This window comes from Denticeps clupeoides, chromosome 18, assembly GCF_900700375.1.
Source record: "Denticeps clupeoides chromosome 18, fDenClu1.1, whole genome shotgun sequence".
NCBI classification, from domain to species: Eukaryota; Metazoa; Chordata; class Actinopteri; order Clupeiformes; family Denticipitidae; genus Denticeps; species Denticeps clupeoides.
In genome coordinates this window covers 15319525-15433751 of record NC_041724.1, presented here as the reverse complement: position 1 = coordinate 15433751, position 114227 = coordinate 15319525, and the positions used below count along the sequence as shown (strand labels likewise).

General features: G+C 42.6%; 11 protein-coding genes across 24 annotated transcripts; 7 read left to right on the top strand and 4 right to left on the bottom strand.

The window, feature by feature from the left end:
- The first annotated feature begins 5905 nt into the window (after positions 1-5905).
- cdx4 (caudal type homeobox 4) lies at positions 5906-8060 on the top strand. The gene is made up of 3 exons (XM_028960925.1): positions 5906-6341; positions 7594-7739; positions 7830-8060. Exons 1-3 carry the CDS (start codon positions 5906-5908, stop codon positions 8058-8060), a joined length of 813 nt encoding a protein of 270 aa, XP_028816758.1.
- A 741-nt stretch (positions 8061-8801) lies between these two features.
- On the top strand, positions 8802-13392 carry chic1 (cysteine-rich hydrophobic domain 1). Its single transcript, XM_028960200.1, has 6 exons — positions 8802-8959; positions 9474-9528; positions 10342-10497; positions 10762-10818; positions 11294-11353; positions 12047-13392. Exons 1-6 carry the CDS (start codon positions 8817-8819, stop codon positions 12095-12097), a joined length of 522 nt encoding a protein of 173 aa, XP_028816033.1. The 5' UTR covers positions 8802-8816; the 3' UTR covers positions 12098-13392.
- Positions 13393-14121: 729 nt separating this feature from the next.
- On the bottom strand, positions 14122-29018 carry lnx2b (ligand of numb-protein X 2b). 3 transcript variants are annotated; one of them, XM_028960972.1, is made up of 10 exons: positions 28934-29018; positions 25768-26364; positions 22817-23004; positions 21325-21527; positions 19046-19453; positions 18562-18693; positions 15913-16087; positions 15585-15831; positions 15313-15471; positions 14122-15235 (listed from the first exon to the last, which is right to left on the bottom strand). In XM_028960972.1, exons 2-10 carry the CDS (start codon positions 26160-26162, stop codon positions 15100-15102), a joined length of 2043 nt encoding a protein of 680 aa, XP_028816805.1. In that variant the 5' UTR covers positions 26163-26364; positions 28934-29018; the 3' UTR covers positions 14122-15099. The 3 variants fall into 3 exon arrangements, with proteins under 3 accessions (XP_028816805.1, XP_028816803.1, XP_028816804.1); XM_028960970.1 differs by having other exon boundaries at positions 28799-29010; XM_028960971.1 differs by lacking the exon at positions 28934-29018 and adding an exon at positions 26834-27120.
- An 8379-nt stretch (positions 29019-37397) lies between these two features.
- On the top strand, positions 37398-42297 carry slc25a43 (solute carrier family 25 member 43). The gene is made up of 5 exons (XM_028960164.1): positions 37398-37807; positions 38682-38923; positions 39135-39307; positions 41027-41161; positions 41426-42297. Exons 1-5 carry the CDS (start codon positions 37533-37535, stop codon positions 41636-41638), a joined length of 1038 nt encoding a protein of 345 aa, XP_028815997.1. The 5' UTR covers positions 37398-37532; the 3' UTR covers positions 41639-42297.
- Positions 42298-43883: 1586 nt separating this feature from the next.
- Positions 43884-46246, top strand: slc25a5 (solute carrier family 25 member 5). The gene is made up of 4 exons (XM_028959954.1): positions 43884-44089; positions 45039-45525; positions 45611-45751; positions 45829-46246. Exons 1-4 carry the CDS (start codon positions 43979-43981, stop codon positions 45984-45986), a joined length of 897 nt encoding a protein of 298 aa, XP_028815787.1. The 5' UTR covers positions 43884-43978; the 3' UTR covers positions 45987-46246.
- Positions 46247-53921: 7675 nt separating this feature from the next.
- Positions 53922-63662, top strand: LOC114768178 (uncharacterized). Of its 2 annotated transcripts, XM_028960330.1 has the most exons (16): positions 53922-54235; positions 54801-54897; positions 55370-55583; positions 55675-55817; positions 58797-58944; positions 59016-59089; positions 59543-59733; positions 59832-59918; positions 60484-60603; positions 60703-60786; positions 60874-61113; positions 61822-62224; positions 62313-62373; positions 62452-62630; positions 62781-62878; positions 62985-63662. In XM_028960330.1, the coding sequence occupies exons 1-16, from the start codon at positions 54020-54022 to the stop codon at positions 63093-63095; spliced, it is 2466 nt and encodes an 821-aa protein (XP_028816163.1). In that variant the 5' UTR covers positions 53922-54019; the 3' UTR covers positions 63096-63662. The 2 variants fall into 2 exon arrangements, with proteins under 2 accessions (XP_028816163.1, XP_028816164.1); XM_028960331.1 differs by lacking the exon at positions 55370-55583 and having other exon boundaries at positions 54203-54235.
- Positions 63663-63817: 155 nt separating this feature from the next.
- Positions 63818-68463, top strand: ube2a (ubiquitin-conjugating enzyme E2A (RAD6 homolog)). The gene is made up of 6 exons (XM_028960381.1): positions 63818-64051; positions 64238-64318; positions 64875-64900; positions 65667-65756; positions 65918-66006; positions 67416-68463. The coding sequence occupies exons 1-6, from the start codon at positions 64008-64010 to the stop codon at positions 67542-67544; spliced, it is 459 nt and encodes a 152-aa protein (XP_028816214.1). The 5' UTR covers positions 63818-64007; the 3' UTR covers positions 67545-68463.
- A 214-nt stretch (positions 68464-68677) lies between these two features.
- nkrf (NFKB repressing factor) lies at positions 68678-74478 on the bottom strand. Of its 2 annotated transcripts, none has more exons than XM_028960380.1 (3): positions 74240-74478; positions 72023-72147; positions 68678-71389 (listed from the first exon to the last, which is right to left on the bottom strand). In XM_028960380.1, the coding sequence occupies exons 2-3, from the start codon at positions 72129-72131 to the stop codon at positions 69210-69212; spliced, it is 2289 nt and encodes a 762-aa protein (XP_028816213.1). In that variant the 5' UTR covers positions 72132-72147; positions 74240-74478; the 3' UTR covers positions 68678-69209. The 2 variants fall into 2 exon arrangements, with proteins under 2 accessions (XP_028816213.1, XP_028816212.1); XM_028960379.1 differs by having other exon boundaries at positions 74166-74285.
- Positions 74479-85592: 11114 nt separating this feature from the next.
- On the bottom strand, positions 85593-94563 carry matr3l1.1 (matrin 3-like 1.1). 5 transcript variants are annotated; one of them, XM_028960979.1, is made up of 19 exons: positions 94512-94563; positions 93305-94202; positions 93054-93115; positions 92943-92981; positions 92792-92871; positions 92635-92687; positions 92437-92553; positions 92168-92293; positions 91475-91591; positions 91200-91324; positions 90426-91104; positions 89480-89561; positions 89128-89144; positions 88353-88484; positions 88035-88159; positions 87273-87471; positions 86542-86647; positions 86129-86250; positions 85593-85926 (listed from the first exon to the last, which is right to left on the bottom strand). In XM_028960979.1, exons 2-19 carry the CDS (start codon positions 94082-94084, stop codon positions 85891-85893), a joined length of 2997 nt encoding a protein of 998 aa, XP_028816812.1. In that variant the 5' UTR covers positions 94085-94202; positions 94512-94563; the 3' UTR covers positions 85593-85890. The 5 variants fall into 5 exon arrangements, with proteins under 5 accessions (XP_028816812.1, XP_028816814.1, XP_028816813.1 ...); XM_028960981.1 differs by having other exon boundaries at positions 93305-94138; XM_028960980.1 differs by having other exon boundaries at positions 93305-94213; positions 94512-94533.
- Positions 94564-96542: 1979 nt separating this feature from the next.
- On the bottom strand, positions 96543-110886 carry LOC114768511 (matrin-3-like). Of its 6 annotated transcripts, XM_028960855.1 has the most exons (21): positions 110701-110886; positions 108344-109219; positions 105974-106035; positions 105842-105880; positions 105479-105582; positions 105161-105213; positions 104822-104938; positions 104553-104678; positions 103814-103972; positions 103605-103729; positions 103020-103497; positions 101816-101939; positions 101661-101683; positions 101437-101559; positions 100379-100507; positions 100184-100303; positions 99941-100071; positions 99581-99752; positions 97466-97619; positions 97246-97361; positions 96543-96816 (listed from the first exon to the last, which is right to left on the bottom strand). In XM_028960855.1, exons 2-21 carry the CDS (start codon positions 109088-109090, stop codon positions 96763-96765), a joined length of 3156 nt encoding a protein of 1051 aa, XP_028816688.1. In that variant the 5' UTR covers positions 109091-109219; positions 110701-110886; the 3' UTR covers positions 96543-96762. The 6 variants fall into 6 exon arrangements, with proteins under 6 accessions (XP_028816688.1, XP_028816685.1, XP_028816687.1 ...); XM_028960852.1 differs by having other exon boundaries at positions 100184-100507; XM_028960854.1 differs by having other exon boundaries at positions 100184-100507; positions 101825-101939.
- Positions 110887-111609: 723 nt separating this feature from the next.
- On the top strand, positions 111610-113373 carry med29 (mediator complex subunit 29). Its single transcript, XM_028960579.1, has 4 exons — positions 111610-111818; positions 112095-112153; positions 112246-112330; positions 113047-113373. Exons 1-4 carry the CDS (start codon positions 111648-111650, stop codon positions 113272-113274), a joined length of 543 nt encoding a protein of 180 aa, XP_028816412.1. The 5' UTR covers positions 111610-111647; the 3' UTR covers positions 113275-113373.
- Positions 113374-114227: the final 854 nt, after the last annotated feature.

Sequence of the window (114227 nt, the reverse complement as noted above, 5' to 3'; positions counted from 1 at the left end):
TGGCTCCAGCACATTATAAATGGGATCCTCGAAAGTGGAATTCCGTTAGCAACTCATGACTAAATAAATAAGTAATTACAGAGGGCGTAACTGGTAGCACATTTCAAGCTGCATAATTCCACCTGCTCCTGGGTTTCTGCCACTCTAAAATATAAAAAAAAAACAAAATTAAATTTAAGTGGGTAATTACTCATGCATTTCATGAAATTATGAATGGAAGTGAATGGAAATTTCAGTCTGCACAGATGTTTTAGTTATTAAAAGGTTATTAAAAGCAGATACTGTTACTTTTTGAAAAGTCAGCGTGGCTACAGCAAAAATGTGGATGGATATAGTCTTTTACACACATAACAAGCATAACACCGGACAATGGTTCCTGCTGGAAAAACATCCCGCTTTCCTCTAATTAAAGCCGCTTGGATGTAGGGAATTGTGTTCGTTTCGTGGCCCTAACAATTGGATGCATGGAGAACCCAGCCTATCCAAGGCAAACACGGCCCCCAGTGGCAGGATGCGTCCTTGATCATTTAAACAGGGGCCCCTGAAACCTGGCCAAAACACATTCTCTTTATCAGAAAGAAAACAATGCTGCCACAAAGTCTGTCATGTGAGGGGTTCAAGCCACCTCACCAGAGTACCAAGTGGCGCTATCACGTTTCCACCAACTCACCCACCCACCCGCATTTCCCCGCTCGGACCTGCGGACGATAAAAATAAAGAGTCAGTGGGTGGTGGTAGCATTTCCCCCTTTACTGAAGACAGCGCCGCAGGGCCAGGATGTTTGTCCCCAATGCATTTTTACCTGATGGCAAGGAAGCATCATAGACATTAACAGTAAAAATAAATCCCCCAGAGTGAGGTTTAGGTGTCCCAAAGCTCCAAAATAGTACGAGACACTGGACCAAAGACAACATAGCAGTCACAACAGGAGGCCGGCCACACACGTCTGAAACACACTTCAGTTTGGGGATCGGAGTCCTCCTTGCTAACCCACCTTGATTCATTAACAGGCCAAGAATTTGTGACAATAAATAATAAGTTTCATCATCAGAAATTTATTTTGACCAACTTTCGTTGTGACAGTTCAACTTAAAAACTGGGTTATAAGTGGAATCGTGTGTGTTAAATGCAGTGTGAAATGTGCATGTTTTCAATAGTAAATATTTACCTTTCAAAAATTAACCTGCAGTAAATCACAAGTTATTAAAAGTTCACTGACTCTGCTGAATAGACCATCTACGAACGGCTGCAAGGAGACTTATCCATTAATTTTCTTTAAAAGGGTTCATCATTTTAAATGAATGAAAAAATAAATCAGTTCATTTACCAACTCCTGTATGCCAGTTATTAATATCTCTCGAGCATTGATGTAGAAATACTGATTTAGTTTTTTGTCTGTATTGGAAGGCAAATTAAGTCATTAATCTCTTCAACCGTGTAAACGTTTGGTTTCAACTATAATGTGCATAAATTGAAATCCCTCAAGGGGTGGGTGCAGGAGCCGGGCCCAGATTGGTGCGATGTGTCAAGAAATGACTTTGGACAGATGCTGTACAGTGAGCTATAGTGTCCCATGTCTGCCTTACACCCTTGGTACAGTTAAAAGGGTTTGGTCTGCATATATATTTTCAGTGTGCAACGAATGTAGGGATACTTTATAATGCAAAGGTGGCTCCCCTGCATGTAGGTTTTAAAAATGTCTAATAACATGCCAAAAGTTTGGACACCTTCTCATTCAATGTGTTTTCTTTATTTTCATGAACATTAACGTTGGTAGATTCTCACTGAAGGCATCAAAACTATGAATGAACACATGAGTTATGTACTTAACAAAAAAAGGTGAAATAAGTGAAAACATGTTTTATATTCTAGTTTCTTTGCTCTGATTACTGCTTTGCACACTCTTGGCATTCTCTCGATGAGCTTCAAGAGGTCGTCACCTGAGATGGTTTTCCAACAGTCTTGAAGAAGTTCCCAGAGGTGTTTAGCACTTGTTGGCCCCTTTACCTTTACTTTGCGGTCCAGCTCCCCTCCAAACCATCTCGTTCGGGTTCAGGTCCCGTGACTGTAGAGACCAGGTCTCCACCTTTTGTTAAGTACAGGGTGGGCCATTTATATGGATACACCTTAATAAAATGTGGGGCAGTAGCGGTTAAGGAAGTGGCTCCATAGTAGCCGGGTGGTAGTAGCCTAGAGGGTATGAACTCACCTATGAACCAGAAGACCCAGGTTCAAACCCCACTTACTACCATTGTGTCCCTGAGCAAGACACTTAGTTGCTCCAGGGGGACTGTCCCTGTAACTACTGATTGTAAGTCGCTCTGGATAAGAGCGTCTGATAAATGCTGTAAATGTAAATGTAATCAGAAGGTTGCCGGTTTGAAACCCGATCCGCCAAGGTGCCACTGAGCAAAGCACCGTCCCCACACACTGCTCCTTGGGCGCCTGTCATGGCTGCCCACTGCTCACTCAGGGTGATGGGTTAAATGCAGAGGACAAATTTAACTGTGTGCACCGTGTGCTGTGCTGCTGTGTATCACAATGACAATCACTTCACTTCACAATGGTTGGTGACATTGAACACATTTTATAAGTGGTCAAAAACTTGTAGATAACTCATGAAAGAATAATGTTACGTTAAAACCAAGCACACCATTGTTTTTCTTGTGAAATTACCAATTAATTTAATGTGTCACATGACCCTCTTCCTATTGAAAAAACAATAGTTGGATCCAAGATGACCGACTTCAAAATGGCCACTATGGTCACCACCCATCTTGAAAAGTTTGCCCCCTCACATATACTAATGTGCCACAAACAGGACGTTAATATCACCAACCATTCCCATTTTATTAAGGTGTATCCATATAAATGGCCCACCCTGTACATAACTCCACATGTGTTCATTCATAGTTTTGATGCCTTCAGTGAGAATCTACCAACGTAAATGTTCATGAAAATAAAGAAAACACATTGAATGAGAAGGTGTCCAAACTTTTGGCCTGGACTGTATTTAGTTTTACTTATGTGCACTGAGGGAAATCGGAATCAAAGTGTGAAAGTAAAGTGATTGTCATTGTAAAACACTGCAGCACAGCTCACAGCGTCCTCTGCTTTTAACCATCACCACAGCCATGACAGGCGCCCGGTGAGTGTGTGGGGACGGTACTTTGCTCAGTGGCACCATGGCGGTTTAGGATTTGAAGCGGCAACTTTCTGATTACGGATCTGCTTGCTTACCTGCTAGGCCTCCACGTGAGTGACGGCTGTTAAGTTTGGTACACATTTCTGTGAATGGGAGAAGTGTGAGGACCACAGCACACACCACGCTCGCGTTTACCCTTACCTTTATACCCACACAGTGCTCAGATCCGATCACGGCTTTGCATTTGTTCCCATGCCTCTCAAACGTGTCCTCAGTCATGTACACATTTCCCAAAGGAAGAGTGCTGGTGAGCGGTTCAAATGAATTAGAAAGACTCCGCAAGTCACATGGTGCTCTGGGCAGTGTATGTGTACACTATTGACAGTGTCTGTACCTACTTACTTCCATTGTGTCCCTGAAGAAGACATTTAACCTTGAGTGTCTCCAGGGGGACTGTCCCTGTAACTACAGGTTGTAAGGTGCTCTGGATAAGGGCGTCTGATAAATGCTGTAAATATAAATATAAATATTCACGTGCATGATGAGCTGCTGCACATATTCAGCCTGCTAGGAAATTGCAAGGACGAATCAATGCAAGGCAGGTCAGCTTACCTGGTTACTGACGTGGTGCTGATAATGCCAAGTCGTGGGTTCGACCCCCGAACCGCCAAGGCACTACTGAGCAAAGCAAAGCACTAAGCAAAGCACCGTCCCCACACACTGCTCCCCGGGCACCTGTCATGGCTGCCCACTGCTCACTCAGGGTGATGGTATAAAGCAGAGGACACATTTTGTTGTGTCACCATGTGCTGTGCTGCAGTGTTTCACAATGACAATCACTTCACTTTAACTAAAGCAACGTTTCAAATTTCATCCTGAACCCGCAAACACAGGAAAGGCCGCACCTCCCGCCGTCCTCGCTGTAAAGGCGCATTTCAAGGAGGACGGCGCCACCTTGCGGGCGCACAGCTCAGCTGCCATCACCCTGGTCTCTCGGCGGGTGCACAGTTCCTGCACAGTTTTGATCCATATTATTATTATTTTTTTGTGAATTTCAGCGATAGATTATTTAATTGTTTAAATGACTGGTGCAGAAATGAATGCGCCCACTTTTGACAACCAATTACATGGTTGTCAAAATTATGCAGTTTAATTCAGTTCTTAGTCTCTTTAATTAATATTTAAACCAATCATACAATGTGACCATAATATATAGAATATGTTGTAATATCTACAATACATAAGTCCCGTTATTCTTAAATTCATGCAAAAGATTGCAGAAATAATTATACATGACATTTCCCTAATGGTCCATTTGTACTCCTTTAACACTCCGTACTCTTGTGTTTGTTGTTCAGTGGTCGATCTTCGTTTCTAATATTCAATGCCTACAATAAATTTACTCAGAATAAAATAATACTGCTTTTTGTCACACAAATACAGATTCTCGGAACAGAAGCCCATCAAGTGACATTTGTCCTCTTATGCCTAAATACCACAGTGCTTTATTTACCTGGTAATATTTAATAAAGACACCTCATTTGTAGCAAGTTTCGGGATTAGATGTATTGCGCGTGCGTGAAAAAATACCCCAGATGTCCAGCAGAGGGCGCGCGCATTCGGACCACACCCAGTCCTTCCGCTGGAACACCTGGCTTCTGTTACTATTACCTCCGGTAATAACAATAATGATGATGATAATAATAGTCTTTGCGTTACCTTTATTCATAATTGTTATTATGATTATTATACAGAGTGACATGGATTGATATTTTTTACCATTAATATTTCACCGAGGCCGGTTAGTTGATCACACCTCGCAAATTCTTGCTTCATAGCTGTTTGTAATTCGTAGCGGGAATGATTGTGTATGCATAACTAATGCAGTCTAATTTTCATAATAAAAATAAGATGAACCCTCATCTGACGAGCATCCAACAGAACTGTACCGAAAGGAAACCTGGAGGGGGTGGCGGGGACGCGCCCAATCTTCCAGGCCCGCGGTGACGCGCACTGCGTTCTGGGAGTGGAGGGGGGAAGGGGGGGTGGGGGGTCAACCGGAATTAGTCGTGAAGTGAGACCCGTCAAAGTGTTAAAGTGTGAAAAGTTCTCCCCCCACCCCTCCTGCCCCCGGAGGGAAAGCGGCACCGCAAGACGCGCCTGGGTACCGCGCCGAGGTGCCGTTCCCATATCAACAGGTTTCTCTTCATCTGGAAACGTCCCCCATTCGATCTTATCCTGGCAACAATTATTATGACTAATATTTCTAATATATTACCGTTATTCAAAAGTGACGGACAAATATGAATTAGTATGAGATATTTTGAGATACATATGAGATAATGAACATTAAAAGGTCCACTCGGAAGCGCCGTGGCGCGTAATGACGTGTCGCGGGCCGATGCGTAAAGGCGACGCTAGGGGAACCTGCTGGCGCTGGCCACGTTATTGGCCCCCTCATTTGAATGCAAATCTTGAAGGGTTTGAAGTCTCGTCTGACGTCAGGGAGGCCCGGGTTATACCCACCTTACCCGCCAGCACCTTGTCAACACGCTCACATCATGTGTGACTGAAGCACGACGAGGACATGGTCGCGTGACCGTCTTGGGGAGCTTCTTTGGACTACAGCAGAGACGGGACCCATCCGTGCCCGTTTCATTTTGGCTTCTTTTTTTTTTTTTTTGCTGACCCATCCACGCGGTTGCCATGTCGCCCTAACCAGCAGCTTTTGGGGAGTTCTATCTGTTCCGCATTCGAACCATGTATGTTGGATACCTTCTGGACAAAGAGAGCAACATGTATCACCAAGGACCTGTACGACGCACCGGCATCAACCTTCCTCCCCAGAACTTCGTGTCCACCCCACAGTACTCCGATTTCAGTGGATACCACCACGTCCCCAACATGGACACGCAGTCCGCCGGCAACTGGGGCGCGCCGTACGGGGCACCCCGGGAGGACTGGGGGGCGTACAGCCTGGGACCCCCTAACAGCATACCGGCGCCCATGAACAACCCCGCCAACGGACAGGTTCCCTACTGCTCGTCAGAGTACAACCCCACCATGCACGCTCCCGGCTCCGCCGTGCTGCCGGCGCCGCCCACGGAAAACCTGTCCGTGGCGCAGCTCTCCCCGGACCGGGAGCGGCGCAACTCTTTCCAGTGGATGAGCAAAACCGTCCAGTCGTCCTCAACAGGTTAGCCGGCCTTTTTTTAAATATATATTTTTTATTTAGTGAATCCGTGAACGTGTGTGACGCGCCCGATTCACGCGTGACGCGCCTGATTCCACGCGCACCGACAAGTTGCCTGGTAGTGGGGTGAAGATTTCACTTTATTCGTTCCACTGAAAACGAGGCGAAACGAATTTCGTTCCGTTCCCACGCACTGATATTCCAGATATTAATATATTTTTAAAAATACATCGGTAAAAATTGCAAATCGTAATAATGGTTACGCAGTTCGATGGGCGGCATTTGCGCGAAAGTTTTGACAGCGAAAAATATTAAAAAGAAAGTAGCAAATTCCGATAATATATGTAATAAATTGCCGGTTGACGGGGATGCTGTCTGGTGGGATATTTTGGACGCTGGATATTATCGAGGGAGGAAATTCGGAAAACCGGCCAGAAATAATGGTGAACCTGACAGTTTTTTGGTGGGTGTAAGATATTGTCTGCTCGGCGGCGAGGGGGACGCAGAAATGGCGCCAGGCTCGCTTGTGATGCAAATGCCGGGACCTGCTGTAAAAGTGGCTCCGCGTTTTGCCGGGTTATCTGTCGTGTTCAGGCGGCGGCCCTTTTTAACACCTCCGGTCACTTTGATATGCACCGGAGCGTCTTCCTCTGTCTCCATTCTGTGGGGAAGGTGCGGATTTTCACAGCTCCGGGGAGCGTCTCCTGTCTGCGGTTTGAAATATTGCTGACGAACAAATTAAACGTGAACGGCGCTTGGCGTTTCTGTCGAACGAATAATCGATTAACCAAAAAGTCAGCACACAATATTACACAATAATGTCGTAATTGGAAAAGATGGGACATTTCGTCCTAGTTGCAGCCCTGGCCTCGGGTAGGAAGAGATCTTGGATGCTTATCAGCTTGTAGCTCCTTTGTGAGACGTGTGTTGGCCCTTAACACATCAATGGCGTTTAGGTAATATCTTCAAGTGCCTTTGTTCTGCAGTTTGTTCAGAAAGTGACATCAAAGAAGATCAGAGGCTCAATTTGCACATCTGCCCACAAAGCGAGTCGCGACAAATCCACGCCACTTTCCTCGAGGTTACCGCAGACCTTTCCCACATATAAATATATTTCTCATTAGTGGTTTATAAGTAACGGAGTGTGCAATTTGCAAGAAGCACACCAGAAGAAAAAAAATGAAATGTTATATTTTCTTTTGGTTTTAAAAGTCTGCGTGCTGACGTCATTTTTTAATAATTTTTTTTATTTCAGGAAAAACGAGAACGAAGGACAAATACAGGGTGGTCTACACAGACCACCAGAGGCTCGAACTGGAGAAAGAGTTCCATTTTAATCGATACATCACGATCAGGAGAAAGGCCGAGTTGGCGATCAACCTGGGCCTTTCGGAGCGACAGGTAACCATCAGACCAACCACCATTTTCCACGCGAAAGCATTTCATGGAACGCGCGACTGAACGCTTCTCTCCTCACGTCTGCGTCCACAGGTGAAGATCTGGTTCCAGAACCGCAGAGCCAAGGAGAGGAAACTCATGAAAAAGAAACTGGGCCAGTCGGACGGCAGCGGCGGCTCGGTGCACAGCGACCCCGGGTCGGTCAGCCCGCTGCCCGTGCCCGGCTCCCTGAGCCCGGACCTGCACGGATCCCTGTACCCGTCCGCACCAATGAACACGTTGCCGACCATGAGGAACATACCACAGGTCACCGTCACGCTGTGAAAGCCGGACCCGCGTCACGCCACTTAACCGAGCACTCGGGGACACGGGACCCCGCATGTCCCCACGACCAGGAGACCACGCCGATTTACAGGAAAGGGACGATCGAGATCGACTGCACGGAGAACGCTGCAGGCTCTTCCAATGTTCGATTAATAGAATAGGATTTTTTTTTCAGAGTAAGAATGAAACTAAATGCAAAAAAAAAAATAAATAACTATACCCCTGGTCCAAAGCAAAGTATTCCTATGACTTGTTTGTGTGTGGTCAGTTCAAATATGAATATAATTTTTCTGTATGCGGTGAGTGTTATGTGTAAATACAGTGTTTCCTGGGGGGGGGGGCGGTACGCCTATAAACTGGCAATATTTGGGAGTATTGTTTTAACCCACCCTTAAACCGGAACAGGATGTAAAGGTTGAATTTGTATTGCTAACTAATGTAAATAAAATGTTTGTCTTTTTGCAAGTACCTTTAATATCTGCTTCTTTATCTGCTGACTTTTGGTGTGGATTAGGTAAATGCAAAATTTCGATTTGGCTTGTTTAGGAGAAATCAGGTAAAAAAAAAAAAAACGAATGTAATCTTCAACGTCTCATTGGATCATGTTCACTTTACGAAACGTTTTTATTAGGTTCGCACAACGTTTCCACCGAACCGCATCCGAATAAGAAAGCGTGTTTAATTAGCCCCGCTAGCGGGTCACGTGGGCGCGCGCGCGCAAGCTCGCGCAGGCGGCGTCGCCCCAGCGGTGACGTCATGAGCGTCCTTCTGCCCAACATGGCGGACTTTGATACCATTTACGAGTTGGAGGAGGAGGACGAGCGCGTCGCCAGCGAGGAGCACCTCGCCAGATACTGCCCCGAGCCCGTGGTGATGCGGGGAGCGGGACACATCACGGTGTAAGCGTCGCCGACCTGCACGCGTCGCCCGCGGCCGCGTCGTTCCGCTCGGTGCGTGTTGTTGTCGTTCGGCGCGGCAAAGCGCGACAATCCGAGACGAGACGCAGGCCGGGCCCGCCGGTACCGAGCGGTTCCTTGGCTGCCGGTCAGACGCGAAAAACTGTGATTTATCGTTTTATTGCCAGACGGACGTAAATCGCGCCCGATGGCCAGCTGACACGGGCAGACGTCCCAGTTCATCCAGAACGTCCCACGTGACACGAAATTACAACTGGTCCCCTTCCTTCATTTTAAAAAGCACATATTTAGGAGAAGTAATTATATCATCGGCCATAAGAGTTTATTGTTGTGTTATATGGAATAATCATTACCCGACCACAGCCTGAAGGCCGCCTGTACATGTCACCGCTTTATTTGTGTCGCCTTGTAATGGAGCTGGTGGGCGCTGCGGTGCTAGTGTGTGATTGTTCATTTTCTCACTTTTTCCTCTTTCTTCCTTGTTTTATTTCTGCAGCTTTGGTCTGAGCAACAAATTTGATACGGAATTTCCTTCTGTTCTCACAGGAAAGGTAACTAAGAACCTGTGTGTGTGTGTGTGTGTGTGCCATTGTTCTGTAAGAATTCCTAAATTGCCTCTTTGAAGACGCCTCCAGCTCGGCTCCGAGAAGCTCTGCCCGATGGTGCGTCTAAAGATGGCTGAATATGGCGAGGTGGGACTCTGTCAATGAGTAGCCGCCTGCCGGCCCCCGTCGGCCTGGGACTCCGGAGTTGGGTGGACGCTGCACCACGAGACACAAAAATGAAATAAAGAAAGCGAGGCTTCCTGGGTCGGACGCAGAAACACAAAAAGCCTGGAGGGGAAGAGCCGGCCGAGGGAAGTGCGGGGCAATAAAATGTAGCTCCAGTATTGTGACCCTGGGTGACATGTGATGAATGAGGTCACGATGATGATGATTGAAGGGTGCAGATTAAGCCTGCTGGTCTTTATTCCGAGGTCTTTCAGTGTTTGCAAAGAGACCTTTGCATCCTGTCATAAAAGATTACGACCCCGGTTTTATGGCATACATACCCAGAGAGAGGAATGAGCATCCATTCATGTTGTTTGGATGGTACAGCCACGGGCCGCGAGCTTATCTCTGTCTTTTTGTTCTTTTCTTCCTCCCTGGAGAACAGAATGAGGCTCCTTGGAACTGTACGGCTTAAGAGATCTGATTGTCTGATCGCGAAACATCTGCACGAGTATGTTTGTGTCACTTCTGTGTCACTTCTGTGCCGCTACAGCGCCGCATCCGGTCACGTGACACTTTTCCGCGGTCAGACCAATCAAAGACTGTGCGACTCCGTCCCGTGTGGATATGCATTCTTCTGAACGTGTGTTGCAGGTTGCTCCAGAGGAGTTCAAGACCAGCATGGGCCGAGTGAACGCGTGTCTGAAGAAGAACCTTCCGGTCAGTATTAAATGGCTGCTGTGCGGCTGCCTGTGCTGCTGCTGTACGGTGGGGTGCAGCCTCTGGCCCGTCATCTGTCTCAACAAGAGAGTGAGTCCACCCCTTCACCGAGCCGCACGTGCACATGCATACAGAATTGAACATTGAAAATCGCTGCAGAAGAGAAAATTTGGAAGAAAATTATTGCGTGTCGAAATTACAAGCGGCTTGAACAAGTCAAGTCCATAAATGTCTCTCGATCCTAAATTACCGGAAGGCTTTTATTGGCAACCGTTCGGCACGTTTCAGAGCGGTGGCCGTGATTTTCATGTGCACGTGTCACCCTTTAACCCTGCCCTGCCTGTCGCCCTGCAGACAAGAAGATCGATTCAGAAATTGTTAGAGTGGGAAAACAACCGTTTGTACCACAAGGTAAGAAAGAAAGAACATTTGTATTCACTGACACAATAAGTGAGAAATCTTGAGCCTGCACCAAAAAAAAAAAAAAAAAAACTTTACTGCGTACTGGACTGCAGTTGTTAACATAATGGCTGAACTTTGACCCTTTCAAGTGCCCATGTCCCTTGTAGCCATTTCTGTCTGGGCTATTGATGGACAGCTTTGAGGCTGAGCAGACCCCAGCGAGGCCAAAGAAAGTTCTTTTTCATGTTGTTTTGTCTCGGAGGCCATCGCTGAGAACCGGTAGCCACACATTGTGGAAACTACTTGGGGCAGTGGCCTCTGCTTGACCCCTCGAGACAGACCCAGTCCTAAGGCGCTGGGCAAAACCAAACCGCCGTTGCCCCTCAGACACTCTGTGTAGTTTTAACCCGTGACGTAGAGGTTGGTGTGGTGGCGGCGGCTGTGGTTAACGTCTGTCTCCCTGCTCCCCCTCCCCTCCCTGCAGCTGGGGCTGCATTGGAAACTCAGCAAGAGGAAATGCGAGAGCAGCAACATGATGGAATATGTGAGTCGGGGCCCGCATCTGCATCCACCCATCTTGACACTGTCTAAAAACCGACTGTGGTTCTCAGTGTTCTGATTGCAAAGACAGTGACCCACATTAAACCAAATTATTCAGATGTTGATCAGATTTTTTCTAAAACAGTCTCTGTTGTCTATTCAAACATGAGCATGCAACCAGTCTAGATTTTTGTACCAACTGCCACTTAATACAGAGTACTGATACCTAATAGTCACATTAATTGTGAGAATGGATATTTAATTCTTTATCTTCTATACCCAATTACTATCCAATATCAGAACATTTAATTGCTAAATTACCACAAGGTTCCAGAAAGTGTCTGGAATACCGTATTCACATGCTTCGGCACCATTGTACGGTGGTAACTGGGTGAACAATTCCAGTGGCACCTACTGAATAGAACTTGAATCTAAATACACACTGTATCAGAATGGGCTTTTGGTCAAAAATTAGTGCTGAAGGAAACCAAATGACGAATATTCACATTTTCTGAGATGCACTAGCATGAAGGATATTTGACCAGTCCAGAGTCAATTATTGACTGTGACCCTTAAGGCAGGTGTCACCAACACCCTTGAGGTCTAGAGGTCTTTTGTAATTGCTACATGGTGTCTTTTTATGTATAATTCTGCACTTGCCATATTTAACATGTCCCTGTCTTCTTTGTATCTGCAGGTAATTCTCATAGAATTCCTACCTAAATATCCAATTTTCCGGCCTGACTGAAGAGGCTTTTGGGAGATCCTGGTGATGGACCCCTCACTCCTGTCTTTAGTGCCTTGTATATATGTCGGACTGAGGGCCTTCACTGGTCTTAACCTCCTGTCTCCCCTCAAACTACCATGTACAGTAGAATTTGAAACTCTTGTCACTTTGTTTTAGAGCAGATTTTGCACACTTTTCGACCTGGTAGGAGCACTCCTTGTGTTGCACTTGAAAACATTTCTCTTTTGTTTCATATGGACAAAAAAAAAGAAAAAAAAATGGATACTGTTTATAAAAGTGCATTTACCCCAAAGAGCCATCAGTCCTCTCCACCTACCCGCTCATTACGTCTTTGGTAAGAACAGGACACCCCTCGGGTGTGTATTTGCCTTATGTTACATGACACAACCCTTTTTTCTAAACCAAGACCGTGTTCAGAACGACCCGTTTCGTGTACAGTTTTTGTCGTGGGGAAGGGTTGGTTTTCTTCTCTTATGGCTGAAACAAGCTAATGGGATCCGGATTGGGGGTTTAGACTTGCTCAGCGTACAGAGGGCTGCACTTTCAGAGGTTGTCCACGAGCTGGAGGGGTTATGTCATATATCTGTAAATATTATGTTTAGAATAAGCTGTACAGTGCAGTTATGCCATGTTTACACAATGTTTAGTTTTTGTTTATTTCCCTGTTTTACTGCCAATATGTGATTATACCATGAAATTACATTTCAGTTCACCTTTTCTAGTTTATATGGACCCTTGTATCTAGAAAGCCATACTTTTGATGTAAACGGTGCCAGAGTTTAGGGCTGAATATTGCACTTGGGCACTCAAGAGGTGTCTGGCCAATCAAATTTGAGAGTGTTTATCCTTACATTGATAAACACATGGATGCCAATCATGGTGGCCATTTCAATCAATACATTGTCAGTTTTTTTAATATGCATAATTATTTTGTTCAAAACCTCACAAATGGTTTCTGCTTCGCTTCTTTGAAGTGGAACCACCGTAGTGCAGATTCGATCCGTTTCCCTGTTTTGTATTGCTGTATTTGCCAGGGTCAGTGGTGTTTGTGTGCTGGGGACAGTGTGGTCGAGGGAATGTCCCTCATTGTGCTCACTGCCCTCACGCCTGCTGGCTCTGCTGCAGTAGAGTGCCTGTTGGAGCTGGATGGGAGCGCTGCAGAAGAGTTGGTGCTCGGGAAGACAGGTTTACTCGGTCTCCTCTCAATACTGGTCCTGTTACTCAAGTTCTTGTAAATGTCGGTTATTACCTAATCCTATGGAAAAAGGCTTAAATAAATTTTTTTGTTTTCATTTTGTCATTGTATTTGTCTTTTCTTCCGCAGGTCACTGCTTCAAGTAAATACTATAAATACATGAATAAATACTAGACTAAAGCCATTTTTAAAATACATTAATAGAATATTCATTAGTAGACCATAGTCACCATTGTTACATTATTTATCTACTAGTTTAACAAGGTGTTAATGGCCAGGTTGTTATTGGCACAGTTTAAAATACAAGATGCCTATTACTGTTAATAGCTGTCACTTAAGGAGTGAGAATTAGGAGATAACAGCACTGCAGTGAAAGCAAGCCCAACCACCACAGTATTAAACGTGATGAGTGCCTGACACCTCCAAGCTGATCGTTCTTGTCCGACTCATACTGTGCAGGTCAACAACCACTTGAAAGAGTCAAATCACTTCTGAGTGGCAGAAGTAACATGTGCTCAATGCCTGCTACAAAACATGCAAAAACAAAATAATATATATCAACATATCCTCACAACTGCATTATGTAACAATTTCATCTGAATTCACCGGGATTATTGTTAAGAGAACCTCGAGCTGTTGCTGTTCATTGACTCACAGTCCTCCAGAGGGCAGTATAATAAGACAAATGTCTTCTGTTGAGTCAAAAAGGATGACAAATAGGAGCGAACAAGGCCTACAGGATATTACACAGGCCCAGAGTTTGCAAGAAATTTGGAATAAAATAAATTTCAACTGCATGCACTGGTAACAATAGGACAGTAGGATGGGGAAATGTGGACCATAAAAGTACCTTTAATATTCCTTCAGGATTGAGGGTATTCTCAACAATTTTACATTAAAATCACAATGTCAACCCAAAAACTTTACAGCAATACACCAATTGACAGCCATCCTTCTAACCTCTAACATCCCTCCCTAGCGAGAGAGAGAGAGAGAGAGAGAGAGAGAAGGACAGACATTTAACGGAATGCATATTTGTTGCAGGAACATTTCTATAAGAAGTACATTTAAACAAGTGGGCAATTTACTCTACACGCTCTACATACAGGCCATGAAATTAATGGCATTTTGGTTTGATGACAATTAAGGCAGATGTGGATAAATTCATTCTTTGTTGATGCAAGGCAAGTTTATGATTATACATCGATAAACGCTTATCAGGTTGTCGATCAATAGTAATCAAAACAAAATAGTGCTAACCTAAAAGTGACTATACTACAGAAGTAGCATCAGGTGCATCACTTATTCAAGATGATTCAGACGAAAAAAGAAGAAAAAAAAGTTGATATCGATATGAAGTTGATACATCATAAAAATAAGCCAATTAAAAATTAAAGCTCCAGGTGAACAGCATAACATTTATGACCATGTTTAAAAGTAAAGGCTTTGGATTGAGCTAAATAAAATGAATTACTCACTGATATTACAGCATCATTAGCTTACTACTCTTTCATTCAGGCATGACATAGCATTATATCACCTATGATCATGTCCTTAACCCTGGTCATTGATTGTCAGTCCTCTTCCCTGATATCTGCTCTTGGCAGCAGTCATAGACTAATATGGGAAGCTCTACAGAAAGATCACAGGACAGAGCCAGTGTTAAAAAGGCTTTAAGTGAAGAAGCAAATGAAACTCTTCAGACATGCTACACTTCTGCACAGAAGTGAACACAGCAGTGGTTCCTCCTATTGGAGTTTGGTCCACGATAAATGTTGCTGATTGCAGTTTTAGGGCAGAATGAGTCCTAGACCAGGCTGCCAGGCCATGACACAACAGTCAAAGTGACCTTGTTCTTCTGCAACTTGAGCATGGGTATGAGGGAGGAGTTGTTCATCCCCACAGTGGTGGCACCGTTCACAGCCACAATCTCATCACCGCACCTGAAAATGGATCACAAGACAAAATTAAATGTTTAATTTTACAGATGATTGTGACCATTCGTAAAGGTCATACTTACTTGAGTCTCCCATCAAAGTGGGCGGGTGTTCCAGGCACTATAGTCTTGATAAAAAAAGGCTGATGGCCTCGACTCTCTTCGTAGCCCCCGACGATGCTGAAGCCCCAGCTTTCGTTGTTGGTCTTCAGCAGGACAACATCACGGCACCAGTGCATGTGGCTTGAACGTATTAGGAAAAAAATAATTTCATCTTCATTCTTTATCCATTCTAATATTACATTTGTATATATTTCTTGATCAGGTACACAAGACAGTTCCCAGCAACCCCTTACCTGGGGAGTCCCAGCCACCGTGTCCACAGGGGGGCCCAGTTAATGTCGTCCTCTCTGGCCTTCTCTTCAGAGTCCTGCTCATCCTTGCTGGCAGAGTCCCCCTCGTCGTCCTCGTCGTCCTCTGTGACGGTCTGGATGACGCGCAGGGCTACAGAACTCTGTGCCGCCTGCCCCTTCAGTGCAGAGACGGCCTCGTTGTAGGTCAGCTGGGTCAGGTCCACGCCATTGATGCTCAGCAGCACGTCTCCTGGATGACAGAATGAGAGAAATCGGTAGGATGGCCGCAGCAATTTAGTCCTTCAGCAAGAGCAGAATTCTGGCCACTGACCTCTCTTGATGGTGCCGTCTCGGTGCAAACAGCCAACCGGCTGCACACTGCTGATGTAGACAGGCAGCCGGCTGCGACAGTCCCTCCCTCCGGCGATGGTGATTCCAAGGGAGTGCCTCGGCTCCTTCTTCATGCTCACAGTCTTCTCCAGGCTGGAGAAACCACACGGAGGATCCTGCAAAACACAATGAGGTCGTCACCTCTAAAGTGGCGGCAGATGAACTTGCGAACTAGAACTGTTCTCTGAGGAAGAAAAGGAACCAGATTAACATCACAAATGATTACAGGGGAACAGTTAAAGATCTGAAAGCAGAGAGTGAAACACATCTCGATCAAACGTGCCAAAATCAGCAGCCGCCATTACAGAACGTCAGCAGCCCTCTTGAGTCCAGTCTCGCTTCAATGGAGGGGGTGGGGGTCTCTTTCCTCCACCGCAGGGGAGGCCCACCCCCTCCCAGGCAGAGTAAAGACTTGAGCCCGGCAGGGGAAAGCTAACTGTCACCGACTTTGATCCTGCACCACCCGAAACGCAACCAGCAGCCCACACAGAAAAACAAACACACACACACACACACACAGCACCAGAGACAGAGGAGAATGTGTGGCACCTGGCCACCTTTTGATCAGCAGTGATAGAAGCTCCCCCTCCCTTTCATCTTGCCCAAGTGAAGCTGAAACTGTGCCCCCGGAGGAAGTGACACAGCGCCCCGGTGTGACTCCGGAATGGTGTGAAAAGCACTTTTACAGTTTGAGTCCTCACATGCTCACTCTCCCTGAGTGGGACGCTGGAGGACACGGATATCTTAAAATATATTATAGTCTGCTGTGTACATTCTTAACATGAGATGTTAAGATTCTTAAAGTATAAAACTTTTACATTAGGGTGGTGGTAGCCTAGTATGTAGGTAAGGCAGGTTCACCATTTACACCAGACTTTACAACCAGTGGATCCATCTTGCTTCTGGTTCACCAGTTCCCAGAACACGAACTAATAGCTCAGTTTGTTTTGCAGAATCAAATATAAAAAGAATATAAAGTGAAGTGATTGTCATTGTGATGCACTGCAGCACAGCACACGGTGACACAACAAAATGTGTCTTATGCTTTTAACCCATCACCCTTGGTGAGCAGTGGGCAGCCATGACAGGCGCCGGGGAGCAGTGTGTGGGGACGGTTCGGATTCGAACCGGCAACCTTCTGATTACAGGGCCGCTTCCTTAACCGCTAGACCACCACTGCCCCAGAGGAAAGTAGCACAGGATGGTAAATGCTGCATGTGTGAATCGAGCTCTTTATGAAGACACTTAACCAGTTGCGCCTGGAAGACTGTTCATGTAACTATTGTGGCTTTGAATAACTAAGTGGTTTTGAATAAAATGCTAAATAAATGTAACGTAACCCCATACTGGCCAACTCATGTACAGTGGTGCAAAAAAGTATTTGACAGCCACCAATTGTGCAAGTTGTCTCTTTAAAAAGTTGAGAGGTCTGTAATTTTCATCATATACAACTTGAGACAGAATATAACACATTGTATGATTTAAAAAAAAAAAAAAAAAGAATTTATTTATATAATGGTGCAGTATAAGAAAAGTACAACAAATAAGTATTTGTTCAATAGCAAAATTTCACCTCAATACATTTTAATGTAACCTTGTTTGGCATAGAGAAACGTTTAAATGTTTCCAGAAGGACTTCACCAGTTTTGCTAAATCTGGTTTTTGGCCCATTCTTTCATGCATATCTGGCTAGGCCACTCCAGAACCTTGTAATGCTTTTTATGTAGCCACTCCTTTGTTGCCCAATCATTGTCATGTTTGGGATCATTGTCATGCTGGGAGATTCAGCCATGTTTAATCTTCAATGCTCTCACTGATGGAAGGAGGTTTTTGCCCAACATCTCAATGACCCCATTCATCCTTTTCTTAATACGAATCAGTCCTTCTGTCCCCTTTACAGAAAAGCAGTCCCAGGCTGACCACACAACACTCTCCCAATCGTCCTCTGGATCATCTAGATGGTCTCTGGCAAACTTTATACAGGCCTGTACACGAGGTGAGATCTTGCAGGGAGCCCCAGGTCGAGGGAGACAGTCAATGTTTTTATTTTCTATTTATTGCTCCAATAGTTGATCTCTTTTCACCAAGCTCACCTATTGTAGATTGTACACCTGCACAAGACTGGGATGAGTCAATCTTGTCACTGCTGTTCCATGGTGGAGTCTGACTGTTTGAAGGTGTGGACAGGTGACAACCAGTTCAAACAGGTGCCATTGATATGAGTGAAGGATAGAAGGGCTTCTTAAAGAAGAAGTAGCAGGACTGTGAGGGACAGGTGCTAAATACTTATTTTCTGCACCATAAACATGTAAATTCTTTAAAAACCATACAATGTGATTTCCTGGATTTTACCTATGTATACCTATGTTGAAAACTACAGACCTCTCTCATCTTTTTAAGTGAGACAACTTAGACAATCGGTGGCTGCCAAATGCTTTACATACCCCACTGTATGTTTAAAAGGAAAGTTCCTCTGGACCCAGATTTGTTCTGGGTTTACTTGTAATCTGTGAGTGTGAAAAGAAGATACCTCAGATGAAAACCATGTCTCAAGAGAGAGGAGACAAGGATAGATCAGATGTTCCTTTACCTTCAGGTAGGTGGAACAACGTCTGAAGTACTGGGGTTCGGGGACTCTCCGGGCTCCTCGACCCAAGCCATCACCACATTCTTCTGGCTCTGGGTACCTCATGACCACAAAGTTCACCCGCACTTCACTGGCCTGTAAAATAAAAACACACACAATACCCAATCAGAAGCACTCTGGAATTATACAAAACCACCATTAAAATGATTACATCCATTTTCTTTATGCACCTACTGTAGCAGTGAAGGGTCAGAGCCCAGAACTATGGATGCAGATAGCAACAGCCACGGACAGATAAAACAATCATTCAATGGTTAAATGTGAAAAATGCATGATTTAATGAGAACATTTTAGAGGAATGAAACAGGAATTTCTTGTATTTACTGGAAGAGAAATTTGACACCTGCAGTTTCATATTTCTAACGGTCACAATAATCCTAAATGACACTCATAGGGTGGGGCACAGTGTTCAGTCCCTGTGTAGTACCTGTATGATCTGTGCGGCGCTCTCTGGTGTTCCATGACGGAGGTCGTGACCGTTGATGGCCAACACTTTGTCATTGTTACGCAGCTTGCCGTCTTTGGCTGCCAGTCCACCGGCCAGTAGGTCCAGGATGAACACGCCCGGCTCTTCTGACTTACGAATCAGTTTAATGCCCAGTGGATCGGAGCGATCCCGCTTCACTAGTGTCACCTGTGTCACTGTGCCAGTGGCTGGGGGGATGGCATGAGGGCTGTGTGACGAAGGCGGACAGGTAGAGGAGGAGGAGTGAGGGTCAGGCCGTGGTTTGAAGCCCTTCTCCTGCATCACAGTGAGGCGCATGAGGGAACATGGCCGCTGCAAGACGCTGATGGCCCGACTATGGGGGATGGAAGTCAGGCTGACGTCATTCACCTAGACACACCCACACAAATGAACCTTTACTTTACAGCAACACACAACCCCCTTTTACCTTCAGGGGACAACTGTTTAAATGCCAAATATAGACTTGAGCAGAGTGTGACATGGTCACAAGCCAACCCTGTATTAAAGCAAATCGCAATAATCCTGCCATTCTAGGCTGGAGGAAACCGCACTGCACAACACATGAAGTAATGCACCAGACAACAACAGTTCCACTTTGGCACAGTTTCATGTGGAATTCAGTAGGGACGGTTGCATATCAAGATATGGATCTTTCAAATGCCTGGACCACACAGATCAATAATGAAAAACTCAATAACCACCCAACCCTAGAACTGAGCCACACTTTCACAGTTCTTTGTCCATGTGCTGAAATCCTGCTAAATATACAGTGTGCAATCATGTTTAGTGCAGGCCAGCCTAGAAAGTGAATACCTACTGCAGCCGAGCACACCGAATCCAATACTCTACACCCAGCCGGTGACGTAAAGGCTGGATATCGCCCTGTACCCTCAGGGGTCATCTTCCTTTAAAATGTCATTTGAGCACAGCACACAGTCACATCCTTTATGTAACTGCATTTGTGACATTTTGACAAACTAGGCACATGCGATATATTTATATAGGGATCTTCCATTTTTCATAGTTGGCATGCACATAAATGATAGTTAGTGTATTGTGTTAGTGAATTTGGGGTGTCATATTGCTGTGTGTTACTATATAATCGAGATGCAGCTCTCGGCGAAAAGTGACGCTGGCCAGCATTTCCTACACGCACCGTCTTATTCCCCAGCGGGTGGCGTATTTACAGGAAGATTAAAAATAGCCAGCGCTCCTTCTGATAATAGCTACGATGCACTGCCTTTGGGATTCGCCCTGCTCTGAAATCAATGGCATTGATTCAAGTATGCAGGGCGACGAGAAAGAGAGAGAGAGAGAGAGAGAGAGAGAGAGAGAGAAGCTGCATCTCCGCTACTTCTTCCTTCACAGACACACTGGCTCATGATAATGAAAAAAGACAGAACAACGTGCACAGTGATGTTTGTTCCGTGAGAGGACGTGGCGTAGCCCACAGGGCCCAGAGGCCTCTCATCTTAAATAAAATCCCCTCAGATCGAACGGGTCTGTGAGAGGATATCCATTCACTCTCGGCCCCAATTTCCTGAGAGGAATGTGAAGCCCCACCAGCATTCCGAGAGTGCCAGGGGGAAGAAATTATATACGTGAAGACGAACATGGCAGAACAATGGGCCATCAGTGTGGGAAACGGACACACTCCTCCATTTTGGTCAGAGCAGGTGGGGCTTTTCCAACTACAAAGCTTTTTTAATAATTATCCAGACAGGGCGCTAATTCATTGTGCTTAATAATTAGAAGAAAATCACATAAAATGTAGCAGATTCCTTGGCAGTGTTATATAAACATTTCAGAGATATGGAGATCAGTGTAAGCTCAGTGCGTTCTACTCTAGTAAAAGTACTGAGAATATCCTGAAAGAGAAAACTCAACATCTAACACACCCAGGCGCTGCTACTAATGCATGTTCAGGGGTCCTATGATTAATTTGCATATATGATTAATGAGCGTTAAACAGAATTAGCTACAGAAACATCAAAGCACATTTATATGATTTAATGAGTTTCTTGATCTTTAACACTGATGCTCATCACAGGACAGGCCGGCCCTTCCTCCATGTTCAGCAAATCTGAAATCGAAGGCTGAGCCTGGTAATCTGTTGATGGTGGACATGAGTGGAATATAAACACTGCAGTGCTTGGCTGTGGATGCAGTCAACAGGAATGGGGAGTTGGAGTCGGGAGAACATCAAACCCATACCTCCGTGGCTCTATGGAACATCTCACCTCAAGAATGTGGTCCCCAGGGGACAGTCTTCCATCCCGGCCGGCTAGAGAGTCGCGGATAATCTCCTGGATCACCACGTTGCCCAGTGGCGTGTCTTTCCCACCAACTATACGCAAACCCACGTCTTGCTCGGGGTCTTCTCGAAAAATATCAACGATGATTGCCTCGGCCACCAAACTGGACCTCAGGGGCGTTTCAGAAACTGTTGAAGTGAAAGTGATTGTCATTGTGAAACACAGCACAGCACACGGTGACTCAACAAAATGTGTCCTCTGCATTTAACCAATCACCCTTGGTGAACAGTGGGCAGCCATGACAGGCGCCCAGGGAGCAGTGTGTGGGGACGTTAAACACGTTAAAGAACAAACCAAAAAAAAAAACAAAAACCACAGCGGCTATGAACACATTATACCCATCATCTGGTTTTATGTGTTTACAGTCAACCGTGATTCAATCTTTTCCACATTAACAGCAGCAAGTCACAACCTCTCCCTCAAGTTAAGCTCTCAGCCATGATGTAATCCTTGCTGAGATAAAGGTCGGCCGTCTGGGTTGCCGGGTAACCGTAGTATTATTATTAACTCAGAGCTCAGGAAATACAATGATTAATCGGCTCCTGGGCACTTTATGTCTTCACACAGGCATGACTGCAGACAGACTTTTTTTTTTTTTTTGCTTTAAGCAGAGTATTGCCATATTGGGGAGTTTCCCACCCATGCAGGTAGTTCCTGAATCAACATGTTGTGGGTATTCAGCTCATTTAAAAGAACCCCAAAAATGCACAGTAAAAAGAACCGAATTACACATCTACATTTAAACGACCTCTCTAATGGGCAATTCTGATTCCAGCAGCAAATAAAACATAAAAAGAAAAGAAATTGCTGATCTCTGAACTAGGGGAAAGCAGACACAAAGCAAACATTATAAGAAGCCACAAAGAGAAATGTCATCATTTGGCTGCTTTGAAATTAAAGGCAAAAGCGAACATAAGTTATTTGTCGTTCATTTGTGCAGTTCTGTCCATAGAGAACCGAAGCATATTATGTAATGTGTGCAGTTTTATGTTGGTCGGGCTTTGGCTGCATCACTTTAAGGGTGTTATAGTAGTCTAAGTAATGACAAAAAATACAAATATTATATTTTGGACAAAATAAAAAAAATTACATTGTGTCTGCCAAAACTGTCGGCAGACCACTATTTCCCTCAGACTTTCCCTCCATTGCGACTTGAGGGATTGTCTCATCACCAGTCTACAGCATCCCCCCCATGGAAAACATCAAAGTCTTTGGTTGTTTTGTTTGGGACAGAAAGACAACACAGCTGGGTGCCCACTTCCTCCTCACCGCCTTGTAAACTTTTCACACCAGCCCTTTACGGCGCGCTGTCAGCCTCTTTGTTCACTGTAAGTTATTTTTTTCACTCCGGGGATTTTGGGGACTAGATTTATACTCCCGGACTAGAAACAGAGCACCGTGGGAAGTGGGTTCTCACCATCTTCACCTTCCTCGAAAGCAGGGTTGACCAGGCCGGGTTCTGCCGGGGCGCGGACAGATGAACGGGTTGGCGTGGGCTTGGTGTCAGTGACCGCGTCACTCTCGATCTTACTGGCCTTAATTTCATTCCAGGGTGGTCTCTTCCTCCTCTCTGACTCCTCACGGAGTCTTCTGAGCCCGGGGCATCTGGGAGAGTGGGGCAAACGATTACAAAGCTAAATAGATGTACAGAGAAGGATGAAAAAAGGAGAAGGAGATGCCATATTACACTCATTTCCGGTCTGCCACTAATAGTAATGTACCTTAAAAATAATAATAATCAAACCATTGCAGGAGCAGTAGCTAAAAATATCTTCAGTGTGCATGTGCTGACAAGTGCTTTTGTCCCTTCATATTCAGCAGTCAGCAAAAAAAAAGGAAAAAAGAAAGGGGGTGTGTATTGGGGGGTGGGGTTGGGGGGGTGGAGGCTGCTTGTGGAATCAATGTCCTTTCATTTGTTACTCCAGAGTCACCGCTACAGAACATGTGACCACAGCGGCTGCTTACATGGTTACTGTGAACCATGGTCTGACAAGGCGAGGTAGCCGTTTCAAATTCATGAAGGCTTAAATATATTAATATATTAATAAATGAATACTGGATTCTAAAGTCATTAGGTCATTAGCAACTGACTTAATTTGGCTAATCAGTGTTCATTTTATTATATTTTTCTTTGGTACGACACTGAAGATGAAACACTTTATGACACAGCTTGTATAACAGTGTAATTTTACAACAAAAGTGAGTACACCCTTACGTTTTCCCTTCTGGTGTCATGTGACTCGTTAGTGTTACAAGGTCTCCAGTGTGAATGAGGAGCAGCAGGTGTGTAAAACTTGGGGTCACGCTCTCTCATACTGGTCACTGGAAGTTCAGCATGGTTATTCATGGTTAAGAACTCTCTGAAGATTGGGGGGGGAAACACACACTACATCAAAATGGTCTACATGGCTGTCATCCCAAAAGAAAGCGTCTTCAGCGTGGATCACTCGAACCATGTCTAATGATCTGATCAGGCCAAGATAGAGTTATCTGGTTCAGATGGTGTAAAGCATCGAAAACAGGTGAGGAGAAGAAAGACAAGCGTCTTGCTTCCAGTCCAGCATCGTGGTGCAAGTGTCATGGTTTAGCCTGCATGAGTGCTGAACATGAACGCCAACGTGTACTGTGACATGCTGAAGCAGTGCATGATCTCCTCCCTTCAGAAACTGGACCGCACGGCCAAACTAATCTCCGAGACTACCACTGCCTTGCCAAAGGAACTGAGCCAAGCACATCTCCAGACCTGAACCCTGAGGAGCAAGTGTGGGATGTCTTCAAATGGAAGGTGGAGGAGCACAAGGTCTCTAACATCCACCAACTCCGCAATGTCATCATGGAGGAGTGGGGGAGGGTTCCAGTGTCAGCCTGTAAAGTTCTAGTCAACTTCATGCCCAAGAGAGTTAATGCAGGCTGGAAAATACTGGTGGCCACACAAAAAAGAAAGTGACACTTTGGGCACAATTTGAACAGTATTCAATTCTGTTGCCAGCAGTTTAGACATTAACGTCTGTGTGCTTAAGTTTTTTTTTTGAAGGGACAGCAAATTTATACTGTTATACAAACTGTATACTGACGACAAAACTACAAAGTTTCATGTCTTCAGGGTCGTACCAAGGAGTGATATAATAAAATATCTATAAAAATGTGAGGGGTGTACTCATTTTCAGGAGATACTGTATCTTTCCCACAACACTGACAATAGCAATGATTAGAGGATGGACGGATGGACGGAAATTCGTCCACTCCTGAAGCCTGACGGACACCTCGGTGACACAATACAGGCACCAAGAACCCCCAGAAAAAGTTACACTGTTGCCCAGCCCTCTCCCGGAGGCCTTCAACCGGTTTCAAAGGCCTGGCGTGACATGATCTCTCCTCACCAGATTTTCCCTCTGCTCTGTTTGCACTGCACCCACCCCACCCAAACACACACACACACACACACACACACACACCCACGTGAAAGCAACACTACCTTTAGCCCTCAGGCTTACATCACAGCCAAAGAGCCGGACAGGAACAGAAAGTGCACGCTGGGTGCTGGAAGCGAAGGTAAATGCTGCGGCGACCATGCTGACCTTTGGTCCGCAGAAGTGCCGCGTGTGGGTTGCGCGTGCTGTTTGCTGAGATTAAAGCGTGTTGGTGGGGTGAGGGAGGCGGAGCGGCCTTCTAAATGCTTCAGTGCCGCTATGACCAGGCCAAAATATTAAAATGTGTTCATTCATCATTTTCTGCATACACTTGGCAAGGGCGCGGGGTGTAACGTTGCCCTGTAAAAGCACAAGCCTCGGCAAAACACTGCGGCTTGCATCGGTGCTCGCGTCCCTCTCTACGCCCAGAGCCAAAACCTTTAATGAGCAGGCAAATAGTTGTCAGGTTGGTGGGGGGAAATAAGACAAATTTTCTTTCACATGAGTGTGAAGCTTATAACATGTAATTGAGAGGTCTAGAGAAACTGGAATATTGAGGAAGAATGAATTTAAAAGGTCGTTTGTATTCTAATTTCTATTCTGAAAGGTCAACCCTTCAGCCACAACCAAGTAATGACTACATAAGTTACATATTTGATATTAGAACTTTAATTTTTGGTAGTATTCAAATATTTGATACTGGATTTCTATACTTATTATGTAATAATAATAAAAAAAATATCCAGATATTTTATCAACTATACTATATATATATAATAAAATGGCAAAGGGTACCCCAAGACAACACTGACGATAATTATTAATATGATTATATAGAATTGTAAGTGGATGCCTGACACTTTACTATATTTTTTTCATTTTCTGATTTGAACTTTTTAAGAACCATACATGTCACTTGGAACCCTGATCATCCCCCGTTTTTCTGATGGACGCTGACCTGTGCTGCAGGTGCGGCTGGAGTTCGCAGCGCTGCATGCTGCTCTGGCACTCGGCGTGGAATGGGCAGAGCACGGTCAGCTTGTCCAGCAGGTTCCTGACCAGCAGGCTGGAGGGCCGGCACTGCGCCAGCGCCAGGCGCTGCCGGTCCACGGGGCAGAAGTCCTGGTCGCGCAGGAAACTGGTCAGGCACTGGGAGCAGTAGGTGTGTCCGCAGGGCGTGTCCATGGGCTGCAGCAGTGGCTGCAGGCAGATGTGACACACGAGCTCGTCGTCCACCTCGTCCTGGTACTCGTACAGGTGCCCGTCCTGGCCCTCGTGCGCCTGCCCGCACTCTTTGCACGTCCGCGCGTACGTGACTCCCCCCGCCACGGCCGGTGCCCTGGGCTCATTCATGGTTTAAAAAGGCTGCTTCTGCTCCCGCTTCCTGTGTTTATTCCCTTCAAGGAAATATTCAAGCTCTTGTCCCTCCTCCACTTGCGTTCTTCCCCAACTTCAGACATACACAATTACACACCAAAAAAAGCTAAACTGTTCAAACAGTCAGATCCGTGAGGACATCGAGCACCAGGCGTCCTCTGTCCTCCATCTAAGGTTTCTGTAAATGGGGAAAAAAAAGGAAAAACTTCAGGCTGGTAGAAGAACTTTATTTTTTGCCTGTCTGCTCGACAGGAAATAGCACAGGTCTACAGGACATGGCAGCAAAAACGCGAGCAGGCCCGCAGCTGCATCCTGAGTCTATACGTTAGAAGAATAATCGCCTCCGAGCCTGAACTAGTGCACGAGAACGGAGAACCCGGTACTGGATGGTGGGGGGTGGAAACCAGAGAGCTCTGGGTGAACCAGGCAGAAACGCGAGCCTCGCCGCTAATGACCCCCTCATGCCCAATCAGCAGAGGGGCTGCTTCCCTCCCCGGCATGCCTGGTCTCGGCTAAATCCAGCAGAAAAGCTACAGGAAAGGTGAAAATATGGACTTCACCCGACCTACACGTACGTCTGACCTGCAGAAGCAAAACTTTCGCCAAAATAGAAGCAGAATACAAATGAAAGTGTCCCAACACACTACCTGAGCGGAGAGACTGGCAAACGCCACGTCCTGAGCGCATCGCGGCACGTCCATATCCCTCCGCATTTACCTTCCACTATCCTCCTTCCTCCAGCAGAGAAACTCACTGGCTGTGCACAGCCTGTGTGAAACCAGACTCCCTCGTCTCTGGCACCGTGTGTGTGTGTGTGTGTGTGTGCGTGTGCGTGTGTGTATAAGCCGGCAAAAGGAATGTGACTGGGAAATGGAGAGCGGCGCAGAGTAGAGACTGGACAGGAAGAAAGCGGAGAGAGTGCAGCCGGTGTGTGTGTGTGTGTGTGTGTGTGTGTGTGTGTGTTGGAGGGGTGATTCAGAATGCTGATGTCGCACCCAGAGGCCATCCCAACCCATCAGCCAATCAAACGGCCGCACAATCGAGTGTGCACGTGTGCACACACTGTGTGTAAGGTCATACAGGACAGCCCACCCCTACCCCTCCCCTCCACCAACACATGACTGTTCTTTACTTTAGAGAACAGATAAGAGATATCAATAATGCAGCTGGGACTAACAAACCTGGAGGCACCACGAAAACGTCCCTTTAACGCAAAGAAATATGAAAAAACTTATTCTGATTTAGAATGAAGAGTATTTGGTACGTTTAATAAAACTGTGATAAAATCAAATGAGACGTTAGTACTGGTGACTTGCAGCTGATGATACCGCATTTATGCCTTTCAGCAGTGGCTGGTCACATGACACCACGACCGTAAACAACATAATAAGGCTGTATCGTATTTACAGATATGTGTCAGAGCGCCAGAGTCAGATTGTCAGGTTGGAGCTAACTGTGGTATAATGGGCGTATGAGTGTGTGTTTTATTAACATCGTACAGGACTGGCCATGATCGCGCTTTTCACTTAATAACTGGGCTTGGCACATCTGATAGACGATTCTCTTGGGGTGCTTCTACTTATATAAATCTAATATACACTAAGTAACCTTTACCAACCAAGTCTACTTATTCCTATACACGTCCGGATATTCAGAGTACATGCCTGCTTAAATGCATCAGTGTAGTATGTACAGCTCATATCCTGTTTCAGCCATCTGTAAATAACATTTTCTGTATGATATATGATAGAAGTGAAGCAACCAGAGACAACTCCAGACAACAATCTTACCCAGGGGTCAAAAGTAAGGTTATCGGCAAAGTACAGTACAGAACAGAAGGCAAACCTGGTGCTAGTTGTGGTCTGAATGTAGCTCAAGTCTGGTTTTTCACCACCAAAAATGTTTAGCATTAGAACGACTGGTCCTAGACCAGCAAAGTGTTGGTTCCTGTTTTCTGGACAAGAACCAGTCATTTGGCTGTTCGACCAGCCCTCCAACCGGGCTGGTGAAGAGGGGTTGAGCTGTAACGGCTGGTGGGGGTTGAAGGTCTGTGATGAATGAGGGATGGGAGGCTGAACGATCGGCGTCCAGCCCGGCCCGGGCTGATGGAGCTGCCCTACGTGCGTGTCCACTCGTAGCACGTTAACGCCGCGTTTCAGGGCCGCAGGCCAACGCCTTTTACACACACATTTACATCCATCCATCCATCCATCCCTCCCTCCAGCTTGGGCTTACTCTGCACTAAAACATAGATCTATATCATAACCACATGGCTGCAACTGCATATTGAATATGTATAAAAAGTTATAATACAGTTAGACGGATAGACAAGTGGATATGGAAAATAGTGATCGAAATGTATTTCTGTACTGGTTCTGTATTCAGCAAGCCCTTCTGTCAGTCACCTGCCTGGGTTCAGGACCATAAATTATTTAATGAGCAGAGATAGCTCTTCATACAGAGGGACGTGGCGAACCAACAGGGCAACTTTCACTGGCTGCACTTCAACAAAATCCCCAATTTCTACCGAAATAAACCAGAACCATATCCGAGGCTTTATTCAGGCAAGAAAAGATCCAGCCAACGCTTTAAAACAGCGAAACCAGACTCACCTGGGATGGCTTTCCGGAAGTGCGATCATAAAAGTCTCGCGGACAAGACCGAACGTCCACGCTACGACAACTTCTGGCGTGATATCGTAAAAACACGATGAAAATATCACCGGGAAAGATTCAGCGCATACGTACTTTATATGTCGCGCAGTCTCCCAGGTTCGAGAAACAAACAAAATAAAAAAAATAGGATCTGACGTCGTACAGGAAGCCCGAGCACGCGCGCGCGCGCAGGTAAATATGTAAATGAGCCGCTCACCTTGAACCGCGCGCACGCGCACACGCACGCGCAGGCGCACGCGCGCCCTGTCTATCCGTCCGTCCGTCCTGAATATCGTCCTGGGCGTGATGAGGACCACACCCAACCCGACGATCAGCGTTGTATCTCGCAAGTTCAAGGGGGAAATCCTATAGAAAAACTATATAAAACCTGCAATTTAAACGTTGCACAAGCTCCTTCGTACTTCATTTCACTTTTATTTTCTCGTTTTTTTTTCATTTCACAAACTTTTTGAGGGGTTTGTAATCCCTTATCACCACTTTTTTTCTGAGATTTAGTAGAAAGCACAACCCCTGGGCAATAATGGTCACTAAAGCCATAATTCTTTGTCGGGTCCTTGGGAGGAAGCCTGTGACGTTTGGATGGTGTTAGCCTTCTACCCCCTACAGAATTCAGAGGGGTCTGCCCTGTAATAAAACTGTTCTGCATGGGCTTGTTTCCGCTGTGATTTACACCCTTCAGTTCAGAAGAGATATTCCATTTGACGACTAAGCAGGAGAATAATTCAAATTAAATTGTGTTGTTTCATATTTTGGATTATTATTTATGAATGTTTAGTTACATCTGTACTAAACTGCACAAATGTGTCTTCTATCTTGTATAAAGCCATTAGGAAAAGCAAAAATGTTATTCAAATAACTCTTCATGGTTGAAATGTTTGATTATTAATGCTGTTTCAATGAATTAATGCACAGAAGTTTGACAGGATTGATGATTGGGTTGCTTGTTTTGCTTGGTGTCGCATTCACGGCACTGTGGTGTCTACATTAACATTTACATTTATGGCATTTGGCAGACACCCTTATCCAGAGCAACTTACAATAGGCTTTCATGTTACCATCAACCACATTCATTTTATTTCACTCTTTTGTAGTTTTTCCTTGCATAAGTCAGACTATAAGAAAGTTACAAGTTAGTCAAAGTATTCTCTAAAGAGGAAGGTCTTGAGCTGGCGTTTGAAAATACTCAGTGACTGCTGTTCTGTCCTCAAGGGGAAGTTCATTCCACCAACGAGGGGCCAAGATGGAGAAGAGTCTAGAAGAGTCTGGTGTGAGAGAATTTGGGAAGTGCAGTTGTAGAAGGAAAAATCTGAGAGTTTTTCAGGTAGACAGCCAGATCCTGATGTGGTAAAGAACTTGCTGGAATTAATTTTTGGTTTGGGTGAGATTGAGTGTCTACACAGTACAGTACAAACATTACATTTATTTAAAAAAAACTGTTTCTTATCATATCATCTTTTGCATGATTGGTCTGTCAGATCATATAATTGTTGCGCCACGGAAATCATTTTTTTCCACTGTCACCCGTTTCTACCATCCTAACGTCAAATACGTGAATTGGAGCGACGCCTAGGGGTTAGACAGTGAAATTGCCTGAAGAGAATGTCCATGTATCTTTTTTAACCCCCATAGCTCAATATCTGAGCAGACAAAATGACTCCATAGATAGGAGTCAACTTCGCATGGAGCCAATTTTCTACCCATTCCACGCACACACAGGCAAGCTGCTAAAATGAAAAACTAAAACACACATGCACAAGGACCAGGATCATACTGCCACCAAAACCTGCAGCAGAGCGCTAGAAGAGGGTAGGACCTTCATACCACACACCAAGAGCCCTGATGAAAATGAAACCTTCTTCATCTAGAGAACATACACAATGTGTACAATGAGTAACATACACATGCATGTGCTGTTAGGATTTTTTTCGTGTTTATGTGTAATAGAAAAATTTGTATGGGTTTGAAATAAATAGGGTTATAACGACAGCTGCAACCATTTGTCTGGAGACAGTGAGTTGATAGGTAAAACTGACACAAAAAAAAGAGAGGGAGAGAGAAGGACACAAATACCAAGACAAGACAAACACTGGCTCAACAATGCAACACATCCTGCCTCTCGTTCAGAATTAACCCGTGGACTGCTGTGTTTGAGCAGGGTGCCCGTGGGTGAGAATGGGCCTGTTTGTCTACCCTGGGATTAGTCAACATCCTCAACACAAACAATCGCCTGGGCAGCAAGACGGAGGGGAAACTCACACCGGGGCAGCTGCAGTCTCACTACGCCTTTATACCCTTTGATGTCCACAGGACAGACCTGATAATGAAGGCACTAACATCTTAATCCCTTTTAATTGCTCTGGACTAGTAAAGTGTCAGAGTCTCACTTTTTACAAACTTTTTACAAACTTTATGAACAACACAGTAGGTGTGTAGTCGTTTTTTTTAATCCTGAATTTAGTAGCTTCTCTGCAAAGGGTCATATAATGTTGTTATTGGTATAATATTATCAGGTGGTCCGTGGTCTGTGACATGGTGCCCCATAAGTCACTCAGCCACTTATTATTTAGTATATGACCCTTGCATGCGCATGACACACACGTACACACACACAGAACAGGTGCAGTGAAAGTGTTCCTTTTATACCGTGCGGTTGCTAGGAGGACCCGAAAGAGCACATTAACACTACAGGCCCGAGCATTCACTCAAGCAGCCATGAAGCCATCAAGCCACCCTCCCCCGACTCCTTTGCCTGCTTCCCCAGGGCCAGACACCCAGGCATCTGTCTCAGGCCGCAGCTCGCACCTCCCCACCTTCAGGCACTGTCTGGCCTCCACATGCAGGCCCTAAATCAGAGTCCAAGGAGAAGGCAGACAGGACCCCCACACCACTGCATCACAAGGCCATATTGTGACATTTGAGTGTCGTTTTAACAAGGTCTCGGTGTAGAGCCTGCACCCTTATCTTCTACTCAGGAAACATCCAGGCCACACTCTGTCTGGGCTGGACACGTCACTATTTCAAAGATTCAAGTGTCAAGCTTGTTTATTCTCAGCCCAGCCATATACAAGAACATAGAGGGTTGAAATGGCCCTTTCTGGAGCAAATGGTGCAACGCTTCTTCCAAATTTAAAACGTCCATATTCATAAAAGGTTTTCTTTTGGTCATTTGTGCAAATAAAATGTTGTTTTCAGCTATAAGACAGATTCACATGTACTGTACACAGCTGTCCATAATGCAAATGCGTCAAATGAAAGCCCAGAGCTAAAGTGGATTGCCTCTCTCAGACCTAATTGCCCTGTTGCCACAAGGCTTTCCTACCGAAGGTTCACCACTTGTTCAGCTCCCCCCTTTCTCCAGCCTCTGCTCCACCAAAGTGAAACCGGCGCGCTTGTTTGTGCCTGTCGCTTTGTCCCTCTCGTCCGACCCAGCATGTCCCTCTATAACCCCTTATCAGCCTGGCAAAGATCAAAGACCTCATGCTGATCCCGATCAGGTATTACCCCTCCTCACCGGTACTCCCTCCCAGCAATGTGGTCCTGTGTTGCCTACACTGTGTGCCTGTGGGCACTTTGGCCTTTCCTCTTCTTATCTACAAAAAGAGAGAGAATGGCAGGGGCAAAGTGAGTTTGCTCTGAGCATCTGGATAAGGTGCCTTGTTTTTAAACTCATGTTCACATACCTGAGGTTTTTACGGTAACACTTGTGGTTAACACAGTTCAGCAAAGTTCTGACTTTTTCTTTCAAGGAATTAGTCCACTCCAGCGACCCTGAGCATCCTTCTGGACCTCCCTAGATGATTAACTATTACCTCTCTCACAGCTTTCCTAATGGACTTAAGGTTGTTACATTAGTTCCCTGTCATTTTCTCAAGTGCTGATGTCTGACAAGCACACCTGCACAGCACAGTGTCATGCAAATGTTTTAAAACGCACATTCAGGCCGCACCAATGTGCATTCACGAATGGACGTAAAGTCTCAAAGGCGCTGTGCACGTGAGATGAAGGGAACAGTCGCCCGGCGGGAGACAAAGCCAGGGATGAGAGGGGTCCTGCGAGTCGGACTGCTGAAACCAGGAACCACACAAAGGCCGGACAGTCCCCTTCACCTCCCAATGGAGCTGGTATTTCACACCGGCCTGTGAACAGCCATTCAATCAAACTACTGTTTAACCTGACCCCTGTCACACACAGAGACTGAGAAGAGGCTGAAGAAAGTAGCAGCTGACCTGTCTTCTTCTTTCACATCTTGTGAACCACGTGACATTACTATGAAACGCAGATGTTGGGTTTTCGTGATTCGATTTTATCACCAAACCACGTGTTTTACAACAAATCTCTCGAAACAAGACTCAAAAGACGTCTGCAATGGGTGGCCCTGTGAACAGGCCAGGATAGATTTGACCATTTTGATCAAATTGCTCCACCGGGATTCTAAGGTCTTCCTGAGTGAACAGCCCCATGGCCAGAGTTTTCTCAGGGGGTAGTTTAATGCGGCGACCTCTGCCTCCTTCCTTCTCTGCACTGGACTGCCCCACCTCTTTACCTATCCCGCAGCCTGGATCAAGGTATTGCGGGGAGGCGAATATCAAACAGACGCAGGCCTTTGATGTGCAGCCAAACAGAAACGGAGATTTGAGTCAAGTCGTAACAGCTTATTTGTCCCCTTTAGTCATTCATGGGATGCTTGCTGAATGTGTATGCCTTCAAAGGCTTGTGCCGTGGTGGGCCGTGTGTGTGTGTGTGTGTGTGTGTGTGAGACAGTAACCACGCTCGCTCTGAGAATGCCCTGACCCGCTTGGTTAGAGGGTCTGAAGGAAGAAGGCCATCTGGCTTCCTGCTCCTTGGGATTCGATATTGATTTATTGGCCGTGCACGCGAAGATAGGGGAGACGGCAGATGCCGGGAGCGCTGAGCCTCTTCTGCCACCACCCCCCCCACAGACAATGGCCTGTACCCCGGTAACGTAGTTTCATGTCCCATTCACAATTGAAATGTTCTGCAGCACTAAAGTGAACAGGCCTCTGGCCTAAAATTAATATCCGATGATGAGCTGATCCATTCCCAGTAAGATCATGCATCATGTGAAGGAAGGCCTTCTCTTTACCTTTGGTTTGATGTTTTGTTTGTTGTTTGTTTTGTTCTTGTCCTTCATCTAATCTCATCCTGCTGTTCTCCCCTCCTCCATAGCTGGGATGCTGATAATGAGGTGAAAACTTTACTGCTGCTGTCTCCAGGCCTCGCACCAATGTGTGAGCAGACTGATGCTGCTGCAGCTTGGCGCCCCCTATGGGCTGAATGCAGCCTAGACATTTTAAAGGGTGGGGTGGGATTTATTTCACATGGACCTCTGTTCCTCTGACCAAATGCATGTGCAGATGAATTAAGAGATTTCAATCTGAGGGAGCGGCTCGGTTCTCGAGAGAAAGCCACGTCCCCAGCCATCCCACACTACTGAGATCATTCACTTCAAAGCGGGACATGGACAACAGGCTTGCGCATGTGTATTTCATGCAGTGCATGACAATGCACTCTGTCTCCAGCAGCATCCTCTGTCTCGGGCCTGGGGACACAGAGGCCAGCAGACAAGGGGAGGGGCTCCCGTTTACACCCATGCAGCAAGAGGGGTCAGTCAAGGAGAGGGCTCTATTTACCTCAGGAAGAAGCCGGTGCCCTATCTCAGACAATTGTTGTTAAGGTGCAGGAGTGTGAGACTGTGAAGAAGATCGAGAGGGGAAAGGGGGCTTGGATGGGTCAGTTGGAGACATTGTGGCATCATGTGCCATGTGCCACTATTAAATCTTCCCTAATTGATAAGGGGGAGGGGGCAACAAGAGAGCACACTTCACACCACCAATCTTTCAAGAGCGTCAGCCCATTACCTTGTATTAGGAGTTCCACGCATATGACAGAGAGATCAAAGAACTGTTCCTGGGCCACTCAGAGGACAGTCTTTTATTGCTCCCGTGATCAGAAAAAACAGACTGTAGTCCTGGCACAGTGACATTGACCACTGGACCGGCCTTCCCCCGAAACTGGCCATTTTTTAGCCTTTTTTTGGTTTAAAAAAAACCAAATGTACTCTGCCTGGCTCGTGGCACAATCACATTCCAGCATGTTTAAAGATGCCAGTTTGAAAGTTGTGGTAACTGTGGATTTGGTTTCATTGCAGTTCTTTCACCTTGTTCAACCCCGTCCTGCCCCCAGCAGTGGTCCTTCTTTTGAACCGGCTGTCATTTCCTCTCCAAGGCTCTGTTATTCTAGTAGCCTTTGTGAAAGAGCACAGTGGCTGAGCCACAGACAGGGTGGAGCTGGGAGGTGTGTGTGTGGGTGGGGGTGGGTCTCTTCACAATCAGCTGCACGCTTGACTAGCAGGTAGAGACTGAGAAAAAACAAGCCACGCAGGTCCAGACAGGAAAAGAGCAAAGGGGGTTTGCACACTGTATTTGATTGCTTGTCTGTTGAAATAAAAAGCTCCAAGAAAACATACATGGCAGCTGATTTACTGTAAAGATACATGCACACATAATTAATAAAAGTATTTGTTTTTTTTTTTGTTAAAAAAAAAAAAACATAATCCTTGCATTCTCTAATAATTAAGTTATTCACCTAGTAATATGTAATAATGTACTGTATGCTAAGTAGAATGTAATGTAGTTAAGTGGGTATTGTACAACATTTACTAGTTACCATAGCACAATTTTATGTAATAATACATTAGTCACACATTCAGTACACAATGATTAAACTAATAATAAAAATAAAAAAACTTGTGAGACACATTTGTTACACTTCAGGGGTTTTCCTCAATACTGGAGTGAATGATAAAGACAGTTTTTAGTGACGATCGGCAGAGACGTGATCACAGGGCGCCCCCTAGTAACGATCACCGTTACAAAAATCCTGCAGCTCGTAAAATTAAATCGTAGTCTGAACAGGACAATTTATTGGAAAAAAAAGAATATGGTTGTTATATGTTTGCTATTTAAATTCTTCTATGCAACTTCTCAGAACTAACGCCACTAGTGGAGTGGTGACGGCATTATAAAAAAAAACCTTCACTGTCAATCTTTATGTAGGCACTGTCCCGGGGACGCGAGAATGATAATGCAACATACATGAGGTTGTATGCGGCCTCGTATCGAAACACACAAGCAAGTTTGAACACCCGACCACGGCGCCGCTCACAGGGCAATAAGGTGGGATTCACTAAACACATACTGCCATCTACTGGACACATGACTTCACAACAGAATTATTCAATCAAGAAAGAAAATGGGGAAAAAACGAGCTAATTAGAATAGTTCAGAATAAGAAATGTTTTATTATCATTTCATGAGTAATGCAACTAAACTGAAACAATGCAATGACGAAAATCATACAACATTAAAACCTATACCAAGAAAAGTGAAAGAGTGTAAAACATAAATCAATACCAATAAAACCAATTAAGATCAATAAACAAATGTCAGTATCTGTAAAACAAGAGAACTAAATTTGAAAGTGAAGTGATTGTCATTGTGAAACGAAATGTGTCCTGCTTTTAACCCATCACCCTTGGTGAGCAGTGGGCGCCCAGGGCACTTCATTAGGGGCACCTTGGCAGTTCGGGATTTGAATTATGGGTGATTATTTCCTTACCCGCTTGGCCACTGCTGTCCACTAAATGCAGAACAAAAAGACTGAACCACAACTTCATTCCTTACAGCTGTTTATTAAAGAGCAAAAGACATTTAGCCAAGCATTTTGCATTAACAGATCTGATGGTCCAGGGAAAGAAGCTGTTGTTCAGTCTTCTGCATTTCAAGTTCCTGTAGCACCTCCCAAGCTCAGCTTTGGTACAGACTGACATAAATCAGGATTTAGTTCGGGCAGGCAACCTGATGTAGACAATGTGTAGAGGGTGCCACTTTCACCATTCTACGTCTTAATAAAATAAAGGCCTTTGAATCCTTTTTGTGGCCTTCTCCTAACATATGCCACTCTGTAACATTTTCAAAAGTATGCATAGTGTACATTTAAAACTTACTGAATAATTGACCACAAGCTCTTTTAAAGAGTAAATGTGCCCCTCTTAATTCTCCTCATATCTTGACACAGTCCTAACAATAGACTTATAAAAAAATGCCAATTATTTGAGAAACAGATTTATAGGACACATAACTTTTCACATACAGTTTTCTGTGTTGTAGAAACACATTTAAACCTTGGTTCATGTCAGTCACCCTTAATATTTTGTTGGCTGGTTTAGCATATATTTCCATTTGCATTTACACCATTTAGGGGTTCCACTTGAAGACACTCAGTGTCTTGCTCAGGGACAAAATGGTAGTAAATGGGGTTTGAATCTGCAACTGTATTGCTCTCTATGCTACCACCACCCCCAAAATGGAGAAATGTAAAAAAAACTGCAATTTTTATAATGTTCAGAAAGCCAATTGTAACTGTAAACCACGTATATTTGCTTATAGGTTGAAATAATTTGCGTTCAACGATCAGCTGACGCCCATGTCCCCGCCCACATGAAATAGCCACGCCCTCCGCTGGTTAAAAACACAGCCGGGCATCCGGCATAAACAACCACGGTGCCCCTGATCTACAGATGCAAGCCGCGAGTGTATTTCTGCCTTGTAGGTTTATTTGTTAATTCGTTGGTTAGATGAGGTGACAGGAAATGATGGCAACTGTTAAAAAGGACGAGCGACTGACGAGTTCTCAGGGCTTCATGTGCGTCGGGTTCGCGGGTGTCTTCAGTAAAACTGTTACCTCGCCCTTAGAAGTTGTGAAGATTTTGAGCCAGGTGGGGACGTTTCACTGCAAACGAGGTTTTGTGCAGAGTTTCCTGCTCGTCTATCAGAAGGAAGGTCTGCGCGCGTTCTGGAAGGGGAACTTGGTTTCCTGCCTGCGCCTGTTTCCGTACAGCGCCATCCATCTGGCCACATATAAGAAGTAAGTACCTATGTGGAATGTGGAAATTGCGATGAATCGGCTGATGTTTGAAGCGTTGTTTCCATCGATGAGAGGATTCACAATGCTCAATGTTTATCATGGTCACGTCTCTGTTTGAAATGTTTTCGGTAGTAAAATTTTGTGAAGCCATAACTGCGTGATGGCTTGGCGGGGTCCGCTTTTAATTTTTTTTTATTCAAAATTCATGCACCGAAAAAAAAAAACATTCGAGTTGTCAACTTCCGGTGAAGTTTATTTCAGTTCACATGAGGGGAAGTGGTGACGAAATCACGCCTTCAGTTTTTGTCCAATCAGAATCCTCGGTGCGTCTCGACTCAGTGACGAGTTAGCAGCGATCACGTGGCTTACTGTGCGCATGCGTGAATAAAACCTGAGCGCCTCAGAACACCGTGTACCGCTCTTCCAGGAACATCTGAAATATGGACTTTCCTCCACGTGACGTGGCTTAATGGCACACTGCTTTTGTGTTCAACACAGCTTTATATATTATATAAAGGGGGATACGCACATTTTTCCCGAACCAAGAACATGATGGGCACATCTAGCAAGAATGTTTCACGTTTAGCATATCAATTTTACAAATTTAGAATGAATTATTGTGGTCTACAATGGGATATGTTATAGAATGAAAAATATTTCATTTTCCATGTTTTTTTTCCCCAAACTGTCTTTTCATAATGTGTGCCTACACCAAGTGAGACAAAAGAGACAAATCCTTACATTACTTATTATTTTAAAATGGTAAATAAGGTATAGGTTGATGGTAAGTGCTGTATACACATCAGTACCAAATATGGGCACAATGCAAAACTCAAATCCCCCCATCCTCCCCGGTTGTTGTTTTTATTGACAGGATCATTCACCTTCATATGGATGAATTGGGACATATATCCCAGTGGTGTGCTATCGTGGCAGGAGGCACGGCTGGCATATCTGCAGCTCTTGTTACGTATCCGCTGGAGGTGGTCGAGACGAGGCTCATCGCTCAAAACTCTCACGAGTCCAAATACAGGGGGCTGCTGCATACACTGTCCAGTATTTACCGCAACGAGGGCATCTTGGCACTCTACAGGGGATTCTCCCTCACTGTTATAGGTATGCCATCAGAATCCAAGTGCTCTACACGTACTCAAGTGTTTATTTTTGAGTAGTTGAACACTATTACTGACATCACTAGGCTTTTGTGTGCCTCTTCTTGGTAATGAATTACAGTTGCATTTGTTCCATTTTGTAGGCATGTTGGTGCACAAGGTGTATTATGAAGAGATTAAAATTAAATGATTGTATTGAGTTTGTTTTCCATCAGGTGCAGTTCCTTTCTCTATTGGCTGCTATGCAGTCTACATCAACCTGGAAAAACTGTGGCAGGAGCGGCATTTTCGTTTCTCCTCTCTGCAAAACTTCATAAATGGTTGCCTAGCAGCTGGAGTGGCACAGACGCTCTCCTTCCCATTTGAAACGGTGAAAAGGAAAATGCAGGTGAGAAATCATTCAAATACCACATATATCATATGTACGTTATGTAAATGTAACGTGGATTTTTTTTCATGAAACATGCAATGTTGTGGCTTTTGTGCACTGATGTATTGTTATGTCTTGATTTATATTGCATGGTTGTTGCCACCAAAATAGCCTTGCGTAATCAATGCATTGACTCCACATGCATGGACTCCTCTGAAGGCATGCTGTGGTATGTGGTACCAAGACGTCAGCTCAGCCCGTGGTGCCTCCACAAATTTGACTTGTTTTTCCAGCACATACCATAGATGCTCAATTGGATTGAGACCTGGAGAGTTATACGTCAACACCTCAAAAACCTTATTTTTCAAACCAATTTTGCAGTGTGGCAGGGCACATTATCGCTTTGAAGTAGGTCAATGCCTTCAGGGAATACGGTTTCCATGAATGGGGTGTAATTGGTTAGTTAGGTGTTATATGTCAAAGTAATATCAACGTAAATGCAAGAACCAAGGTTTCTCAGCAGCATATTGGCCAAAACATCATATCGCCTATGCCGGTTTGCCTTTTCCCTGGTGCCATGTTTTTTCCCAGAAAAGCAATGGACATGTACTTTTACATCACATGTGATGTAAAAGACACAAGGGCACGTTTTTCCATTGCTTCATGGTCTAGTTTTGAGGTTAGTATGGGCAATCAAGTTATATACACCATATACAACATACATTGTGTTATGACACCTTCCTTTTTCAACTAGCATTAAACTTTTTCAGCAATTAGAATTTAGATTCTGTTGGACTGGTCATTCCAGACCAGCCTGTGCACCCCATGTAGAGCTGCAGTTCACTAGCTTCTAATATACCCCACCCACTGCCTAATATACACCCACACTGCAACAAGACAATCGCTATTATTCACCTCACCTGTCAGTGGACTGAATAACTGGTCTGTCTTCAGTTGCAGGACAACTTCTTACCAGTCATTACATTTCACCCTTTAATGTGTACTTACTGCCCACTGTCCCCATCCAAATAGATACACAATTCATCTATTTAAGTATGAATTCAAACAGAAAGTATTATGTTAATAAACCTTATCCTTTTGAGTGTGTGTAGCTTTATATTACATGCCAAAATGTACAAGAACTGTAGATGGAAGGTCCTGAAATATCTGTAGCAGCTGAGAACGCTGGCCATGTTCAGGTTCTGTATGGCTGTACATGAATTGTCTAAAGATAGCAAACAAATACCATTCAGCAAACTTGTCGCTGTGCTGCTGGGCAAATTACTAACTGGATGTTCTTGCTCACATGCTTTTGTAAAACTTTGCATGCAAATGCATGTTGATACACAACCTTGCAGCCAAGGAAACAGCCTGCTCTGCTGAGGCGTGCACAGTTTAAGACAAAGGTTTCTGTGGAAACTGACAGTATACTGGAGAGCCATAAACAGTGTCGGGATTTAAAATAACCAGAGCAGGGGTAAGAAGGGGATGGTCAGCTGAGGTTTTCTGTCCTCTGTGATTTGTAATGGTGGTACAGAGCTGCTTTGGAAGAGTTTATTTCAGAGAGGAGGTTGTGCCAGGACTACTGGCTAATTAATAAGTTGTGAGTCAGATGAGAACTAAATGAGAATTTTGGGGATATAAGTGAATTAGCTGCTGAATTTGTCCTGCATTTTAATATTTTTGTCTTTGGAAGAAGACCAAAGAAGGCATTTAAATGTTAAATACCTATTTCAGGCCCAGAGTGCCCGGTTGCCACATTATGGGGGCGTGGATGTCCACTTCAGTGGGATGATTGACTGCTTCAGACAGGTCATCAAAACCAAAGGTGTCTTGGCCTTGTGGAGTGGGTTCACCGCCAATTTGGTAAAGGTAAGGTTTGTCTGTATGAGTCCCCAGAATAAGTGATGCATCAAAAATATTGGTTACCCTTCACGTTACCTCTGAACCCAGCCACTGGGGTTGCATGTCTCAGTGTATTTCTTGGTGCCAGTACCAATCCCGGTAAATGGGGTGGGCCGAATGCCATTCCTGATATAATCCTTCCATTCCCATTTATCCAGGCATGAGTGCGGCACCACAAAATACACTGTCATAAATATTTAATTTATCTAATGTTTTTTTCTTTCTTTATAGATTGTCCCCTATTTTGGTCTTCTTTTTACCTGCTGTGAGGCATGTAAGCTTCTCTGTCTGTATAGGAATGGCTATATTGTGTCACCACTGAGTTATAAGCTCACACCAGGTGTGGACCAGAGCCTGGGTCCTCTTGAGCTGCAAGAGCTGAAACGGTACCAAAAAAACAGGAAGCTTCAGTCACATAATTCTTCCATGGGCAACCGTTGGTAAAAGTATATCAATGAACTATATTTGCAATTGAACTCTCAGTGCCAAAGTGGAACTTACTAGTTTTCCGTACTTATGTATGGAAAACATACATGCCAACATTACAGTGGTTTATGGGTGCATTCTGCACTTATCATATTAGCTTATATAACATAGCTTCAAAGATTCATATCACCCGGGTTGCAAACATGAATTGCTCAATTTGGGTCAATTTGAAAAAAAAAAATGTTTCTCAGGCCTATCTACTTAAGCCCCCAAATTAGTGCTTGATTTATTATATTTTGTATTAGGGGGTGTTTTGGGCTTGGTCTTGAAAGTGGCACATTTACATTACAGATGTTGAATGCACTGATACATGAGTGCAAGATGTAATTTACAAGGTTAGTAAAGGATTGTTTTTATAGTGTTTTTTATATGCTTTTTGCAATAATTTCATGCCATATTTTATTTCATAGTTAATAGCACTTTTCATAATTAGAATGGTGTACTGTAGGTTCCCTACAGTGGATTAGCACTCCAGTATCTGACTGTTAAATGATACAATATTCTTTTTGAGCCATCCCAGAACTTTATTTATTTTTGCCATGTATTATTTCAAATAGATTAATGCCTTTCATTGGTTTTAATGGATTTGAAACATTAAAACTATTTGGCCAGTGCTACCTATTGTCCTGAGTATTTCTTTATTAGAACATTTTATTGACTTGAAGCACAGTGACAACATGGATATTAAAATGGACAGGTTTGATTTATTAAAATGCTTTGTTATAATGGTGCATTATATATGTCCTGAAACCAACCACTGGGGATGCATGTGTCTGTGCACTTGGTGCCGGTCTCAAACCCGGATAAAGATAGACCGTTTGCAAAGTCTTTGGACAACCAGACCGTTTGGTCTGCTGCAGTGACCCCTAGCGGGAGAAGCTGAAAGAAGACAACAGATAAGTGTTCTGAATAAGATGTCATTTATGTCATTAATGACACATAAAAGAGCAAACTAGTGAATGTGTCCTCCATATTTGAACCATCACCTTGTAAGCAGTGGGTAGCCATTACGAGTCTGATTTCTTACCCGCTAGGCCACCGCTGCCTGTTCTGTTTTATTTTAAATGTTTCAGATTTTGTCTTCTGTTAAAAAATCCAGAATTGTCACCTGTTCATATTTCCTCATTAAGATCTCCAAGACATTCACTGATCATTTAAATTTGTCTTTATTTTCCAGCATTAGTTGTCAGATTGTCTCTTTTCTGCATGTTTTCTGCCTTTCACTTACATTTTACATTTATTGCATTTTGCTGATGCACTTATCAAGAGAGACTAGTTACCGGGATAGTCCCCCTTGAGCTTCTCTGAGTTAAATATCCTGCTCAATGGTTTAGTAAGTGGGGTTTGAACCTGTGACTTTGTGGTCATTATGGTCATATCCTAAATCTCTCTATATTCACCGCAGTTGTGGACCTGGGTCCTTTTGAGTGGCAGAAAGTGTACAAAAACAGGAGGCTTCAGTTACTTAGCCCTGTATATCTAAAGGGCTTACTTAGAAAATATATTCCCATAATGCCAATGTAGAATTTATTTGAGTCATTTCTGTATATGATCCTTTAAAATAGACTGCATTCAATTCAAGGTATTTACAGGGTGACCGTGAACCTATTAACTTATAATGTACAGAGTAGCTTATTACAAATGGATAGTAATTTTATGCATTAAGTTTAGTCAATGGTAGACAACATCTACATTAAAGATGTAATTACTTTATTTATTTAAAATAGCAATGACTTCAATGTCCTTAACATTCAAGCAATTACTGATGTCCTAATATGTAATGGAATGTTAGGCTGTCCCATGATCTGTGGCACAAATTTAGTGTCAAGTCAAGGGCATTTCGCACTATGACCTTTCCCCTTCACTCTCTACTTCACCCTCAACAGCTGATCATTAACCAAGCAAAGTGCTGGATGGGCCATTTTAGCCACCATCTTTGGTGTCTTTTCTTTTTAATCACATTCTGCTATTTTGTAAACCTTAGAGACGGGTTAAAACACAAATGATCTCCGTCGTTTCATTGTCTGTTGCGCTTATTACATGTTTTTGTGTTTGAGAGACTACACACCTAACCCTGAAGCACCATGTTACTTCAACCCGTTCCTGCACCAAATAAGGGCAGGCCCCGCCTCCCCCGAAGCGCCCAATGGCGGAGGAGATCGTCAGTTCCCGATTTGTCTCGCGGCTCTAGCCGTCTTAAAACCGTAAAGAAACGCGTCAATCGGCCATTTCGACCGAACCGGCAAACGACCATTAGTCGCGGCCGAACGGTAGCACTGCCCCGCGAACCACTCGAAAATGAGCGAAACCGCCATCTCGTTTGCAAAGGACTTTCTGGCCGGCGGCGTGGCCGCTGCCATCTCTAAAACAGCCGTCGCGCCCATCGAGAGAGTCAAGCTTCTCCTGCAGGTGAGCCCTTTCTTCCGGTCGCCGGTGTCGCTCTAGCCGGCGCTTGTGTTGAAGCGGTTCGGTATGAGGCTTAACTTCCGTCACGAGCGAGCGTTCCCCCTCTGGAACACTTTCTGGTGGGATAATACCAGAGGAGCCGCTCTTTCACACGCAGCTCAGGGAGCGGTTTCCTCCATTCACTCGGAGCCGACATGCCGAACAAGCGGATGCTAAGCTCGCCGTGGTACACGTCACCCGAGTCGTGCGGCTCGAACCTCCGTAGATTCCGCCTAGATGTTTAAAACGCCCGCTGTTTTGTAGTCGCTGTGTCGAATACTTGCTATTGATGATAACTTTTTTTTTTTTTTTTTTTCTTTTTTTAGTTGAAGTGTCTTGAAAAGCCAAGTCCTTCTAATTCATTCATAATTAAAACTACGTGTCTTGGGTTGCGGATGATAACGCGCTGCGGCCTTTTCGAGTGACGAGAAAGGGAGTCCTTAGCTCACAATGGCACGCCGACCTCTTCCGTAGTTCAAGGAGTAGCCGGTGAAAGAAAGAGGTTTGCGGAATACTGCCGAAATCGCACCAGGCGCCCCGCTAATTATTTAATCAACTTTCGCGTTTCTTTTCCCCAAACGCGATCGAGGACCGCCTTTTGGACACTATGTTCTGTGCTCCATTTAACTCTTATTGTGCAATATCCAAGATGGTGGTCACGCGTGTTAAAACTAGGCTGTAATTTTTTTCCCCGTTCTTTGACTAACGCTCGTCTAGTGTGACTAGTCGTCTTTGTTCCCTCGTGATCTGTGCCGCGCGTCGGCCTCCATTTTCAACCCTCATGGGTCAACCCCCGAGTTCTCGACGAAACGCCCTCAATTAACGCACGGTTTTGAGGTCCTGCAACGTGACTTGCTTTAACCAGTTGAATTGAATTTCGCTTATTTTATTATTATTTTTTTCGTCCCCTCAGGTACAACATGCCAGCAAACAGATCACCGCTGATATGCAGTACAAGGGCATCATGGACTGTGTAGTCCGTATCCCCAAGGAACAGGGGTTCTTGTCGTTCTGGAGGGGTAACCTGGCAAATGTCATCAGGTACTTTCCCACCCAGGCCCTCAACTTTGCTTTCAAGGACAAGTACAAGAAGATCTTTCTTGATGGCGTTGACAAACGCACCCAGTTCTGGAGGTACTTTGCTGGCAACCTGGCTTCTGGTGGTGCTGCCGGGGCCACATCCCTGTGCTTCGTCTACCCTCTTGACTTCGCCAGGACGCGTCTTGCTGCTGATGTTGGCAAGGCTGGTCAAGAGCGAGAGTTTAAGGGGTTGGGTGACTGCTTAGTAAAGATCTCCAGGTCTGATGGGATCAAGGGTCTGTACCAGGGCTTCAATGTGTCTGTCCAGGGTATAATCATTTACAGAGCAGCTTACTTTGGCATCTACGACACTGCAAAAGGTGAGTTTCGTGGTACTTTCAAGAAATCTGCATATATATATTAGAGACATACATATGTACAAATTTTTCCTTGTTATATTTTCAGGTATGCTCCCTGATCCTAAGAACACACACATTGTGGTCAGCTGGATGATTGCCCAGACTGTGACTGCCGTTGCCGGTCTCACATCCTATCCCTTCGACACGGTCCGTCGTCGCATGATGATGCAGTCTGGTCGTAAAGGCGGTAAGTCTTCATATCAATTCTAACCTGTGTCTGTAACTGACTGTGTCCAGAAACCTGATGTATTTTTTCTTTTGCAGCTGACATCATGTACTCCGGCACCATTGACTGCTGGAGGAAGATTGCTCGTGATGAGGGAAGCAAGGCCTTCTTCAAGGGAGCATGGTCCAACGTTCTGCGAGGCATGGGTGGTGCCTTTGTCCTGGTCATATACGATGAGCTGAAGAAAGTCATCTAAGCAAAGTTCTCCATAAATATTGTCATTGTTTTACTGTAACATATCTTGTACATTTGGACTCAAATTCCAGTTTATTTATAGGGACCAGCTAGTATCTGTACTAGTTGTACTTAGGGAAACAATTTTGCTTCTTATGACCATTATTTTATTTTGTTCCTGCCATTCCTGTTAAAGCCACCATGTCAGGTACCAAAACCTGAAGCACCATCAAGTCAGTCTATTTTTAGTCATTAATAAAAGATGACTTATACAAAAAACCATCTCATTGTCTGTTTTTATTGGATGAGATGACCACCCTGAAGGTCTTGCTTGAAAACTGCAACTTTTAGTTTCCTGGAATGGTTATTAATTTTAGCCTCTTGAAGTTGTTCCTTGTACTTGTGACTCAAACTTCAACAACGGTTTTATAGTTAAATGACTGCTGTAGCTTTAATTGAGGTCCCTGCCCAACTTCTCCAGACTTGAAATCTCAGTTATGCAGATTGCTCCCTGGGCGTCTGTCATGGCTGCCCACTGCTCACTCAGGGTGATGGGTTATATGCAGAGGACAAATTGTGCTCTGTGTGCTGTGCTGCTGTGTATCATGTGTGACAATCACTTCACTTTCGCTAAAACACTATTGACCCATGTTGTCATCACTGATTTACAGCATTTATCAGGCGTCCTTATCCAGAGCGACTTACAATCAGTAGTTACAGGGACAGCCCTGTAAAGTGACAATAAAGGCATTTATCTACACTGAGCATTACATGCTAATGCCTGGAGTTTTGTAATAGCTGTTCAGATGTTCTGTTCAGTCTACAGTCGAATACAAACGCTGAGCAGGATCTATGTAGTTTAACCAGAATTGGGAATTACATAACTTTAGTGGGACATGTGTTCTGAGCTGGGAAACAGTGAGGTATCTAGTAATGGAGAAGTAAGGAATACAACACAAAAGAACAATTGCTGAATTTCTGGCCAGAAATTCATGATCAAGCTACATCAATCAATTTGTTACATGGCATACTTATTAAAAACCACAATACATAATTAATGGGTGTAATGTATGATTGGGATAGTATAATATTTTCTGATTATCCCCAGCACAATTGTGTGCTGTACATTAAGGAGAGCAAGTGAATAAATACTGCTGCATGCATTGTCATGCAACCACATCTATGCCAGCAAGGTGTCACGTTATTATAATCATCATCATTCTCAATTACAATGCAGAGCTTACAGACCATTCACTCACACCTTTGGCCAATTTGATGTCACCAATCTACTGCATAAAAACTGAAACAAAGCACAAAACAAATGGACTGGAACTCCTATTTAAAGGGCATATAGTGGATAAGCCTAAACTTTAAAATGGTGAAAGTGAGCTCCAATGCTTAAGGAAAATGACATCAATTGCACCAAAATGGCTCTTACAGGGAAAACAAGGCACAAGTGAGGGGCAGGATGCAACAGGCCAAGACCTGTGGGGTGCCACAGGTGAAATATGATTTTGTCATGTACATCTTGTTAAAAGAACCGGAAAGCTTTGAGGTGACATTAAGTTGAGTGGCTGGTCCTCTGCTTCAGTCGGCACAACCTGGAGCTGAACAAGCTCAATACTGCAGAGATGACAGTGGACTTCAGGAGACGTCCTTCAACACTGCTTCCCCTCACCAGATCAGGCAGCCCAGCGTCTTCTGTCAAGACCTTCAATTTCCTGGGTATCACCACTTCCATGAAATGGGAGACCAATATCTTTTATCCTCAAAAAACCCAGTAGAATATGTACTTCTTGAGACAAGTCCAGTCTTTCACAGAAGCTGATGAGACAGTTCTACACTGCAGTAATTGAGTCCGTCGTGTTCTCCTCCATCACAGTCTGGTATGGAGGAGCCACTAAACAGGACAGGACAGCAGAATCCAGCACCTGTTCCACTCAAGAACCAGGATCAAGAATCACAGATCCCTCACACCCTGGACACAGACGTTTTGACCTGCTCTCCTCTGGCAGACCACATAGAATCCTGCAAACTAGGACCAGCCGACACAGGAGCAGTTTCTTTCTCCTCGCAGTCACCCTCCTAAACAGCAGAACTGTCACACTGCCAAAACACCTATAGAATTGCAATACAATACTAGCTAGCTACACTCCTGCACGCTCTCTCAGATCGGCAAATGAAATGAGACTGAAAATTCCTTCTTCACGGGGTCTCCGATTCCAATCAACTCTGTTCTCCGTTGTTGTCCCTGGCTGGTGGAACAACGTGTCCTCCTCCATTCGACTAGCTGAGACTACCACCACTTTTAAGAAGCAGATGAAAACCCTCTTATTCAAAAAGTATTTCAGACAAATCTAACACTTACACACGCACATGCGTACACATTGCACAAAACAATACAAAAAAAATATATATATATACACTTTATAATTTTTTCTTCGTCTAGCACTTAACAATCTACAAGCATGCTCTTTGCTGACAAGTTAGGCCTTATCAGGGCAAAACTCAAAATCTATAGAAATCTAACGAGAATTGCTGGTGTCTTCCTCTTGTAAGTCGCTTTGGATAAAAGCGTCTGCTAAATAAAGTAAAGTAAAGAATTGCAACTGCACTTTATGTTCTCTGTGGTATTTCTGTAGTCTTTGTATTTTCAGTATATAAGATTTCTTCTATATTGTTTTATACTGTTGTGCTGAAACAAATGTTACAAGCCTACTAATACAGTGTTATGTGACAGGTTTACATTTGTGATGGTTGCAATGGGAATCAGTGCAGATTCATGTGGTAGTAGCCTAGTGGGTAACACTCCATTATGAAGAGCTCAGAGTCACAGTTACCACCATTGTGTCCCTGAGCAAGACACTTAACACCATTGCTGTAACTGCTGATTGTAAGTCGCTCTGGATGAGGGTGTATGATAAATGCTATAAATATAAAATGTGGCTCACAGTTACAGATATATGTCTGATGGCCACCTAATTGTGTCATAAGGTTACATTATGTGCCAACTTTGCCCACCCCAGACACAGAATTTAAAAAACAGCAACAATTTATTTGTTATTTAAATCAACCAAACACATGTTGATTCAGAGCACATGTAAAAACCCACAATGAGTCAAACCAGGGAAAAAAATAAAAACCAACACAAACACAAGTTACTGCAAGTAAAGCACCATAAATTCACACTAAGAGGGTTGTGTGTGTGTGTGTGTGTGTGGGGGGGGGGGGGTAATAAGATCAGCATAGTAAATAAACCAGGCTGGTTATCTTAACCCCCATACACTCAACCATCCTGAATATTAAAAAAAAACACACACCTATATAAAATACCTATTTAATAAGAAGAGGATCTTAAAAACAGTCAGTACTGGTCGGCTACCCCCGACCAGTACAAAACCAGTCTACCCCAACCCACGAACCAAAAGGTCACAAATTGTCAAACCAGAGTTGTGCACACGTCTGCCTCCAGGCGTTCCACTGCGCAGCCCAGGATAGGCCGTATGAATGGAAACCGCAACCGGAGGATAGACGCTGTTCCGCTCAGTCCAAACTTCCTTCCGCCGTCGGTCTCAGCTGCTGTACGACAGTCCCGCTGCAACACACACACAGTCGGGCCAACAGATGTTTCAAGTCCAACCGGTCACGTGTCCTGGTCCTCGATTCTGCTCTCCCCATGACTTAAGGTGGGCCCTGTTTATAAGAGATACCGACCTACCCACAACCAATACCCAGTCCTCACCAATCTGCAGAAGTGGGACAAAGTCATTGCTTTTCAAGTCACAAGTAAGTCTCAAGTCTTTGCCCTCAAGTCCCAAGTCAAGTGCCAAGTCAAGACAGGCAAGTGTCGAGTCAAGTCCAAAGTCAAGACTGATAAGTCTCAAGTCAAGTCCTGCAGTTTGAGTTTCGAGTCCTTTCAAGTCTTTTCAACCGCAGAATAATAATATATTTTCACCGATCGTGTAAAATCTATTGTTTTATTAAAACAAGTGCAATTGAAACTGCAGAAATAAATAGTGCTGATATTGCACTACTAACTTAATTTTTAACATTGAACTCATATTTTTTTAATATTCTTCATTTTAATCCACTGCTTTACAGAATAAACGCATCTGAAAAAACAAGTGCAACTGTAATTATTTGATCAAAAAGTGCTAACATTATATTTCCATGACATATTGCATTTCAATTACTTCCACAGCAGTTTGTCCTGTCCTGTAACAAACACATGAACATAACAGACTTAACCGCGGGAAGTGGAAAATAAGATGTACTTGTGTTTACCAACTGTTTATTCAGTTAAATAGCTGCATCCATGTTACCACGTCACGTTTGATGTGGTAATTTCACAGTTCGAAGACTCGTTCTCGCCCCTTACAGTGCAATTCGGCTAGGTATACATCCACGCTAAAATATCAAGGTGAAAGTCATCATTGTGTAGCGGTTCTTCTTCTGCGTTGTGTAACTTTTTGATTTCGTTTCTTGAACCACAAATGATGTGCTGACACCCAAGAGATTTTCTGTGCAAAGTGTATTCTGTACAAAAAGCAAGGTCGAGTCAGAACATCGCGTCTTTCTGCACCTCTCTCTACAATATACAGTATTAAAAGAACATAAAAAAATATTCACAAAATAACACACATGCAAAAAATTTAAATGAAAGAAATAACTTTTTGCACACAAACCCGACGCACCTCACAACTCCCGCCATGTGTCCAAGAGAACTAAACCGGGTCTCAAAAACAAAATAAAAGTCTTTAGAAAATAAGAACATAAAAGACACAAGAAAGAAGAAATATACTTATAAATCTAACCATTTAACTCCGGCACAATAGCTTGCGTAGTATAGACCCAGCTCCCAACCAAACTTTTTTTTATTTTTTTTATCGCCTCACGTTAACGCAGCACGTTTTTATCGCCGGATAAGAGTCCCACACAGCACGTTAACGCCGATAACGGCCCACCACTAATATGTATGTATTGTACGTCTTTGTTGGTGGCTAAAATACACGTTGCTGCTGACCGCCATCTACTGTGTGCGATACTGTACGACATTGGCTAATGTTATGTATAAGTACCTCATCCTACCAGGTTTTAAAAAATCACTTTAATAAGTGTACGAATTAAAGGAGTGAACTCGCAGTGGACAGATTACCAGTTTGCGACGTTAACAGCGAGTTTACAGCCTCACTGATTTAACTACACAGCAAAGAAAAGTTAGCAAATAAGCGTTAGCATTCACTCAGAACTTACCGTTCTTTGTGCAACTTCAAATGTCGAACGAAGTTGGAAGTTGTTGCATCTCCGTCTGTAATCTTCGACCCGCATGTTTTGCATACTGCTATTCGTTTTTTGTTGACCACCTCGTAGTTTTTAAATCCGAACGAAATGGATGTCTTGCCAACAGCAAATACGCGCACAGACGCACATATACACAGACATTGAAAGATACAGAGCATTCGGTAATAACATACGTTTTAATATTTGGGTTTTCTGGGAAACAGCAAGTCTTGTCAAGTCAAAAGGCTCAAGTCCAAGTGAAGTCACGAGTCAATGATGTTAAAGTCCAAGTCAAGTTGCAAGTCTCTTTACATTTTGTCAAGTCGAGTCTAAAGTCATCAAATTAATGACTCGAGTCCAAGTCATGTAACTCGAGTCCACATCTCTGCCAATCTGACCATCAGAGTCATTGAAAGTCTGGCTGATGCAACACACCAGTGCCTGGTCGGAACATAGCCGGTCATTATCAGTGATCAATTAGTCCCGGAACCATTAAGGAGCGCCAGTCATTAAAACCGAAACATATCAACAGCACTTCCATTCCATGAACTTGACAATTGTTCACAGAATCACATTCAGTGTGTACTTTACTTTACTTTACTTTACTTTATTTGGCAGACGCTTTTATCCAAAGCGACTTACAATGGGAAGACACCAGCAATTCTCGTTCGATTTCTATAGAATATCGAGTATACAAACTAAGAGCCCTGATAAGGCTTAGACTTGTCATTGAAGAACATGCTCGGAGAGTGTTGGGTGCTAGACTAAGAAAAATTATAATGTATTTATACATTTTGTATTTGTTTGTTCAATGTGTATGCATGTGTATGTGTTAGATTTGTCTGTAATATTTTTGGAATAAGAGGGTTTTCACCTTCTTCTTAAAAGTGGTGATAGTCTCGGCTAGTCGTGTGGAGGAGGGCAGGTTGTTCCACCAGCCAGGGACAACAACGGAGAACAGACATGATTGGAATCGGAGACCCCGTGAAGAAGGAATTTTTAGTCTCCTTTCGTTTGCCGATCTGAGAGAGCGTGTAGGAGTGTAGCTAGGTAGTAGTGTGTTGATGTAGGAGGGCGCAGTTCCATTTACAGCCCTGTAGGCAAGCATCAAGGATTTGAACTCAATGCGAGCAGCTACCGGGAGCCAGTGGAGGGAGGTAAGAAGAGGTGTAACATGGGTGTATTTTGGCTGATTGAAAATGAGACGGGCGGCCATATTTTGGATCATCTGGAGTGGTTTTATGGTGACTGCAGAGGCTCCAGCCAGGAGAGAGTTACAGTAGTGTGTAGTAAAACACTATTGAGCCATGCTGTCATCACTGATCATACTCCTTGAAGTGTGCAGCACGTTGTGTGGTCATCTACTGCTGTGTTATACCAGTTTACTTAAACTGGCTGCCATTCAAAGCAGTGGCAGTCAGACAGCCCCAACTCAGAGTACAAGGCCATTTACAGCATGTGTGGATGGGTTGTAATTCAACCAAGTAAATAACGGTTACAAAAAATCCTTTTTGGGCGGCACAGAATTAAGGGCCCTGTAGTCTAGATTCTGCTGATCTATACACCACACGCCTTGTTTCACTGCTGACAGTTCATTTGCCTTCATTTCCCTACAAATGCAAACCAAAGGGCTTTCAAATTTCCTGCATTGATTTTGAGACCCACACCCATGCTTTAGAGCTATAGAGTGACAACCACTGAAGCAAATTTTGACCTGGCCCCTGCTTGGAACATATCTGAGGGCTTGCTTGCTAGTGGAAGGGACTTTGCACTTTGCAGCTACAGGCCTCCTCTGCTCAGTCATTTTTGTGTATTGTACTGGAATATGCGAAGAACATTGCAGTGCAAGGTTAGACCGGCTGGGATTTTCCCTGGGATTTAATTGCCTAACCATAATGCTGCAATACACAATTCCAAAGCAAAGACTAATCAAACAATACCAATAAATACCCAAATCATAACAATGAAACCAGGAAATAACAGAAATTGAAGTTCCCCTGTTTTTCCTGTTTCCAAGCAAACAACCACGTAAAATACTCCGCCCTGATGGTCAGTACCACCACTGGCCGGCCCAGCCAAGTCCTACACTGTGGAGACACCTCAGGGTGACACCTTGCAGGATTGCCTGTTGCAGGACTGCGTTCATCACAATGACAAAAACTTTTCACTTTCACTTCTTATTACTGATACATTTCAGCTGGTTTCATGACCATCCATATCTTCTTGCGCCTTCCTTTCTTCATGTGTTCAATACCTTTTTTTTCATTTGTCATTCCATTTGATTACACATAACTTAATTTATGGATGGGATATGTATCATCAGCATATTTACTTGGTGACATGTTCAATATTTATTTAACCTGCTGTATGTCCGAAATGCTTTCAGTCTCTACATCAGTGCAGTATGTCCATGTCATGTGAGAGACATGGAAGGACATGTCTAATTTTACCACTGTAGAGACATGACAGATTGAATAAAAGAAGAGTTATTTGTTACAGTTACAACACATACTGGGCTGTTCTTTTTCATGTCCGTAAGATTAGGCATATCCATGGACTTCATAGCAAAAAAAAAAACATTACGAAAAATATTACGTGTTTCGTGGGCGTGATGATTCAAGGTACTTTCGGCTTGCCATAAAAAAAACTTTTGCGGAAGGGCGCGCGCACACACACACACACACACACACACACACACAACCGTAGTGCTTTGCATTCAGAGGAAAGCGTCAATCTGGGCTGCCTGTGAAGTTTCATTTATTTATATATAATAGGATGTACTTGAACAGTTGCGCGGTTGCTCTGCCGCTCGGACTTTTTTTGTATTTTACAGATTATTTCAAATGTATAGTCCTAATTCCGTGTGCTTTTTTAATATACAGAGCGTTTAAAAAAATACAGAGCGATGAAAAATCTAAATTTAAAAATGGAGAACGGGCGGAGGAAAGAAGCGTTCAGACTGACCCGGTGGTCGAAATACAACCAATCCAGGTAAACTTCGCAACTTTATAACAAGCTAATACGTATTCTACACAGAAGTCTAGATAGAAAGATCTCCATCTCCAAAAGAATACTTAATGACATGTAATGTGCATTTGCTGTAATCTTACAGAAATCAAACGATGTGCTTCACTGCTGTTCACAAACGTAGTGTGACATTACAAGCCTTAAAAAAAATTAACATATCACTGTTTCCACTATTGTATCAGGCATTCCTGCTCGAGGAGATTTATTAAGTATTTTCCTCTCATCTCTCATTACGCATCACAGCCGAGGAGACACTCTTTCTGTTTATACGGTTCTTGCTGGTTTACGACTGATCAGCATATGACAGGCGTCCCTTATCCAGAGCGACTGACACTTACCTACTAAAAGAAACTCACTGACTCAGCTGAACTGCACACAGCTGAACTGTCATGAAACTTATGTTAATGCCTATTCTAAAATGCACAGAAATGTAAAAAGAAAGGCCTCCATGTTAATATAATCTGGCATCTTGACTACTAAGTTGATAATACTTATTAACATCCAATCTGCATTTGCTGTGATTGTACAGGAATCAAAAGAAGATGTGCTTCACTGCACTATAGAAACAGAGCCCGATTCAGCCCTGGGGTCAAAATATCCAAAAGTCAAGACGTCCCTCAGTCATGGTGAGGAATGCAATGTCTGCTGTGGATGCATAGAGAATAATTCTAAACTGACAAGCTAACGCAGCGAAATGTTATATTAATTCTAGTGCATTAATGGGATGTTGGCTGAAGGGGCCCAGAATCTAAATTGAAAAATACGCTCTGTCATGATACACCACAGTTTGTTTCTTCCACTCCACTTTTGGGAATGGGTTTAAAGTCTGTCATTTCCAACAAATGCACAACATTTTGTAAATGTTGTAATTGTAATGGAATGCACACTGTGTAATAGCATTATTCCTGCTCCTAACCATAAATAGTAGAATATACTGTACATAAACTGTTCAGCAACTTCCTAAGCAGGAAGCTGTTGCAAATTCGTGCATGAGGTCTGCGTGTGACTCACCATGGCAACAATAAGCAGCCAGTCCTGTAGTCAGGCCCAGTCAGGCCCGGGCAAAGACCTGGGTTTACAGTGAAATGTACTTTTTAGTGTTCCAGTGTGCCTACAACCAGCTGATCCTCTCGTGGTACACGGCACCCGAGCTCACCGACCACCAGCCTCTCTACAAGGCGTTGAGAGCAGAGTTTGAACTGGCTGTAGACCAAATCATCAAGGAAACTTGTGATTTTGACTTCAGCTGGGCAGCGGTAGACTGCATCCGTGTACTCACACAGCACATTCACCTTGCAAAAAAATCCAAAAGGTCGGACATTATCATGCGACTAATGCATAAAAAGATTAAACTCGTCAACCTTTGGAAAGAATATAAATTGTACTGTTATTGCTTCTTTCAGACCATCTATGTTTAGCACCAAGACAGAGGAACTGGTGGTCTTGAGGGTTTTTTCTAAGGCCTTGGTACGAAAACTCCTTCCTGAATCCCTCTGGGGCCTCCAGCTGTACCACTGTGCCTTGAATGAGATTGTTGCCTTGAATGGTAAGCCATGTTTCTGTAAATGTTTATGCACGATGGAACTGGAGAGATCATAAAACCTGGGGTGCAGAAGTTCATAAAATTAATTTTGTTTTATCAAGGGGTTATCTCATAATCTCATTCACTTTATGTAGTGTCGATTTATTTAGTCTTCATAATATCATAACATAAAATGTATTTTCAACATTCAGTACTGAATGATGGACATGAGTGCAAATTCAAGAATACAGTATGACTGGACAAGTCTTTTAAGCTTTTTTGTAGGGCTGAAACGATTATTCGAATAACTCAAATGATTCGATTACAAAAAATTTTTGAGGAAAATAATTTTATTTAGAGCACTTTCAAAGAACTAGTTGACCATTTATGTGTTTATAAAATTGATAGTTAAGAATGAATACAAGTAAGCATAAAACATTTAGGACATAAAATAATAAAAACAGAAAAAATAGGACATAAGGCAAACATAACCACAGGACATAAAACAGTAAAAGTACCAAGAGCACCAATGAACATCGCTCCTTACCTAGTTCTAACTAAATGCCGCAGAGAAAAGGCGACCTTTTAACCTTGTTTTAAAAACTTCTATAGTGGGAGCAGATCTAACATGCCAGGGAAGCTTGTTCCACAGCTTGTTCCACAGCACAGGTTGTTCCACGCATAGCAATGAAAAGCAATGTTGTGTTTTCTGAATATTGACCCCAGCGGCAGTATGTAAAGTAAAAATAAAACAGGGGAATTCCTTGGGGAATTCCAGATGTGAGGGAAGCAGTAGCAGAGGTGGAATCACCTACAAGAGTAGCGAATCTCTGAAAGTAATAAATAATAATAATAAAGTGAAGTCATTGTCACTTGTGATACACAGCAGTACAGCACATGGTGCACACAGTGAAATGTGTCCTCTGCATTTAACCCATCACCCTGAGTGAGCAGTGGGCAGCCATGACAGGCGCCCGGGGAGCAGTGTGTGGGGACGGTGCTTTGCTCAGTGGCACCTCAGTGGCACCTTTGCGGATCGTGATTCAAACCGGCAACCTTCTGATTACAGGGCCGCTTCCTTAACCACTAGGCCACCACTGCCTCCTAAAACACCCACTTAGGCATGATCAGAACCAAGCAAGGGCTGTACCTCTAATGCCTAGGCGTGACAGCAAAATCCGATGGTCCACAGTATTGAAAGCAGCAGTCAAATCTAATAAAATTAAAATAGCATCAATGTCCAACATAAGATCATTAGTGACTCAAAAAAGTGCAGTTTCGGTGCTATGATGGGGTTTAAAACCAGGCTGGAATTTTTTTTAAATATTATTTGAAAAAAATTATAGCTGGTTGCAAACTTCTTTTTCTAAAACCTTTGATTGAAATGGTAGCTTTGAAATGGGTATACAATTGATGAAATTAAGGGATAATTTCCCTTCTTTTTAATAAGGGGTTCAACTATGGCATGTTTAAAAGCAGATGGAACACACTCTCAATTAAGACTGTCATTAATAATGGCAGATATTGATGGCTCAACTGTATTAAACATTTCCTTGAGGAGACATGTTGGAACTATGTGAGAGGAACAATAGGTTGTATTTTATTAAGTATACCTAATAACTGAGAGTTATTAGCATGGTTCTAGTGAGACCAAATATTTGTCTCCCTTGCAGCTTGAGACTCTTATTTCTGTATCTATTGCCATGTGTCTAAAGTACATTCTTGTATAATATACTCATTCACTCACTCACCCAACCAACTCGCTCACATTACTGGTGAAAACTAGATTAGCAGGTTGGATTGCATTTTAGGTGCATTAGTTCTCATTATTAGTTAAGTGTGCTGTAACTGTGCATCTGCTTAAGGAGCTTACACAGTTGGACATGTACCTAAATGTAGCCAGGTACCTAACACCAGATTTTTTAAATCATTTTGTGGATTTATACTGTTATGTGGTATTTTATTTTGCATTTTGTATGATAATTGGAGTCTTTGGATTGTATACACCATAAAAACTGGTTGGTGGCCTTGTTTGCCTTTGCCATGCAACACTGCCTCTGTCCTTCTGTCAGCACTGCCTGCTGCTGGATTTTGCCTTTTGCCTAGTTTTTCCTGATTGGCCTGTTCCACTCTGTATGATTTCTGCTTGTGTACTGTCTAATGTGTCACCGTTCAAGCATGTGTTGGAGTTGAGTTTTGCTTTTGGTTCATTACCCATTAACATATTAGTTTCTGCACTTCTAATTTTTTCTTAAGTAAATTGCCGGAAGTACCTTTTCAAGAGGTTAGACATGATTCATGATCATTTCATGTGTTTCTGTCATTCATGTCTGGATTAATTATTACATAACATTAAATCAAACTGTAAATAGTATTGTAGACTAGCTGCATCACAGGTTCAAGTAACATCCATATAAATTAACCTTATTGTAGTAATGTGACAGGGTTTCATTAAAACAATGTTGCAGGCTAAATAGAAAAAACCTTAATGGACTGTAATTCACTTTATATATTGTTATATTTGTTCATTCTAATATGTCTGAACGAGTAAGATTTGCTACCAGTCCTAAAATTAGGCTTATAAAGTGAACTAAACTGATTCTAAGAATCCTGAAACCCGTGAAATGCGTTCAGTGGGTAAAAGTGGGGGCAATGGTGGCCTAGGGGTTAAGGAAGCGGCCCCGTAATCAGAAGGTTGCTGGTTCGAATCCTGATCAGCCAAGGTGCCACTGAGCAAAGCACCGTCCCCACACACTGCTTCCCAGGCGTCCACTGCTCACCAAGAGGGATTTTTAAAAGCAGAGGACACATTTCGTTGCGTCACCGTGTGCTGTGCTGTGTTTCACAATGACAATCACTTTCAAAGAATACATGAGACACTGTGATTTTGGGTAACCTTCCGATCACCGGTTCCTGCTTTCTTACCTGCTAGGCTACCACTTCTACCATCTGTAGACTATAACATTCCTCCATCCATCTGATGTTATCATCCTCTCTCTGTAGCACTGGGCCTGCTGGTGATTTGGTTTTCAGATCCAGACAACCTTAACCAGATGATTGTGAAATTTCTGGGAACAGGGATCCCCAAAAGCTCTGAGTACAAGCAAAATGATGAGTCTGCAAACCAGAGTGAAAATACCAGCCTCAACTCGTAAGTGACCTGCTTACAGATGCCATTTAACAGTAAAAGGCCTTTTTAAGCTTATTTAATGATTTTTGCAGATTCAGAGATGATTCTGAAGAGGATCAAAGCAGTGGTGAAAAAAAGACACAAAAAAAGACACAAAAAAAGATTTGTATGTGCAGTAATTGTTTGGCTATGTTGGTACCATTTAATGCTAATTCTAATACTTCTGGTGGACCCACTTGGACAACATATATTGATTTAAAAAAATGCCCTTATCCATAGCGACTTACAATCAGTAGTTACAGGGACAGTCCCCCCCGGAGCAACTTAGGGTTAAGTGTCTTGCTCAGGGACACAATGGTAGTAAGTGGGATTTGAACCTGGGTCTTCTGGTTTATAGGTGAGTGTGTTACCCTCTAGGCTACTACTAAATAAACATTCTGCATAACGGAGGTCTGATTATGAAATGGCCACAAAATTGAGGAAAGTAAGAAAAATGTAAATACATATTAAAGCATAGTTATGACATTACCATCACATGAGAACTGAATCCCTGCAGAGCACTCATTGTGTGTTTCAGGTTAAACATTGCGTCTTTTGAATTTTACTATGTGTCATTCAGGGAAACGAGTACTTACACAACCATGGTCTAGCGCGAAAGAGAAGTTAAAGCAGTTAAAGAAAAAGAAGAAAAAGAAGTTAAAGAATGAGTCCTTCTCTGAAATGTGTTCACCAGCCATGTTAATGAACAGCAATGATGGAAGCAGCAGCAGCAGGGAGGGATCCACTGGAAGTCAATTGAACTCTGACAATGTAAGGATAAGGAATGTTATTTATTTTATCAAATAATTTTGGGGCAATTAAATGATGTCATATGATTTACTTAAGCCTCTTCTCTACCTTGCTTGTAGGATGAGTCCATGTCTGAAGATAGGATGGAGTTTGAGCTGTCATACAAGATGTGGCAGTTTGGAGAATGGGCTGTTACTGTTACTAGTGTAAGTCCCTCTTCTCTGCTTTAAACCACACTGCAGCAGCACATTTTATTTTCACACTGTCATGGTAAGACCAACACTATACACATCACACCACCATCTGCAAGAATGAAAGCGGCCTGTACGGCACTGCTCAAAACCACAATCACATGCTAATTAAATAGATTTTTTAGATTACATGATTTTCACCCTTGATCCACTGTTGCATTAAAATTGCACTGTATTAAAGTATCAGTATCATCACCTGCACTTGTCACAAATGTGCATTTTTCATATTGAGGCCAATTCTTATGTGCCAAGCAGTCATACTGGTGAAAATTTCTTTTTTGTTGAAACTCTTGTGCTTTGCTCCTCCGTCCCTCTTCTCATGACACTAAGAGCATTTTTAGTTACATTTGAAGAAACTGATATATGCAAAATTATCAAACCTTAGAATAAGGCTTGATTCCAAGTCTTCCATTATTATTATTATTATTTCAGAAATAATAATTGCTTTAAAAACTTAGTAATCAGTGACTGAAATGTTTCCTCTTTAATTAACACATTACTAATTAAACAAATATTTTAGTTTCAAAAGGAGAATGAGCAATCATGCTTCGTCATTCATGTTGAGGAGAAATTAGGCCATGAGCATCTACAGTGGGATGTGAAGAAGACTGAAGCAGAGATCATTTCATTTATCAAAGAGGTGAGAGACAGACTGTGTGCAACCATAAAGTCATGAAATCTGTTGAAGATGTGAATTTCAGAGGTCATGATGCCAATACTAAAGGCTGACCTATTCCAGGGACTCGGGAAAGAATGTCCCATAAAGAAAGATGAGAACATGGATGAAGAAAAGACCAAAGATATACTAGAACGTCTCCTTCAGGTATAGGCCCTCTATCATTTGTACATATTATATTTAGATGCTAGCCCAAATAAATCTTGACACTTGACATTGTTTTGCAACCTGTAGGAGCTGGTGTCAGACGAAACACTTGGAAAGAGTGAGCAAGTGTTTCAGTTTTTGTTCCCCTTAAACAGACTGCTACAGGAAAATGAGACACATGGGCTAATGTGGGACTTTTTGAGTAACTTGTTCTACATGCTGACTACAACACCTGAAGAAGAGAATGTCACTGTGGAGACAGATGTAGGGCAGGGCATCAGTGATGAAAGTGAACTGGATCATATGGATGATTTTCAAATCCCCAAGGTAACTGTCTACTCCAATGTGATTTGCTGATGTATTTTTATACATTTAAATATAAACTGAAACCAGAAGCAGCGGTTACATTAATCTGACTACCATACTCGCATCCTTACTCGCTAGGCCACCACTGTCCTGAATATCAAGAGAACCTGGCTGTTTGGCTGACATAGAGGCAGACATTTTTAAAAAATATTGTGACCTGAGTGCTGTAAATCAGAGAAGAGTTGAATCAAAGATTGTATTCATAAAACACAGCAAATAATCATATTATCACAGTAAGTTAATTCTAGTGTGTGGTGTAAAATATACTTTTTTATTAAAAAAAAAAAACTAGACTACTTCATCAGAGCAGAAAACGAAAAAACAGTATACTTGAAGTCTGCCTCCACCTCCATCTGCAGCATGGTCCCTTACATTTAGATTTACGCCATTTATCAGACGCCCTTATGCAGAGCAACTTACAATCAGTAGCTACAGGGACAGTCCCCCCCTGGAGCAACTTAGGGTTAAGTGTCTTGCTCAGGGACACAATGGTAGTAAATGGGATTTGAACCCGGGTCTTCTGGTTCATAGGTGAGTGTGTTATCCACTAGGCCACTACTTGTTGATGTTGAAAAATGAACACTGAAGGCTGTTTGATATCAGACATGCTCTCCTGTATTCTGCCATATGCGCTCAGTACCATAACAATCAATTTTATCTCATTCTCAGGATAACCGTGTCTGTGAAGATGCTAAATCAGTTGACCAAAAGCACTCAGCAACACGCGATGACCCAGTAAAGGCACAAGTAATGGATCTCCCTATGAAAAACGTCAAAGAACCACAGCCAGCATTGAAGGATGTCAATAAGACTAATGACGGGGATACAGTCACAACATGTGCTAATGATGATCCTTCTCCAGTAGTCCATAGTAATAAAAGGGAGCCTGCAATGATGTCATTTACACAATCAGACCCGGGTAGTCATCAGTCCGTAGAAAACAAATCAAAGAACAATGACAAATCACCAGAGAAAAAGCCTAAAAGGATGTCAGACCCTAAGCAGTTGAAAAGGGAACCCAAAAATTCAGAGGCCATCACGGCTGCAGTTGACTTGTTAAAAGAGATATCTGGTTTGTTTCATCTGTATATATTCTATAAAGTAAAAAGTGAATCATTAATTGCATATGATTTTAGGAGTCCTCCCTTTTTCTTTTGTAGGTAGTGTCCTTTTTCTTAAGTTAATTGAACACATTGCAAACACCCTTTCTCTAGGAAAGAGGTGAGTGTTAAATACAGCAATCATTGTGCAAAGTCTTGCTAATTGCCCAAGCATCCTAACAATTCTTCTTCCAACCAGTAAAGTAACAAGGTTCTTGGATGCATTAAACCCCACCGAAGATCAGATGGCAGGCTACATCGACTCCATTTGTGAGAGTCAGTGGCCAAACGGGTTGCCTTGTGAGCCAGCCCCACCTCGAACACCAGAGGAGAAGCAGCTCACAAGAAGACAAGCCTTTGATTTCATCACCAAAAAAAGTACACACTCCACTTTACTTCCACCTATAAGCAGGTTGGGTTTGTCCATGAGAAAACCAATGTATTTGTTTTCTCTCTCTTTTTATATATATATATATATATATGTGTGTGTGTGTGTGTGTGTGTGTGTGTGTGTGTATATATATATAGACTCAGAGTGGGGTCTAAAACTTCTCATCAGCAAGTCAAATTTGGAGACAGTATTTAAGATCTTTCAGGAGACTGAGGAGAACAAGAGGCTGGTTTATGTGGGTATTGAACGCTTGTCTATAAACCCTTCATTCCAAAATAATATATATTATGGGAGTAATAAATGGCATTAATGAAATGTTTATTTTTTTTGTCTTCAAATAGATGCTGCTGTTTGACCTGTTACGCAAGTTCTTACCTGAAGAGACTGCTCTGAATGACATTAGCAAGCGTTATGTGATTGATTTTTCAAAAGGGAAGGAAAAACAATCATAGGTCATACTTAAGTGAACTGTCAGCAGAATACACAGTGCACACAACATTTTAACTGCTTTGAACCCATCACCCTCGGTGAGCAGTGGGCAACGGTGCTGTGTGGGGACGGTGCTTTGCTCAATGGCACCTTGGCGTCTTGGGATTCGAACCAGCAACCTTCTGCCGCTAGGCCACCACTGCCCTAATAATTGTAGAGTTTGCTTTGTTAGTGATAATAAAATTGAATGTAATAATGAATTCAACAATTCAATTGAATAGATTTTTGAACATTTATTTTTTAAACATTATTTTTATGTTTTTATTACTGAAAATTGCACTTTAAAAAAAGCATCTGTGTGGGCCTGTTGCTGCCACCTTGAAAGGCCTAGGCAAGATGTATGAAAATGTGAATTTCTGCTTGCCATAAAAGCAAAATAAAAAATAATTGTCCAAAAAAATGTCAGTAAATGAATTATTTTATACTTTGTTATATTGTTTTATTTATCTGTTACTTCATTTGTGCATTTACTAGGATTCCTAGTAAATTAGATTTTTCACTTATAACAAATAATAAAAAATTAGAAAAAATCTTTTAGCATGTATATATGGTTTCTTTATGATTATTTGTGGAGAATGATATATATAACAAAACCTGACTGAAAAGTGCCGAATATAGACACGTAAAACAGCGGAAACACGCAGATTCGGCACAGAAAGGGAATTCCTCGTCAAGCACCGTTTCCCGTGCACTCTCGCGAGATTTGACACATCCGTGGCCTCGCCAGGCTCCGCTGAGCTGAGGAGCAGCGATGCTAATAGCTAAAAGTCTAGCCCGAAAAGACAAACAGGCAAAGAGCAGCCTAACAAGCGGGGACAAACCACAGCGCGGAGGTCAACGTGTAGCTAGGGCATTTTGATGTGGATTTACGAACAATGTCAACCCCAGCAAGACGGCGTTTAATGAGAGATTTTAAAAGGTGAGCGACGTGAAAACTACGACAGATGTTACTAGCCGTCTAGCTAACATGGCGACTGCATCAAAACAACTAAAAACAGTCAAACGGTTACCCGGTTAAGTTTGACCTAGTTTGTTTTTCGGTAATAAATGGTTTGTAGTTATTGGGGGAAGTGTCCACGTTAGCCTGGGTGATTGTGTTTTGCAGGCTCCAGGAGGATCCCCCGGCCGGAGTCAGCGGAGCCCCGTCAGAAAACAACATCATGGTGTGGAATGCAGTCATATTTGGGTAGGTCTCTTCCCGTGGCTTTCCGGACTGGTTTTACACCTTCTGCCACGGTCCGTCTTCGTAACCAGTTAGCTGGTTTAATAATCGACCTTAACCAAGCGAGAGCCAGCGACATGCCGAGTAACATAACCAGAAGACGAAGTAGAGCTTACACAGGAGATACTTTACTGTTACAATCACGTACAAAAATTGGTAACAGAATCTGTCGATGAATCACTAGCGTAATATTCTGAAGTGCAGTGCTCATGTACAAGTTCGAAAGCAGGAAGAAATCCCGCAATGCATGTAATACGAGAAGGGCATCAGTGTACCTAATATACATGCACTTTTTTAGTGTGTATTGGAATGTCACGTGTAATATGGTTTGTTTGCGTTTTCTTCATGTAGTTCGATCATGTAGTTCTTTGCAACTATTTCCTATGATTGTAGTTGACTATCATGCAAATATTAAACAGTGTGTTTGTACAATGCTCCTTAACTTTAAAGGGAAAATTAATATCCATATGACTTAGCTGACGCTTGTGATTTTAATGAAATTATATTTTTCTTTTTAAAGGCCAGAGGGAACGCCTTTTGAAGATGGTAAGTACTGATCATTCAGTCAGACGATAATAAAATATATCCGAAAGACCAACCAAAAGAGAGATTACTCTTGGTGAAACACAGCATGCTTTGAATGTCCTTAACTGACCCCGCAATGTTTGGGCCTTACCGTCCTATGATCACTGCCACATTCTGGCATATGGGTCTATGCTGAAACATGTTTTGGTTAAAACTAGTTTCATTTTGTATTCTAATAATGGTGTAGCACAATCAGCACTTATTTTAATCATGTAAGAGCAGTAACAATACCTATTTCTTTATGTATGTTTATGTGAATAATAATCACACAACTAAATTTGCATTAAGGAGTCAGTAAATTGTGGGAGAACAGGATCAGCTCAGCTGATCACTCAGTTTATCCTGAGGTCTCAAGCCTCCTGGGTAAAATCTGTGCTGGCCACAGCTGGTGTGTTGACAACTCTCAGTTGGCAGAATCGGGTAACCTACCGAATGTGTGGGTGCCTCTTGTGTGCAGTATGCAGAATACCAGTGAATATTGGACCCTCAAAAACCCTGTTTACTGACTTGACTTGTTGAAGGCTTGTCACACTGTGGAAGCTGTCAGTGAATTTAAGGTTGAATTTACCCCTTTTGAGTAATAGCATTACATTTGAGAAATGAACTAAACAGTGTGCCTAGTACTGTCAATTATCAAATGCTGCATTTTTTTTGTTTTTTTTTACGTTTTTTGTTTAATTCTGTTTGTATTTAATCTTTTGGTCTTTTTATTCTTATCCTCAACCAGGTACATTCAAACTGACTGTAGAATTTACAGAAGAATACCCCAACAAACCGCCAACAGTTCGTTTTGTCTCAAAAATGTTTCACCCAAATGGTAAGAAATTTTGTCATTTGAAATGTATCCCTAGTGCTCAGGGACTCAATGTTGTCCTTTGAATCACTTCTCTGGTGCTTCCTTGGTGTATTTGTGGATAATGAATCCATCATTCTGTGACACTTGATTGGTTGAACATGTTGAAGTTTCTTTTTGCTTAGTTTATGCAGATGGCAGTATATGTCTGGACATTCTTCAGAACCGCTGGAGCCCCACCTATGATGTTTCTTCTATTTTAACATCTATACAGGTGGGAAGAATGGACATGTTAATAAACACACACACATATATATAAAATTTATTTTGTGTATAAAATATTTCTCAATTTTTCTAATTAAATTTATATTTGTACATGGTAAAAATGGTATTTAGAAGATGCCCTTTTCCAGAGCGACTTTCAATCAGTAGTTACAGGGTTCATGGGTGAGCGTGTTACCTACTAGTAGGGCTGAAATTAATATTCAAATAACTCGATTGATTCGATTACAAACATTGTTTAATTAGTCACAAAGTCCATCTATTATCATATTGCTCCCGCAAAGCTACGCAGTGCGGAGCTGCGCAGCACCAGAATCATTGTTTTACACGGACTGTTTTAACTTAAGCACATTTTAAAGGAATCACGATTTCTTTTGAGCTCTGGCAATGGTGGAAAATGAAGATACCTGGTGTGCATAAAAGGCTTAAAATGTCTGAAGTGTGGGACCTGCGTAAGGTCGACAATGTAGTGCAGTGTATACACTGTAAAACGGACCTGGCTTACCATAATAGTACATAATGCTACAGCACCTTAACCGAACAAATCCTCACGTAAACCGCTCTTCTCCAAGCGAACTAGGAGCTTGTACAAGGTATCGTATTTTTATGATTGCTAACAAACATTAGCGCATCTTAGAATGTACATTATTTGTGTTATGAGTCGATAGTGACGAGGCATGATAAGTAGCAAGAGAGCACACACACACACACACACACACACACACACACACACACTGATAGGTTACATCTCAAAAACACGCCTTGCCCATACATAAGGTAGTAATAATAAATGCAACAGATGGACAAATCTACATTCATTAGCATATAGATTTACTTTTGGGCGAGTTTATAGCATTTGTTGTACATCACAGCGGTGCAGGCTTGCACATGCATTGCACACACATGCACTAAGACATTCTCTCTCTCTCTATTTTGCACATAACATTGCACAAAGACAAACGTTCTACCTACCTACCTCATCTGGATACAACTGGAAACTGAACTGTATTGTTTAAGTTGGATTATTAGTAATACTTGAATTGTTTATTTATATTTTCTTTTTACTATTTTGTACCTTTTATACTTTTTATTTTTTCCTTATTCTCAGATGGGTTATAGCAGGGGGTACACACCTTTTCCTTTTTTTATTAAAATAAAACTTAGGACAAATAGGCTAACCTATGTGAATTTCGTAGTTTTTTCATGTACATCATGAATGTTTCACAGAAATATTGATTAAATTGGCTTAATTCTGGAGCTATTAACCCAAAGGTTTTAAGCTTTGATCTAATAAAAGTGTTCAGTATGAATAAAAACTTTTTCACAGATTTGGATGATGTGCTTTAGATGTACTCCAGCCCTCACAGTTAATAATTTTTTTTTTTTTTCTTTCCTCAACAGTCTCTACTGGACGAGCCAAACCCTAACAGTCCAGCAAACAGCCAGGCAGCCCAGCTTTACCAGGAGAATAAGCGAGAGTATGAAAAGCGTGTATCTGCCATTGTAGAGCAAAGCTGGCGTGATTGTTGACCTCTTCTGGCGGTTCACAGAACCCGAAGAGCACCCAGCCTCTAGAGACCAGAGGGCAAGGCATTTTTGCCCAAAAATAATTAAATAAACACAGCTCATCTTTGGAATACACCCTATTCCTGTTAACTCTGTAGAATTGTCTGTTCTGTAGCTCTGTGCTCGTGTGTTTTTTACTCTACAACCTGGTGGAAGACGCATCCTCACTGATGTAAGTGTACCTTCTGGTGCTTGGGTTACATCTTGCAAATACTTATTTGAACTAAAGTGACCCCACCCCCACTATAATGCCATTTTTATAGTAGTCAGATTAATTTCAAGATTCACCCATGGTGTGAGCTGAATGCATCTTAACATGCGGTGTTGGCTTCGTGTTTTCTTACATTTTAATGTTGCTGTTTTAACCCCCTAAACCAGTTTCAGAACTGTGTTGGATGTTGGTGAAGGAACGTTTTCCATTTTGAAACTGAGTTTTGGTACCAAATCACCAAATTAACTAACAGCTATGTTCATGAAGTTAAGAGTGTGATACAAAATACTAAGGTAAAACAAGTATGAACGTAATTTATAGTGCGCTCTAAACAAGAGTTAGCATTTTGATACTGATGAAATGATGGGCATGGATTCCCTGTTTAATACCAAAAAAATCAGGACACAGAATGTATGAGACAGGCACTGGTGTAGATGTGTCAAACAGCTGTGCAGAATTCTTTTCGTCCTTCGTTTGTGTGGTTTGGTTTCTAATTTTCTTTTTTAGTACAAAAATTGAGTTTGTAATCATGCTGCCTGAGCAGGATGTGCTGCTCTCATGCTTTTTTTTTTATACACAATGCACATCAGTGTCAATTTTGCACTAGAAGCCCATGTAAGAAGTTACATTTTCACTTCTTGTAAATAAACAAAAAAATTGTGAAGAAAACCCTGTCTTCTACAAATGGTTTTTATTTGGGAATGCAACATGAGCTTCCTCTGTACATGACATTAACATGCTTCAATTAAAAATGTGACATACAGCAGGTGAACCGTATTGCAGCTGGAGTCATTCCGACTTTTTGTACTTCAGTTCCGGTGGCATTCTAGCAGTAGATAGAAATGTAAATAAACATACTTATAAAGTTAAATTATGATTGTCCTGGTGGAATTTAAATCTAATCATCTTTTATTGTTAACTTATTACAGATATGAAAACAAGCAGACAAGTTAACATTACCCACAAAAACAAAAGGCTACGTTACAGTTACCACTGCTTGTACATGTACAGATTTGATTGTGGGGCGAGGTGATGAGAATCTAAGGTGGAGAGAATAAAGACACAAATAAAATGGAATGGTTCCTACCAAGGTAGACTGGAGCATGTCACTGATGGCGCTTAACATTATTTAAAAGGACAGGATATGAGAAACTCCCCCAGCCCTCCCAAGTACGCTCGCTGGTGCATATACACAGCAATTCAGACCTGATGAATTCAAGAGTGGAATGGCATTGGAAACACACAAAACCTTTCGGTGGGGAAATACCTGTTTGTGTTCAACAACTGTTCTTTGTACAGGAAAAGAAAAACGATATATTCAGTCTGAAAAATAACGTAGCGTTACGGGGGAAAAAAAAAAAGCAAGACTCGTAGTAAAACTAGATATAACCCACAGTACATGTCCTCCTGCTGTTCAGTCAGTGTGAGGCCTGAGGTTTCACCAGCTCATATCTGCCCACTTGCCCCTCCTGTAAGAGCTGGCCAATCAGCTGGTCCTTATGCACCCTACGGCTCACAACCAGGAAGCGGTGCCTGCCCTGTCCATAGGACTTACTGCGTAGTCCGTACTTCTGGGACACTTGGTGGATCTGCTTGCGCTCATCATTGTTGAGCTCCGTGGAGAAGCGCAGGTCGTCCTGGCGATCAGAGCTGGCGTAGTTGCGTATGATCTCTTCTATGTCACGCTTGGTGACTTGGTGTCCCGGTCGGTCCAAATCCATTCCGAGACCCTCCCTACTGAACTGCTCCTTCACCCTAATTGGTTCGGCAATGCCGTCCCCTTCACGACCCAGCCCACCTCCCTTCCAACCCATTTTGCGTAGCAGCTGGTTGCCTATGTTGTCCTCCTTGATCTCCTCTTGCATGGACTCCTCCCCACTCCGGGCTATGATCTGGTTGCGGGAGATGGCGTCGGAGTAGCCTTCCTTCCTAAGGTTGGACTTCACGACGGCCTGCGTCCGTCGAAGAGTGGCCAGAGCCTCTTTAGCTGCACTGTGCTTCACAGTCTTCTTGGGGCCCACAGCCGATGCCACATACTGTCCTTCCAGATAGACTTCGCACCTCCAAATATGGTCTGGCAGCAAGGTGAACTTGTACTCAGCAGCCACCTTGTTGAACTGGGCAGTGTCGTTGATGATGCAGATGGCGTTGTCAGAGTTCTCCAGGATCACCAGCTCGCTCAGGTGTTTCTTCCTCCCGCCTTGCTGGACGAAGCGACCGCCCGATGGCTCCAAATGATGGTTCCCGTGCTGAAACTGGTTCTGCTGCTCCTGCCGGGCAGCCTGGTTCAGCCTCAGCTTCCTCAGCGCTTCTTCAGCCGCAATGTGTTTGGAGGTCTTCTTAGTCCCTTTCGCTTGGGCAACGAGCTCGTCCTGCAAGTACACGCTGCACTGCCAAAGGCTGCTGTTCGGGACCAGGTCGAACGTGTAGTCGATTTTCATGCGATTGTAGGCTGCCGAGTTGTTCAGTATGCAAATGGCATCAACTGCGTTGTCCATGATTACAAACTCGGTCCAGTGCTTACGCTTGTCCGGCTCATACTGTCCCTTGGAGCTGAGTGGCGGCTTGTCCTCTGGATTCCGCAACGGTGGTAGGAGGACCGGGGTCGGCGCGTGCGCCTGACACACCACCACATCGTTGACGGGGGTGTGCTTGTACTTGCGCTGGACCACTCGCACCTCCACGGGCATGCTGAAGAGCTTCACTGCTTGCTCAGACACGCGGTCCCTTGCGCCGTTTTTGCTGCCGGAGTAGCTGGTGGCTAAATACACGGACTGACACCGGAGCTCACACGCGTACCCATCCGAGGGCACTTTTCTGTTCTTGGGGAGGTCTGATGGCGGGATGTCTCGAAGGTTGACGTAAATGTACTCAGGGTTGGTCTTGCAAGCCTGGATGCTTCGACTCAGGATGAAGTTGTAGTTTGGCGTGTCGGAGCCGCTCAAAGACGAAGGGTCCCTTGATGTGGCAGCGATGGCTGCTGCCACTCGGGTAATCAGCCTCTGCTTTTCTTCCAGAGCTGCAGAAATGACGGGAGTGGGCTGTAAAAACCCAGGGGAGGGGCTCCTCTCGCCAGGACTGTTGTACACACGAGAGAAAGCCCGACTAGATGAAGGTCTGTCCTGATGTCCAAAACCAAGGCCTTTGTGTCTTGAATCCCAGGGCCTAGGCCGGGCACCTCCGTGATACCCATCAAATCTGTAGGGCTGAGAAGACGGGTCAGGCTGCCTTGTATTGTGTGCATCGTATCTAGCCGTGTAGTCCTGTTGAACTTTTGCCATGTAGTTTGGGGCAGGTCCTCTGCTGTTGTAGCCCAAGCCGCTTGTACTGCCCGAAGCCACATCCCTGCCCCTGCGATCTGCCCAGGAGCTAGAGCCATACGCTGGGCCCTGCTCATATGTGGACATACAGGAGCTGTAGCCAAGTCCAGCATTGTACGGCCTCATGCCGTTCATCTCCCCCCTCCGGCGGTCCTTCTCGTTCTCCTTCTCGTCAGTTCCCCCATTGCCACTGCTGCCACCACTGACAAAGGGCACAGGCTCAAACCGTGGCCTGGGGGTGTACTTTGACATTGACATCTTCCTCATGGGCTCACCACCTACAACAAGGGAAAACGTTTTGCTTCATATTTCACTTACAAATTCAAACACAAATCTCAAGCAGAACTTAAAATACATGTAATGTAATTCAATGTAAAGACAGCCCCTCTTTACTTGTAATGTTATGTACATAGTTGAATGTAATGTGATGTGAAATTGTTCACATCATGTGAGAGCTTATCCTAAGCCTAAAACATAGAATTCTGCCCTGTTGGTATGCACAACTCATTGCAACATTCAGATTCAGGTCCGAAGCGGGTAATCGGGAAAACCAGGGAAATTCCTGGTGGGCTGGTCTAATGCTTCGGCCGTAAGGGCCGGTGATCAGTTTTGGCACTCAGCTGATCCCGTATACTGCTACCGCTGTCCCTCTTTTTTTTTTTTTTTTGCAGACACACCCTGACATAACACGACAGTGCACTCAGTCAGTGATGTTTGAAAGACAGAAAGTAGAAAGAGCTACGGAAACATCTCTGGAAATCTCTGGAAACATCTCAAAAATCTCTGGAAACATCCGTAGCTTAAGTAAATTTTTACTCAAACAAGCTCACGGTTTGTAACATAATATGAGGATGAAGAAAAGGGTAAGGCATGATTTTGTAAAATTTGGGAGACACTTTATTCTTACTCACTTCCATCAAATGAATATGGCCTCTTTTTAGCTTCAGCACTTGGAATCAGCTCAAACGAGGGCATCTCGCCAACATCAATCCCTTCTGCCATCTCCAGCACCTTCTGCATCAGTCGTTGGCCATATCTACATTAACAACAATAATTTATGTTAAACAAAACATTTTTATAAAAACATTAATATGTGTTACAACCACTCTCAACAGATCTATCATGTAAAAAAGGAGCAAGACATCAGCTGCTTTAAGTAAACAAACCCTTCCATTTTGACCAGAAGAAAATGTTTAAACGTGTTAGGGCCATGCCAAAGCAAGCGGCCAGTGGAATGTTACACAGCATGAGGGCACAGTCTATATTATAATATCAAAACTAGGTTGACTCAAAGTGTTCATGTGGAACACTTTGAGCTCATTTCATGTAAAATGATCCAAATGTCAGAGTCATTGTGTGTGACTAATTGGTCCGTCTGATATAACCATGTCACCATGCATGCGTCACCTGTCCTTTTAAGAAAAGAGTCTCTACTCAGCCTAAAAAAAAAAAAAAAAACTGGAAAGTTTTTATCCAAACACTGCTTTAAGGGCAGTCATGGAGTCTGCTCACCCATATTAAAACATACGAGCACTTAGAATTAGAAATATTGGAAGTGACTAGAAGGTCCGTGTTAGTAGTAGATCATGGATAAGGACACAAAAATGATGAACTTAGGCATAGTGAGCATGGCGGTCAACACTGCAATTCCCCTGATTCATTGCTGTTCAGTGGACTGATCTGTTGAGCGAGCAGTCCACACACATGGGTAACCGTCAGTAGGATACGGTAGTCTGTCTGTGATACTCAGTTCTGTGTGCTTGGACTGGTTAGAGTCTGAACGACAAACACGTTAAGTGGACTTGGCTGCACCACTATTTTATACTTACTTATATTCTATATATCTGTGTAGAAAATGTGACTGCTTGTTAAATGTGAATCTGCTGCTTTGCCCCAAAGGTTATCCCGCTGTACAGGTAATAGTGACATTAAAGGCATCTTTTTAAACACAATTTTCACCACAGGTACTATATTTTTAACTCGTTCTGCCATTATTATATGATCAGGATTGTCGTGTTAACCAAGGTGTTATCTGGACTGTATGGATTATATTCCCTTTCTCTTCCACGTGGACAGATTAACTCAAACGAGCATCATATGAGGCAAATCTAGATAAGATGCCCACCTGCATCCCAGGAAGACGTGGTTAAACCACACCATGGAAAGGGCGAGTAGCCCGACCGTGTTATTTTTCACCTCATACTCCTCCAGGTGTTGCAGAATGAATTCCTTCCTCACCAGCCAATATTTATCGCTTTCGAATGGCTCCCTGTAGTCCTCGATAACCCGTCCCGTGCCGTTGAGTAGTTTATATACAGCCCCACTAGCCATTAACCAGATAACTCTCCCATTCATGTAAACCGGGAGAACCAGCAGTAGCACAGGCGGAAAAATGGCTACTCACAGGAAGCGCTTAGCTTAGCATTTAGCTTCACAATTAGCCAAACACGCCGGATGTTCCAGTGCATTAAAGCCCATATCGCTTAGCTTCCCCGTGACAAAACAACGAAGCTTGTTCTTAAAACGTGGCTAAACAGAGTCTTAGTCTGCAACAAATACCAGGAAATGTTTCGCTAAAAGCCAAACGCACTTTATATTTGTTAGTTTTTTTTCATCATGAAGCATGCTAACCATGCAAACGAGGTTACAAACGTAAATATAATTTACCCTCGCCTTAAATTGAACACTTCCAACCGCAACTTAGCCTCACACACGCCTCATACACCCAAAATAACAGCATTTTGTCACACCCTGTGCGCAACTACATCCAAATCCCAGCTATGCTTTGGCTACACACTTCTTTCATGTTAGCTGTTCCGGCTATCTGGTTAAAATGCTAGTAAACGTATACAATGTTCCGTTTAGGTTACGTAAAAAGAATTACAACCATAACGAACAAGAGCGCGTGTTCTTGTCTGAACCAACTGATGCTGACAGTACACGCCGCGATAGATCTGTGTTAGCTAGTTAGCAGGCTAACCGGCTGACGTACCACATTATGCATGCATTGTAAATACTTATATTTTTTAAATCATTTGACGCAGTGACACGAACCGTCCGAGCCCACGTTCATTCGTCTGCCCGAGTTGTCGATCTGAAGTGCTGTTGAAATGAATCATGCGGCTCACCTGCCACTGCAGCCACGGCTCTTGTTGCCCTTGACTGCAGCTGAACGGGACGGTTCGCCGTGACAGTCGTGCTGCTGCTCTGGAGATCCTCGATCCTGCACCTCGATCTCTGCGATGCTCCAGCACTGCTCGACAGGTACCGTTCGGATTATACAGGGCCCATGTGTATTAAAACAAGTAAATTAGGGTTTTGAGTTGACAGACATCTTAAAGCACTTATTCAAGCGAATCTGCCAAACATCTGCCAAATGTTGTAAATGGAGAGATGGACTTCTCCGTCTGTTTACAGTGGGTACGGAAAGTATTCAGACCCTTTGTGACCTTGCACACATTTGCTGAAATAATTTTTTTTCTCCTCTTTAATGTACACACAGCACCCTATATTGACAGAAAAACACAGACTTTTTGACAGACCCTTTGCTGTGACATATTTAATATATTTAACTCAGCTCTTTAGCTCTTGATCATCCTTGAGATGCTTCGACACCTTCATTTGAGTGCAGCTCTGTTGGATTATACTGGTTGGACTTGATTAGTAATGCCACACCCCTGTCTATATAAGACCTTACAGTTCACAATGCATGTCAGAGCAAATGAGAACCATGAGGTCAAAGGAACTGTCTGAAGAGCTCAGAGACAGATTTGTGGAAAAGAACAGATCTGGCCAAGGTTACAAAAAAAAATCTGCTGCACTTAAGGTTCCTAAGAGCAGAGTGGTCTCCATAATCTTTAAATGGAAGACATTTGAGATGACCAGAACCCTTCCTAGAGCTGGCTGTACAGCCAAAGTTAGCTATTGGTGGAGAAGAGCCTTTGTGAGAGAGGTAAAGAATAACCCAAATACTGAGCAAAGGGTCTGAATACTTAGGACCATGTGATTTTTCAGTTTTTCATTGTTAATACATCTGCAAAAAATGTCAACAATTCTGTTTTTTTTTTCTGATGTGAGGGAAATTCATTTAAATTATTTTAGTAAATGGCTGCAATAAAACAAAGAGTGAAAAATTTAAGGGGGTCTGAATACTTTTGTACCTATTATATATGGGAGGGGAAGCATCCTAGAATACATTTCTCCTATAAGGCTTCAAGATACATTGTTCTCCACTCTGCCTAATAAGAAATGTTTGATTTTGGTCCTATAATAAATTATTAAATTAAAATTTTCAGATTACTAGAAAAACTGGTTAAATGTAATTCATAATCCTCCCTGGAATGATCGTGGTCTGACCTCTGGAAAAAGGCCATTTTTGGTTCGAGTCATGCACCTCCAAGAAAATTCATACACTTTGAGATATAGGCACAAACAGATTTTGTTTGCAAGAACTATCAACTTTATGATTTTGCAGCATTTCTATACCTGTAAGGGCAGTTATGTATTAAAAAGCTACTTATCTCTCATAAAAGGAGTTTTGTCAGTTCTTTCCATCCATCATTCTCTTGCCTTCAAAATATGTTTATATTCATCAAATGGTCTGAAAATAATGGGGGGTGGTTTGATACTATGATATTTGTGATTAAAAGAGATTTAATTTAATTTAATGACATCCGTTGTCCTCTGGGGTAGCACAAGGTTGTGTGATGGGTCAAATTAGTCAAAAATAAAACTTTCTAAACCAAGCAATGGTTAAGACAAAGTCATAAACGGTGTACAGTATGTGCAAAAAAATTGGTTCTCGTGTTCAAAGCCTTAGCAGTACATCACTCCTACTCATACCCACCTGCATTGTGTGATGGTCCAAAATGACATGTGACCCATGTGACATACTAGTCACAGGAACACTGAATTGTGGGTAGGAGAAGTGAGAAAGGAGAAGCGTGTGAGAGATGTGTCTACAGTCTGTGTAATTTATAATAAACTGGAACAACTTCCAAGTCTAAAACCCCAACTAGCTGTGCTTTCACACCCACTCAGGCCGGCTGTGGAGCAAACGAGCTGGACTGAGGCAAAAGGGATCGTCTGTCCCAACACAACTCATTGATTTGCAAAATGCTTTCATGTTACCATCAATTAAGTGTTTAGTTCTAGTTCACTAGGACCCCAACTTGGAATACAAATAATTTTATTAACTCAGTTTTTTTGCATCTGGAAAAACCTCAAGTAAACTTTTTTCACGTTGTCATTATGGGGTGTTTCATGTAGAACTCTGTGGGGAAAAATCCATTTAATTTGTTTTGGAATAAGGCTGTAACATAACAAAATGTACAAAGTGATTTACTGTACACTGTGAATACTTTCTGGATGCACTTTAAGTCAGACTATAAGAAATTTACTCTAAAAGCATTCTCTATTTGTTGAATTAAAAATTCAACTGTGCTATTTCTGATTTTGAGGGCTTTCAGAGGTGGATGGACCAGGCGGCAGTAGTGGGTAGGGTCAGAGAGTGCAAGGTTTAATAAGAGCTCTGAGGTAGGCTGGTGCTACCCCATATTCGGATTTATAGGCCAGCATCAGTATTTTGAATCTGATGCTGGCAGATGCTGGGAGCCAGTGGAAGGAGCATCGAAGTGGGAGGTGTGGGAGAATTTGGGAAGGTTGAAGACCTGTCGTGCTACTGCATTTTGTATTAGTTGTAGAGGTTGGATGGCATTCGGTAGACCTGCTAGCAAGGAGTTACAATAATCCCCGTGAGATTACTAGGGACTGAACAAGTATCTGGATGGCCTGTGTTGATAGATAAGGCTGGATCCAGAAGGAATCTACATGAGCAGGATAGATTGGTTATGTGAGTCGAGAAGGAGAGCTGGTTGTCTATAGTTGCGTGCAGTTGCAGAAGGAGAGATAGATAGCAGCTAGATAGCAAGATCCTGATTTGGTGAGTACCCCTACCTGACCCAATTTTCATTGATGATACAGCTTTCAGTGCTGTTTCTCCTGCTCTCTGGAATTCACTCCCCTTCGACATCATCTCTGGGCTGATGAAAACCTTCACAGAGGCCTTCAGGCTCAATGCTAACTTATGTAAAGTGACCTTGGGTTCAATATTTTTAGAAAAAACATGAAAATTAAAATAAATGAACTATACATTATACAGACAATGATTACTGTGTATAATCTGCATTCATTTAAAATGCAACATTTAAAAACGTTCTCTCATTAAACACGTGACACACTCTAACTGGTGCATACACACTGGAAACCCCTCCAATACAAAGTATAGGAGAACTATAAAACCCCCAAAAGGCAGAGGTTACAGGTCTGCTCAGGAAATTCACCCAGAAACTCCCCACAGCTCACTGCTAGCTGGAGAAGCTAAGCAGCTCATGGAAATTTTATTATGGAGAAAACAATATTTCAGTTTCACAGAAGAATACCACAGTAAAACTTTGCAGCAGCAGACCAAGAAAGCTACAGAGGTGAGAGCTCTTAAAGGCATACATTGATAAAAACTATTATTAAAAACGATTTTCTCATGTTTTATATTGTGTTTATAGAATAAAATTAAATTTTGTTGGGGATTTGTTAAAACTTGTTAGGGACATGCCTGATTTTAACAAAAGAGTAATTGAAAAATTGCCATGTATAAAGGAGAGATGGGCAAAATAAATAATAAATTACTCATAAAAAATAAATGACTAAAAACACAGACTGGAATTTTTGCTTTACTTTAATAATTTAGTGTGATGCATAAGAATGGTGCTTTGGCATACCGTAGTGGTGATATGTATTTAGAGCGAATCTGAAAACTGACTTGCAAAAAATTAACCCCCTGCATATGCTTGAAAAGATGACCTACAATATACGGCTCCAAAGGGAACAGAGAGAGAGAAGGGGGTGTAAGATGGGGCGTTGCAGGACCATGGCCTTTCTACGCTTTTGTTTTGCATAGTGGCCGTCTGAAGAAATGTGACATTCCTGTGCCTTTGTTGTGCAGGAAGATTCAACACCTTCGTTTTACATGTCTTTTGTCAGACGGCAGTGCAACATTTGCCTCCCCTGAGCCAAACGTGTGAGGTGTCGGCCGTCGGGACCGCCCACTCTCTTTGTCTTCCCCAGACGGGAGGCACTGGGGGCGTGACGTCAGAAACAACAGGTTCTGATTGGTCTGTGACAACTTCCTGTAGGCCAGGTGTATAAAAGATCTGTTCACATGTGGGAAAGGGACTGGGCTTTCTTGCTCAGGGGTTTTTCCATCGGAAGCCTCCCGGCTTCCGAGTCTTTTCTCTTCTCTCATTTTTTCTCATGGCTTTTTTTCTCCCTCTCTCTCTCTTTACACTTTCTTCTTATTTTTGTTTTCTCTGTAACCTTGGTACCTTTTTACATACAATATTCACATGTAACTACAACAATTATTTACCGGTGTTAATAAATTAGAAACTGTTCATTTTTTAACCTCTACTGTGCCATGCCTCTTTCTGCCAGGTATGAATACAGTGCTTTTGTGTGTAGAGAGAGAGAGTTTTTTACACTCTGTTCTCTCTACCCGGTTTTGCAGTGGAAAAAAAATACTATCTAACCACTGTGTCTCCTTGTGAATATATACCTTTACTTTCCTTCATAATACTTATCCCTGGACCTCTCCTGTTTATTTATGTAAAAAGTGTGGTGGGGTGAGAACAGAGTAATGAGAAAAATGAGATGATAGAGCAGGCTCGAAAACCGGAAAATACGGTTTCGATGGAAAGACAGCTGGAAAAAAAAGCCCCCTTCCCCACATGTGAACAGATCTTTATACCCCTGGCCTATAGGAAGTTGTCACAGACCAATCAGAACCTGTTGTTTCTGACGTCACGCCCCCGGTGCCTCCCATCTGGAAAAGACAAAGAGGGTAGGCAGTCCCGATGGCCGGCATCTCACACGTTTGGCTCGGGGGATGTTGCAATACAGTTTGACAAAGCACATGTAAAATGGAGGTGTTGAATCTTCATGCACAACAAAGGCACAGGAATGTCCTGGCTCCGTGTCCGTGGCTCCTCTTCTTACAGACGGTCGCTATGCAAAACAAAAGCGTAGAAAGGCCATGGTCCTGCGACGCCCCATCTTACATTTATTTCCTAGTGCAGGAAGGAAGTGCAGAGCAAGAGAGATAAACACAAGGACATTTGAGCAAGAGAGAAAAAAACACAAGGCTCCAGCGCTGCTGTCACTGGTGGTCCTCCCTGCCACCAGAGGACCCGGACACTCTGGCTGGCCCCCTGACATCGTCCGGCATGCCAGTGGCCATAGGTGAAAATCCCGGGGGAAGACAGAGGGGACATGTTCACCGCTGAAATAAATGTCCCCCCCCCCAAAACCCCATAAAACACAAAATAATGATGAGAATCTTGACCCACAGAATCTTGACCCACCCTTCACACAACCCCCTCCTACCTTGACAAAAAAAGACACTTACTCCAGAATGTTGTTTATTGACTTCAGCTCGGCATTCAATACTGTTTTCCCTCAGAAGCTGGTGAGGAAGTTTGACATGCTGGGAATAAGCTCTCCACTCTGCAGCTGGATCTTGGACTTCCTAACAGACAGGCTCTGTCTATAGGAAATAACACCTCCAGGGTCCTCAGACTGAGCACAGGTTTCCCACAGGGATGCTGCTCAACCCACTGCTGTTCACTCTGATGACACACGACTGTGCTGCACAGTACAGCTCGAACCACATCATCAAGTTTGCATATAACACAACAGTAGTGGGGCTCATCACAACAATGATGAGTCTGCTAACAGAGAGGAGATAAAACATCTGGTGGATTGGTGCCAGAGCAACAACCTGACTCATTTACATTTACAACATTTATCAGAAGCCCTTATCCAGAGCGACTTACAATCAGTAGTTACAGGGACAGTCCCCCCTGGAGCAACTTAGGGTTAAGTGTCTTGCTCAGGGACACAATGGTAGTTAGTGGGATTTGAACCTGGGTCTTCTGGTTCATAGGCGAGTGTGTTACCCACTAGGCTACAACCACCCTCTCAATGTCACCAAGACCAAAGACATGTTTGCCAACTTCAGGAAGAAACCAACTGTCCCTACCCCACTGCACATCGATGGATTTGCTGTTGAGATCGTCAGCAGTGTGAAGTTCTTGGGTATGCACATGACAGATGACCTCTCCTGGAGCCTCAACACCACCTCCACCTCCAAGAAAGCTCCTCCCATCCGCCCATCATTCTACCTGGGGGACCGTTGAGAGTGTTCTCTACTGCTACATCACTGTCTGGTATGGGAATTGCACTAGCGCTGAGCAGAAGGCCCTGCAGCGGATAGTGAAGACAGCAGAGCGCATCATCAGGGTTCCACTTCCACTCAGCTCTATCAAAAACACCTTATCCGTCGAGCTCCGAACATAATGAAGGGCTCACACCACCCCTCACATGCCCTGTTCTCTGTCCTACCATCTGGCAGCATCGGAACTGTAACTTCCAGACACTGCACCTGATAACATACTAATCATTTTGCACATTACTGCTCATTTTGCACATTTGTCTTGTCTTGTGTGTCCTGTTTGAAATATCCAACATATCTACTTACAAGCAGCCTACATGATATTGTCCAGTTATGTCCTGTTCATGGTATAGAAAAGTATTACTGTACAGTAATCTTACAGTTTTTAAGTAATCTGTACAGTATTTAAGTTTTAGTTAGTATAGTTTAGTTTTGTGTGTATATACATATATATTTTTCTTTGTTTTATGATTGATTTATGGGGGGTCTGTGTGAAACATTATTTCAATACACAGTTCTCTCAGCCCGATCTGTGTCTGCTTGGACGAACAGGCCCTCTTCCTGCCCATCCTAACTGAGCCTCTCTGGGGGCGGAGGTGGTGTGGGGGGGAAGGAGGTGTGGCACCCATCCAAACTGCCTGGGGCCTGACTGTCAGGAAGTCCAGGACCCAGTTGCAGAGAGTGGTATTCAGGGAAAGCCCACTCAGTTTCACAACCAGCTTTTGAGGGATGATTGCGTTGAACGCAGAGCTGAAGTCTATGAATTAACATCCTGACACATGAGTCTTTCTTGTCAAGATGTGTTAAGGAGACCTGTTGGGCCGGTATGCAAATTTAAGTGATGCCTGTCTATGGAGGTGCATTTGTATCTTAAAAGAATTTTTCTCACATTGCAATGAAAACTCAAATCTGTGAGCAAAAATATTATTAGACAATAAACTGCTGATTAATAATACATTCTCCTTCACAATTGTGATTGTACAATTACAATTAAGTAAAATCTTTGCTTTTTGATCCAAATATTTACTATTAGGCTTTTCTGCTAATCACTGGCACCCCCCCCCCCCCCCCCCCCCCCCCCACCATCACCATTTATCCCACTCCCCACATGCACAAAGCACAGCACGCTGCCAGCCCCCATCCATCCAACTGCATAATCAGTAAACCCCCTCCCCACATATACAGCACACTGACCCCCACACCATGGCATCACAATTGGGCTGGCATTTAACTTTTCTGGTTATAATGCTCACAAGACCGGCTTGTAATGTGCCTACCCAATTAGGAAAATGATTTTACTTGATCAAGAAAGGAGTTTTCTTAGTGACCACTATGTTCAGTTATGTTCAGTATCCAATGTTGGAAGGCGCTATAAGCTCCTATATATGACACCTGTTTATAACTTCACCTAATGAACAAACAAAAATATTTACCTGCAGTCATGGTTGACGTCCAGACATCCTCCAGCCAGTCAGCTGTCTTCAATGTCCAGTCGTGGAATTGAATGCCTCCATGATATTATTTCATCTTCATTACTTCAACAAATAAAACAAAATACTCACCTGGTTGATGTCCAGGCGTCCACCCAGTTGTCCAGTCAGTTGTCCTCAGTGTCCAATTGTGGAATGAAGGCGCCATTAGGCCTATATACACCTCCTGAACATTGCTCCACCTAAAGGAAACAAAAGAGAACACTCACCTGCAGTAATGGTTGACGTCCAGGCGTCCACCCACCGGACAGTTGTACTCAGTGTCCAATCATGGAATTAAGGCACCATGAGCTCCCATTGCTTCACCTGCAGAAACAAACAAAAAAAAAAAACACTGACCCGCAATGTTTGTTGATTCCCAAAATATTCTCCTTGGTGTCCAATCTTGGTACAAAAAGATCCATTAGCTGCCTTAAACCCTTCGATATATTGCTCCACCTAATAGGGAAAGAAAAGAAGCTCAACTGTAATTTTAGTTGACGTCCAGACATGCACTTGCACTAGCGTCCAGTCGTAGAATGAAAGCACCACTAGCCCTTTTATACGTCTCCTGGACATTGCTCGACCACAAGGAACAAAAGAAAACACTCACCTGCAGTATTGGTTTAAGTTCAGACATCCACCTGCCAGTCAGTGGTTTTCAGTGACCAAATCACCTTCTGAACATTGCTCCATCTGAACAAACAAAAGAAAATACTTGTGTGCAGTGTTGGATGATGTTCAGGCATCCATCAGCCGGTCAGTTGTCCTCAGAATCCAATCTGGTCCTGAAATATACATTAGCTGCCAAATCACATTGTAGACATTGCTGCACCTGATGGGTAAAAAACAAGAACCTGATGGGTGAAAAACAACTGACCTGAACAAGTCAGTCAGTTGTGTTCAGTGATAAAATTTTTAAGGAAGGTCCCATTAGCTCATATCTCCACCTCTTTGACCTTGCTCCACCTGAACAAAGAAAAGAAAACACCTTCCTGCAGTGTTACAGGTTGATGTCCAGATATAAAACGGCCATTCAGTTGTTTTCAGTGACCAAAGCAGAGAAGAGCTCACTTGGAGTATTGGTTGATGTGACCAGTCAGTCAGTCTTCCGTGTCCAATCTTTGCACTAAAGCCCCATTATTTGCTACATCACATTCCTGGAAAAAACTTACCTGCAGTGTTGCAAAATAGCATCCTGAACATTGCTCCACCTAAGGAAAGGTGCTCAGAAAACTGAAAGATGCTCACCTGAAGCATTTGTTGACCTCCAGACATCCACTCTTGTTTGTTTGTGAGCCTCTATGGCCTGTACAAACAGTTATAAGGAGAACTCAATGTGAACAAAGATACTCTGTAGAGGCCAAAGGCCGACCAGGACCCACCGGTGCCCAGGAGTTGTGAGAGAACCAAGATAATACTAGCAGAGGAGGTTCTGGGGAGGTTTGGGATGCTCCTGAGAATAGCTAACTGTTGCAGATATGAAAACATTTTTTTTTCTTTTTGGTCAGACTCCGTAGCACAGATACATAACATATTTGATGATTTTAATATTTCTTTCATAAGTCTTGCAGTTGACACCCCCAACAATTTGACCCTTTCTGCACACAAGGAAATCGCCACTAAAAAGTCACAGAGAAAGAGACAAACATTGGGAAGGAGTCAGAAAGGAACCCACTTCCAGGGTAAAAATAGTGTGTAAAAGGTGTCAGAGCAGCTCTATTATTTACTTCTAGAAAACAGTCCAATTGGTGTAATGGCAAGGTTGGTTTTAAAATAGTCCAAAATTGTGCATTGGAGAAATAACTTGACTATGTTTGAAAGTACTGAACAGTGCAGAGTAGGTTTCAACTAATCCAGTGTAATGGTCCACAGTGTATGTTCATCATGATGATACTGGTCCATTTGCTCGGTGGCTGTGGTAAACTTCTAGTACATTTCATGCTGCTATACGTCTCGGCAGCAGATCGACGTTAGGAACCAGGATCTAGAGTTGCAAATCACCAGACACCACCTGTAATCAGGGACCACCTATATATAGTCATAATGTTATGGCTGATCAGTGTAAATTAGTATAAAAGAAATTAGGGTAAAGTAAACATTTATTTATACACCATCTTTTAGAAACAAAGGTGACAAGGCACTGCACATTTAGAAGCAGAGAATAAAACAGATCTGGAATTTAATTTACATGGGAATGGAATGCCACCTTTAAACAACAGTTACCCAAAAGCCTGCTCTAGTAAAAGGCATATGGAGTTGCTTCTCTATGAGCATGGCAGGTTTCAGCATCGGAGGAAAAACAGACGGATGCAGCATGCAGCGGGAGAGATGTTATCTTCTGCCCAGTAAAGAGTCTGTAGGAAGGGTGGGAGATGTCTTCCACAAATGCTGGTGGTCCTGCAAACAGCAATGGACGGAAATGTCCTGGATGGTGAGAAACACACAGAGGGCAAAGAGTGTAAGAACGGTGCATGGTAAACGTGTATTTATTCATAGTTATTACCTCCTTCCTGTACATAATAATAATAATGATCCACAACAAGGATACAAAAGTCTGCCCAGTTCATGTTTAGGACAGCGGTAATAATGCTACGATGCTAATGCTACGATGCTAATAATTATTGCTGACATCCCAACGTGTAAAAAGTAATTTCAGGAAGAGAACACACACGGACAGTCCCACGGTACACACGCACGGTCACGCTCGCTGGTGTGCAAGACGTCACGTGTTTACATGTCATTTTTTGTCCGTTAAACACACCTGACATTCACTACTTTATGTACGTCCATTTAAGTAAATGCTGCAAATCTTCACTCATGTCCGTGTATTTCTACTTTAAAAACTGCTTTAAAAAGTAGAAGTAATATTTTTAGGTGTTTTCACAAAGGTGTTCACCATAAACATTGACAACATGGAAACCGCGAATCGAACGGTCGCCGACAGTAAATTTCTGAATTATTACAAATCTTACACCGAGTAAAACGTATTCAACAACTGAAGATTCTGGGGAAAAATTGCCGATGTTGTTCGCGGTCCTACTAATTATTGGCTTAACTGCACTGGACTAATGTTATTTACATTTACAGCATTTACCAGATGCCCTTATCCAGAGCGACTTACAATCAGTAGTTACAGGACAGTCCCCCCCTGGAGCAACTTAGGGTTAAGAGTCTTGCTCAGGGACACAATGGTAGTAAGCAGGATTCGAACCCGGGTTCTGGTTCATAAGCGAGTGTGGTTCATACTCACTAGGCTACTACCACCGTGTTGTGCAGAAATCAGAAGGTTGCCTGTTCGAATCCAAAACCACCGTCCCCTGGCCGCCTTTCATGGCTGCCCATTGCTCTGTAACGTTTTCTGGTTAAAAGCAGAGGACACGTCCGCTGCAGTGTTTCACAATGACAATCACTTCACTTTCACTTGCCCAGCTCCTCAGCTGCCAGGTGGACGTTCAGTCGATCTAATTATTAAGGTCTAAACAGGAATGACCTACAAACTGCAAATGACATGAAACCAAATGTGCTGATAAAAATGCTCATAGCCTGTACAGGCTGGACAGTTAGGTGCTGGTTAGCCATCATGGACTGCTACGATAATAATTTTTTTGTGCATCCCATCATATGTGTGTCTAGACTATCTATAGAAATTCAGCAGAGATACATTTCCAACATACACATGCATGTACAACAAAAAACAACATCAATTCACATGGATTGTGCACAATCTAGTGTTAACAAATGATGCTTTTATTGAGGCATTTGTGCATTTATTGAGGTATGTTAAATTGTCCATTTGCACTTTGTGGTAAACAAATAAGAATCTCACATTAATACAATTACATGACAAAAGTAACTTGAAATCCCCTTTACCTGTTCTAGACTGATGAAAATTTGCCCAATGAACAACTTATCACAACTGGATCTCATAACAAAAGTCTAATATTTCACTTAAATTGAAATCAGTCAATCTGTCAGACTCATTCATATTCTTATACTAATTGATGCAGAATGGATATTAAACATGTCATGTTGAGGACTTTTTTGTTTCTGTAATATGTGCCTGCAACAGAAAAAACAGACAACATGAATAGTTCAATTAAAGTTCATTTGCACCTAAACAGCTGACTATAAAAAGGTCGGTTTTAGCAAAAAATTAAGAGAAGTGTCTCTAATAATCAGCAAACTGACAAGTGACTATAAGAAGACACCGTAAGAGAAATTCACTCAATTGCTCAACACAAAAAATGCTGCTTCTTCTTTACCTTCCACTTCTGGTAGTGAGACAGGCTGCTGCAGTGTTCGTTTTTTGCCTCCTCTTCACTGGCATAAATGACATCACACAGGTTACAGAAATACCCCACCACTGGACGCACAAATTCTCTACCTGCAGGCAAACAAATAAAGAATGGCATAAAGACCTTGCGCAACACACACACACATATCAAATGGCATTTTATAAAGATTCATTTATGGCATTTAGCAGACACCTTTATCCAGAGCTACTCGGTAATCAGTAATTACATAACATTATTACAAATAATTGGGATTGGAACCTGTGACTGTGGTCTTCTGGTTCAAAGGTGAGTGTTTAACCCACTGAGATAATACAACTCGAGATGACATTTCTTTAATATTCATAAGAGCTGAACACTGCTTTTGTAATGGAATTTCTTACCCAGTGGATTGTTGGGCCGGTAGGGCTCTATTTCAGGTTTTGGCTCAGTCTTGATCTGCTTGGTATCCTCATCCACACAAGCAACCTTTTTGATATTCGAGGAGATCTAAAAATTCACAGTCAATGATGTAACATCTCATAATATGAATATCTACATAAGATCAGTAACATACAGGAATTTACATCTGTATTTACACTGCTTTCCCGCTTATGTGTATAACTGTATTTTCATACATACTATACAAATATTTTCTATTCATATTCATTTTATGATAGTGTTTAATAATTTCCACGTAATCCCTATTATTGTGTCTTGATCTATCGGCTGGGCTGTCTAGACACCACACTGCGGTGTACATTTCCGACGTTCCTGTGTACATTGTTCTTGTTTCTCTAAATAAGTTCTCATCTAAATTTGCCTTTGCAATCAGTGACTGTACTAGATCTGAAATATTAAACAAGATTTCAGCCATAACCTTGTGAGCCCCTATACAACGTTCCAATATTCATTTCAGACAAAAAAAAAAAAAAACACAAAAATGACATCGAAAGAATCTACAAAAATATATATATTGAAACCCTCACAGAAAATGATTCAACTACTGCTAAGTAACAAAGCAGAGTGAGCATCGTGGGGTGATAATATTACCTTGTCAGGTAATCTAAAAGAAATTATATTTTATTCCTGTCTATGCATTTTTCCTTGTAGACCAGGGCTGCACTGCGCATACCTCACTTGGGCCCTTGTTCTGTGGCCTCTCTGAAGTCTCCTGCTCCAACCGATTGTCCCTCGTGGTGTCTGCCGATGAAAGTCCCAGCTGACTGGCTGTGGAAGTGGAGCACATGCAGCACACAGTGGTGGAAGCCATGCTGCATTCAGCCGCCTTCTCTTCCTGATTGTTTTCTTCAATGTTAGCTTCAGGTGTACAGCTAGACCGAGAGAGGAGGCAAAATCGAAATTTATAGACCTGAGATCTACTGCATAAGGAAGATGCATTTCACACGTTTTAGCCCATATATGAAAAAATGTAATTTACATTTACAGCATTTATCAGACGTGTTCATCCAGAGCGACTTACAATCGGTAGTTACAGGGACAGTCTCCCTGGAGCAACTTAAGTGTTGGTTAAGTGTCTTGCTCAGGGACACAATGGTAGTAAGTGGGATCAAATAAAACCATAATGATTCCAGGTTTGGTAAATGGAGATTTACAGAGCTTTTTATGTACATGGCTGTTCTGGTATGCTGATAAGGTGAACATCTGGCTGCATGATAAAATTTGTGCTAATCACCTTCTTAAACATTACCAGCACTAAAGCAGAAAATATCATTACATTCCAGCTCCCATAGCTTTAAACCAAACAAGTAAAATGTACCTATTGACTGTAATTAAATGTGATTACAACTTCTGTTGATTCCAAATCTTTCAATCAGCATTAGCAGGATACCAGTAGGATAAACTGGACATTAAAATCAGGAAAAAAAAAACACACCCATTGATTATATGTTCAGAAGACAAGTCAATGTTCAGTTGACAACCATGAAAAACCAAGTCCTTGGATCTCAGGTCATTTACTGCTCTTCTGGCATCATCTTCACACTTCATTTCAATAAAACCCTGTTTGCAGAAAAATATCATTGTTACTATCAATTAAACAGATTATATGTTTATTCATTTGTAAATATTAATGTATTAAAATGCAAAGCGTTAACTCAAACAAATAAATTACATTACATTTTAAATTTTGAGATGATAACTTGAATGAATGTCAAATTGGCCATTATTCCAAAGCAAACCTTTATAAACTCACCTCACAGCAGGGCCGCTTCAGAAGATAACAGGACACCTCTCCATAACCACTTACAATCCTCCAAAACTCATTATCAGAGTAATCAGCTTGTGGAAGATTACTGAAGGAGATAACTCTTCCTTTTGCGTGTTTCTGAGAAAATATAAAAAAATTATGACACATACACAGTCCAAAAACGGGTCTGGAGCCGCATGAGATTCTTTCATCCTTTTGTTGCGACTCCCCGTGGCTTATAAATAATTATCTATGTGTAATATATTGTTATTCGTTGTTTTTTTATTGTAGTTCAAAATGTGAAGATTATTGTGATTAAATCCGGGGGCAGCGAAGAAACAGCCAAAAACGGAGACATCCTCTGTATGGTGATGTGCTACTTGCGTTTTTTTGGACTGTTACACTGATCTTGACCCTGTTTGCCTTGTGGATTACGCCTGCACTGTTATCTTCATTTCACATTTTAATAAGGATTTGTGGCTCCCAGTAATTGCTCTTGGTTCAAGGTTGCCGACCCCTGGTCTAGGATTTTCTGAAGAAAAACCTGGATCTACCACTAGCACGTACTTCTAATACTTACAGAACACAGAAAAAAACTGACTGATCAAACAAGGAATGACTGAAATTTGCACTGTTGCTCCATTAAAAAAAGCAGATCCTCTCTATAAAACACTACAGATTTAAATCTCGACATATTTAAAATGCGACAAAGACGATGCAGCGTATGCAGAAAATGGTAACAAACCACCAACATCCATAAAGATGAAAGAAAGCAACTTACCTGACTTTCTTCTGCTGCTGCAACAAATTAAAAAAAAGAAGCAGAAGAGGGAAATATCATGGTTTAGATTAACCTGGTAGCGCATACAAGTATACATGTAGCATTTTGAAATCCCCTAAAACCCAATGGAAAAATGATTTCAGAAATTAATGTATCCTCATGTATGAGAAATTGTGGTCAATCATGGTGTATCCGAGGAGATAAAACAGCGAAGCAGTTTCAGCTAATTTACCAATTTACACTGAAAGTAACATGCTGAGTCATGACTAGACAGATTTTATCCTGAGAGAAGAGACATAAAAATAAGAAAACTGTAGCTCTCTGTTAGATACGTGTAATAAATAAATGACACCTTCTTCTGGTGATGATGTTGCCTCCTCAAACTCATCTAAAGTGATGCACGCCTCAAGGCTCTCAGGCAAGTCAGTCTCTATCTGTGCGACAAAAGAAAGAACATTTTGGTGAACTGAGAACCAAGCAAACTGGAAATGTTCTTGTCTTGTTATACTGAACTGGAGGCTCAGTGGATTCTGAGGGAGTCACACTCGTGCTCCATTCCTCTGGAAAAGATTATAACTCATGGCTGGAAACTTATGGAATCAAAAACAAAATTTTACTAATATCAAACGTAAATACAACATTGAAATGTAAAAAAAGAGGCTGGAATTTGGACAACATATGTTTTTGATTAAATCTCGCTCTTTTTCATTTTTGCTTGTGAGACTTTTGGTTATGCTACTCGTTTTTACGGTTTCGCTCCGCCCTGTTTTACATTTACGCTGCCTGAGGATTCAGTTGGACTTTTGGCAGTCTCTCGAATACCTGCTAGCCAATGAGGCGAAGTCCCGCCCACACGAGAACATAGTGCCAACTGAATTCTCAAGCAGTGTAAACGGAAAATGGGTGTGACTGAAAAGCCAGCATTGAAACTGTAAAAATGAGCAGCGTAACTGAAAGTCTCACAAGCAAAATTGCGTGTTATCAATTTTACATTTCAACGTCGTTTTTACGTTAGATATTAGGAAAGTTTTGATTCCAAATTTTGGCACAAATCTCATAGCTTCAGGCATGAGCTACTTCTCCAAAATCTTAGCTTTGGTTCCTCAGATTCACACAGTACCAAGGTAAACCAAATGAAGAAGACAAAAATCGATTTAAAATAGAAAACCTTCACGGTAAATGGAACCTTACGTAATTTGAGGCTTTTTAAAAGCCTTCCACCTAACATGAAAAATCGAAACATGTACAGACTTGCACATCCCCAGTCCAAAAAAATGCAAAAATCCAAAGCTCTTCACCTCTAGACCTTGGGACTGTATTTTATCTTCAGCTTCTAGATCTTGCTTTACCTCCCCTGTTCCCTTCTGAAGTTTTTCTCTGGGCAGTAATGAGACATCCTGAGTATCAGGAGTATGAGTCCTAGGAGATGCTTTCTCTTGAGAAAATATGGAATTAGATCTTAGGCAAACGGAGGCAGACGTTTCCTTAGTGGTTTTTTGGTCCATGGTTTCTGCAGTTACATTGCTGGTGCAATTATCTTGCTCCAAGGCTTCATGCTCAATGTCGTCTCCAATTTCTCCAATCACTTCCACTCCTTCCAGTTCACTGTCTAAATCTACTGCTACTTCTAATAGTGCCATCTCCTTTTTGCCTGTGCTTTGGCCAATTTGGTCAGACTGCTGCTTCATTGGTGATCCTCTGTTAATGAGATTTTGTGTAGAAGAACTTGGACTTTTCTTTTTCTCTTCAGACAGCCTTCTTCTATGTCTCCCCTTTTTATCTTCAGGTTTGTTGCTTTGTCTCTCGGATGCATGTCTTCCCTCGTTTGAGACTCTCCTCTCTCTGAATTGCTTCCTTGGAGTTGGGGAGTGACTTTTTGGACTGTATGATCTTTTCCTTGGACTATAACTCCTCCTTGTAGGAAATTGGTCTGATCTGTTGGATTGTGGCTTGTCATTTCTGTCAGGTGACCTGGTCCTTCAAGAAAAGAGAGAGACAATTTTACAACTCAACCACTGGCCTATAAAAAATGTAAACCTATTTCTTTAGTATACAATGAGGTGTGTACTTACAGCAGAGTATCATACTCTGAAGAAAATGTCACCTGAATTAGATTTCCTTTAAGTTTTAGAGGTTTAGCAGTGTAACTGTCAACGAGAGCTTTTGCATTCTCTGCATCTGTCATTTCCACATAACCCTGCATGGCAAACATTAAACAGATTTGAAGGGGGAAAAAATGAAATTTCATTTAACTAATCAATTAAATTAAGTCTTTGGTTGTAGAATGTGTTACTGTGATCTTTTTCCAATCGTGAATTGTGGACTGTATGTTTATAAAGTGCTTTACCCGAGATGGAAGGAAGAGTGTGTTTTTCACAGATCCGAATTTTTTGGCGATGGCAGTTATCTCTGCACTCATCCCACTTCCTGCAGGTAAGGGGGAGAAACTGACCACCTGTGTACTCTGTAAGGGACACAAGATACAGGGGGTGGACAATGACACCATAACCAGCCAATAAAGCATCAGTTTATCTTGAAAACAAGTCTTGCAAAGTAGCCACAGTGATTTTGAGACCTTCCTATGGCTACAAATCGTCAGGTCATTATGTAATTATGGTGGTGGAAACAGTTTCATAATTTGTTCATCCAAAACCTGCCCATATATAATATTCAGATTTGGAGAATGACCACTGAGTTCAGATCCTTCATATTTTTATACAACATAATGTAATAGGTGGGTTGTGCTGGTGGTTCTCCAACCTTTTATTGTTTAAGCAGATGATCATGTTGAGGGTGTGTTGGTGCTGAAAGTCAATTATGGACATGAAATGACTGATGTGAAAATGAAAGTTATGTCTCTTTCCCCGCACTGTTCAGATTACTCTAGAGCAGATACTACTAGGCCATGTGAAACTACAAATCCACTACATTTCAACAAAACTTGTGTATGTAGCAATATGAATTTGTAAATGTCTTTTGCTTGTTTGATAAAAATTTGAAAACATTATGGTGAAGTTACACCATAATTACATTTCATTACCTGTAGGAAATTGAAGGCAGTGGCTTCAGAAAAGATGACATGTCCTCCTTTGACGTCTAAAGGGTTTGAAGCGAAATACTTGACAATATCACCTGCTTGGTCTTTAGAGCCCATTTCAACTAATGCCTAAGAAAGAAAAATGTGCACACCCTCACCCTCAACTTATATCATGCATGGTTTTAATGTATAATACTGGTGGAGTTGAGGTGCTTTGTCAGTCTGCGGCAACATAACAGGTGTAAGCTCTTCTACTTCCAGAAGTTTCCTACCATTGAAGGGAACATGATCATTTTGATGATGAGTCCAAACTGTCCCAGCAGCCGTTTGAGATATTCTTCATCAAGGGTGCTGGCAGCAAATTTCACACAAACAACCTTCCCACCATCCTAAAAAAAAAAAGCCATAAACAATAATACAACAAATATCTTCCTATAACCACTCTATAACAACTTCATAAAAATTCTCACCTTTGGTTTCCTCGCTTTTTTCAAGTTAGGTTTTGCTTTAACATTTGCAGCGCCTACATTTCAAATGAGGACAAACGCAGCAAATGACATAATTAAATGCACATTCGAAGTTACACAGAATATCACCCAAATAACAGCAAGAACAACGAACAGCTACCTGTGGTCTTGGTCTGGTTTTGTCCTCTTTTTTCTCCTGCGTCTCTGCCGTTTCCCTGACTCTCAGGAGATCTAACATTTCTTTTTAAATTGAAATCGGTGTTAAAACATAAAAACAATGAACCTCAAATGGATCTCTTTTTCATACACACCTCCTTGCTGAACCAAGTCTGCAATCCCACTCCGGATACCTTAAAAATTTATGGAAATATATATTTATTATCATTTATTTATGCACAACAGTTGCACCTAACCATTCTTACCTTTCAAGAAATCTGAGCTGGCTGCCCGCATGCTGAGCGCGATTTATGTGTGTAGTCCACGCCTAGAAATAACAAGGAAATAACAATGTACTCAGTGGTCCTGAATGACCAAATACCTTCTCATGCAGCCACATTCACACGTCCTGCGCATTCTTCAAATTCTTCCCTCCCTGAACCCGCTGCACGTGCTGGATGGCGGTCAAGGTGAAGAGCGCAGGTTAAGGAGACGCCGCAGCAGTGGTGGTACTTACCTTTTCAGACAGGACCACTTGGTCACAAAGCGAGCAAAGATGTGGGAAAGAGGGAGGGTCTCTGCCATGGAAGTCAGACGCCTCCGCAATACTGGGAAATTTGTCCAAGCTCAACAAACTAGGGAACTGGACACAGCGCTGCTCTCTCTGGTAACCAGGTAGAGAAGAGGATGAAGAATTCTGCCGTTCCGGTATTGTCTTGCTGTGTGGAGGCGCATCATACCAGCGTTCTTCACCTCGCGGATTCCTGTTGCCCAACTCATAGTTCGAATTTGAACCGTGGGACGTGCTTGGTTGCTCAGTGTACCTACAGTAATCATCCCAGTGCTCCTCCTCTTCCTGATGAGGACGTGAGGGGGGATTCAACCTGGACTCAGATGAGTCAGAAAGTCTGGTCCTCTCATAGCCATAAGCTGATGCTGAAATGTTGGGTTCGAAGAAAGACATTATGGACTGGGCGGGTCCTGATGAGTGACAGGGCTTTTTACGCTCCTTGATCTGCATCAGCAAACTGGGAAGATTTTCCACCGTGATGAGATCCTCAGGCACTTGAGCAAGCAGGGAGATGTCTCTGGGCTCCAGTCCACAGTTAGTCAGTAAACTTAGAGGACTTTCAATCCTGGCCGACTGGGACTCCACATTCCTGCTGAAGTTACCCCTAGACAGAGAACGAGATGGTCGGTGGACATCACCACCTCTTGCATAATAAGGATCTGGATCGTAGGCGTCATGCCGCTTCCTGTAATCTGCTGGTGAGCCTCTGTAGGGATTTTTTGACATGATGCACTGAAGTGAATCCCTGTAAAATCTTCCCTGGGAGTTGCAGCTCTTCCTCTGTAAAGGAAGTTTTGGAAAGCTGTCACGCTACCTTACCAGTGTCCACGGCAGCTGCCAGCACCTGCAAATTTGCTGCATTCAGACAACATTAAAGCAGTCAAATTCACATTAATATGACAAAATTATAAAAATATTCCTATCAAGCATGCTCCACCCTTTAAACAACAAAACTTTAAAACCAACTACGAATGAGGGTTAACTTTTTATGCGGATACGCTGCGTTCTTCAGCCAAATACTTACGTACTTGAGGGTTGTTAAGAGATGCAAAATTATAATAACAGTGTTAACAGCGACAGAATAACGCAATTGGATTAGGCGACGTCTGGTGAAAATGCTTTAAATACAACATCACGTAAAAAGACAGTTTACCTCGGATTAAGAATCAAGACGACGGCTCGTATGTTTACAGACAGAAGGAAACTTCCGGCAGCGGGAAGTGGGCCGAGCGCCACCTGCTGGTCGGAGGCCTAATGAGTCCAGAGCGTCTTAAAGGTGATAAATGTGCGTGTCGTGTACAGGTAATTGGCAGAATCTGAATCATACTTATTTGCCAAGTATGTTAACACACACACAAGGAATTTGGCTTCGGCTATTGGTGTCTCTCAAGCAACACCGAACAACATTCAGCAGTTCGCAGTAATTTGCAGTCTTGGGATTATAGTTTTCTTTGGTATTTCTATTAAGAGTCTGTTTAATGTTTCTAAATACATCTCAGAAAGTAAGCTGCATGTCTCTAATTCCTGGGTTTTCAGGTAGTCAGAAGTGAAGGCAGCTTCAACATGCAGGTAGCTGATATGATGTTCTGAACAACGATGGCCATGAATTCTGCTACTTATTATGGAAGCCTATCTCCACCACATAAAAAAACTAAATGTTATTTCTGGCAATTCTGACATTTTTTCCCCTCACAATTCTGATATTCCTGGCAGGTCAGTTACTTAGGCCCATAAGCACAATGGAGATAATGCAGTATTTGACCTGTGGCTTCACCAAAAAAAATAAATTTAATTGTTAGAGCATACCCATGGTATTGCACAATAAAGATTTGTGGAGGAGAAAAGTGAAACTGAAGTTGCAAGCTTCATTCACCGGCAGCTTTAAGGTGGGACAGATTTCGCGTCTAATTGATGGAGGAGTCAATTTACGAAATGCACTATAACACATGTCCCCAGACGCTAAACCAACAAAAGTATTATAATGTCACATTAACTAAAGGACATTAATTTAACCATAAATGCTGTGAAAAGCTTAACCTTTTCTAGAACTTTAAGTGGTTAATTGCCTTTGCTCAATTAACATATTATCCTCCCAAATTGTGTCTGGTGGAGATATATGTATCCCCTTGCTGCTTTATCCTTTTACTTTGTATAAATCTCACACCAAAAAATCTCTGCACCAAAGCAGACAATGCGGGGTGCTCCTGCCAGAGTCCATCGTAGGACACTGGGCGCAAGGTGGAGCCTCAACACCATTCACTCATACACTCACACACACCTTACACCACACACACACCAGCTAGAAGATCCCAGAGCTGAGCAGAGGGGCCGTGCACCTTACACTACACCTCCTACAGCCGAGAGATATCTTCACACATTCTTCTTCGTAGTGCCTAGTGCTCCTCCTCTTCTGTGTACCAACAGGAAGGTGAACAGCTGGTACTCTACTACGGCCCCTCTGCTCCTGTTCATCAGATCAGGCAGCCCAGTGTCTGCAGAGACCTTAAAGTTCCCTAAAGTGGGAGGCCAACATCTTACATTTACATTTACAGCATTTATCAGACGCCCTTATCCAGAGCGACTTACAATCAGTATTACAGGGACAGTCCCCCTGGAGCAACTTAGGGTTAAGTGTCTTGCTCAGGGACACAATGGTAGTAAGTGGGATTTGAACCTGGGTCTTCTGGTTCATGTTATTTCCTGTGTTACCCACTAGGCTACTACCACCCTATGTGTTACCCACTAGGCTACTACCACCCTATCTTCTCAATCCTCAAAAAGACCCAGCAGAGGATGTACTTCCTGAGATATCTGAAGAAGTCAGTTGAAGTCCTCCATCACAGTCTGGTATGAAGCAGCACCTCAACAGCACAAGATCAGACTGCAACGGACTGGACGGACGGCAGGAAGGATAACCAGTGTCCCCTGCCCTCCATCCAGGACCTGTCCCTCTCAGGAACCAGGAAAAAGTCAGGGAAATTCATCACAGACCCGCACACCCAGGACACAGACTTTTTAATTACTTCAGTTATGTAAAACCTTTGGTTAGTTCAGCATTTATCAATTTCCTGCATGGTTTGAGTTTTAGAGAAGCATTTTTAGGTATTGATCATTAGGTAGGGGCTTGTAAATTCAATGCTGTACATAGGAAAAATCTGAGAAAAGCGGTGAAAAAAACGCTCACTCACTGGAATCATTATTTATTTTTTCAATCTTGTTTCATAAACAATACATGAACAAAAAAATCTAAAACTTGGCTTCTATAGATTAATTTCCCAATAAATTTAAAATAAAGTAGAGTGACAAAAAAAATTCAGCTATACCGGTAAATATTGGCTAGCGCTGAAGGAGGATTAATATCGAAACATTCAATGAAACAGAAACACACAAGTAATACTTGAAGATTATTTTGACCCAGAATTAGGATCCTCCTTTGTCTTCTTCTGATCCAGGTATTTCTAGAAGAAACATAAGAACAATTAAATACATAAATACATTCAGAGACATGCACTCAATCTAACGAACTGTTCTTCCTTTAGGGGTTGGTGAAGATTATAAAAAAGGACCTCTACATCTGAGAGGGACCTTAAGAACAAGATATTCCTCTGATGATAAACCAAAGAGGTCACAGATCAACTGAATATTCCAAAAGCTTTACTGATATGAGAATTTTTACATTCCAGAACCTGTAAATGGCAAGGAACCTGAATAAGACTGTGGAGACACCTTTTAATGGCCTTACTTTTTGCTAACAAGATTTAATAACTTTTATTGCTTTAAAGACCACACACAGGTCAAAAGCAAATCAATAATTAGTGTGTCCTGTTGACTTATAACCAATCACTCACAAATATTATTAGGTTGTTAATTAAGCAACGTTTCCTCACCTTGAGATTTTCATAATGGGCTTTGCCGCGGCAATGAAGCACCTTGGCAGAGTGTTCATTGGAGTAAAAAAGAAAGCAGAGCTTGCAAAAATATCCTATCTTCACAAACTCTGTACCTGAGAATCGCAACAGAAGATCCACAGCTAAACAACTGGATCAAGAAATTCCAACAACAATATTAATAGCATATGAAATAAATACATAATTCACCATAACTTACCCACAGAGACGTCAGCTTCATATGGTCCAAGTGAGGTGGTCTCTGGTTTAACAGCATCTTGATTGCTGGCAGAATCTTTGCTCTCTGCAGGTTTCTCAGCAGCAGCAGCAGCAGCAGAAATGATCTCAGTTTCATCACATTTGATTTGCTGAATCTGAGAAATCAGAAAGAAATACAACATTCAGTGAGTATGTGGCACAGATGTTGGCCTAGCAGCTGAGGAAAAGGACCCTCAATCAGAAGGTGAAGGGTTAAATGCAGAGGACACATTTCGTTATGTCCACCATGTGCTGTGCTGCAGTGTTTCACATTGACAATCACTTCAAGTGAACAATTTGCTCATGTTTTGGGTGTTTCTACCTCTATGTCTCAATGCCTTTCTTACATTCACAGCATTTATGAGACAGTCTTATCTAGTGCGCCTAGTTACAGCAACAGTCCCCCTGTGGACACTACACAATTTAATAGCTTTCATTGCTTTTAGGACCACACACAGGACAAAAGACATTCATTAAAAAGAAGTGTGTCCTGTTGTTAGTAAGTGGGGTTTGAACCAAAATTTAACTAAAGTTAACCCAAGGGATTTTGATCCTACATGTGACAGATGCAAACAGTTGCCAGCTATTTTACTTCATATGTTTTAGACAAGGTCAAAGTTGTCAAACTTTTGGGATCCGATATTGCAATGTCAAGCATTCCAGTCTCTAGGATAAAATCCGTAATCAGAAGTTTGATCCGTCAAGGTGCCACTGAGCAAAGCACCGTCCCCACACACTGCTCCCCGGGTGTTCAAAAAAGCAGAGGACACATTTCCTTGTGTGCAGTTTCACAATAACAATCACTTCACTTTCATGTTAGTATGTTTTTTTTTTTAATTATTGTGACAAAAAGTTATACAAATTGTATTTTGTGTATACGGGGCAGTGGTGGCCTAGTGGTTAAGGAAGCGGCCCCGTAATCAGAAGGTTGCCGGTTCGAATCCCGATCTGCCAAGGTACCACTGAGGTGCCACTGAGCAAAGCACCGTCCCCACACACGCCTGTCATGGCTGCCCACTGCTCACTCAAGGTGATGGGTTAAATGCAGAGGACAAATTTCACAGCACTGTGTGCTGTGCTGCTGTGTATCACGTGTGACAATCACTTCACTTTCACTTCATCATGATTGTAACTGAGCAGTGTCTAAGTACCCACATCAACCAAATAGCAAAATGGGTTTAATAAAAGTATTTTGATGTTTTATGACAGACATATACCACCGGGGAACACACTAAAGCATAACGACCACAGCAAGATCAAAGGTCTCTAAACATTGCGGGGGTTGTCTTCTGACCTCCCAAAGTTATCCCGGGTCGAGGATACAAAAGGGGAGGTAACATGCCACTCGGGGAGTCACTCTATTCAGTCTCTCCCACACATGCTGCGACTATTAAGAATTCTGCTAGTGGTCTTTTTAGCCAGTGCTGTGTGTAACATCATCTAGGTATGTCGAATTGATCTTTATCATTCTATACTATTTTATGGGAATGTGTAAACTTGTATTTGGAGATTAGATTTACCACTTCTGATGATGCTGTGATTATGTATTAAAATAAATGTTAATATTGATACCTCTAATCTCAAGTCTTATTATAGAAGATTGTTTTAAATGATGTTGTTGGTTATAGAGGGAACCTTTTAATCACATGACAACAAGCTGGAATTCTGTCTATTATAGATCTTGTTGATCCTATAGAACATAAACAGAAATGTTGTGAACTATAAAGAGTTCTAATTATTCTATTCCTGGTGTGATCAACCAATAGAAAGTGCAAATCTGTATGGTGGAAAGTTCTTTTATTAATTATATTTGATTTATTAACCAGCCACTGTGCGCTGATCAAGACTTATTAAAGTTGGTTCAAATCTTTTTCTTTGGTTCCCCATAACAGATCGAGTTGCTTAATCGTTGTTTAATTTAGCTTCCAAAACCGTCATACATGCTAAGTTCTTCACAGTCATTGCAGTTTCCGTTGTTGGGCTGATAGGCGGGCATTTACAGCGTCCACCTTCTGCAACCGGATAATCGAATCTCTGTTTTTTATATCTTGATTTCTCCCACTTCTATATTGCTCACCTCAGCAGGTTTATCCTGTGCCGCCTCCACTACTTCCTGCTGCTCTGCACTACTCTCTTCCTTGGTTTTTTTCGGAAGAGGATCCTCATCCATCATGGTGCTCCCATCCATTTCTGCCCGATCCCTTTTAGCTGCCCTCTGCTCCTCTGGCTCTGGTGTTGGTGGTCTAATTCTGAAGAGGAAAAAACTATTTGAGCAGGATCTATTGAAGTGTAAATGTGTAAATGATTTACTGCAGTAAAATAATAATGTACTTGTTACTATTATTCCTATCTTTCTAGATTCAATTAGCAGTAGTTTGTTAATAAGCCCTTTTCCAAAGTTGTCTAAATTAAAATCTGGGCGTGGCATGGTACTCACCCATGTCGGAGTTCTTTGTACTTGGCAGCCACATATACAGTGAGCTGTTTGCCATGAAGTTTAGGTGGATTGGCATTGTAGGCCTCAGCCATCTCCCTGGCATCATCACCTCTTTCCATTTCAATGAAACACTTAAAAAAAAAAAAAAAACACAACAAAGTTTACTCCCTTATTACAATGCGACCTAGAAGTAGCTCGTCTCATTGGTTTATAGCCCCTGCGCATGAATGACCTCTTCATTACCTCATTGCGACTCCGGTTCATGAGGTAACGTTTAACTTCCCCAAATGGTGCTGCGATTTTTAAAATGTCTGCATCGGACGCATGCTCCGGATAGCGACTAACATAAAGCACTTTTCTGCTCTGTGGGGGGAGAAAAACAACTTTCAACTCGCAGTCCTTTGTAAGAGAGAGGGTGGGATGGGGGTACAATCTGACCTGTATTGTTGCGTATGTCTGTGAATGGTAGATCTTCACTGGTTTCCCACAAATGGATGGGATTACATTACGGTTGTAAAAACTGACCATGGCCTTTGCCTCTTCTTCACTAGAAAGTTCTAGAAAAGCCTGAAAAAAAGAAACAAACAAAAAAAGCAGCAGGCTGATGTACTAAATTCAGTGCTGAGAAGATTACTTCGCAAATGTAATTCTTTATCATTCTTTCTTTATAATTAAAATGTAATAGTGTAAGTATTTCAATTACTATATGAAAATTTAACTTATTACATTTGATTACTTTTATAAATCATGAATGAATATTCTTAACCACTGAAATTTGTAACCTGCCAGCATTTACCTTACAGCAGTACTAAACATTGACCACTGACAAGCTCCTTTTAATACAGTAAATAACAATAGAATTGTTAATTTAATAAAGATAATATAATAACACCACAAGGTCAGACTTCAGACCAAATTCCTCTGCAAGATGATACAGTTATCAACTACGTCCTAAATCAAATATTTAACGTTCAAGAGCACTGAATAATGGAGAGGAACTTTAAGGTTGGTCAGGTGTCTTCTGCTTAAAATCGGCACCAGTTCACTGTCAAAACACACCTGGCAGGCCAACAAAGATGTTACGATCTTTGACGTTCCCCTGACATAAAAATTTTACTTTGTGATATTGTATTATATTAATATGTGTTCCCCTAGCCTGTCTATGGTCCTGCGGTGGCTAGAAATGGTGAGATGTATAAAGAGTGCTTTGGTCATTCTGCTTGGAATTTGTCCAGTTATGTTGTCATAAGGGGACATTTAGGTTCCCTGCCGTTTCTCATGCTTTGTCCACCCAGAGAATTTCCCACCCCTCCAATAAAACATTATCTCCACCGATCGTCATGGCTTCCAATGCATTGCAGTTGCTTGGTAAATGGATGTAAAAATTAGCACAATTTTTTTTTGTTCAGTCATGCGAGACTCTGAACCCACTGGTTGGGTTAATTTTATTTTTTCTGGAAAATATAAAATACCCAAAATGCATAAATGGGACTCACCTCAGGTCTAACATAAAGAATGAGGTGTCTGACCACTGTTCCAAATGGTTTTGCCAGAGACATCATCTGGTCAAGGTATCCCGGTCCCCGTTTGTATCCAATTATTCGGACAACCCTCATACCCTGCAAACAAACAAGCAAACGGCATCATACAGCCAATGTGAGGCCAAAAAACAACTATGCTGTTTGTTAAAGAAGCAGGACAGCAGTAAAGTCCAGCTTACCACTGTCTTTTCTGACCCTTTTACTGAAAGAAACAAAATAATGCAAACCTTATCAATGTGAGTTTTTATTCAACAAATGCAGGTCTTCATAATAAGACTGTACTATACTGTATTATACTGTCAAAACATAAAAACATCACATTTATCGGACGGACCAGAGGCACCTTGAGCTCCATCACCAGAGTCGGGTTGGTCTGACACTTCCTCTTGCTCCAACTCGTCAAGAGTCACAAACTCATCCAGATTCTCTGAGGGGCCAGGCTCGCCAGACTGCACAGACTAGAGTTCCATAAGCACAGTGAAAAATGACATTCTAATCATTCAACCTTGTCTCCTGTATACATGAGGAGAAGAAGAGAAAAAATGTACAAGGTCCATCGAAACTGCGTACAGTCTTATGAGTTCCGTTCTCATTGTGATGCCAGAGAATCTGCTAAACCGCAGGTTTTAATGAGGTTTGTAAAGTAAGGCGTTGTTGATGTGCGTGGGTAGGAAAAGATGAGGGATGACAAGAGATGAGCTCCTGCGGCATTAAACCCTAATGTTGACAGCATGTATGTTCAAGATTAGGGTCATTTTAGGGTCAACTGTTTTCAGTTGTACTAAGATCATTGAAAGGGTTTTATTTTTCTTTAATCTTAGTTTTAATCTTAATTGTAGTTTTAAAGTGACAGGTTAACATAGGCAGCATTCCATTTGAATTCAAGACTAATCTTTGATGAAAAAGCTTCCATGTACAGGCCAAAAGTTTGGACACACTTTCTCATTCGATGTGTTTTCTTTATTTTCATGACCATTTACTGAAGGCATCAAAACTATGAATGAACACATGTGGAGTTATGTACTTAACAAAAAAAGGTGAAATAACTGAAAACAGGTTTTATATTCTAGTTTCTTCAAAATAGCTACCCTTTGCTCTGATTACTGCTTTGCACACTCTTGGCATTCTCTCGATGAGCTTCAAGATGTCGTCACCTGAAATGCTTTCCCAACAGTCTTGAAGGAGTTCCCAGAGGTGTTCAGCACTTGTTGGCCCCTTCGCCTTCACTCTGCGGTCCCACTCACCCCAATGTATATACAAGAGTCTTCACCCATTTTTTATACTTTATATACTTGACCAAAATAGTTTCCTCATAAAAAAAGCAAAATATTTCTAAACGCCCATAAACATTTGAGCGGTAGTGGAGATCATGCAGTAGAAAAAAAGAAAATCAGCTCAGTCATATTTAACTGTTACAGATATAATACAGCAAGCTTTAATCTATGTTCAATTAATTCAGAATTTTCATCAAATGACAGCGACAATTCAGATTTACCACATGTATCCACCGATTACTACCAGTTTGTTAATATGTTTACCTGCTTGTCTGCTGCCTCTTCTGGACACTCATCTCCCTCAGCCTGTGGCGCATGTTCAGTTTCTTCATATTTAGCTGCTTCAGTGGATTCTGACAAATCAGGTTGGACCATTTTCTCAGCATCATCACCACCTTCTTTGGCTTTGGGATAGTCATCTCGAGCCTCACCACCACCACCACCACCACCCTCTTTTTCGGCCACAGTCTCATCACATCCGTCTTTGGCAGTTCTGTCTTCTGGCTCAGGCTGTTCTACATCAGCCGACGGTGCCATTTCTTCTTCCTTCACGTCTTCCTCGTTTTCATCTGACTCCACAACCCCAACCACCACATCACCAGATTCCACGTCATCTTCACTGGGGACTTCGGGTTTCTCAATTGGTCCTGTGGCTGAGGAGGACCTGTGTCTCCTGGAATCTGTTTTGGAGCTGCGGCTATCCCTTCCACTGGCATCTGCTCCGCTTCTTAAAGGATTTACTCTAAAACATCACAATGACGCAATCAAAACCAACGCACACATGAATACAGACAAACCAATAAACAGCATAATAACCTAATTGTGCAACACGTGTTCAGGGTTCCTTACACCAAGGTCTTGTATTTGGTGCAAATGTTCAAGCGGATGGTTCTGCTGTTGATGGTAAGAGGATTCAGAGTGTAATACTTCACCAACATCTCAGCGTCCTCAGGACTTTGCATTTGAACAAATGCCTGTACACAATAAAGCATATTTAGGAACAAGAACACTTTTCCTAATGCACATGCAACATTTTTGCTCTAAAGATGCAGAAGTACCTCTTTCTTGAAGAACAGATGCTTCTCTACTATTCCAAATTTTTCTGCGGCAGCGAGCAAATCTTTTGAGATGTCAGCATCTCTTGGTAGGTTTGAGAGGAAAACCACTTGGCTCGGACCATCTTTAGCAGCTCTCCTGTTATCCTTCAGAGGTTCTTTCTGAGGCAAAAAAAAAAATTATGTTGTACGTATGGATGCAGGACAAATTAGCACAGTGGTTCAGTCCAGTTTAAGTTTACGGTCACGAAATATGGGTAGTGACCAAAAGAACGAGATCGCAAAATGAGCTTCCCCCGCAGGGTGGCTGGGCTCTCCCTTAGAGATAGGGCAAGAAGCTCAGTCAAATCCGGGAGGGGCTCGGAGTAGAGCCGCTACTCCTCCAAACCGAGAGGAGCCAGATGCGGTGGTTCGGACATATAGTTAGGGAGACTCCTTGGGAAGGTGTTCCAGGCATTTCCCATCGGGATGAAGACCTAGGGCACGCTGGAGGGACTATGTCTCTGGGCCGTCGTGGGAACACCTTGGAAAACCCCCAGATGAGCTGGTGGAAGTGGCTGTGGAGAGGGACGGCTGGGCTTCCCTGCTTAAGCTTCTAAGCCGATATCTAAGCAGAACGTCTTTTTTTCCTGGCAGATCATCAATGTGAATAAACTTTGCTTTTCTTTGGTTTTAATCTTTAAATGTTATTTTTCTACAGGCTGGTTCATTTCCCATTTTCACAATTCACATCACATCTTACCTCAATCACCAAAAGATCTTGTGACAAGTACACATGAACCTCTTTTCCATGGACTCTGGCAGTCTTTCGCTGATAGTAGTCGGCCATGGCTTGAGCCTCTTCATGAGAGCTCATTTCAAGGAATGCCTACATGGGGGTGGATGGGACGGGACGACAGGATTAAAAAAAATAATAATAATTGCCTTTTTACTGACGTATTCATCAAAAAGTTATGAATGCATTACAACACACATGGTGTGTAGGATTAAATTCTTATAATTTCTACATACCTTCTTCTTTAGCACAAGGCTTTCACAGACAGTACCAAAGGGTTTGGCCAGAGCCCAGAGACCATTTGAAGACAGGGGCTTGCGTTCATATTTCAGAACCACCACCCTGCTTCTGAACTGGGGGGGGGCAGACCGGACATAATTTTTTATTATCCTCAATTTTATGGTTCAATCTCAACTGCAGCAAAAGCCAAGAACATTCTTTCTGTGTCTGTCAGTTGTGCTGCCTTGTAAATAACAAAACACTACACGGTGCAACATGCAACCAATAACTACAAAACACCATGCAAACATTTCAGTCCACAGTTGCAGTCAACAGTCATCATTTGGAATATTTACCTTTCCTGGCCGAGAGAACGGCTGGGATCTTCTTGAAAAGCCTGGACTGGAACCTGGAAGAACAGAAATGAAATGCAGTTCCTTTTCCAACTGAGCAGGATATTTGAGTAGTATATACATATGAGGAGTGATCTTTTCTCATTCATTCTCTGTGGCAATAGAAGGCAGTGGCCGGTCTATCACATGTTCTTGAGCTCGATGGTAAGAGGTATATTAAGTTTTTTTATTTTTTTTTTTTTAATCATGCATGTATTCTACTATTCAAATAAACTAGAATAAACAGACCCTACACAAGACACACAAAAACACTTCCATTACCCCAACTGGAGCTCATCCCTCCTCTCTGCATCCCCATGTCCTGTGGAGAGTGTCCCAATAAACCCCCAAGTCGGTTTTCTGACCCCAGGCAATGAAGCTCCGTACTGTAAGATCAAGATTTAAAGTTCTTTAAGAAATTTCACAAGAGAAAAAGAAATAAAAATAGAGAACTCGATCTTCAACATATTCACTGGAACATTATATAGTGACATCACAGGTAACTTTTATTTTCTACTTTGTGAAGGACTCACTAATATTAACTACGTCCAACTAAAACAAGACTTTCCGGTCTTTATTCTGGAGACCTCCAAGTGCCTAAGAAAATGTATTTTATTTCAGTTCTTAGAAAAGATAAATACATACCTTCTGATGGAGGACATCTGAGGGCTCCAATCAGTATACCTACGATGTGTGGAAACACGTGATCCTTGTATGAGCTTCCCAGCAAAATAACGAATCGAGTCTGCTGGGGCAGTCAGTGCCAATGTTACTTACATTTGCAAGAGACGTCTTCGGTTTTCTGAGTGACGTAAGCCATTGGTGTGCTGAGTCCACTCCTGCAGAAGAGAGAGTGTGGGAATCTGAAAGTCACCCTTATAATCTAGACCAGCGGTTCTGAAACTTTTTATAATGAGTTCCCGACTATATAAAAGCACCATTATGACTGGTGGTACTAGTTCACGCTAGTTTACACGGGAGGCAATTAGTTATTAGTTATTCATGTCAATAGTGCAATAGTGTGCCACACAGCAGGTGAGGAAATGAATCGTACTAGAATAGTAACTAGACTGCATTTAAACACATGGCAGCTGTGAACATTAAAAATAATCTCAGTGTCTCCTGACGAATGACTACAAGAAACCATGTGTTCCACCAGCACAGTTGTTTGAGAAGCAAAGATGGAAAGAGTGAAAAGAGGATCTGGAAGAAATTGCAGGCTGTGGGTCTGATTGGGTGCTGGGTGCCCTTTTTAACAAGGAACGTATAATGTGAATGTATGCCTACGGTACTACAGGGAGTGCAGAATTATTAGGCAAATGAGTATTTTGTCCACATCATCCTCTTCATGCATGTTGTCTTACTCCAAGCTGTATAGGCTTGAAAGCCTACTACCAATTAAGCATATTAGGTGATGTGCATCTCTGTAATGAGAAGGGGTGTGGTCTAATGACATCAACACCCTATATCAGGTGTGCATAATTATTAGGCAACTTCCTTTCCTTTGGCAAAATGGGACTTGACAGGCTCAGAAAAGTCAAAAATAGTGAGATATCTTGCAGAGGGATGCAGCACTCTTAAAATTGCAAAGCTTCTGAAGCGTGATCATCGAACAATCAAGCGTTTGTTCAATGTCAACAGGGTCGCAAGAAGCGTTTGAAAAAACCAAGGCGCAAAATAACTGCCCCTGAACTGAGAAAAGTCAAGCGTGCAGCTGCCAAGATGTTTCAGAGCTGCAACATCACTGGAGTGCCCAAAAGCACAAGGTGTGCAATACTCAGAGACATGGCCAAGGTAAGAAAGGCTGAAAGACGACCACCACTGAACAAGACACACAAGCTGAAACGTCAAGACTGGGCCAAGAAATATCTCAAGACTGATTTTTCTAAGGTTTTATGGACTGATGAAATGAGAGTGAGTCTTGATGGGCCAGATGGATGGGGCCGTGGCTGGATTGGTAAAGGGCAGAGAGCTCCAGTCCGACTCAGACGCCAGCAAGGTGGAGGTGGAGTACTGGTTTGGGCTGGTATCATCAAAGATGAGCTTGTGGGGCCTTTTCGGGTTGAGGATGGAGTCAAGCTCAACTCCCAGTCCTACTGCCAGTTTCTGGAAGACACCTTCTTCAAGCAGTGGTCTGCATCCTTCAAGTAAAACACGATTTTCATGCAGGACAATGCTCCATCACACGCGTCCAAGTACTCCATAGCGTGGCTGGAAAGAAAGGGTATAAAAGAAGAAAAACTAATGACATGGCCTCCTTGTTCACCTGATCTGAACCCCATTGAGAACCTGTGGTCCATCATCAAATGTTGCTGCTGCACGCAATGTTGATGGTGAACAGATCATGGATTGCAGAGTTTTGAGTGTCCTTGCAAAGAAAGGTGGCTATATTGGTCGCTGATTTGTTTTTGAATGTCAGAAATGTATATTTGTGAATGTGGAGATGTTATATTGGTTTCACTGGTAAAAATAAATAATTGAAATGGGTATATATTTGTTTTTTGTTAAGTTGCCTAATAATTATGCACAGTAATAGTCACCTGCACACACAGATATCCCCCTAAAATAGCTAAAAATAAAAACAAACTTAAAAACTACTTCCAAAAACATTTCAGCTTTGATATTAATGAGTTGGGTTCATTGAGATCATGGTGGTTGTTCAATAATAAAATTATTCCACAAAAATACAACTTGCCTAATAATTGTGCACTCCCTGTAAGGTCCAAAAGTCCATGATCAAAATGGATGAATCAGTCGAAAGATTTCTTGACGTACATCACAGATGGGATAACTGAGTGTAAATACTTTTTAACTGCATTTTATTGTCTCAGAGTGGACAGTGCATTTGCACCATTTCAGAGAAGACTCTTTAAGTGACCTTGATCTTAAGAAGAGCAGAACATGCATGAGCACTTGTGGGGTGATGGGGTATGTGTGCAGGTAAGACCAATGGTGATTAAATACATAATGCATCGCTTCTTCTCAGGGCTTCTTCTCACTCAGGACTGACAAATTCCATACCTTTCAGACCCAAAGCCTGCAAAGCAATAACACTTCTGTCTGATTATGGCATTAGCTCCTCAAGGTGAAGAATATAATAGTATAAATGTTCAAATGGGCTTATGCATAGGACTTTAGGCTACTCACCATCGCTGAGTGAACATCAAAGTCACAAAGGGAGCACACATGTGGAAACATGCGAGGGATAACTCCAAAGTAGTCCTGCACCTTGCCCTGGGAGGGCGAACCCATCCTTCTCTGCATAAACATACTGTCTGCTGACGAAGAGCGACCCACGTCAAGCCCATGGTAAGTGTCGCGGTCAAGGTCTGAAAACCACCGGCCGCGATTCAAACCACTGCCGCGGTCGTCATAATCTGTTGGGCTGTAACTTCGACTTGGATCTTGCACGGATCTGTAACCGAAGTCATGTCTAGAACCCCGACTGGATGTCTGGCTCATAGACGTGTTGAGTTTGCCTCCATGCACATCCCCCCAGTTATCCATGTTGCCATGATAAGGGCCGTCAGCGGGGTCACTGGGCATATGTCGGTTAGCCTCCACCTTACGGTTCTTAAGCTGCATGAGAAGATCTGGCAAACTCTCAACGCTGACTTTTTCCGGAGGCATCTTTGCCAGAACATCCAGATCAGAGGGTGATAATCCAAGGCTGGCAAACAGCTTCAGCGTATTTGTAAGATGGCTGCCTACAGGACGGGGAATCTGGGCCTCATGGTCGGCTTGTCCACCTCCTGGGCCTCCAGCCATTCCGCTCATGGGTGGAGAAGAGCTCGCTTCACCCATGGAGGAATTCAAGGTTTCAGCTGCAGCGAGGAGACCATGTCCTACTGCAAAGCCCTTCTCAGCACTGTCACCTGAAATATTCTCAGACATCGCTGTGAGATATCAGAGCCTTGCAGAACAAGGCTGACAAACAAGATCCGTGGAGGCAAGGTCAACGGCCAATCGGAGAAGACAGTGCCGAGGAAGGACGGCTCCTCTTCTGTGGAAAAGTAAACAATTCTGCAGAAACACAATGAAGCAATGATTCCCATCATGCCTTTAGTACAGGAATCTGATGCATATACAAGTGAAAAAACCAAACGTTAGGCTCATCAAATCTGAAAGTCAAGGGGGAAAAAATTCAAGCATGTCTTCAAACTAATTGGATTTCTGAAACATTGTAGTTAAGCAGGTGGGTTTTTTTTAAATGCTCTCAAATGACATCTGATAATGAGATCAATTTTATTGCATAAAACCAAGCAAACAAAAAAAAAACAGACAGGTCAGAAATCAGATATTTAAAGCCAGTCAAAGAAAATTTGTAATGTTCCAAAAGTGACAAAGCAGCCAGGACAATCAGAAGAGGTTTAAACAGTCCAGGGAATTTTTGAAGAATTGAAAGAGAGGGGGGAGCCTGGCTTGAAAGACAATTTGACCATCCGATGGAAAAAAGACACACGGATTGAATAATCCGGTAAGAACAAACACCCTGACAGGAGGTCCGCAAATTACTACAAAATGATTCAGCAAAAAGGAACTGGCTACAATGCTACACCGACAACTTATACTGAACTGATCAATTCTAATGATTCAGGTAGATGCCAAATTCAAAGCAAGAATCAATGTGTAAGGCCCGGAAATAAAACTCGTGGAATATCTCTAGGTAGAGAAATTCTGGAAAAACAATCACCAGGAAATTAGGAAGGGTTTACAGGCCCACCAAATGAAACAGACACAAACAACAGTATAACAGGGGTGTTGCATTGGCAAGGATCGCACGATACGGATCATGATACATGGGATTTATCAGCACCACCCGGCATATGAAATTCGTATACAAAAATATTGATATTTGATGTCCCTGTATCGATACGATACTACCACCAAAAATATTGAACATATTGCTGTATCAATATTTTCGAACACCCCTAATAGTTCAGGTTCCAGTCTTTTCTATGTCCCCTCCAGGTAAAAATACATTAAAATAAAAATCACAATCAGAACAATAGTGCACTGATTGCACTTCCACTTCCTGTTACTAAACAATCTCCAGGGCCTACATGTTATATCAGGATCAAAACTAAAATTAAATCACATAATGTCATAGAAATGCTTTTGCGAATATCTATTATTCCGAAATCAAGATTCATATCTGGGCATGTGCGACTCGAATAGTGTCCAGCCAAATGTGTGTGGGATGGGATCAAGCTAAAATATCAAGTTACTGCTGCTTCGGAGAACCCTCTACAACTGATCTCAACTGCATCTGTCAAAACTCTGGATGTCATCGGACAGAGATAGGCTAGATTGGCTCTTTGTGAGTGTACTGTATGTACGTCTCCCTTAATAATTAGCTGGTGCGCAGCTAATTAAAAAAGCCATCGCTCGATCGGAACTTTTATGGTTATAGTGTATAGAGTAGAGAATTTTCCGAATAACTCAAATACTGTCTCTGGAAAAGGCACCTGACTGAAGAAAATAAATATGAGCAACAAACCTACCAAAGACCTACCAGACGACCACGCTGGGTATCCGTTCAGGCTATCTTCACGGAATTAAGGCAACGAAGAAATTAAGGCAGAATCTAGAAGAAATAATAACGCCACACAAATCAGTATGAAAGCAGGTTATTATTATTTTCTTCTTCGCCTTCTTTTTCCTTCTGTATTTTATCAGCGGCGCTCAACTGCTTCTGCGCACTGCCGCCATCTGTAGGCCGTTGAGCGCAACGCACCTCAAATTAGACTAATTTTCCGAGACACGAATGTAGAAAATAGAACAAGAAAAATACAGAATACAAGGGAGTCAGGGATTACAAAGTGACAGTGCAATATACATATGAGAAGAATTTGATATGCTATTTATATATTTGCACATTGTCCTCAAAAGAATTCACAGTGATGATGAAAGTGTAGTGAGTAGTGGATGATGGACAGTGACAAAAACGTTATTACACAGTATTCGGTGATAAATAAGGGGAGAAAAACTAACTAAAGTGAAGTGATTGTCACATGTGATACACAGCAGCACAGCACACGGTGCACACAGTGAAATTTGTCCTCTGCATTTAACCCATCACCCTGAGTGAGCAGTGGGCAGCCATGACCGGCGCCCGGGGAGCAGTGTGTGGGGACGGTGCTTTGCTCAGTGGCACCTCAGTGGTACCTTGGCGGAGGAAGGCCAGAGGAAGATCATTTACTGCTGTACTGCTGGAAAAAAAACGCTCTACACTTTCTGAACATATATCTTGACAGTTGTCCTTGCAATAAGACGATTAACTTTAATATTTTGAGCTTTAAGTTTTCATGCATCTTAGAATTATTTTTAAAAGAATGAATTGCGTTCATCGGCGCCAGCCTTGCATTTTTCCTCCTGCCCACCTGGCGGCGCAATGCGCCAATCGACCGGTATCAAAAGCACAGAGGGATCCGCGGGAGGAAATTCTCCTATGGCTTCGCAGCAAGCGCAGCAGCAGGGCCCTGGTCCTGCTCAGTCCGCTCAGCTTCAGGCCGCGGTCCTTCAGCAGCAGCAGCAGCAGCAGCAGCCGTCACAGCAGCAAGACTTTGACCCGGTCCACCGGTTTAAGCTGCTCATCCCACATTTGAAGGAGAGCCTTCAGGTCGGTTCGCGCATGCGCAGTGGCGGCGAGGCCGTGGATTTGTTAAATGTAAATACTACTAAAAATAACCAAACACCCGTAGTTTCTGAAAAAAAATGGTAGTTTCTAAATTAATTTTGCTGCTCAGTTTTCAAAAGGCCAGCTAGAGAGCTTCTCAGTTGCTTATAATTCAACTCAACGTGACGACTGTCCTATTTCAATCTCGTCTGGATATTCAAAGGGTATTTGTTGCCATTCGTGTTCCTACATTAACCTGCAATATTTTATTTCTCACAGAATGTCATGAGCATTGCAGCGTTGAATTTTGGACACAACACCGCCATTGACAACGGCATGTAAGGAGCCAGTATTGGTGTAGTGGATAAAAAGTAATATGCGTCAGTGATCATGTAAAATGGACAGAATCTGGTCTCTCTTTCCTCTCCAGAAAAAGCAACGATGCGTTAATCCAGCGGTTTGATAAGAGCCTGGAGGAATTCTATGCTCTATGTGATCAGCTGGAGCTCTGTTTGGTGAGTTACTCATATTTGCACAAATGCTGGACCGTATCATTAACATGATACAGAATATACTGAAGGAGCCATAGAAGATTTTTAACTAAGGCAAAAACCAAACCCAACCACCAGGGAATGCAGGTGACTGTCCCAAGCCTGGGTAAATAAAGGGGGGGTTGCATCGGGCATAAAACTTGCCAGGGCAATTCTGCAGTCCGGTTGATCCACTTTTTTCCCCACAGTCAAGTAAAATAAAGAGATTTTTTTCTATTTCACACAAGCCATATCTTTTAGACATTCTGGTTCTAACTTGCCACTGATAATGATCAGGTATTTGTTAATGCTGTGTCCGAACTATGAAACTGATCTATTCAGAGCAGTTGTATGTTTTTAGACATGCACCACATCTTCCACTTGCGCTATGCATATGCAGTGCGCAGGTTTGATTGGCTCCCTCCATGCTATGTTAGCAAATGATAAAACGTCCTCAGTATGAAGGGTATTACATGTTACATGTTCCTCAGCTACTTGCGTTATCTGCAGTGGCAATGTTGTGCACTGCATAGTGTAACACGTTCAGAAGCATCATGTCGAAGAGCACAGGGTGTTCCGCTGAACTAATCAGAGCAGTTTATCATTCCGTTTTGTAGTATTGTGTTAATATTATGGTTAGGCTTTTTTTTTTGCCAACTTTGATTTTTTTTTTTCTCTCCCTTTTTTCTTCCCCCCTCCAGCGACTTGCCTATGAGTGCCTCTCGCAAAGTGTAGACAGCACAAAGCACTCGCCCAGCCTGGTTCCTACAGCCACCAAACCAGATACGGGGCAGGCAGAGTCCTTATCCTACTCCCAGTACCTCAGCATGATCAAATCGCAAATATCATGTGCAAAGGACATCCACAATGCCTTGTATGAGTGCTCCAAGACGATTGCTGGAAAGAGCCAACAACAAGGGATCATGTGATTGTGGATCTGAAAAAAGGGGGGAAGCATTTAGTATGAATTCTTAGTTTAATTTCTGTGTGTGTGTTCTTTCTTTTCTAATAAACATGAAGCTCTGAGACTGCTTTTTATTTTTTATTTTTATGTTTTAGAGCACATTGCGTATTTTAAGACCATATGAAACCAAATGCTCATAAGTTACTTGTGTATTTCTCCTTTACCAACATTGCGGTCAGTAATGTGACATTTTAATCCCACTCTGGAAAATGTATATAGGTTAAAAAAATTGTGTTATTTTTATTAATTATTTTTTAACACACATCTGTAAGTAACCCGGGGCAAAGGTGGCCTTGCGGGCAAGGAATTTGACCCATAATTTCCTTTTCGAATCTCAAGGTGTCACTGAGCAAAGCACCATCCCTACTAGGGGTGTTGAAATTAATTGTATAATCAATGCAGTCGTGGACAATTCTGCGTCGAAGCAGTTCAGAACTTAACCTCATAATAAACTGTGACCACTGTGCGCTGTGATGTATTTTTGCACGACCAATAGAATTAAAGGAAGTAATAGAACTTAGAATTAAAGCGGGCTAGTGCTCTTTCTGCCACTTTGAAACACACAAAGTGAGAATAGAGGAAAAGCTGATCTTTTTTTTTTTTTGAACGGCAGTTTAGAAAACCACGCATATTTATTTCACTGAGCCCCCGTGCCTGGTTCAGACGGATGTTTATTTTTGCCGCTTGTGGCTTCGGGATGTAAGGGGTTTGGGTCGGTGTGTAGTGGAGGAAACTCTGGTGAAGCATGCACAGAAAGGACGGGTTTCCATCAAGCTCTGTATTTATGCTGGTTATTTCAGTTCTGCCACGCCCGGGTGAATGTCGGTAACCGCTCGTACATGAGATGGCGACATTACACATACAAACATTACTGCTTTAATGTAATACATAAAGAAACAATAAAGGGATCGCAGGAGC

What these genes read in the sequence shown, in the direction of transcription:
- lnx2b (XM_028960972.1), bottom strand. Translation starts at nt 26,162, where the DNA reads ATGAATGAGCCCAGGGCACCGGCCGTGGCGGGGGGAGTCACGTACGCG. An exon ending in CAGCCGCACCTGCAGCACAG is followed by an intron (nt 23,005 to 25,767) that starts GTCAGCGTCCAT and finishes CCACTCTCCCAG; the next exon opens with ATGCCCCGGGCTCAGAAGAC. An exon ending in CACTTTGATGGGAGACTCAA is followed by an intron (nt 15,236 to 15,312) that starts GTAAGTATGACC and finishes ATCCATTTTCAG; the next exon opens with GTGCGGTGATGAGATTGTGG.
- LOC114768511 (XM_028960852.1), bottom strand. Translation starts at nt 109,090, where the DNA reads ATGTCTGAGAATATTTCAGGTGACAGTGCTGAGAAGGGCTTTGCAGTA. An exon ending in CGTTCTCTCGGCCAGGAAAG is followed by an intron (nt 104,939 to 105,160) that starts GTAAATATTCCA and finishes GCCCCCCCCCAG; the next exon opens with TTCAGAAGCAGGGTGGTGGT. An exon ending in AAGGGTCAGAAAAGACAGTG is followed by an intron (nt 101,560 to 101,660) that starts GTAAGCTGGACT and finishes GTTTGTTTGCAG; the next exon opens with GGTATGAGGGTTGTCCGAAT.
- cdx4 (XM_028960925.1), top strand. Translation starts at nt 5,906, where the DNA reads ATGTATGTTGGATACCTTCTGGACAAAGAGAGCAACATGTATCACCAA. An exon ending in CGTCCAGTCGTCCTCAACAG is followed by an intron (nt 6,342 to 7,593) that starts GTTAGCCGGCCT and finishes TTTTTATTTCAG; the next exon opens with GAAAAACGAGAACGAAGGAC. An exon ending in TGGGCCTTTCGGAGCGACAG is followed by an intron (nt 7,740 to 7,829) that starts GTAACCATCAGA and finishes CTGCGTCCACAG; the next exon opens with GTGAAGATCTGGTTCCAGAA.
- med29 (XM_028960579.1), top strand. Translation starts at nt 111,648, where the DNA reads ATGGCTTCGCAGCAAGCGCAGCAGCAGGGCCCTGGTCCTGCTCAGTCC. An exon ending in ACCGCCATTGACAACGGCAT is followed by an intron (nt 112,154 to 112,245) that starts GTAAGGAGCCAG and finishes TTTCCTCTCCAG; the next exon opens with AAAAAGCAACGATGCGTTAA. An exon ending in ATCAGCTGGAGCTCTGTTTG is followed by an intron (nt 112,331 to 113,046) that starts GTGAGTTACTCA and finishes TCCCCCCTCCAG; the next exon opens with CGACTTGCCTATGAGTGCCT.
- chic1 (XM_028960200.1), top strand. Translation starts at nt 8,817, where the DNA reads ATGAGCGTCCTTCTGCCCAACATGGCGGACTTTGATACCATTTACGAG. An exon ending in TCATCTGTCTCAACAAGAGA is followed by an intron (nt 10,498 to 10,761) that starts GTGAGTCCACCC and finishes GTCGCCCTGCAG; the next exon opens with ACAAGAAGATCGATTCAGAA. An exon ending in ACAACCGTTTGTACCACAAG is followed by an intron (nt 10,819 to 11,293) that starts GTAAGAAAGAAA and finishes CCCTCCCTGCAG; the next exon opens with CTGGGGCTGCATTGGAAACT.
- matr3l1.1 (XM_028960979.1), bottom strand. Translation starts at nt 94,084, where the DNA reads ATGTCAAAAAATCCCTACAGAGGCTCACCAGCAGATTACAGGAAGCGG. An exon ending in TACAGTCCCAAGGTCTAGAG is followed by an intron (nt 89,562 to 90,425) that starts GTGAAGAGCTTT and finishes TTTGTCGCACAG; the next exon opens with ATAGAGACTGACTTGCCTGA. An exon ending in TGAAGCGGCCCTGCTGTGAG is followed by an intron (nt 88,160 to 88,352) that starts GTGAGTTTATAA and finishes TTCTGCAAACAG; the next exon opens with GGTTTTATTGAAATGAAGTG.
- nkrf (XM_028960379.1), bottom strand. Translation starts at nt 74,230, where the DNA reads ATGATTCATTTCAACAGCACTTCAGATCGACAACTCGGGCAGACGAAT. An exon ending in AATGAACGTGGGCTCGGACG is followed by an intron (nt 72,148 to 74,165) that starts GTTCGTGTCACT and finishes TTGTTAATGTAG; the next exon opens with ATATGGCCAACGACTGATGC. An exon ending in GCCATATTCATTTGATGGAA is followed by an intron (nt 71,390 to 72,022) that starts GTGAGTAAGAAT and finishes CCCTTGTTGTAG; the next exon opens with GTGGTGAGCCCATGAGGAAG.
- slc25a5 (XM_028959954.1), top strand. Translation starts at nt 43,979, where the DNA reads ATGAGCGAAACCGCCATCTCGTTTGCAAAGGACTTTCTGGCCGGCGGC. An exon ending in GAGTCAAGCTTCTCCTGCAG is followed by an intron (nt 44,090 to 45,038) that starts GTGAGCCCTTTC and finishes TCGTCCCCTCAG; the next exon opens with GTACAACATGCCAGCAAACA. An exon ending in GCAGTCTGGTCGTAAAGGCG is followed by an intron (nt 45,752 to 45,828) that starts GTAAGTCTTCAT and finishes TTTCTTTTGCAG; the next exon opens with CTGACATCATGTACTCCGGC.
- slc25a43 (XM_028960164.1), top strand. Translation starts at nt 37,533, where the DNA reads ATGATGGCAACTGTTAAAAAGGACGAGCGACTGACGAGTTCTCAGGGC. An exon ending in CATCTGGCCACATATAAGAA is followed by an intron (nt 37,808 to 38,681) that starts GTAAGTACCTAT and finishes TTTTATTGACAG; the next exon opens with GATCATTCACCTTCATATGG. An exon ending in CGGTGAAAAGGAAAATGCAG is followed by an intron (nt 39,308 to 41,026) that starts GTGAGAAATCAT and finishes TACCTATTTCAG; the next exon opens with GCCCAGAGTGCCCGGTTGCC.
- ube2a (XM_028960381.1), top strand. Translation starts at nt 64,008, where the DNA reads ATGTCAACCCCAGCAAGACGGCGTTTAATGAGAGATTTTAAAAG. An exon ending in TTAATGAGAGATTTTAAAAG is followed by an intron (nt 64,052 to 64,237) that starts GTGAGCGACGTG and finishes TGTGTTTTGCAG; the next exon opens with GCTCCAGGAGGATCCCCCGG. An exon ending in TGGAATGCAGTCATATTTGG is followed by an intron (nt 64,319 to 64,874) that starts GTAGGTCTCTTC and finishes TTCTTTTTAAAG; the next exon opens with GCCAGAGGGAACGCCTTTTG.
- LOC114768178 (XM_028960330.1), top strand. Translation starts at nt 54,020, where the DNA reads ATGTACTTGAACAGTTGCGCGGTTGCTCTGCCGCTCGGACTTTTTTTG. An exon ending in CTTGCAAAAAAATCCAAAAG is followed by an intron (nt 55,584 to 55,674) that starts GTCGGACATTAT and finishes TGCTTCTTTCAG; the next exon opens with ACCATCTATGTTTAGCACCA. An exon ending in AAAGACACAAAAAAAGATTT is followed by an intron (nt 59,090 to 59,542) that starts GTATGTGCAGTA and finishes TGTGTCATTCAG; the next exon opens with GGAAACGAGTACTTACACAA.